At 44.7% G+C, this 144179-nt stretch overlaps 3 protein-coding genes across 10 annotated transcripts; all 3 read right to left on the bottom strand.

Annotated features, from left to right (window-relative positions):
* Window positions 1–11832: 11832 nt before the first annotated feature.
* Window positions 11833–18221, bottom strand: PDZK1IP1 (PDZK1 interacting protein 1). Its single transcript, XM_039219774.1, has 4 exons — window positions 18022–18221; window positions 14931–15039; window positions 12868–12960; window positions 11833–12281 (listed from the first exon to the last, which is right to left on the bottom strand). Exons 1-4 carry the CDS (start codon window positions 18086–18088, stop codon window positions 12209–12211), a joined length of 342 nt encoding a protein of 113 aa, XP_039075705.1. The 5' UTR covers window positions 18089–18221; the 3' UTR covers window positions 11833–12208.
* A 19793-nt stretch (window positions 18222–38014) lies between these two features.
* Window positions 38015–50705, bottom strand: TAL1 (TAL bHLH transcription factor 1, erythroid differentiation factor). Of its 5 annotated transcripts, none has more exons than XM_039219776.1 (5): window positions 50641–50705; window positions 47746–47900; window positions 43942–44376; window positions 42557–42651; window positions 38015–38787 (listed from the first exon to the last, which is right to left on the bottom strand). In XM_039219776.1, exons 3-5 carry the CDS (start codon window positions 44373–44375, stop codon window positions 38333–38335), a joined length of 984 nt encoding a protein of 327 aa, XP_039075707.1. In that variant the 5' UTR covers window position 44376; window positions 47746–47900; window positions 50641–50705; the 3' UTR covers window positions 38015–38332. The 5 variants fall into 5 exon arrangements, 4 of the variants coding, with proteins under 4 accessions (XP_039075707.1, XP_039075706.1, XP_039075709.1 ...); XM_039219775.1 differs by lacking the exon at window positions 50641–50705 and adding an exon at window positions 49566–49873; XM_039219778.1 differs by lacking the exons at window positions 47746–47900; window positions 50641–50705 and adding an exon at window positions 44485–44616.
* A 14656-nt stretch (window positions 50706–65361) lies between these two features.
* STIL (STIL centriolar assembly protein) lies at window positions 65362–132855 on the bottom strand. Of its 4 annotated transcripts, none has more exons than XM_039219781.1 (18): window positions 132584–132855; window positions 131242–131460; window positions 130311–130397; window positions 125868–125975; window positions 122915–123027; window positions 122424–122611; window positions 120869–121116; window positions 117789–117872; window positions 116426–116512; window positions 112639–112789; window positions 109481–109590; window positions 104512–104626; window positions 101539–102468; window positions 95486–95651; window positions 91666–91897; window positions 77383–77596; window positions 75698–75948; window positions 65362–66837 (listed from the first exon to the last, which is right to left on the bottom strand). In XM_039219781.1, the coding sequence occupies exons 3-18, from the start codon at window positions 130352–130354 to the stop codon at window positions 66057–66059; spliced, it is 3822 nt and encodes a 1273-aa protein (XP_039075712.1). In that variant the 5' UTR covers window positions 130355–130397; window positions 131242–131460; window positions 132584–132855; the 3' UTR covers window positions 65362–66056. The 4 variants fall into 4 exon arrangements, with proteins under 4 accessions (XP_039075712.1, XP_039075713.1, XP_039075714.1 ...); XM_039219782.1 differs by having other exon boundaries at window positions 77383–77593; XM_039219783.1 differs by having other exon boundaries at window positions 104524–104626.
* Window positions 132856–144179: the final 11324 nt, after the last annotated feature.

The raw sequence follows: 144179 nt of genomic DNA, 5'->3' as shown, positions 1-144179 counted from the left end.
ATCAGGTACCAAAACAAGCACTGATAAACATTGTCCATTGATCTGATTGGTTTTGGCCAGGTGCCTTTGGGAATACATAGCACAACTCTGCCTACATCTTCTGTTAATGTTGGCTCATACCTAATTTGATCTATTTCTAGATCTATAATCTGATTCCACTATTGGCCACTAGGGCTTTATTCTAGAGTGCAGCTCAGTTGCTCAGAGACAGTTTGATCTTTTTAAGTCTTGCTTTCACGCTTGGCCAGCCCAAAGCAGCATTAAGGCTAGGTCTCATTTTGCCCCACTGCTGTGACAAAATCCCTTCATTACCTGATGGCTTATGAATTCTGAGGTTTTTCATTCTTGCTAGTGGAAACACAAAATATCCCCAGACTATGAGCCTTCAGTTTTGTTCCCTCTAAGATTTTCCGGTGGGCTTTCCCAACCTTGAGTAATTTCCTCACATGTGTGTGCTGAGTAAGCTTCCTTTATAATGGATGATGAGCATGGAGGAGGGCACTTTTTGGGATGAGCACTGGGAGTTATATGGAAACCAACTTGACAATAAACTATTTGTTTATTTGTTTGTTTGTTTGTTTGTTTGTTTATTTATTTATTTATTTCTAGGAGAGAGAGAGAGACAGCGTGAGCAGGGGAGGGTCAGAGAGGGAGCCACAGACTGAAACAGGCTCCAGGCTCTGAGCTGGCAGTCAGCACAGAGCCCGACGCGGGGCTCGAACCCATGAACCGCGAGATCATGAGATCATGACCTAAGCGAAAGTCAGACGCTCAACCGACTAAGCCACCCAGGCACCCCGACAATAAACTATTTGTAAAAAAAAAATAATAATAAGTAAAGTCTATGAAATTCCCACAGCCAAAGGAGCCAAAGGAGATATGACAACTAAATTCAACATGGTATCCTAAATGGGATCTTGGAACAAAAAAGGGACATTAAGCAAAAACTAAGAAAATCTGAATAAATTATTGACATTAGTTAATAATAATGTATCAATATTGGTCCATTAATTGTAACAAATGTACCATAATTATGTAAGATGTGAATAATAAGACAAACTGGGTGCAGGGTAGTATATGGGAATCCTGTATTCTCTTGTCAATTTCTCTGTAAATAAAGAGAAAAATACAGTCAATTAAAAATCTTAGGGTATCTATAAAAAAAAAGCTACCAAAACTAATAACTAAGTTGAGAAGTTTGCAATAAACAAACAAACAAGCAAACAAACAAAAAAGATAGAAGTTTGCACGCTAAAGAATTAACTCATCAGGCTTGAGATGTTCAAAGGTCATACATGTCAGAAAACAGACTGGCTTTTGATGGACTCTGGGGCGATACATTCTAAGTTCTTAGAATATCTTGCCTGATGAGCGTCCTTGTTGCAGACTCTCTTGTCCAGCAAGAAACCTGAAGCAGAATCGAATACGAGAGATGCTAATATCTGGGAGGAGATAAGAGCCCCGAACAATGGTTTCATCTCTGTATTTATTAAGCTCACAAGATATTTCCCACGTGGTGAACGTGAAGAAAACAAGATCTTACACACATGGTCGTGGAGAAACAAAGCAATCAGACAATAATCATTAATTTGTGTGTGTAAGAAGCAAATGGTCTGGGGGGCAAGTGGCGCCTGTGACCAAAGTACAATAGTATATTGGCATCAGATGGAAAGTAATTTCCTACAAGTGATAAAACAAGTTTCTCATGATCCCATTACATACCTTGCTAACTAACCTCGAGTGCGTTCCCCCCACGGTGGCGACTTTCCACCCTAAGCTTCTTTCTAAGTCATTTATGTTAGAACCTATATATCCACATGTCCTGGATATATATAACCTGGGGCCTTAGGCCACCCAGAGTTTCTGCTAATAATATGATTTATGGTAGAGATCTTGGCCACACTGCATCATTTCCATCTCTGGAGAAACTGGAGAGATTGAGTAACTATGGTCAGTCACATTTCCATTCTTCCATTACTGACTCCCCAAAAATAAATCCTGGACACCAAAGCTTATGTGAAGCTCCTCTGGTTGGCCATGTTTTGTACGTGTTGTCACATGTCATTGCTGGAAGAATCAAGTGATATTCATTGACTCCACTGGAAGAAGAGAGCATGAATCTCACTTCTGGTCTCTCTATGTTTTTTTCCTTTGCTGATTTTAATGTACGTCGTTTCACTGTAATAAACTGTAATGGTGAGTAGAATTGCTTTTCTGAGTTCTCTGGGTTCTTCTAGTGAATCATCAAACCTGATGATGGTCTTGGGAACCCCCAACACAAAGATCAATAGGTCAACATACAAAAATCAGTTATATTTGTATGGAGGAACAATGAACAGCTGTAAAGTGAAACTTCTAACACAACCCCATTTACAATAGCAGCCCCAAGCATAAAATATGTAGGAATAAATTTTACAAAAATATGTTCAGGCCCATAGACCCAGACTACAAAACTTTGCTAAATAATTCTATAATTTCCATTTCACTCTTTTTTTTTCATTTCACTCCTTTTTTAAAAATAAATTAAATGATTTGATTCCATTTTTTCCTCTATATTCTAAAACACATTAGTCATAGTTATTTCAGTCTCTCTCTCTGGCCACTCAATATATGGATCATTCTTGGGACTATTTCTATTGTCTGAGGTTTTTCTCTTTTGGTCTTTTGATCAATTGGACTGTTTCTTGGCATTTCTGCTGTGTTTTTATTAAATGAATATTATGTGCAATGAATTGTAGGGGCTCTGGCTGTTTTGCTGAAGAGCAAATTGTCTTTTGGAAGTCAAATAGTATATTGGCAGAGTTTATGATGCAGTTGGTGGGAAGTGGACAATTTGGACACAACATTTCCCTTCAGTGTTTGTGGGTTACTTTGCTTTATAGTATTTATAATTATAATACATTTATTTTGAACCATTTCTCTCTACTTCAGGGCCCAAAGAAGCTATAAAAGTCACCATAAAACTTGAGCATCAGGGACATATAGAAAAAGGAACCAATAGACACTGATAGGCATTTTGTATGATATGATCTTCATTTCTCTTTCCAGGACATATGAGAGGCTCATTACCCAGGGCCCATATCTGAACTTCTTTGAACGCATTTCCTAATGCCCCTGGACACCATGATGAAGCACACCTTCAGTCACTGGGTGATGCCCAAGTGAACAGGTCAGTGACTAAGAGACAGGGGATAAACTCGTTCATCATGAGCTATTTCATCCATTAGCATGCTGCCACACCCCATTGTTTCTCTTCTGATATCTCCAAATTCTGCCTGGATGCAGTGTTTAGCAAAAGCAAAATCATCCACCTTGGCCAACACACTTCCCTGCATCACCATGCCTGGTTTATAAACTCAGCTATCAGGGGTGCCTGGGTGGCTCAGTTGGTTAAGCATCTGACTTTGGCTCAGGTCATGATCTCATGGTCCATGAGTTGTAGCCCCACATCAGGCTCTGTGCTGACAGCTTGGAGCCTGTTTCTGATTCTGTGTCTCTGTCTCTCTCTGACCTCCCCTGCTCCTGCTCTCCTGCTCTGTCTCTCTCTCTTTCTCAAAAATAAATAAACATACAAATTCATCCACCAAAACCTCCATTTTAGGGATGCCTGGATAATTCAGTCAGTTAAGCATCTGACTCTTGATTTCGGCATAGGTGACAATCTCACAGTTCCTGAGATCAAGCTCCAACTGGGGCACTGTGCTGACAGCATGGAGCCTCTCTCTCCCTCTCTCTCTCCCTCTCTCTTTCTCTCTCTCTTTTTCTCTGTTTCTCCCCTGCTTGCTCTTTCTCTCTCAAAATAAATAAACATTTTTTAAAACCTCCATTTTAATAAATATTGTCTAGTGGCCAATGAGCACACAGGTTTGTCTTGGGTTTTACATTGCCTGAGACTTGCATAAAACAGCCAGTTGCCATAATGATGAGACATTAATGCGAATGATGAATGCTTCTTCAGTGATGGTTGGACAAAATGTAGCATACAAGTAGTTCTCAAGAAATAAATGGTAGCTGGAGCACCTAGGTGGCTCAGCTGGTTAAGTGTCTGACTTCAGCTGAAGTCATGATCTCACCATTCATGAGTTTGAGCCCTGCATCGGGCTCCGGCAGAGCTGGCTTCCTATCCTCTGTCTCCCTCTCTCTCTGCCCCTTCCCCTCACACACTCTCTTTTCCAAAAATAAAATAAAACATTTTAGAGTTAGAGAGAGAGAGAGAGAGAGAGAGAGAGAGAGAGTCACCTGGGTGGCTCAGCCAGTTAAGTTGACTTTGGCTGAGGTCATGATCTCATGGCTCATGGGTTACAGCCCTGCATGGGGCCCTGTGCTGACTTCTCAGAGCCTAGAGCCTACTTCGGATTCTGTATTCCTTTGTTTTTTCCCCTGCACCACTCATGCTCTGTCTCTGTCTCTCTCAAAAATAAATAAACATTAAAAAATTTTTTTTTAAAGAATGGTAGCTAAACTTGAAGCAGGGCAGGGCAAGTTGTAGACATCCAAATTCCTGAACTCCAGCAAGGGTTCTATCCATTAGGAACACCCCCATGTCTCCTCAGGAGTCTCCTGGATTCCCATCAATGGTCATTCTGCTCAGACCTCCAGCCTGGGCAGACTCCTCACTCTGTACAGGAAAATGGGAGTTGCTGGTCCAGCGTCCCATCTTCCCAGGCACTGTGTAAGCTCTGCCATCTGGTGGCTATTCAAGAGATTACAAGCAATAGGGAGACGATAACAGGAACAGACATTTGCAAAAAGAAAGCACTATATTTTATGAATGAGCTTCTGGAAAATGTTTAGGCTCAAAGCAAACTGGAATCTTCTCCCTCCTTTTACTGTTTACACTATGGTGGAACTGAGAGTAAATAGATTTGACCCTTAGGGAAACCAACAGAGGGCATGTGCCTTAGAAATTCTCATGTTCTGGACTGATGGGGGTGGGGGGGGAGAAAGGGGGGCTATGGGAATGGAGGAGGGCACTTGTGGGGATGAGCACTGGGTGTTATATGGAAACCAATTTGACGATAAACTATTAAAAGAAAAAAAAAAGCTCGAAACAAAAAAAAAAAAAAGCTCATGTTCTTTGATGGAGTCATTCCACTCCTGGGAGTTTATCCTAAGGAAGGGCTATTGCTTCAGGGCTTTGATGGAAAAAGCACAATGACTAGGGCCATCCAGATACAGATCTAGCATATCAGAGTGCAGAGATCCATGGGAGGGAGCTGGGAACAGAACCTTCGGCCCCACCCCAGACTGAGCTGGGACATCAGGAACGGGTGGATGGAGAAAAAGAGACTGGGAACGTAGTCATCTGGGATGCACAGTGGGGCTTCAGAAACTGGGAGACTAGGCTGTTCTTTCCAGACAAACGGGAGCCCACTGGACTCAGCTGATCTGTCAACCATGCCTAGATCTACCCAGTCCAGCAAGCGGGCATGCAGAGTAATTCCAGACCCTATTTGGCAAATAAAGCCTTTGGGAAGAGGTAAAACCATGTTTAATACCCTCAACTGGGCCAGGTGAAAACAGTGAGCATAAGGTGAGCAACAGCTGGTGGGCAGTGGGAATGGCTGGTGAGTGATTGGCACATGGCTGTGCATGGTGACTGTGGGTCTACAGCATGCCAGGCCCTATGCCAGGGCCTTACACTGGACTCTTACCACAAATATGAAGTAGTTCCTCTCTTTAATGTCCATTTAAGGAAAAGAAAAAGTCCTAGAGAGGTGAAGTAATTTGCTTAAGGTCATGCAACAGATTTAATTGAGCTGGAACTAGGTGACATATTAGTCATTGCACAAACACCAAGCACGTGCTCTGTGCAGGGATTATGCCAGATGTCCTTGGGATGCCCTGCCCTCCAGAAGCTCACAGACATAGAGTATGGGAAGGGGAAAGGGCGTCAGAGAGCAATCTTGGGGAACATGAGGCTGACAGAAGGAAAACTATGAGCCCTGCACTTGAACAACACAGGCAATAAGATGTGAAGCAGTGTGGCAGGGGAGGGAACAGGAGGCTGGAGAACTTCAAGCAGTGTGAAGTGTGTGGCAAGGCGCGGAGAAGGGAAGCGGGAGACGTAGAAGGAAGCAGAGTCACAGCGTAACCTCAGTGTGGCCATCTACTGGCTGCTCAAGATACTGCAGGCACAACGGAAAGGAAAACTACAATAGCTGAGGCTTTGAGTATTTACTGTATGGTTTCTGTACCTATATTAACATTATTTACTCTTCACCACAACCCTATATGATGGGCATTGTTTTACCCCTGATTTTCAGCTTCAGACACTGAGGCGCCTTGGTTACAAACTTGCCCAATATCACACTAATGTAAAGTAACCCTCAACTTCCAGGTAAAAACCAGCAGCACCACCACCACCATCACTGTGTTTGGGTTTGAGGGAAGGCCCTTCCCAGTCTCTTGCTCCAGCTTTTTAGCTCTTGGGGCCTGGAAGATGCTTCCATCAGCTTCTCCCCATCCTCCCCTCTCCTCCTCCCCCCTGACCCTTTCCCCACTTTGTGAGCACCTGCCCTCACCACTCCCAACCCACATGTCCAAGCTCATGGCCAGAGCCGGTCAAGAGCCTGGTTATTCATTTGCAAAGTCCACACGCAGAGCTGTACCGATCTCAGCGATGCAGAACAAAACCACGTAACCAGCTCCATTATGCTAGTGCCTCCAGACGTCCAGAAGGGCAGTTGGGTCCAGCACGTTCTGTACTCACTGGCCATGTATGTACTCACTAGCTGCCCCTCACTCCAACCCGGTACATGATCTCAGGCTTCAGATTCCACAGTACAATATTAGCCAAATGGGCTAAATGCTTCTAAATATTTTGCCGGCTCTGACACACTGTGGTCTTGCATATAATTCCTCATCCTGAAATAATAGTAGAAATAAAAACAAAAGCTAACATTTATTGCACACTAAATGTGGGCTAGGCGCTCTTCTATGTGTCTCGTGTGCATTGTTTCTTTTAATCTTTACAATCTCTTTTATTAGATAGATGCCATTTATTGCCCCCAATTTACAGATGAGTAAACTGGAGCTTGGTGAGTTGAGTTCACTCATCCAAGGTCCCTTGGTATTAAGTGTCTGAGCAGTGCTGTCTCTAGGGTGCCTGCTCCAGACCTGGGCTCTTACCCTCCCAGAGGGCATCCAACTCTCTGGCTCAACTACTGTCACCTGAGCTTCAGACCTGAACTGTGTACCCATGTTGCCCTCCAGTCCATCCCCAGATTCCACGTGCCCATAAATACATCCTTACTCCCCACACACTCCTGCCTATCCCCTGGCACCTGCCATTCTCAGTGCCATTCCCAACCCCGTATGGTGCCTTTGTGAGAATCAGAAAAAAAGCACCCCTCCCTGCAGGCAGACATGGGTCCAAACCAGCCTGCAGGGCTTGGTTGGTGGAAACACAGCCTGTATAACCCAGTGCAATGTCCCAGGCTCCACCATCCTCCACCTTTGTTCAGGGTACTAATGGAACTTGTCCTTGACTTCTGTCTCTTACTCTTTCTCCTCTCTCTCCTCACCCCCCCATCAAGCTCTCTCTTTTCTGCTTTTCCAGGAGGTCTCCAAGGAACATATCCCAGAAACTTTGTCATCCCTTATCCTCTGGAGTAGCACCCCAGGGAAGAAGCCACTGGGCTCCTAGACCATTTCTGAGAGAAAGGGATGTGTCTCATCAGAAGCAGGATGATGAAGCCCCCAAGAGCCTGGCCCCCCCAAGTAGTGCTTACATCCTAAGGGATTCACAGACTTGGACTTTGGGGCCACAAGGAGGGGACATTGGAGGCCAGTGCCCTAGAAGCCTACTGGAAGATGAGGAAGGTGCTGGCACAACCTGTGGGGGTGTGGGGTCCCTGGAGCCACGCCCTGGGAAAGCCTCCGGTACAGCAGTAAGGAGGAAGAGCCCTGCCTGACACTCAAGTTCAAAAGCTCTGCTGAATTGGCCCTTCCTGTTGAGTGTGCAGCCACCAGATGGCAGCCGAGGCTACAGGCAGACACACTTGGCTGGGTGGAGCTTGGATGCTCAGGGGAGCTCACCACTGACCCCACAACCTTCGATCAGAAAGTGTGACTGGGTGTTATGAGGAAACTAATTTGACAATAAAAAAAACTATTTGTAAAAATAAATAAATAAAAATAAATAAAAATGTATTTTAAAAAAAAAGCGTGAGTGCATGCGTGTGCGTGTGTCTGCACCTATAGAGGCTGAAGTATATGGACAGACATACACCCTGACGAACAACTGGGTTTAGCCCCTTCCTTTGGGTTTCCTCACCACACCCAAGGCTTCCCTTCCCCTAAGTCCAGCTCTGTCCTAGGTGCCGGTGATGCAGAAGTGACCCTGTTTCTGCACTCTAGGAGCAACCAGGCCTGGCAGTTAAACAGGTCACAGGGTGGTGTGTGCAGAGATGGCTGGAATAGCCCAGAGGAATGCCCAGCCCCAGGGTGGAAGGATTTTCCACTGCGCCTAGAGGGCTTTTTGGCGAGTGTCAGCTGCAATAATAGCATATATTATCTCTGTTGCCTCCCGGCAGCCCTGCAGGAAAAACACAGCAGAAGCAATCCTACTGACAAGCCAGTGGGGCAGCCAATAGGCTAGGTGGTCCGTGAGCCGTGAGGAACAGAGATGGAATTTGGACCAGAGTCTGCATGATTCTCATGCTCAAGCTCTTGGCCACTGTGTGTACTTCTGGGGACTGAAAATGGGAGATAGGAGCCAAGCTCGGGGGTCCAGACTCCAGGACAGCCCTGGAGGGGAGGCAGATGCCCTCCCACATTGGTCCCAGAGCAAGTTTTGACAGCTCCAACTATGTGACTCACCTATGAACTTGGTTCAAGGGGATAAGGCAGAATGTGTGTGTGTGTGTGTGTGTGTGACTAGGGTCACTCCTGGAGTGCCACTCTGCACCCCAAACCCACCTGTACCCTAGGCTGGGGGAGGAATCCCTGCTGAGCAGTAGTCTTGATCTTGATGGCTCCTGTATTTCTGCCCATGTTACACTGAGCATAAGGGAAGCAATCTTGACAATCATTCCAACTACCTGGCACTCCGCCCTTTAACAGGTGACACTCAAGATAGATTTCCATAGGCTTTTTTTTTTTTTTTAAACCAACTCCAGACTGGAAGTTCCTCTTCTAGTCTAACTGGAGTAAGCAGTGCTGCAATCTACCTTCAGCTCTGCACTTCCTGGGTGGAACCTTTAGTGCCTGAGTTTCATGGAACCTATAACGTAACCCTGTGGAATACCCACATTTTAGGTAGAGAAGGAAAAACAAAGGGGCAAGCCCTGTTCCAGAAACAAGAGGAGCAAGAAGGCCCTATAGGACCAGGAGACTCTCCTGGTCCTGGAGCCAGGGCCAGGGCAACCTGGGCATTCTGCCCAGAGCACAGCTGGACAGATCAGTGGTAGATGACACCGCACAAAGAAGCAAGACTCCAGTGAGGGAAGGCAAGGGACTTGCCCCAGCCAAGGGACAGGCACCAAGGCAGCCTGGCAGGTGGGGCCTGTGGGGGAAGGGGCAACACAGGGAACCTGCTGGAAACAGAGAAAGGATGCAAGGGGTGAGAGGAACCGGTGAGCACTAGCTCAGGTGGAGGGAGGAGATGGAAGAGACAGGAAGATGCAGATAAAAGCAGAGGACAAGAGGTCCACTCATAAAGAGCAACAGAGATGGATAAAGACGGGAGAGCAAAAAAAAAAAAAAAAGGAGACCAGGACTGGGTGGGAGAAAGGTGGGAGGGAGCAGGAAATCGTGAAGACACAGGGGCCTCCGGGGGTTCCTGCCAGGCCAGCCCACCGCTCCAGTCCCTCCCCTTATCTGTCACTCAAGGCGTTCAGAATCCCCTCCCCCCAGGGCTGGCCGGGGGAGCTCGCCTCCCACCCTTCCCCAACCCAGAGGCTCCCTTCCCCAGGCCCCCTGATCGCCGCCCCCTGGGACTGGCTGTGCAGCCCCGATAGATGGTGGGGGGCCCAGCTGGTGTGTTATCAGCCTCCTCCAGGAGCGAGCCTGAGCCACTCAGCGGCTGCCAGCTTGAGATTAGGCCCCGGAGGGTCATTAAGCACCGCCCTGGCCCGGACCCAGCCTCCTTTCCCTCCCTCATCTGGCCAGGCTGGCAGGTGGGAACGGGCGATAAGGACTGGGGGCTCTGGGGCCAGCAGCCCCATGCCCCCTACCCCCTGCCAGGGCAGGAACATGGGGTGGGGGGAAGGTCAGTGCCAGCGCGGCACCTGCAGGGACCCCAGGGTCCCCAGCATCCTGGGCCTTTCAGCATGAAGAGGGGGCTGTGGAGGCTCCCAGAGAGGCCAAGGCAGGGAAAGGGTGGCCGGCCCCAGGAGCCAGACAGGAGGCCCCTGCTGGGAAGCCTCACAGGTGGGAGGGGCGGGGCTTCCTTTCCTGAGCGTTGGCAGGGTGCTCCCGGGGCCAGACCTGAACCCACCTCCACCCCTCAGAGACAACGGTTTGGAGGGGGGGCAGCAGTGGGAGGGAATGGAATGGAGCTTCCTGCAAGGAGAATCAGATCCAGGCAGCCAAAATCAGATCAGGAGGTAAGGGAAGAAGGGGGTGTTTGTGCCTTAGCAGAGGCCCTCTAGTAACCTCCATCTCTCCTTCAGTAACTAAGAGGCTGGTCCGGCTGCCACCCTGGTTCTGCCCTCTGATCTAGTCAAGGAGGGCTTCCGAGAGAAAGAAGAACCTTGGCAGGGCCAAGAAGAAGGAATATACAGAGTTTAAACTGATGAGGTGGGTAGGAAGTCATCGGTCCACAGGGGCACAGCCACAATTCACAGACCTGAAGCTCAGAGAAGGAAGGCAACGTGTCCTGAGTCACACAGCAGGCAAGGGTAGGCCTGGGTGGGGCACAGACCCTGCCGTCCCCCTGTTCAGGGCTCTTCCCACTGCTGCAGGCTGCAAACTAGACCTCCGTGCGGTGAGAAAGGATACTTGGGCTTTCAGATGGGTCTCCCCCCCGAGATTCTGGCTGAAGCCTTTGATCAGCAAGGCAATGGCTGTAATGGTGAAGTGAGGGGGCTGGGACAGGTTGGGGCAGCTGGCAGAGGGAGATCATCGGGACAAGGTGGACTGCCGCCTACCCTCTAGCCCCACTCCTCTGGATCTGGGGTGCTCCTGGGTGGGTCTGTCTCAGGTTGCCACCCCAGATTCTGCCTCTTCCCATAAGAATGACCGTCAGGGGGATGAGGGGTCTCCAGGGTCAGACGGCCCCTGGTTGAGTATGTCTCCTCCCCCCTCCCTCCTGCTTCACTCTCCAGGGAATCCAGGTCCCTGACTCCACCCCCACCGAGGACTGGAAATCAGTGACACTGGTGAGGATGATTCTACTCCAGCTTTGAGACGAGGCTGGCCAAACCATCCCCAGGGGGGAACCTGAGCTCAGAGAGGACTATGGCTCTACCAAAGTCACATAATAAGTCGGCAGGGACATAATAAGGGGACAGGGACTCAAAGCCGGGCTTCCTGAGTCTGAGCCCAAGACTCTTGGAGCTTGCTAGAGCTGGCTGGAGGAGGGATGAGTGAACCATGGGCAATGCCAGGCCACGTGGGGGTAGGGAAGGACTCCTGCTGCTGCACCGAGAAGGGCCCAGAATCCCAGCGTTAAGGGCAGGCCAGGGGAGGGGTGTGGGCAGGAGGGTCTCCACCAGGTGTAGAGTGGCTGAGCTTCCTGGCCGCAGGGGCCTCTCAGAGAGGGCTTCCTGGGTAATCCTCCAAAGCCACTGTGACAGTGGTCCTGGAAGGTAATTGTCAGGATTCGGAAAGGAAGACTGTGCCTGGCTGTAAGCCTGAGGGGCTATTTCTGAACCTGGGAGCATCAGGCCTGGAAGTACGAAACATCTTTATTTCACAGAAATAAGAGCCATTTGCACGGTGAGAGGGAGACAATATGAGGCAGGGAAGGTGATGAGCTGACTGTCCTCTTCAGAAGGGTCTTCTGAATTGAAATGGGTGGGAGACCTCCCAGGAAGTCATAGCTTCCCCATAGGGTCATAGCTGAGCTCCAACACTGGGCACAGCCTGAGCTCCGACTTTGGCTGGTGACCATTCCAGCGAAGGTGCGCAGTGGCAGTGTGGGGTTGGAAGAGTCGGCCCCTTACTGCAGATTCCCACACAGAGAAGGAGCAGCTTGGGTGGTGAGTTGAACATCCATCGCAGACACCTGGGCTCAGGGCTGGGGCCCACAGGCAAGCGCGGGTCACATGGGGGTGCTCCGGACCCTGCCCTCCTCTTCGGGGACATTCTCATAGGCATTCTCGTGCTCGTTGGACCTGAAAGAGGATGACAGGGGTCATCACCCCTTCCACCCCACCCCCTTCTCTCTGTACTGGTGAGGGCAGTATCTTGCAGGATAAATAATACTTGAGTGCCCACATCTGGTCCCGGGCGCACCTGAGACTGGGGGCCTCTCAACACCCTTCCCTGAGCCCCATCTCTCTCCTCCACTGAGCTCCTCCCCCACTGGGCCCCATTGAGCAACCTCCTCATGGAGCCCACCTTCCCACTGAGCTGCCTCCCTTACTCACCCCTCTCTCCACACTGAGTCCCAACTCACCCCTTCAGAGGCCCCTTCCCCCACTGCACTCCTCCCTGTGAATCCCAGTCCTCTGGTGAGCCCCTCCCCCCCCCACATCCCTACCCCCTTACTGGGCCCTCTCCCCAGCTGAGCCTCAGGTCCCCAGGGAGCCCTGCACCCTCACAAAGCCCCACTGCCACCACCGTGAGCTCTTCTCTTCACTGAGCCCTTCCCCACATGAGTCCTTCTCCTTCTCTGCCCTCCCACCTTCTATCTCCCACCCTTCAGAAGCACCTGGTCCTTCTGGAGTGTAGGGTGGTTACCCTGTGCCAGCACCTCACCTGAAGCTGGCTGCCATCGAGGAGTACCTTCCGTCTGTTCCTACCAGGATTCCATCTGCCTTGTTTCCAACGGTCACCATGTTCATGGGCTCCCTGTGGACGATGCTCGTCAGTAGGGCTCCCTAGGCCCCTACCTTCTTTGTTCTCCCTCCTCCCCCTTGTCCAGTCAGGCCCTGTTCTAGGCTCTGGTTCTCACAAGTCCAAGGGCAGAGGCTGGCCCTGGGCAGAAGCCCTTCTCTCCAGCAGGGCCCGTGTCAGTATCCTGATTCTGGCCCCACTCCATGGGCCTCCACACCCTTCTTCCTGCCCCAAGGAAGGGGCCTCAGGTCCCAGCCTGAGATTCGCAAAAGATTTATCCGAGGCCTCCCACTTTCTGCAATTTGCCTTCTGGCCTCAGCTTAAGACCCAACAGGATTTAGTGTCTGCCCAGATTGCCACAGGCCTTTCCCCAGGGAACTAGGTACAGACACGGTCAATGTCCACTGAAGGCAGAGCTTGGATCAGTTGAAAAAAGAAGCATTTCTGACAAAAAGCTCTTGGCCTCGTACTCAAGTTTAAATAAACCCAGTGACTGTGGCCTCTGCCCCCACCTACCTGGAAACTACTCTTCCAAGGGTCACGGGACTCTTACTGCTGCATGTCCTTTGGACACCCCACAGGCACCTCAGACTTAGTATGTCTCAAGTTAAACTCAGCAGTTGCCCCCAGATCTGCCTCCTGTGCTCTGTGCCCGTGACTGGTACTATCAGAAGCCTGGACTCACCTTTGTCTTCCTTTCTCCTGCCCCCTGCCGTCCCCATCCACCAACTTCTGGGGACCAGCCCCCCAAACAGCCCTCACGCATGGTGCCCCTCCATCCCCTCTGCTCCCTCCAGAGTCCAGACTCTCTCCTGACCTCATGCTCAGCGCCCCCGCACTGCCCTTCTCACCTGCAGGCTGGTCCCTACCCCACACATGTGCCGCGGGGCAGCCAGAGTGGCTGTGCTCAGGTCAGCTCTCATCCCAAGACCAGCGTCCGAGCTCTCACCGGATTCCCAGTGCACGAAGGATGAAGCCCAAAGTTCGGGATATAGGTGTACAGGCTCTGCCGGGCCTGGGCCCTGCCTACCTCGCCAGTCTATCCCACGCCTCCTATCGCTCTCTCCACTCATGACTGCTGTGTTCCTGCAGAGGCTGCGCAGGGCCTTGGCTAGCACCCCGGCACCAGGCCCCTCCATGGGAGCTAGGAGCAGGTGCAGCCTTACCCCAGGATTGGCCAGCACAGAGTGGACTGGATTTCAGCCTGCCCCCCTCAGCCTCAGTGCCCTACACTGTGGACCCCAGTGGCCTCGATGCCCTCCTCTGCCAGCTGCAGGGCTCTTTCCGTGCTCCCGCCCTATCCCGAGGAGTGCTCCTCTGCGTCCTTCCGTGCTCCCACTCCACCCTGAGGAGTGCTCCTCTGAGCCCTTCTGTGTTCCCACTCCACCCTGAGGAGTGCTCCTCTGCGTCCTTCAGCCTCAGAACACACGTGCAATTGGAAGCCTTCTTGGACTGCCATCCCCGGCCCCCCAGGCCAGGGCAGGCCCGGCACTGCAGTCCAATTACCCTTTTACCATTGGTGCTTGCACTGGGATCCCTCCTTGTCTTCTGGTCTGGAAGCCGGAGGGCTCGGGGGTTGTGTCTGTCGGTCCCACTGACCCTCAGTAACCCTGCATGTGGCACAGCACCTGACCCTGAAGAAAGATGGAGCCTTTCTTCCCAGAGGTTTCCACAGCCCCCATCAGGCTGGGCCAGCGTCCTGACTCTACAGACAGAAACACTGAGACCTTGAGAAGAGAAGACATGGTCCCCAAAGCTCGCAGGGAGTGAGCACCAGCTCTGGAGGCCAGCAGAGCCCGGTCTGAGGGCCAGCGAGCCCGACCTCCAGTCCCGGAGAACTTGGGCCTCAGTGTCACTTCCGCACAGTGGCAGGACCGGACTCAGGGTCTCCGAGGCCCTCCTCGCGTTACTGGAGCAGTAGTGGTCCTGGGGCACTCCCTGCCTGCCCCGGCCCAGACCCTGGCCCCCCCACCAGCAGCACTCACGGCTCTTCCTGGCACCAGAAGCGGTTGACAGCAAAGGCGATTGCCACCAGGACCAGGAACACGGCCACAGCGATTAGGCCCTGCATCCAGGGCTGCAGGCTTCCCAGGCCTGGAAAGAGGGGCGCAGGGATGCTGCAGCAGGCTCGGCAGCAGTGGGGGCTTCGAGTGCAGAACGGGGTGCGGGGAGGGGCCCCAAGGCTGTCAGCCTGCTGCCAGGACCAGAGGAGACATTCTGGGGCAGCAGGGCAGCAAGGAGGACCCACCTGATTCCACTGAGCTTAAGAAGGGATGGTGGGGTGGGGGAGGGGTGCCTGGGGGGCTCAGCCAGTTAAGCTTCTTACTTCAGCTCAGGTCATGATCTCACAGTTCGAGCCCTGCAGCAGGCTCTGCGCTGACAGTGCGAAGCCTGCTTGGGATTCTCTCTCTCTGCCCCTCCCCAACTTGTGCTCTCTCTCCCTCTCTCTCTCCCTCTCCCTCTCTCTCTCTCTCTCTCACACAATAAATAAACTTTAAAACAAAAAAAGAGAGGGACGATAGTTGGAAAACAGGAATTCAAAGAAGGAATGAAGAGCCAAGGGAGGGACAGCCCAGAGGCCCCCACCTATCCGTCCGTGTGAGTCACATTCAGGACCCCCTACAAGTGCCTGGGCCCCAAGGACCAAAGAGCAGCCCCCTGGACAGCCGGCCTGGGCCCTGCCAGCCAAGGGTGGCTCCTCAGCTGCTAGAAGCCTGGAGCAGTGAGAGCGGAGAGGACCGGGCTGACATCTGGAAGATCCTGTTCGGTACTGACGTTGCTCTGGTCCTGGGTAGGGCGTGGGAGTGTGGGACAGGCAGGGCTGCTCAGCCGGGGGAGGGGGGCAGGAAGGTGGGGGGACAGAACATCTTTGGAAAGGCAAGGCAGAAGGGCCAGCTCTCCTCCAGACTGTGGGGCCCAGGAAGAGAGCTTCAAAATCTGGGCTCCTCTTGTCTCCTGCAGCTGCATGCCTACGGACTAGGCCAGAGGCCAGGTTGAGCCCCCATCCGTCACCTTCTCTACCTTTTGACCTTTGACCTTCGACACCACCTTTAACCCTCATGGTTTCCCAGAATCTCTGCCCTGAGCCACAGGCAGCCCCAAAGCTCTCCCCTCCCCCAGGCATCATGGTGTTCCAGGAGCCTGAGGGAGTGTGACCCTGCAGAGGACAGACAGGCAGTAACAGGCAGGTCTCAGGAGGGGACAGAGGTCAACAGGAGGCTCCTGAGGGTCGTGCCTCCAGGCTAAACCACACGAGTCCCTAGTGCCATCCTGTACTTTGAGGGGTCCAGGCCGGGCATCAAAACCTCACTCTGCCTCACTCTCATTCAGAAGTCCTTCCTTGAGTCTCCCCTCAAGGTCTCCTGGTGCAGTGAAGGCCCTGCCTCCTCCCTGAGCTCTCGGGGCCTGGCAGGTATTGGGAAGACGGGAGGGATCTGGGAACTCTCTGGCCTGTGGCCAGCTCAGCGTGGATGTCTCGACTTCCATACTCGCCAAAAGCCACGCTGTGCCCTCTCGTTCGCCCAAGAAACAATGGTTCAGACCCATTATTTCCTCAGGTCAGTGACTGGGCCTCGAGCCCTGGGAGCTCCCCACCTCCTGCCTCCCCAAGACCCCACAGCCATTCCCTCCAGACACACAGGGAACCCCAGTCCCTGCTTCTCCTTCCCCACGGCTCTGAAGTGAGCCTATGAAGGGACAGAACCTGGGGAAAGAGGTGATCTGAGCTCCGTCCCTGAAGGAAGACTCCCCTATCCTCCTTTTTGACCTCAAACTTTCACTTTAAGTTCTTTCCAGCTTATCTCTTAAATCAGGCAAATGAGGATAAAGCATCTCCCGAAGGGAAACCAAAACCACCCTCAAGCAATCAGGACTGCCCTGAGCTAGCAAGACCTCTGCCCACCTGTGATTGACCCCAAGACAAAGAGCTGACCTCACTGCCCACCTGCAGGTACCCACCTACCTTTTCCCACATTTTCCTTACAGTAAACCTGGAAGTAGTTTCTCCACTTTAGGGATAGTCTTTGAGATGCTGCTCCACTGTCTTCCCGGTGTCGGCCTCACTGAAAGAAATTTCTTTCCTGTTTGTTTCCCCACCACTTGTCTCACTGCCTTTGAATTTTGTCAGCGGTGAGTGGCCAAACCTGGTCTGTTAGGGCCCCGGAGCCAGGAGCTCCTACACCCCAGCTACATCCCTTCTTGCTCTGCTGTGTGATCCATACAAGTTATTCAACCTCTCTGATTTTCTGTTTCCAAGAGGGCTGCAAGGCAGAGGTGAAGTAGACATAGATGTGAGCTCAGGGCCCCTGCAAAGGAGGGGTACTCTGGAAACATCTTTGCCAGTGCCCTCTGGACCCAAATCCCACCTGCTGAGTCCCCAGACTTTGGCTGCAGATAGGCCTCATGGCTTCCGGCAGACACTGGCTCCCAGGGTGTGGTGCTTTACTGGTGTGAAGCTTTCCCACACCCAGCCCTGGCCACAGCCCTGGGAAGTAGGCAGGACCAGTTTACTGTCCTCATTTTATGGATGAGAAAACTGAGTCTCAAAGAGGAGCAGGCTGCAAGACACAGGCAGAGCTGGCCAAAGCTCAGCTACGTGGTGGGGCCCCACTGGGGCGCCGTCCTCTCCCCAAGCCCAGGAAGCAGGCCAAAGACACAGGCAGACTCCGGATGATGCCGCCTCTCCCCTGGGACAAGCCTGCCGTTTGGGGGCGTTGCTTGGGCCCACTCCTTCCTTGTAGCTCCTGACCCCCTGTCCTTAGGACCCCACCATCTCTAGGGCAATTTCTGCTCCTAGATCTTGGGTTCAACTCCTCTAGGTCTCCAGTCCTAGACCCAACATTTCCCCTGCTCCCTGCATTCCTGTCATGGAAAACAATTCCCTGACAGAAGCCTTGCTCAGCGATCTCTGCCTTTGGAGGGTCCTCCACTGAGCCCAATCCCTGCTCCTCCTTCCCAACTATCTTAGTCCAGGGTGGTGAGGGAGGTCAGAGGGCCACCCTGTCCACCCCCGGGTTACCAGCACCCAGCCCAGCTCTCCTCGCCACAGCCACCAGGGCAGGCCCAGTCCTGTGCTACCTTGTTGACAGCTGGCGGGTGGCACTGCCGTGAACAGGCCCAGAATGAGCAGAATGAGGGCCGACATGGCTGCAGGAAGCTTCTGGCACTTCTCTCTGGCTGCTGGTAGCTGGGCTCCTGGAGCTGCTGTGGAGTCCGTCCGTGTCTGCCTGAGATCAGCCCCGGCTCAATCTGGCCCCGGAGGAGAGGAGCTAGTAAGGAAGAAGGCGAGGGAGGAAGGAGGGGAGGTTGAGAGAAACTGCCCTCCCTCCCATGGTAATGAGCTTCCAGGCCTGGCCTCCCCTGGCTGGTGCCCTGCCCACTCAAGCTGGCATTTGAGGTCATCTCTCAGAGGCTGGGGAAGAAAGCAGGTCTGAGGACCAGGGAGACTGGAGGAGAGTTGGTGCCTCACCTCCAATCCCCCAGGTTTTGTGTCCGCTCCCCGTTCCTGGCAGCAGGGCGGGGTTCTGGGGAAAGGAATGACACATTATTGCTCCTGCGGGCGGGGCAGGCAGGGTGTCTTGGAAAGGTGACAGTGGGATTAAGAAATCTGTTGTCAGGCTGCATAGCAGGAGCTCGGGGAAAACCCCAGAGGCCAGGGAAAGGTCAAAGCTGGCCCTCCCCAGTGGCCTGGCCTATTTCCTGTTCTCCCCCTCACCTGTCCCTACTCAACCAAGCCAGACCAAGGGGCTCCAGTCCTGGGACTCAGCCCCGGCTTCTGTCCCTCCATCCCTGACCTAGCTCAGTAGCTCTGTAATCTTCCCTCCCCCATGGGGACAATGACAGTGGGCCTGAGGGTCCCAGTCCCCAGACTGCCCTATCCAACCCAGCTGCCCTGGCCTAGGTCAGATTTCCTCGTGGCCCCAGATGTGGTTCCCACCAGCTGGGTGGGACCTCCCTGTGACAAGGTCGAGGCTCAGTCAGAGGCCTCTATACACACCTTCTGATCCACCTCCACCCGTCGCAGGGAGACAAGCGGGTGAACACAGCCCTGCTGTGGAGGCAAAAGAAGAACATCCCCAAGTGGAAAGATCCAATGGCGGGAGAGGTGGGCCCTGAAGCTCTGGGCCCTCAAACTGCAGGATCACATGGAGTCCGTCTGGCCCTCCACCTAAGGAACTAAGAATGACCCAAGTACCTGTCCAGGTCTGGGACCAAAGGTCATGCCGGGCCTTCTTGCCTCACACCTCCCCAGGAGTACAGGAAGCCAGAGATGCTGAGAGTCTGACTCCACAGACAACAAGAGCAAAGGACGCAGCGTCTGGGGCAATGCCTCAGAGGGAGGGTCCCCAGAAGCCCCTCCACAGTCTCCCTGCTGCTCACAGGACCTTGTAGGCACCCCTTTCTATTGCTAGACGGTTCTGTCAGGGGCAGCAGTCACATGCCCCACCTCATCCCTGCTCCCTGTGTGTACACATTCAAGTGCAGTGGGCCCCACCATCATCCAAAGATGGGGTGGCCCAGGTGATCTGAGGGAATTTGGCTTGGACGTGAGTGATATATCCATGTATGTCCTGTTCTCCCTCCGTAACTCCCACTTGGCCTCCTCAGAATCTTCTGGCAAAGTTTGGCTAGAGTAGTCACCATTCGTGTTAATGAACAGCCAGGGAATCACTGATTGGTATGCCAGGAATGGGGTTGAATTTAATAAACATCAGGATATCTTCTTGGAGAGTTTTAAGCAGGGGAGTCATGTGGTCAGATCTGCACTTGAGAAAACTTCTGTGGCCCCAGAGTAGAGAGTGAAAGGGCGTGCAAGGGCTGGAGAGAGGAGACCCGGCTGCACAGTGGCCACGCCCCCAGGGCCTGGGCTGCCCCACGGCAGTGGCAGTGCATCTGAGCCCTCTCTAGGGATGGAGTGGATAGGCCGGGGCTCCTGAACCCAGTGACTAGGCTGGGTGGCCGGTGAGGTCCGAGAAGTTGCTGAGGGTGATGCCCGGCGCCTCGGAAGGACCAGAGCACATTTCAGAAGAGGTGGGGGGTTTGATGGGCTGCAGGCTCAGATGTGTTGTGCTTGTGGTGCCTGTGGGTCCTCCAGAAGGAAACGTCCAGAAGGCAGCAGGACACTGGGTCTGGTGTAGAGAGCTAGATCTGGGAGCCACTTGTGGCACAGGAACTGAGCCACTTGTGGCACAGGAACTGAGCCACTGAGGCACAGGAACAGACGGTGACCCCAGGGTGTGTGTGTGTGTGTGTGTGTGTGTGTGTGGTGTATATGTGTATGCGTGTGTATGGGTATGTGTGTGTGGTGTTTGTGGTGTGTGGTGTGTATGTGTTTGTGTGGTATGTGTGTCTGTGTGCAGGGTGTGGCAAATATATGTTACGTGTATGTGGTGTATGATGTGTGTGTGGTGTGTAGGTGTGCATGTGTAGTATGTGTATATGTGCATGGTACGTGGAATATGTGTAGGTGTGTGTGTGGTGTGTGTGTGCAGTGTTTGTATGGTGTGTGAGGTGTATGTATGTGTCTGGTGTATACGTGTGTGTGCATGTGTGTGGTGTGTGGGTGTGTGTGTGGTGTTTGTGGTGTGTGGTGTGCATGTGTTTGTGTGGTGTGTGTGTCTGTGTGCGGCAAATATATGTTATGTGTATATGTGTATGTGGTGTGTGTTGTGTGTGTGGTGTGTGCCTGTGAGTGTGTGTGACAAAGGAGAGCAGGGGAAAGGAGAGAAGCCAGGGACCGGCACACAGCCCCAGGGATAAGGGTCTGTAAAAAGGGAGAGCAGGTTAGAACAGGAGTAAGAAACTTCAGAAGGGTGAGGCGTCCCAGAAATCCAGGAAGGAAAGAGCCAGTAAGAGCAGGACAGGGAAGTCTCTGTTGTGATCCCCCCTCGACGAGTGTCCCCCAAAAGTAGCCCAGCCTCTCCCATCGGTCCCCAGGTCTCAGGTCCTGCTTCCCTCACCCAAGCATCCCCCCTTCCCAAAGAATCCGGGGAAGGACAAGGACTCCAGGGGCCTTGCTTGGGAGGGTGGGGGAGGGGGATGAGCAGGAAGGACATCAGGTGACCAGCAGGAGGAAAACACACCTCTGAGGTCAAAGTCCCAAGCTTTAGAGCAAAACAAGTTGTTCCGGAAAAGGGGGGTGTGGGTGGACACTTGGCTTTGAGGCTGGTCTCTGCTTTCTGGGCGTCCTCATCCAGCTGGGGGGGGGGGTCATATCCCCAGCAGCACGGACACGGCCCTGGGTCCCCATGGTAGCAAATTGGGCCCCCTGCTGGTCTGATGTGGGCCCAAGATCTAGACTCAGGCTCAGCAACTCCGCAGGGCTGGACCCTGTGTCCATCTCTGAGCTGCTGCTCCATCAACACTCAGTTCCTCCCTCTGGGTCCCAGCCCACCTCTGCCACCGTGAATCATCAGGCCCCTTGGACCAGTCCTCCATCTAGCATCCAGCTACACCTTGTGTGATTACCCTTCAGAAACATCACAGTGGGCCTAGACGGTCCAGCCATCCAGCTGTCATTGCAGTTATGGCCAGCAGGTGGCAGAGTCCAGCTCCGATCCCTGCCAGGTTGGGAAGGACAGGGAGGGGGCCAGTTTGCTGCTAAAGATTCTGCAATTTCCCCTCTCTTCAGCCCCCCACTTCCGCCCCCTTTCGGGGGTGGTTTGGAGGAAGGGAGGGTGGACACTGACATGTAAACAGTCAGCCATGCTGGAACAGTGCCCATGACATGCACAGGGCTGTGTTGTAGAGAAGCATAGATCACTAAATTGTTAAGGAAGGCATCCTGGAGGAGGTGATGCTAGGAAGGAAAAAGCTGAATCATTGGACCAAGAAGAAAGACAGCTCCAGAGACAGCTGAGAGCAGAGAGAGGACAAGCAAGGAGACACATTGGAGAAGGGTGTTTAGAGCACCAAAACAAAGCTTTTTTCACTCATTCTTATAGTATTTCATCTCGTTAATATCTTTGCTCCAAGTCTGAAAGCTCCAGGATATCTTATTTTATTCATTCAAGTAGATCTTGCTTAAACTCATTAAGGGCTCCCAACTGCTCTTAAGATAATATGCAAACTTCTGGGGTGCCTGGGTGGCTCAGTTGGCACAGTCTGTGAGTTCGAGCCCCACATCGGGCTCTGTGCTGTCATCATGGAGTCTGCTTCAGACCCTCTGTCACCCTCTCTCTCTGCACCTCTCCCACTCTCTCTTTCAAAAATAAATAAACATAGGGGCGCCTGGTTGGCTTAGTCGGTTAGGCGTCCGACTTTCGCTTAGGTCATGATCTCGCAGTTCATGGGTTCGAGCCCCGCGTCGGGCTCTGTGCTGACTGCCAGCTCAGAGCCTGGAGCCTGTTTCGGAGTCTGTGACTCCCTCTCTCTCTGACCCTCCCCTGCTCATGCTGTCTCTCTCTCTCTCTCTCTCTCTCTCCTAGAAATAAATAAAACATTAAAAAAATTAAAAAAAATAAACATAAAGAAGGAGGAGGAGGAGGAGAAGAAGAAGAAAAAGAAGAAGACGACGACAACGATGACGAAGGAGGAGGAGGAGGAGGAGGAGGAGGAGGAGGAGGAGGAGGAGTAGAATGAATGAATGCAGGCAACAGGGGTTCCTGGCCGGTTTAGTCAGTAGAGCGTGCAACTCTTAATCTCAGGATTGTGAGTGTGAGCCTCATATTGGGTTGACAAGATTCCCTAAAAGTAAAAAATTCTTTTAAAAAAATGAAAGCAACAAAGCACAGTCCCTCTGTGATATTTCCATGTCACCATACACCATTGTTGTAGATATCTGGACATATCCCTGATGCTCATCACTACTAGAAGTATATCAGTCCCTGGACTGCACTTCCAGCAGCCCTTACTTTCTAAAACATTATAAAAATATACATAAGTTACTCTTTTGCAAACTTATATTTTTAATATTTTAACAACTACATTTCAATATAATTGGTTTACTTTTATTTTGCACATTTAAAACATTCCTCCAAGAAGGGTCCACGGGCCGTACCAGACCACTCAGGGTCCCATGGCACAAAACAGGTTAAGGAGTCCTGACTCACAGGAACCGCGGGCAGGTCTCTTCAGAGCAGTGCCAGGCGATTTCAAGTCAGACCCGGAGAAAGATTGGCACTTCCTGGACAGGGGTTTTCTGGGGCTCAGAGCTGGAGGCCATGGCCAGATTGAATGGGTGCTTTCCCCCATATAACACCCCACGTCTGGGTGCTGGAAGGGGCAGAAAGCAGTGTGGAGGCAGCCAAGCCAAGGAATGTGCTGGCTGTGACTCTTGGGTCCTAGGCGACCCTACTGGGCCGGTGAGATTTATGACCAGGACCTCCCAGTTGGGGAAGATCAATCACCCCCTCCTGCTGCCTATTCACTCTGCCAAGAAACGAAAAGGCTGGCTGGCCACGTGCCAAGAGCCCTGCTTGCCAGCGGAGGTCCCAAGGCCAAATCCTTTGCCAGAGGTTCCAGCATAGCCCTGCTCCCCTGCCCAGGGCTGCAGGCCAGCAGTGGTACCACACTGGGGGTGCTAGTGTCTAGAATCACATCTCCCCTGGCCTACACGCTCATCCTGAATGGTGTGACCTTGTCCCTCATATTTCAGCTGGGGAAGCTGTGCCTCAGAAAGGGAAAGTCACTAACTGAAGGTCACACAGTAAGTTAGTAGGACAGATAGGGCTACACCTTAGGCATCCCTATGTGTAGCCCAGAGCTCAGTGCCTCTGTCTAGCACCTATGTATTGGTCCGTTTCCCAAATAGCATTCCCAAATGGCTTGCTTTCATTCATTCGCTCAACATATTTAGTGTCTACCATGGTGCTGCAAATACAGTAGTGAGAAGATAGGGCTTACATTATATAATTATCTAATTAACTTTCTGATTACAGTGGACCCTTGAACAACGTGGGTTTGAACTGCTTGGGTCCAGTTATATGTGGATTTTTTTCAGTAAATGCTGTACAGCACTGTAAATGCATTTTTTTAATGATTTTCTTAATAACCTTTTCTCTTCTCTAGCTTATTTTATTGTAAGAATATAGGATACAATACATATACAAAATATATACATATACAAAATATGTGTATCAACTGTTCATATTATCAGTAAGGCTACTAGTCAACAGTAAGCTATTAGTAGTTAAGTTTGGTGGGGAGTCAAAAGTTGTATGTGGATTTTTGACCTTTGAGGGGGTCAGGGTACCTAACCCCCATTTGCTCAAGAGTCAACTGTAACTTAATTGCACCAAATATTTTAAAGGAGACAGAAGAGTGCCAGGCTTATATAAATGGGGATGCCCTCTACTGTAGGAAATCAAGAAAGGATAACTTAAGTCTAAAATTCATTCATTCATTTATTCATTCATTCAACAAATATTTTTGAATGCCTCCTGTGAATCAGGCACTCTTTGAGATGCCAGGGATATAGCAATTATCAAAAAAAATTCCCTCTTCTGAGAGAGCTTACATTCTAGAGGGGTTATCCAAGAAACAAATAAATAGATAAAATAGGTCAGATGGCAATATGGGAAAGACAAAACAGGCTCAGGAGAATGGGGTGCTGGCAGAGAGGGGTGTGCTATTTTACATAGACTCATCAGGGAAGACTCCTCTAAGAGGTAACATCTGAGCAGAGTTGAGTTGAGGAAGCAGAAAGTTCAGCTGTCAGAAGGGAGAGGGTTGCAGGCAAGGAGAATAAACAGCAAGTGCAAAGGTCCTGAGGAAGGGCATGAGGAAAGCATCAGTGTGGCTAATAAAGAAGTGAATGCAGGAGAGGAGGTTTGAAAGACTGCTGGAGATCCACTCATCTGGAGCCTTGTGAGTGACTGCAAAGACTTCAGCATTGAATCAGAGAGAAGAGGCTATTGTTGGGCTCTGAGCACGGGAGACATGATGTGGCTGTTATGTTGAGAAAAGACCCCAGGAGACAAGAAGAGCAGAAGTGAAGCAGTGAGACTAGTTAGGAGGCCACGACAATACCCCAGGCAAGGGATAACAGGCTTGGGTCAAGGCAGCAGCCATGGAAGTAGGGATACATGATTTGAATCTAGATACACTTTGAGGGTAAAGCCAGCATGACGCAGAATGTGATGGGAAAAGAAAACCCAAGGATGATTTCAAGGTTCTGAGGCTGCTCAGTTACCACAGACTGAGATGGGGAAGGTTCAGCCGGGGCAGGAATCACGGTTTTTGTCTGGAGATGGGTATGTGTGTCTGGAGTTAGGAGGCATGGGCCAGGCTGGAGATGTGTATTTGGGAGCTGTGGGGCAGTGATGGAGGACTCCCCAGGACACAGGGAGAGACGATCTGAAGCACCGGGCTTGGGAGGTCATAGGGAAGAGCTACTTCCAGGCTGGGGAAGAGCAGATGGAAAAGCTTGCAGGCAGGAGGGGCCACAGGGGATCAGCCTGTTCAGAGAGCAGAAAGTGGTCCGGAAAGGGATCTTGAAGGCCTTGCCAGACCTGTTAAGAGATTTGGTCTTTCCCTTAAAGGTAAAGCCACACCATTATAGTATTTTAGGCAAGGACGTGGCATGGGCAGTCTTGCATTTCAGCGAGATGTCTCCAATCACAGCCTGAAGAATGGGTTAGATAGACAAAGCAGTGATCAGTGGGTGGGCTGGGGTTGGGGGGGGGGACCCAGGAGACAAGAGGCACATCTGGAGTTAGGACAGCACATGCAGAGAAGGGGGAGGGTGGAAGAGCAATTTAAGGGGTACATCCGGCAGGCTAGGGTGACTCGATGTGAGGAGTGAGGGACTCAGAAGAGTAGAGAAAGTTGCACCTAGTCCCCCATGTTGGACAACACCTGCATGCGGGTGCTAAGAATACAAGAAGAGCAGCAGGTTGGGGGTGAGGAGAGAGTGTGTATTCATTCAACAAAACTCTCCAGACTCTGTTCTATGCCGAGCACAGCCCTGCTGGAGGGGAACTCAAGGGCTGGTAGATGAGACAAGCAAAAAGCAATGAGCCAAATCCTGGGTTCCAGAGCAGGCGGACTGAGTTCACGACACCCGGGGCACATCTCAGGATGCAGCTTGGTGCATGGGAGAGATCTGAGCCAGAAGTAGTAGCTTAGAATTCAGCAGTTTACGGATGGTAACAGGCCTTGGCGGGGCTGATGTGGCTGGGATAGGGGGCCATGAGAAGTAGGGCTAGGACCCAGCCCCAGGAAGTGCTTGTGTGGATGGATGGGGAGTGGCTCTCCGTCTGAATCAAAAGGAAAATGAAGGAGGAACACATATAGCGTTTCCACCACTTAGGATCAAATTACAGGCATCAGGTACGCTCCACATTTCAGGACCTTTGGAGTCATGTAACTGATTTTATTTCACCGTAACTAAAACTGTTTTCTTCCCTGGTTACCAATGTTGCCATTAGTCTATGAAATATTTGGAGAAGCTGAGATTTTCAGCCTGAAAAGGAGCGTTCTCAAAAGTCTCTGTCTCCAATTATCTGCAGGGCTGTCCTAGATCAGAGAAAAATCATCCTCTGTGCCCTCTGAGCGTGGAGCTAGGGATGCAAAGAGTCACAGAGAGACTGCTTTTGGTTCACGGAGAGAAAGCCTGTCTTGAAGATTATCTAGTGATAGATAGCAAAGAAGCCCCTGAAAGGTGGTGAGCTCCCCTTCACTCCAGGTGTGCGAGTTGGAGCTGTGAGCTTGCGGAGAGAGGTAGAACCCAGGAAGGGGCAGGGACAGGTGAATGGCCTCAATGCTGGAGTCTCTGGGGCCCAGACCCTCACCCACCACTAGTCATGTGACCTGAGCAAGACTCTCCACTTCTCTGAGCCTCTGTTTCTCAGCAATGCTGCACTGGATTGGCCAGAGAGAGGGCAATGCATCTGAACACCTGGTAACAGCAGTTACTTGGTAAATGTTAGGAGCACTCAGATCTAAACACGGCAGCCAGTGCTTGAGCTATACTGCCCTGTCCCAAACCAGTCCTTTTTCGGAACAGAAACCCCAGCAGGGCAGTGAGAGGCATTATGGGCACTTTCTGTTGGCCACACGTTCACCACCTCTAAGTCGGTGTAGAAGAAGCCAAACTCAAACCGTCTGCACACTTCACACCTGGAGCTTTGGTCTGGAAGTCGACTCTGGTCTTCAAAATGAAAATGACTTTAAAAGCCTGCAGCTGCACATGGAAGTTAAACATAATGCAATCACAATTTCATGGTTGGAGGAAAAACCCAGAATTTTTTTTTTAAGATTTTATTTTTAAGTCATCTCTACAACCAATGTGGGGCTCAAACTCACAACCCCAAGATCAAGAGTCTCATGCTCCTCTGACTGAGCCAGGCAGGCACCCCCAAATACAGACTCTTTTTTTTTTTTAAAGGGAGGAAACACAATAAACCATTCAATGATGAACTGGGCCAAGTTGGTGATTTTATTTTGTTTTGTTTGCCTCTCTGATCTTTCCAGAGAAATGTTTGTTGGGAGAGGGGGGAAGAAACCAAAAACCAAAGCCCCAACAAAAAAACGTGTGGCTTAAAAATAAACAAAATATCTCTGCATTAAAAGGCAAAATCAAGTCACTCTTCCGAATTTTTCGCTAGTGCCCTTACAGAGCCCAGTGTTAACCCGGAGCCTCTCTTTGACAAACTATGTGTCTCTGGACAGGCAAGGGCACTAGGACATTATGGCAGAGCCCAGACTCTCTATATTCTGGCTGATGAGAGCCTGCCCCCATCATGCTCTTCTAGAGAGGCCCTCCAGGTGCCAGGACACACCTAGGAAGCACCTGGCGCCTGCCCGCAGCTCAGTCCGGAAAGACATGTGACGTCAGCAATGCTAGCACTGTTTGAAGGCATGCTTCCTATGTGCCAGGCACTGTGCTAGGTGTTACGGACTCAAGCCTATTTAATCCCCACAATATGACGTGAGTGCTGTTTCCCCATTTTACCATAGACAATGCTGAGGTCCGGAGAAATTAAACTCAGAAAGCCAGTGGATCCAGAATTTGAATCCACATGTATTTGATTCTAAAGCTCTCAAGTATTACACTATACTTCCACCTCAGGTTAAAAACAAATCAATTACTAAAAAGCCACCGGTGCTGTGAAGGAAGTCTACAATTGGAACCTCAGAGAAGGAGCCATTGAACTCCCCAAGGAGGAAGGAGAGATCAGGGAAGACTTCTAGGAAGAGGTGTCATTTCAGTTGAGCTTTGAAGGATGAGTAGGAATTTCCCAGAGCACAGCACACAAACAGTCAGAGTGGGTGTTCAGTGGATATTTTTAATTGTAAGATTAAAGATTTTAACTGAATTTACAGATGAAATAACATGATGTTTGGGATTTGCTTCATGATAATCTATTGTGAGACAGGGAGTATGGGGAGGGATGGAGGTATAGATGAAACAAAGATTACCCATGTGGCTGATTGTTGAGGCTGGTGATGGATTCATGCCATTTATTATATTATCCTCTCTATTTTCACATAGATTTGGAAATGCTCTTAACAAAATGAAGGTAATGACCCATTCGTGCCCACTCACCATGAGGATCCGATGAAATAATTCAGTAAATATTTACCGAGCACCTATGCGCACCCACACACTCTGGGCATGACGGAGCCACCAGTGACCAGTGACATACTGTCCCAGCCTGACCAACTCCCAGATAAGGAGATGAGGCCAGGACGCAAATAGGGGCAGGTGGTAAGCGGCACTCGGGTATAGTTCAAAGGGCTCTGAGTTCAGAAGCAAGGGAGGCCCCAGTCCCCGGCGAGGGCGGGTGCAGTGGGGTGGGGGTCAGGAATCCAGCAGATGCAGCCTCTGAGCATCTGAGGCTATGGAACACACAGGAGCGAACCTGTCGTGGGGTAATCAGGGCAGGCGCCTGGGCCGCGGAAAAGGCTCAGAGGTGGGGACTGAGAGACAGTGCACATGGAACACGAGAACTCCCTTAAGGGAGGATGGAGGGCAGGGGAGGGCACAGCATTTTCCACTCCGGCCTTGAACTGGCTTGATGTTTTAGGACACTCTCCGGACCATGCTTGTTCCCCCCTTCCCTCCCTGAAACTGTCCACACCCCCAGAGCACTTGGAGCCATCAGGGTGAGTGGCGGCAGGCTAATCACAGCCACTTGGGTGTGAGGAGGCCCCTTGTCTCTCTCTGAGGACCCCCTCCAGTAAGGACTAGTGCGGGACAAAAGCATCGCCTCCCCCTCCTCGCCCGCCACTGCCCTCATTAGCATCATACAGAAAGCCTGCCAGCCTGGCAACTGGCAGGCCGGCCCCCGCTTTGGCTGGGCCCCAACCAAGCAGATGTGGACCCTGAAGGGGCCTGTGGGCACCCCTGCCCCCCTCCTCAAAAACTAACCGCGCCAGGCACCCACCGCCCCGTCCTGCCAGCCCCATCAGCCGTTCCTTGCATCGCCCCACAGAATCTGCTGATACCGCCACCAAATGGAGGCGGAGAAGCAGACAAGCCCTGAATGATGACCCCTGGGGTCTTGGAGACCTGTCGTTAAGCTCAGGGTCAAATCGTAGCATCCCGGACCAGGGCAGCCGCTTTAGAGAGCTACTTTAGAAGGTGCATCGCCAGACAGAAGCGCGGCTTTCCAGGACGTTAGGTCTCTAGCCTGGTCAGGCAGGTAGGCGGCAGCAGAGATCTGAGGTCCCAGGTGGGCCCGGACAAGATTGCCTGGGGGCTTGGGGCTGGGAGTGCCTGTGTCTGTCTGGATCCCACCTATTCAGGGGTAATGGAGAGGGGCGTGAGAGTGATGGGGAAGCCGATAGCCCATTGAAAGCACGGTGCCCTGGGGACCGCTGGGGAGAGGGGCGGAGCAGAGGGAAGGAACCAAGGCCAGCCTGTGTGGGAACGGCCAGAGGGCAGAAGGCCCAGCCTCCCGAGATCCTGCAGGGCCTGGGACCCAGGAGCACCACAGGTCCCAGGCTGCAGAGGGTAAGCTGGGAAGGGCGAAGGATCCTGGGCTCCCGGGTCGCAGCTGGCTGAGCTGTCATCAGGCATGGGGTGGGAAAGAGTTTTTCACCCTGGTCCCGTAGGTCCACTGGGTCTCAGAAAGGCAGGGGTCTTTCGAGGGGCCTAGTTATGGGATGGCGAGGGGGATGGGGTTGCCTAGAGAGAGGAGAATTTATCTTCAAACCACCGTCTGCATCAATGAGACTGAGTCAGGAGAGATCGGTCTCTCCATATCAGGGAGCTCACAGAATAACATAACCAAACCTCTCTTCTCACAATGTAGCGGGGAGTCCTCTGATTTCCGCTCCAGGTAGTCCCATCCTGATGGCCCGGGACGGGGCAGTGACTCTCTGCAGTGATCTTAGCTGTATTCAGGGGTTCACCTGCAGTGGGGTGAGTGAACTGGCTCCCCAAACAGCCAGGATCAGAATTCCAGCTGGGTTTCTCTTTTAGCCACTTGACCTTGGGCAAATCATTTAACCTCTCTGACCTCTGTGTTTCCTCATCTGTAAAATGGGAGTGACTGTCCCCCTGCATTGGGTTGTTGGGAGGAGTCCGAGTGAGACAGCAGAGTGAAACACCTAGCCCTTTGCTATTAACTGTAGACACTGGGCACAGCCGGGTGAGGCTCACCTTCAGTGACCCACTTCTTCTTCCTGAGCTTCCCAGGTCTGGGGCTGGCGTCCCTCGGCCTCTCTCTATGAAAATCTGCTCTTTCCTGGGGGGTTGGCATTTCAACAGGTCTAGATTTATGTTAATTCAGAGTAAACAAACTTAAAAATTCAGTTACTCAGTCACACTAGCCACGTGTTGAGTGTTCAACAGCTGCATGTGCTGAGTGGCCATCATACTGGGCCGGGCAGACACAGAACATGTGCATCATCACACAAAGCTGTATGGGACAGCGCCCGCCGAAAGGCAAGAGACGGCTCCAGGCGGGTGTTGAGAGGTCTGGGTTCTAGTTCCAACTTACCTCCTAGCTCATGCTGTTTAAACAAGTCCCTTTGCCTCTCAGAGCCTCGGTTTCCCCATCTGTGCCACCTATCCCACCTTGTGCCCGGCAGGGCACAGTCAGTCCTTGATGAGGACCTTTCGGTTGATTCTGTCACCCCACTGCCTTGGATCAGGCGCACAAGGAAACAGTAGGCTGGGTGGAGCCCTGCTGATGTGGAAGCGGAGGGACTCACCTGCCCACTCCCAGGCTCCAGCTGCTCCAGAAAATACCCTGGAGTCCAAGCTTGTCAGACAAGCCTCCCTGAGTCTCAGTGTCTCAGACAATTGTCTACAGGTCAGCAAAGCCGGAGCCTGAAGAGCAGGCCTTGCAGAGGGCCAGCGTGCACCTTTCCACAGGCCTACATAGGCCTGAGAAGCACAAGACCCCAAACTCATCCCTCTGGAAGCAGGCAGGGCCTTGGGGAGGAGGCAGCCTCCTGGAAGGCAGCCCGAGGGGAGGGGAGGCGGGGAGGGAGGCGAGGTGTGGAGTGGAGAGTCAGAAATGCGCTATCAGCACTGGCCGTCCTCCCCACTTCCTCTCTTGAACGGATCACATCCTGTTATTGTGTGGACAGAGAAGGCCAGGAGCTGGGGAGGGAGGCAGGGCTCAGACCAAGTGAGTGGCAGAGAAAGGAAGAGCCCGAGGGAATGTCACAGTGGGCCTCCGGTAGCTCAGCAGCCCAGCGCCGCCTGACCCCAGGTGGCCTGGGCAGGGAGAAGGGCACCCAGGAGGGAGGACTGGCATCCTGGGAGCAACTTGCATCTGCCGTTAAGAGAAGATGTTGGAGCTCAGGACAGGCTGTGCCTCCCTGCTAAGGCACCTGGAAGGCAGGAAATGGCACCTTCTTCAGGAAGCCTTCTCCAGCCTCCTCTCCAGGCACTTTTCTTTTCTTTCTTTTTCTTTCCTTCTTTTTTTTTTTTTTTAATGTTTTATATTTCTGAGAGAGAGAGACAGCATGAGCAGGGGAGGGTCAGAGCAAGAGGGAGACACAGAATCTGAAACAGGCTCCAGACTCTGAGCTGGCTGTCAGCACAGAGCCCAATGCGGGGCTCGAACCCACGAACGGAAGATCATGACCTGAGCCGAAGTTGGACGCTTAATTGACTGAGCCACCCAGGCGCCCCTCTCCAGGCTCTTTTCAATTCAGCAGACTTTTACCCTGGGCCTCCAGGGCCAAAGCCAGACCTCCCACAGCCTCGGGGCCTCTCTCGCACATAGCACTTTCCTCTGAGGTTGTAATGCCCTGGATCTGGTCCCTTTCACCTCGCTTCCAGCCAGCCTTCAGCCTTTGAGCCCTTCAGACAAGGGAAGAAGAAAGTCCCTTGCTGGTCCCCCAGCATCACCCAGCATGCAGTGGGTCCAGAGGAATTCCTACTGCTGTGAATGATTAATCTTCCCACTTCCCTCTCTGCCCTCTTTCTCTCTTCTGCCATTCCCAGGTATACCCCTGTTCCAAACCCATTTCTAGCAGTAAGAATGGCTTTCTATAAAATACAAACACTTTATATAGATTATTTTGAAGTCCCATGACAACACTGGAAGATGGGAGTTAATATCTTCACTTAACAGATGAGGAAACTGAAGCTCAGAAAGGGTAAGTGACTTACCCAAAGTCACACAGCAGTACAATCAGTGGCAGTCTTGAAACTTAAACCCAGATAAGTCTGACCCCAAGCCGAGGCTCTTTCTGTGGCCCACAAAGGGCCTCTCTTTTTGCCTTTCTTGCTCAATCCCACCTATGTCCTGGCCTCTCCCTTCCTGAATTGACACCACATCCACTGTCCTTACTGCCTGTCCTCAAGCTGAACCTGTCGCTATAGGCGAGCTCTCCAGCGCCCCCACCGATTGATTGCTCATGTCCTGGGCAGACTGCTGGCCAAGCCGAGCCACTACCTCCTCCAGCACAGCACAGGCCTGTCTTGTCTAAGAACACCAACTACTTAGGGACTATTTCTTCTTCCTCTCTTGAAGGGCAGTGAACACTGGCTCTGGACTCAGGCCTGAATTCAAATCCTGAGTAACTTTGGTAAAACCCCATCCCCTCTCTAGGCCTCATTTCCTTCTCTGGACAACAGAGAGGATGCCCTGGGCCTCCTGACTTATTCCTTTCCTTACTCTGACTCCTGATGGCTCAGCGCCTTGGCCAGATGTGCAGCCCTGGCTCACATGGGCTGTAGGGACAGAGAGAGCATCGTTAGTTGTTTTGCAAGTAGAGAAAGGGGCGTGGGCAGCACAAGGGGGCAGGGCTGCTGTGAGCACGGGGATAACGGCCTCCTGATCTTCATCAGCCACACCTCGCCCCACCCAGGTCCAGTGCAATAACCAGGCCGATAACCAGGCTGCTGGGGGCCCCCCACAAGAAAGCTCACACCCCGCCTCCCTGCCAACAGAAGCAGCCCCAGGGACAGAGCTATCCATCTGCCCCAGCCCTGAACAGTGGTTTGGGGGGAGGGGGCAGGGAGAAGTTGCCGGAAGCCTCTTTGTAGGGATGACCCATCTACCCCACCCACCCTCTCATTCCATGGTGGCCTCAACACTGAGTTAGGAGTTTCCATACCTGCGAATCTCTTCATTCAGTCAATATTGAAAGGATCCCATGCCAGCTCTGCCATGGGGCACCAGAGGCCAAGAGACGAATCAGGGATGGTCTCGCCCTTGGGGAGCTCATGTTTGTGGAAGCAGACAGGTGAGCACAGAGGGAAGGAAGGCCCCATAGAGTCAGGACAGACTTCTGGGTGCTGGGGTCAAGTTAGCCAGACAAAAGGAAGGTGGGAGCAGATGATAGGTAGAAACAAAAGGTGTAAAACCGAACGGTTAAAAACAAAATGGCAGCCAGGACAGAAAGGAGAGTACAACAGGAGCAGAGAAAGCAAACGGTGGAATGGTGAGAACACAGTCTCTTCCCTGAGGTGGAAGTAGCCTTGCCCTGCCTGCTACTATTGTCACTGTCCATGAGATGTGTGGCCCTGGGAAGACTCCTTTCCTCTTTGGGCCTCCGTCTTCCTATCTGAAGATGGGGACAGTAGTCAAACGACCCCCCAAGGCCTGGCCCAGCTGGGCAGTCAATAGCCCCACAGCCTCTGCCTGCTGGCCGCAGAGTCAGGTCCTCCTCACCCCTCTGGAAGTGGAGTCCCTGCCCTCTCCTGGGACAGGTCCTCCTGGGAATGGGTGTTCCTCCCTTCACATTCTGCTCCCCTCCAGATGCCATTCTCACCAGAGCCTCAGCTTTCGTTGTGTTGGCCTCGGCTACCACTTTCTCCTCGACCCCAAATCCCCCTCTTACCTTAGCTTCTGAAATGTCACTCTACTGCTTGCATACACATGCGTCTCTCTCTCTCCCCCACCCCCTCTCCCACCCAACCCCCACTTCTCCTGTCCCAGGACTAAGTCTCATCATCCTATCTGCCCAAGGGCCTCCTTGTCCTGGGCCAGGGAGATGTATACTTGGGAGTCTTCTAGAAGCTCAGGAGCTTCGCTACAGGCTCTGCCCGGCCCTAGCCCTGCTAGCTCCCTGGGACAGAGGCAGCCAAGATCAAAGCCTGGCGGAATGAGCTAGGCTGACCCCAAATGGGCCAGAGCTATCCAGGGGCCCCCTGAGTTCCCTTCTGGGCACATCTTCTCTCCCTACTATTAATCACCTTCTACTGTGCTGTATCTTCACTATATCTACACTGTACTCAACATATTTAACGTGCTGTATGTGTCTGTGTGCCTACTGCCTCCCTGCTAGGATTCAAGCAACTCGAGAACAGGGATCCTGGCTGTCTTCACTGCTGGATCTCCAGTACCTAGAATAACACCTGGTCCGTTGTATGGGCTCAAAAAATGCGGTTAAATGAATGAAGAAAGGACTGGTACTCCCTTGGAAATGCTAACCCACTGAGGTCTCTGAAGTCCCAACAGTGTATAGGCGGAGCCCTCTCTGCCCACCGAGCCCAGAGTTCTGTCTGTTACCGCATTCCCGTTCCCAAGCCTCCCCTCACCGATCACTTCTCCCAAAGCCTCAGGCTGTCCCTGAGCCCCACGTGAGACCCGTACCCCCCAGTCCTCCAGAGTCAGGTACTCGAGCTACAGCCTCCCTGGAGTCATCAGAGCACCTGGGACCATCCTCTGGTGAGACCTTAATCTGTCCTGAACTTCTGAGGAAAGCCACCACCCCAGCCATGGAAGCTGAGCCCAGCACACAGAGGGAACTGCCTGCAGGGTGGCCCTGCGCCACAAGTGTGGGTGCACAGTGCTCAGAAGGGACCCTCTGTGAGGCCTGGGAAAGGGAAAAGAATGGAACCCCTAAGGCGGGGAGCCTCAGGGTAGGGGGCAGCTGAGTCCTGGAGGCCCCTCCATTCCCAGGGACACAGCCTCTTGTCAGGCTCTTCCTTTTAATGTCCCAACTCTCAGGCCTGGGACACAAGATCCAAGTACAGAGTCCAGGTCCCTTTGCAAAACTTTTATTTAGAAATCTTCCCAATATATCCTTATGTATATACACACATCATCACCACAAGGGTTTTGTCGCTAAAGAGTCACGCCCACAGTGTTGGCCTCCGGGCTGTACAAAGGTCAAGGTACCTGGAGCAGTTACTCCCCTTCTGCAGAAAAATGCAGAGACCAACGCAACTCATCATGTACAGTACAACATTGACGGAAAGTGCTGGGCCTGCCCACAGGGACAATGCGCTATGTACATGGGCAGGGGCAAGCCTTCGGTGGGGGCCGCGTACCATCGAAATCACAAGTACGAGACCAGACCACCCCCAAAGGCCGAGATAGGTGTCGGCTGACCACAGATGCTGTGCCCTTTGTTCTGTTTTCGGAATAGGATAAAGGTTGTACCATCTTGTCATTGGCCACCACCGACAAAAGCATGTGAATTCTCCTGAAAAGCTGGGAAACCCTCCATTACAACCATCTCTGCTCTCCAGTTTCTTTTCCCCTTTACATTTCTTCCCTTTGCAGAGATAGGATTCTTGGAATGTTGCCATTTCTTCACAGGCGAGGAGGCAGAGGAAGAAGAAGGGTATGCTGGGCGGGGGAGGGGGTGGTTGGACATGAAAATAAAAATGTTTTATCTTCTGTAGGTCCTGCAAAGGCATGAAGCTTTGCCATTCCCTACCCAGGTCCGTTTGGGGAAGCTGTATTGCACTTTACATATTCTGCCCAGTTCTTTTTCCATTCTTACTCCTGTGCCTTCCCTTGGAAGGAGACACAAATGAGGCCAATCTGGAGAAATGAGGACAATCAGGATAACTCAGGCAAAAGTGGTTTGGAACCTAGACTACTCAAATGCTATGCAATCGGGCAGGCTGGCCCTCTGCCCAGGGGCCCTGGGCTCAGGGGGAGAAACCCCACTGCAGGGGTGATATTGAGGGCCAAAGAGTTCTTTCTGGTCTCAAAATGCTTCTACTTTCATGATTCCACTTGGTCTACACTACAGCCCTAGGAGACAGGCCAAGCCAGGGTATTTATGAGATACTGACATTGGGAGAGGTAACTTAATCCATGCCTGTCTGAGAGAAGAGGAAGCCAGAAGCTTGAGTTCCTGATAGAATGTGTGATCATCTCCTAAATCCTCTCCATTCATCCATACTGTGGCCACTTTTCACTCCAAGTCAAACTGATCCACCAGGAAGCCAACACAGCCTTAGGGCCTCGGTGAGGTGCTTGATTTTTACACAGATGGGGCTTCCAGTATTGGAAAGAAACCAATCCTGATGTTCATCAAAATAGGATGCTGGAGGTGTGAAATGGATGGAGAGTCTGGGTGCTATAAGAGTTACCATGTTGCTCCCCTACTCACAAACTGGACCCCACAACTTAAGAAGGAGGGGAGGGAGCAGGGATCATGCTGTCTACATTCAGCTGTGCTCAAGGTCCTTCACAAGGAGGGACTGTTTTCCCTCTAACCCCAAAGGCAGGGGTGACTTGTGGGTACAATGACAGGTATATAGGACTTGTATGGAGTTTGTTCCCTGGGCTTGGAATGCATGTCACAGGCAGGCCTGGCCTTAAGAAAACCATGTCACACAATGTGGATTGACATGAGAGGTCAACAAGGGGCAGTGGTCCACTCTACAAAAAAATTCTTCACTTTACAAAAGGACTGCGGTAGTAATTCTTTAAAAGATGAAGGATAAGGGTTCGATTTACAAAACTTCCACGTACAACTTTTGGAGGGGGGCATTCTTATTGCAGTAAGCCAGCCTCCCATACACAACCTAGATGACCGAAAGCTGCATGAACGAGGGGTGTAGAAGATTCTGCTATGATTGTGCATATGTCTGGGTCTCAGCCAGGGCCTGGTCTCTGGATTTCTCATGCCCCAGAAGGGGGTTGGAGCCTGGGTCCTATCAAGACCTAAAGATCCCACCCATAACTGAAGTCAAGCAAAAATCCCAAATGCCAGAAATTCACAGGACAGGCTTTGTGTCCAATTGAGTTCAGAACACAGACCAGACCATCAGCAAGCAGACCTCCCAGGGCAAGAAGGTCCCCCTGAGCATCTGCGAGGACACACAGATGGGGCTGTGTGTCCACTCTCAGCACAAGCACATGCCCATCGGCACACTGGCACTCGCTCACCGTATGAAAGGTGAGCTGAGACTACCGGCGGGAAGCTCTGAGACGCCATTGGGATTTGAACCCACAGCCCCACACAGCTCTTGCTCAGCTTCACTCTAATCACTTCCCCTCTCTCTGCCTTCACATGAGGCCCAACCGGGTGCAGTCCCAGCTACAGACGCGGTCCCCACAGCCATAAAGATTGGGAAGGCAAGTCTCCGTGGGGAGAAAGCAGAGCTCTGATTCCCTGGGGCAAGAGTAAGGGCTACCGGGTTTTCTGATCTTCTGGCCCAGCTAGTTGGGAGCAGGCTGTCCACTGGCCATCTTCTTCAACCAGGCCCTGAAGAAGGCATCTCGAGGCTTGTGACTCTCTGCAGCTGCTGGCAAGATGGGTGGACCAACCTGGGCCTGGGTGAAGATGGGGCTCACCCGGAAATGGGCAGCTACCGGGTACCTATGTATTCGGACTGAGAGGCCACACAAGCCACTCCAGCCAGCTTGGGAGGGGCTGAAGGCAAGGCAGAGGCTTCCGGGCGCCCCAGGTGAGAGCCGACAACCCCAAGTCTCAGCAAAGACGGGGGCTGTAAGCTCCAGGCCGAAAGCAGTGCCAGTTGAGCTCTTTACTTGAGAAGTCTTAGGTATCTGGGGGAGGGGAAGACCGTGCCGTCTTCATAAAAAGTACCTACCACTTTGCTCCATTTTTCTGTTCTACCACTGAGTCAGGAAACAGGAAAGCCAGACCTGGGGCGGGAGGGGGTGTGTGTGGGGGGGGCAGTGAGGACTTCCCAAAGTTCAGACGTCAAGGAAAGCTCGTCAAGTCCACTGCCCTGCTTCAGAGAGGCCCAATCCTCACCCCACCCGCGCTGAAGCCCCCGGTCCCAGCGGCCTGAGGCCTGAGGCTGCCCTGAGTGGCCCCATCCCCATCATCGAGGACCTGTTGCATCGGCAGCCGGCAGCATGGCAGGGTGGAGGCTGCGGGCCGTGTGCTTGGGTGCCGGCTCTTCCGTGTAGCTGTCCGGGCTGGCGGCTCCATCCAGGGAGCTGCCGCAGCTGGAGTTGGGGGAGAGCACGTCCTGCAGGAGGTCATCTGGAGGCGCACCGCCCCCTCCCCCACCGCCTCCGCCACCAGCCCCTACCACGGGGTCCTTGCCAGGCTTGGCCCGTTGGGTACCCTCCTCCTCCTGGTCATTGAGCAGCTTGGCCAGGAAGTTGATGTACTTCATGGCCAAGCGGAGTATCTCATTCTTGCTGAGCTTCTTGTCTGGGGGATGAGTGGGGATCAGCTTGCGGAGCTCAGCAAAGGCCCCGTTCACATTCTGCTGCCGCCACCGTTCTCGGCTGTTGGTGAAGATGCGTCGCACGACTTTGGTGTGAGGACCTGGAGGTAGGGGGACAGGAGTGAAAACAGTGAGATGGAGGTGCCCCAAGGCACCTTCTCCTGCGGGGAAGAAGAGAAGCCAGCCATTGGAAAACTGGGGAAACCCAGAACGCCTTCTTACCTTTTACTTAGAAAACTCCTACTCTGCTTTCGAAACCCAATTCATCTGTTTCCTCTTTTCTGAAGATTTCCCTCAACCCCTTCGGACAGACCTCACCAACCATCTCGGCCCTCTAACCCCCTGATCTCCATCACTTTTGACCATTAGTGTACATGTCTATGCTTGTCGCCCTGTCTGGGCTGTGAGACATTTGAGGACAGGGACCATTTGTCATTCATTCATTCATTCATTCATTCATTCATTCATTCATTGTGCCAAGAGGACATACCACACTAGTCAGAAAGACAAACTCTGGAGCCAGACTTTCTGGGTTGAATTCCTGACTATTACTCACTAGAGAGTGACTCTGGGCAAGTTACTTAAACTCCCCGTGCTTTAGTTTCATCATCTTTAAAGTGGAGCTAACACTAGTAACATGTATAAAATGGAGTAATACTAGATTGTAACATGGATCTAAAAACTAACTCAGGAAAAGTCCTTAAGACAATACCTGCCTCAGATTAAACATTCAATAAATGTCAGCTATTATCATCCATCCATCAGTTATTTGCTAATAACCAGGCACTAAGGAATATGATGAACAAAACAGACAGGGTCCCTGCTCTAACGGAACTTCCATTTTAATGGTGATGACAGATGAGAACAAGGAGCAAACAAATAACAAATGAAGAGGAGGTTGAATGCAATAAAATATGGAAAGGAGCCACTACATTTAGCTGAGGTGGTTGAGGATGGCACACTGGTGAAGGTGACATCTAGAAGGTAAGAACTTCAGGCTGAAGAAGAGCCAGCCAGCCACAGGAAGGGAAGAGGGAACTGTATGTACAAAGGCCCCAAGCTGGAAAATGGCTGAAGCCAGCCAGGCTAATCAGTGTGGGTGTGATCAGAGTAGGCTGGGTGCAGACCCCATAAAGTCTCTGCAGCAAGGGTGGGGGCTTTATACTAAGGGTGATGGAAAACCCAGAGCAGGGGTTTGGTAAGTGTTTGCTAACTGATCATGCTGGCAGGAGGGGGAATGGAGTAGAGCGTATAGCCAAGGGGAAAAAGGACCCACCCTGTGGGCTCTCTCCCCTACAAGAGGTGCGCGCGGAGAGACGGCCCACGCACAGGCATGGCCTGAGGCTCTGAGCAGGTGTCTGCGGGCTGCCTCGGTCTCTCCAGGTCTACAATGCACTGATTACAGACTAGACCAATTTCAGACTATATTCGTGTACTAAGACTTGTGGAGCAGTGGCAGACACCAGCATGCATGTACCGAGCACCTACGGTGTTCAAGGCACTGCACAAAATGTCCAAGCCTGGCCTGGGATGCCCAAAGCCAGAGAAAACAGGAGAGGGCCCTGCAAGTGCTCCTGAGCTCCCGGCTGAGGTGGTCACTTCCCTCCCCAATACTGAGGCACACAGCAAGGCTCCCAGCAGTCATCAGGAAGCTCTGCACACTGAAGGAACTTCCAGGCCTGGGAGAGTTGTCTGCCCTCTTCGATGACCCCTAGAACCAGAGTTCAGAATGGGGAAACTTGGGTAGGGGGGAGATGAGGAGAGGAAGGGTCAAGGCGTCATCTAAGACCCACTGCTAATTTCACTGAGGCTGAGGCTGGGACAGCTCCTCCATGCCAGCACTTCTCTCCATCATCTTTCTCTCTCTTACATGCACATGCACACACACCTACACACATGTACACACATGCACACATACACAAACACACACACACATCGTATTCTCTCAGGGAGGCTCACTCACCCCCTGCCCACTGTGCCTCGAAAACTGTCTTTCTAAACCCCAAAAGGCCCCAGCCCAGCTGATTCTGCCAAAGGCCAGACCCAAGCTGGGAAAAACAAGCACGCATGCTGGCAGTCCTACTCTGGGCTGCTGCAAAGGAAATAACTCCATGTTCTTTGGCCCCCAGGCCAGACAGAGGGGTGTCCCTCAGCTGTGACATAGGGAGGACCATCCCTGCTCCATGGCTAATGCTGGCTGATCTTTAGGGAGCCCCTAGATGGGGAGGGGGCATTATAAGTGCTGTCACAGCTACAGCTAGACAGAACTCCACAAGGAGCACCTACTCCGAGCCAGGCCCTAAAAACACTTTACCCCACTGTATGCTTTCAGCGATCTGTGTGTGAGGAAGCGATGACTCTCCCCACTTTATAAATGAGGAAACTGAGGGCAAGGAAAATACAACAGTAGGAATCCACACCAAGTTCTGACTTTACACCTTGCATTAGTTCCAGTCTGTGGACTCCTTCTGGTTAAATCTTTGACTTCAAAGTCTCATGGACAGATTCTGCAACCCCCACACCTCCATTTCTGTCTGTTCCTCTCTGGCAAGGTGCCAAGGTGCCTCCCACCTCTCACACCTTCCTCTTGCCCGAATCTGTCCATCCATCTGCGTCCTCTGCCTCTCCGTGGCCAGGCACTGAGTAGGTGCTCAGTAAATATTAGTGACATTTATGAGTAATGGTTTCCTTATACTTCTGCACTGCTCCCAAATCCCCACCTCCTTGCCCCTCTCCTCCTTTCTCTCTTCTATGCCTGATTCTTGTTGCTTCTGCTCTGCAGAAAATGCCTCTTCCCTGGGGAACTTCGAGACTGGCCCTGCCTACTTCCTGTTTGGTATACCCCCCCCCCCCCCCCCCGCCCTCTAACCTAACAGCACTGACATCCCATCACCCTTCCCTCTTGGACCTACACCCCCATCCCAGGCTGGCCAGGTCTTATGAGGTCTGTTCCTTGTCTAGACTCTAGGCTTCCTCCCCTCCAGAACACCAAAGAGGACTCCTCTCCAGAAGCTCCAGCTCAATACATATCCCTCCTAGTGGCTCCTTGAATAAACCCAGTGTGGCTTCAAGGCCTCAGCTGCCCCTCCCACCGGAGCCCCAGGCCCCATCCAGGCTGAAGCACTGGCGGCCCCAGGGATTTGCTCCAAGTCCTAGGCTCTGAAGAGCCTGCTCTCCTGCCCCCTGGTGTTGGGTCCCATCTACTACATCAGACCAACCCTGGGAAGAGGGAGGGGATACTCCAAATTTCCCACTCATCCAACCCCTTCCCCCAAGTTCAGCGCCAAAGACTACTCAGGTAGTTCACTATAGTAGTGCCAAGGGCCTCTTCAGGGAATCTATGATTCAGGATGGGAACTCCACTTCTCGCCTCTGGGTGTGGAACGGGGGACGAGATGGCCCCACAATATAGAGACCTGGGACAAGGCCCTTAAATGTGCAATTTCAGGCAGGGAGCAGATTCCAGACTCCAAAAAGGACTTGGGAGGGGCACGAAATCCCTGAGGGGCAGTGCCTGGTTGGGGGGGGGGGCACATGTTCTGCCCTCCCCTGTGATTCTGGCCAGGTGCAGGAACCGAGCTACAGTGGGGACTACAACTGACTCCAGAGGTCTGGGCTAACTGCCACAGTGTGTCCTCGCCGCCATTTCCCTCTTCCCAGGACCATGCGGGTGGCCCCCCAGCCCTACCCACGACTTCCCCTAGTCCCAGGTCAGTTGCAGGGCGGGGACTCTGGTGGACTCGGGTCCCCCAAGGCAGCTGGCCCAGCTGTGTGAGACACCTACGGGGCAGTCCCTGACGACCCCACCTGGGGGGGGGGGGCTCTAATCAGCGTGAGGGGGAGTACAAAGGTGGGGGCAGGGACACTCACCATCAGTAATCTCCATCTCATAAGGGGAGGGCCTCCTCTTCACTCGGTTGTTGGTGGCGAACATAGGGAAGGCATCTGGCTCCCCAAAGAAGCCACTGTGGGAGCGAGCAGGAGATCACAGATCACACGTACGTGGAAGGGAGATCCTCCCCACGTGTTCTTGACCCCCTCCCTTGGGAAAACAAGGGCGACTCTGCTCCTTTCACACCTTAGTTTGGAACAGGGGCATCACACACACCCCCAAACACACTCACAGAACGATCCCACCCTCTCTCCTTGGTGAGACAAGCAGGGGAGGAGGGGCTGCACTCCCACCCCCCCACCCCCACAATCGAGTGAACACATGGAACAAGTGCAATAATGAACACACACGCAACCCACAGCAGGCATACTTCCCGTCCCTGATGCAAGCATACCATCCCCGGACACCTCCCCTCCCAGACAGGTGTGGCCTTCATACCTTGTGCTGTGCCACTCTAGCCCCTCACGGGGCACACACCTTTTCCCCCAAATCACCCCACCTTCACCGGGAGCCCCGTGGGGCCTGCCGACATTCAACAGAAAGGAAACCTTGACTCACCACTGTTTACGTCCCCTCCTCCCCCAAATCACCCACTCTCTGCTCTCCATAGCTTCCCTCTCAGGGTTTCCCATAGACTCAGTAACTGTCCCACCTTATCGACCCCTGCCTCATCTTCCTGTCTGCGTGCCAACTCTACCTCTACCTCCCCACCGTCTCATGGGCCCCAGCAGGAAAACGGACACCCTCACACAGACAGGGCAGTACAGGGCCCCCAGCCCGCCAAGGGGCCGAGGGGCTCAGGAGGGGAGGAAGGGATCCACTCCCCAGACCGGCCCTGGAGCAGTTTCCGAGGAGGGAGCCCTCTTGCAATCACGAATCTCTTACCTGTCCACTGAGGGCAGCGGCTTCCAGAAGAATTTCACTGCGGGGCGCACTCAGACACATTCTTGCCCGGTACTCACACTCAAGCGACTCCCTTCGGGCCACTTGCCACCACGCACGCACACATCACCCGCATCCAGCACGGCCAGCGCGCTTCTGCTCACTGCCCGCCACATGCCTGCACTCCCAGGGGCTTGGATCCCTCGTGGGCTCACGCACACCCACGCACGCCGCACACGCGCGGAGCACCCAACCCCCGGGCCCTCGCACACGCACACGCACACTCCCGCAGAGGACTCCCGTCTCGCTCGCGCACGGGCCCCAGCAAGCAGGCTTTTCCGCCCACGGGTCTACGACTCCCCCTCTCTTCCTGCGCTCCCGCCGCTCAGCGCGGTCGCTCCGAGGGGCATCGGGGGCGCCCGGGCAGGGTGCTTCCCGGGGGCCGCCCGCCCACCCCGTCCCCTCCCGCCGCAGCCCTGACCTTCCGAGCGAGGCCAGCGGCTGGCTGAGGCTGTAGAGCAGCGCGCGGCCGGGGGCGGCGGGGGCCGCCAGCGCGGGCGGGCTCAGCTGCACCATGCGGCCGTCGCCGGGCAGCTCCGCGGGGGCCGAGGCGGGCGCGGGCCCCGGAGGTCTGCACAGCTCGGTGGTGGGCACCCGATGGCGCGCTTCGGCCGCCGCCGCGTCGCGGCCCTTTAAGTCCCGCGCGGCGCCGCCCCCACCGGCGGGGCCGCCCCCCGGGCCGCCGCGCGCGCCCAGCTCGATGACCGGGGGCTCCGCGGGGGCCGCGCGGCTCGTCTCCTTGGTGACGCCGTTCAGCAGGACCAGGTGCGGGGGGGCCATGCGGGCCTCGGCCGCGTCCCGTCCCTCTAGCGGGGGGTCACTGCGGGCCGCCTCGCTCGGCGGCCGCTCCGTCATCCTGCGGGCAGACAGACAGACAAGCGGACGCCCGCTCTCACAACCGCCCCCAGGTCACCGGGGGGGGGGGGCGATGAAGGGGGTGCAAGGCACAGAGAATTTCACGCACTGAGACGTGGGAAGAGGCGGACCAGCTTAGCGCCACGTGGACACACGCCCTCCCCCACGGCCTGAAGGCCCAGCGGCGGGGCTGGGGCCGGGCGGGAGGGAGAGAGGGCGAGCCTCTGGTGCGGGAGGAGGGAGAGGGGTCTGGGAGGCACAGCGACTGAGGAGGTGGGAAAACACGACAGACATCGGAGGAAAAGGAATACTGCCAGCGAAAGAAAACAGAAGGGGGGAAAGGAAGGAAATGTAGAAAGAAGCGAGAAAGAAATGTCATCTTGTCCCCCCGCTCAGGCCGCAAGGGAAGAGGAGGGAACAAATCCCCTGACCATGTTCTACCCGCCCCCCTTTTGGTTTTGGCGGGGAAACTGTGGCGCGGAGGTGGGGTGCTTTTCGAACCTCCCAAAGCAATACCCGCGCCCAGCCTGCCGCCTGCACCCGAGCACCCAGAAACCTGGGAGGAGTGCAGGTAGGGAATTCAGGGGATGGGGGCCTTAGGGCCCGGGGTCCGCCGCTCTGCCACAGCCGGCAGCGACGCCTGCTCTTTGCTGACACGTATTAACGGCCCTGCAGTTGTCTGTCTGGAGTAAGCAAATACAGCGCGTATTCTGTGCGGCTGCTGGAAACCCCAGTGGCCTTTTACTCCCGCTGAGACCAGAGAGGAGACACTGGGAAGGGAAGAAAATGATCCTAGCTCTATGCCCCGCACACTCCGTCTGCCTCCTTCTGCCCCGCTGGACTCACACGTGAGGTGGGATCTGGAACGAAGGGCTACGGAGCAGAGACACTCAGAGTGCCCCTGACGCTACTGGGGTCTAGGCTCCCATCCCTGAGCAGGAAGAGGTATCACGGAGGCCCTTGAACTCTTCTGTCCCCCTCTCCTGCCTTGGTGGTGTCCTCTGGGAAATGGGAGCAATGCCTCATTTACGCATTTAAAAGCACGATGCAAATGCTCAAGTAAACGTTATTACGGGCAAGAAGGTGGGACCATCCAGGGGAAAGCCTTGCCCAAGGTCACACGAACCTATTTGCCACGGAGCCACAGAGCAGGACCAGAACGCTGATCTTACACTGCCTGAGCCCTGCTCTGGTATATACCCTCTCATGTATATCCCTGGGGCTGAGGACACTCCTCCACACCATACACAGGGTGACCACAGAGGCCCCACTCCCCACTAACACTGGCTGGGGGCCTTCCATCACCCTGCTTCGATGCCAATGGAGCCAGGTCCCCGCAAGAATGAAAACCAAAAAACCACGAGACTCTGGGTCTGGAGTTTCGGGATGTTTGTGAGTTGTTTTAATAAAATACATATTTAATCAACCTGACAGTCTTCAAAAGGTGTCCGAAAGATTTTTTGCTGTCAGAATTAGACGACTGGGATATTTTATAGTAGAAAATACACAAAAGTCAAATTCAGCCCCAAGCAGATGGCATTTAATCACTCGCGGCAGCCATTCTGCCACTGCACCGCTCCGGACCGGACCGGAGTTGGCCTGGGAAATATCCTCCCGATCCAGTAGAGAGACCCGACCTTCTGAAACCTCCTTGGGGCTCAGCAAAATTGCCACAGACACACAAGCTGACGGAGAATCATCATTCAGATTGTACTTCTGCCCTGGGTCTGCCAGCTCCAGGGGCTCCCCCGGAAACAAGAGAATTCCCCAAGACCTGGTGTACGTGAGCTGCAAAGGCAGTGGGTCCGCAAAGGCTTCACTGGAAACCAGTTTACGATTATGGCGGAAACAATAGATCTGTATCCACAGAATGGGACTGCCAAGACACTGCGGCCACTAGAAATGCACCAGAGGTATGCCAGTCTGGTGTTCCTGGCTCCCCTGCAGCAATGAAATGCACCAGTAACAGACCATCCTGTGGCAAAATATACAAACCTCAAGGTGCTGGCTCCCTACCTTACTGTCCCCACACACCGTTGTGTGCCCAGTGACACGTGCTTCCAGCCCCAGCTTCTAACCAGAGTGACAAACAAATGGTGCACACTGCAATCACCAGACTGAGTTCAAGCTCTCCTTTTGACACAGTTATACCCTCTGATTAATTCTGAGGCTTCATGTAGGCGCTGATCCCCGAGGGGCAAGAGAAGCACATATTCCGGATGAGTTGACTCTGGCCCCAAATGCCCTCCCCAGACGCCTATAAATATCTGTATCTCCGAGGCTCCCTGTGAGAAACCTATGATTGGTCCCCAGGGTCTGTGGCCGACCTCTCCCCGCCCATCCCCGGACCTTAGGAAAACCCGGCAGGCTGCTGATCTACACCCAGGATCACCCAGGCCAGGGGTCCATGCTCCAAAGGAAGCCAACAGCAGACTCGTAAGCACCTTTGGTTGTAGGAGACTAACCCCAATCACTTGGCTTTGGTTAAGATTACTGAAAGGAAAGCCTGCGTGATTTTACTTTGTTCATTTGTTTTTATTTGGGGAAGACGAAGAAATGGGGAGAAGCTTTTGAACAGAATCGCACTAGACTATTTTGACCATGACAACTCCTCTGTCTTTGTGCGGCCCAAAACCAGCTCACAGCCCCCAACACCGGATTCTCATCTCCTGTTGCCAGATGGCCGCAACGTTTCCGTTCGAGTCTGAACAAGACAGGGATCCCAGGAGCTCCTAGCGGGCAGGAACAGGGTCCCGGCAGCTCCCAGTTCCGGGCAGGGAAAATTTCTCATATGAAAACAGCCTCCGCTGGTACCTGGGGTAAGAGCTAGCTTCCTGTCCTTCATATTGCACCCACACCCCAACTGCCCCCCTCCCCACCCCGGGAGCCCCAAGCCTTCGTGAGAACAGAATCACCTTCCCAGCTACTAGGAGAGTGGAGGGGTGTTCCTGCGCTGCCCCGCCCTAGGCCTTAGGCCCCGGTCAAGGCCCACCCGAGAAGGGACTGCACTAGCCAGGATGGCTGGGCCTTCTTCCTGCCAGCGGCCCAGGCACACACAGCCTGCACCACCCGGATATAGCCGCCCCAGAGTTAGGAGCCTTGTGAAACAAGCACAGGACCAGGACTGATGGGAGCGGCCTGGGGGGCTAAGTCCAGCTAGGTGTTTTTGCCCAGAATTGAAAAAAGAAAAGGCCCTGCTAGAAACCACAGAGGCACCGATCCTGATCCCAGATTCCCAGCTCTGGGCTCGTCCTCCCCTTACCCAATCGGAGACCGGACTGGCCTCTGTCCTGAGCCTCCCCCACCCCAGGCCAGAACCCAAGGTCTTCCTGGACACTGTTGCCACCGATACTGTTCCCCCAAAACTCACCTGGGGCATATTTAGAGAGACAGGCCCCTCTGAATAGGATCTCCACTCCGCCGGAGAGGGGCGGGAGCCAAGGTCCAAGTTGTGGACTGGGGTCTTTGCTTTCCCCCGTCTCACTGAGAGACCAGCAGTTAGGCCACGGTGTGGTCCGGGGCAGTCTGCCGCGCCCAAAGCGAGTTTCCAGGAAAGATGGGGGTGGAGAGAAAGAGGGAGGGTGAGAGGGAGGGAGAGAGAGAAATGGGGGTCAATGGCTGGGAATTACCTCATGTCCTCGCCGACCAGCCCAGGGAATTGCAAACAGCTTTCTGCCCCCAACCTGCAGGTGCTTGAAGCCTCCCCCCAATCCCCCTCTAAAAAGAACCCTACACCTGACCAATCAGCAATAACTATTTACTCCAACAACAACAACGAGCTCTCCACGGACTGCCAGAACATTTTCGGGCCTTCCAACCGGGATGTCTGGTTCAGCGCCACCGGCCGAGTTTGTTCTCTAAGCCCTGAAGTCTTTGAGGCTGGCTGGCTTGGGAACCCGGCTCAGGCGGGAGCAGCAGCCACAATGCCTAGCCTACGGTGGGGGTGGGTGGGTCAATGTGTGTTGGAAAAGGGGATTCCGGTCTTCAGACCCTGATCTGTGGGGCAGAACCTCCGAGGCTCCCATTCTTTCCATGCCCACCTCTAGCCCAAAGTGAAACCAGAACCCAATTCCAAAGGCTACTTTCCGACAGGAATGGAGTCAGAACAGCACGGATCCAAGAGAATGCAGGGCAGGGAGGGATATCTTGATCTACCTTGATCCCCTCTTTTCTTCCTACTGAGAAAGAAAGAAAGAGAAAGAAAGAAAGAAAGAAAGAAAGAAAGAAAGAAAGAAAGAAAGAAAGACAGCCCCTGCCTTCCTTTCAACCATCCACAAACAATGATTTTCAATGTTCAGACTAGCAGAGTAAAGGAGAATTCTAATAAATTCCTTGCAGTAATAAACAAGGCAAAGGGAGGCAGGATAAACACAAATCCAGTACTGCTTCCCAGGGTGTAGTCTAGTGAGATTTAGGCTGCCCCCTCCCTTTTTTTTTCCTCCGAAGGGTTTTGTTTAATTTGTTTTGCCTAAATTGTCCAATTTATGATTACACATCGAAGCCTTGGATTAATTCCAAAGGACTCCTTTTTGCCCCAGTTTTGGTGGAAATAGAGGAATAATTCTTCCCTGCGGTTTCAGTCCAATGCGGGAGATTTTCTTTCTCTTTTTCTAATCCAGATTGGGGGTGGGGGGAAGAAGGGAGAATCCACTCATTCCCGTGTCTTAGGTCCAGTTTAATTTTTGCTTTATGACAGAGTCTCTGTGTCCGTCCCTCTTTCCATTTTCTCTCCCAACCACAAGCCCAGCAACTTAAAAAATAGAGCTGGGGGACGGGGGGTGGGGGCGGGGGGGGTGTCGGGAAACCGCGTTGCTTTGTTATCGCTCCAAAGAAGCTAAAAGGGACGAGCCGCTTCGCTCCTGAACGATTACTTTAATTAAAAAGGATGATGATGAGGGTGATGAGGCTGATGGCGACGACATCAGTAACCACAATAACTGGCAAAGCAGAATCCATTTTTTCGAAGCGAGGGCAGCACTAACCCCATCCCTCCACAAAGCCTGGCCCGGGTCACCGATGCGACGGGTACCTGACCCACGCGGCAATGTCCCTCCAGGGAGAGGATGGGGAAATGTTCTTTGGAGGTTATCCCCGAGGGTCCCCACCCAAGGCGCGAAACCTGGAGAATGCGCCCATTGTCTTTTCCAGGCCTCTCCCGCACACCCCGGCGGAGGTACCCACGAAACTGACCAGAAATGGACGCGGCCTGGGTGCGGCGGAAACCGAGGCGGGCGGCTACCGGCTTGAAGGCGCGGGCCCTGGCGAGCGCGGCTCGGCTCCCAGCCTGAAGACCTCCTACTCTCACGACCGCCTCGACCACCGGGGCACAGGCTGGCCTCCGGACAGAGCAGCCTCCGCCGGCTCCGTCGGCCCATCCAAGCCCACACTGGCTTCCGAATACATCATAATTTGGAATAAAATGTGAAATCCCTCTCCCCGCCCCCTTGCCGCCTCCTCAACTTGCGGCTCCGTCTCCTGCTCGCCCTCCCCTCCACCCCCCAGCGATTTGCAAATGCACTTCTAAAGGACGCGAGCACACAACCCGGTGTGGACAGGACCACACACGGTCCAGCCCCACAGAAGGGAAGCAGAGTGAAACACAACCCAACACTGCCCCACAAGCCGACATGGTCAGGCCCGCGCATTGTCCAAAGCGCCACAACGAAATCGGTCCAACGCAACCGCTCACGGACGTACATCTCAGGCAGTCAGGATCACACACGCCCGACACAACGAAGAAACCACCAAACACAATCGCAGAGGCCGCACAACCCGACGCCCAGAGGCGGACCCGGGTCGAGAAAGCAAACGAGCATAATTGTATACGAAGAGGAGAACGGCAGAAGGGGCTAGAAGAATCCAAATCAACAACCCGAAGAGCGCGGACACCGCCACACTCGAATACACAACCCCTCGCCTGGGAAGCCTACACTCGGAAGAAGTCAGCATTGCCGACGGCTCACACACGCACTCCCAATCCCACCGCATGCACACAACCACCAAGAAGAAATGAAAACCAACCACCGCCTCGCGCATTTCTGTATATTGCGTAAGGAAAAAGGGGAAGGAAGGAAGAGAGTCTCCGTGGCGGGAGGGGCGGCGGCGGCGAGCGGAGAGCGTCGGTGGAAAATGCCCCCCATCCAAAGAAACCCGGGGACGAGGCGCGAAGACCTCTTCTGCGAGCGGGGGAAAAGGAGAGGGGCTGACGGGGGTTCCGCGGGAGGCCGCAGGTTGCCTCCCCCTAGAAGAAGGCCGGAATGCTCACGTTTTGCCGCTACGGGGGGACGCGTGTGGCCATTTTGAGGCCTGGTCCTCAGCGCGGAGGCCCGCCCCCACCCCCCGTCCCCGTCCGCGTCCCCCGCCCGCGCGCCCAGGCTCCTCCAGCGACGCGCGCTAATCCCGCTCACGTTCAGGGCCTCGTTAGCATGGGCCGAGGCGCGCCGGGGCCGTGTGCGCCGCCGAGATAAGGCGCTGCCGCGGGTCCGCTCGCCCCCGATAAGCGCTTCGGCCATTATGGGCCAAATGATTCATTTTAATTTGGCAATTTCACCGGAGGGAGCGGGGACTGGCTGCGCGGCGCTGGGACCGGCTCCGGAATGCGCCACGGAGAGAGTTGGGCGCGCAGTCTAGGGCTCGGCGAGTCCAGCCCCCTTTCTGATCCCGAAGCCCCTGGGAACCCGGGCACCCCGCAACCTCGGTCCCACGGCCTTCGAGACACCTTTCTTCAGCGACTCTCATCCCAGCACTCACTCGGTCCCCGCCTCCGACACCAAAACCATCACTCCCAACCCTTCCCCGGCGCTCATTCTTTCTCCAGTGTCCTAGACACCCGGATTTCAATGGGCAGCTCCTCATCGCGGAGAGCTCCCCAGCTCCCTCCGCCGGCCCCCCACCCCCTTCAGCCCTGGCTCCTTTCGGCTTTCTAAAATACAGCTTGCTTGCCTCCCTTGTCACAGACTGAGCTCACATCCAGAGGCTATGTGGAGGCAGAATTGCTGTCAACGGAGCGATTTAAATGTCCATTCTGCTTGAGTTCCAGGCTCAGCTCAGAGCCTGGGAACATCCCTCCCCTCATAATATTTTAAACAGTTTAATCTTGCTACTGAAGCACCGTTCTAAGCACTCTACAAATTCCTTTCGTTCTCATAAATGATCCTCAGAGGCTGGTGGTGCTATTACCATCCTCCATTTAGGGATGAAGAAGCTGTGGCACAGAGAGTAAAAGAAACTTTACTAACGTTACAGATCTAGTGATGGTGGAGCCTGGGTTTGAAGCTCACTTGGCACCTGCGTCCGCCTGGAGACCAGAAGATGAAGAAGAGCAGCTAGAGCCTAGGCTGGGAGTACAGATCCCCGCTCAACTCATTGCAGGGGCCAAGACTTAGTGTGGGGTAGAAATCTGGGTTCATTGAGGCGTGGCTGACTGGGGCCCAGCTCATGCAGGGGATCTGGTTTCATTCTTTTATAGCAGAGGGGAAACAGCCCAGGCTCAAATCTCGCAAGTCACTTGGCTCCGAACCTGTGTTTCCTCATCTGTAAAATGGGAAGATAATACCTACCTCACAGATTTGTGGTGAGGATTAAATGACCTTTAAAAGGTAGTGGTGGGAACAGTAATCTATGGACCCTCACACAGCCCAGAGCCCAGGATGACATCATATGCCCTTGCATGGGAGCTCTGGTTATTATTACAGAGAAGGAAATTAAGGCACGGAGAGATGTGACTTGGCTAAAGCTCACAGTGACCCCAGGAAAAGCTGAGACCCAAACTCAGTTCCCAGTCCACAGGTTTACCCACCATGCCAGGATGCCTGGTCCTTCCAGCAGCTCTTGGTGTGGAGCTTCTTTTAGCCTGAAAACTGGGGGGAAACTCCTCATCTGGTCCTCGGCTGAGCCCCAGTCAAGGACTGAACCCAGAGTGTGGTCACAGTCTGAGTACTGGCCTGTCCTTGCCATCAAGCTGACTCTGCGAAGATACGGTTAATTCAGTGCAGGCTGTCCCCTCTCTCCCTCCTGTGCACTCTGGTGGAAGTCAGGGTGCCCTGTGCATACAGGCAACTTTTACAGAATCATCTGGGAGAAGGACCATCCAAGTTCTGCGAAACATAATTTAATTCCTGGACTTGTCACAAGGCATCCCCTGGCCCAGCCATTCCAGCCTTCTACAGGGACCCTGAGGAGAGGCTACTGGGGTCTCTTAGGCCCCATCTCTTGCTCTCTCCCCATGGCTCCAGCCCTGCCTCACCCACTATTATCAAACCGCATCCCCCCTTGTGCCTTAGCCACTGCTGCTCCTTCTGCCTTAGTGGCCTTCTCTTCTCACATCTGTTTCTCAAGATTCAACCTTTCAGCCACTTCCATCCTGCAACAGGGTTGGCTTTCATCTCTCCTCCGCTGGTCCCCAGTGCCTTTGCTTGACTGCACCTCTTAAATGAAAACATGGGACTCCTGTAATTCTGAGTTCCAAGCCCAGCAAGTCAGTTCACCTCTCTGAGCCCCTGCAAATAGGTGCTGGCCATTCCCATGTCAGAAAGCCCCGCCAGGGAATGCTTCCCTGAGAAAATGATGCCTGGATGGAACTAAGAGTGAGATCTGAGGATGGGTAGAAGAATGAACATCGAGAGCCTTCTGCGTCGGCCAAGGGCTGAAGCGGAAGAAGGGCTTTAGTTTCATGCAAGGAACAGAAAAGAGTCTGGTGTGGCTGGAGCAAGCCTATGGCCAATTTAAAAGATTTAGGGGGGAAACCATTTTGTTTATTTGGTTGGGTGTGTGTGTGTGTGTGTAGTGTTCTAAAAAGGATCAGGTTTGCATTTCTAGAAAGCTCTTTGGCTGCAAGGTGAAGAGGTGGGAGGTGGGAAATCCAGTTCCTACAACCATACAGTGGTCCAACTGGGAGTGGACTAGGGTACGAAATGGCAAGAGGCAGATGAAGACGGCATGTATTTAGGACACAAAACTGTAGCATAGGGTTTGAGGAAGGAGAAGGAAGGAGAAATGCAAGACCTCTGTGGGTTTGCTGGCTCTCTTTGCCTTAGTGGGTGGTGTTATTCCTGGAGATGGGGGCCTTGGAGGCCAAGGGGCATGGGGAAGGATTCTACATTTGGTTTCGAATTTCTTGAGTTTAGGTGCGGGTTGCCTATAAGCTGTCGGGTTCTCCCACGGGGCATTCAACGACCCTGCTAGGCTGTAGGGAAGGAACACAGGCGGCAAGGCTTTTGTCAGCCCTACAGCAGAGGAGTGTGCCCAGGTCACCTGGCAGGGCGCGGAGGTGACGCTCACCACTCCCTCTGTTCGCAAAGCTCGAGATTCTGACAGTCTGGCAGCCATCACGGACCTGCCCCCAACCCTCCCCCGTCAGCCCCTCTCCCCTCCCCCCCCTCCTGGAGCGGGGTGAGGGTGGGGGCTCGTGACGTCTACACCCTCCTCCCTTGCCCTGTTTCGGTGGAAAAACGGAAACTGCGCACTAAGCAGGGCGCCGCCTGAAATAGCATCTGGTGCCTGTCGGTCAGCGCGCTGTCCGAGCGACAGCGCGTCCAGGAGCTAGTGACGTGGCCCACGGCCGGCGGCCGCGCCAGGAAATGCCACCCCTCCTCCGCCCGCCCGCCCCAAGCAGGGGCCCGGGCAGGAAACCCAGAGTGCCTGGGCTGGGTGGGGGCGGGGTAGGGTGGAAGGGAGGTTGGGACCCATACTGGTCAGTCTGGGGTCTGGTCCTGGTAGGGAGCATCTGGAAAGAACAGCCTGGCAAGGTTTGGGGCCTGAGGCCGTGATGGCCACTCTCGGACCTGCCCCCTACCTCCAACCCTACCCCTACCAAAGGCCGGGTTTTTCCTAAACCCCAAATTTGAGGCTTTAATTTTTTCAAGTGTTTTGGTCCACCCCGTGTCTGGGTACTAGCCCATCTCTGAGCTTTCTCCCCTGAGCCTGTCTTCTGGAGGGATGCAGGGTGTGTGTGCCATGCTGGGGGGCAGCCAGGTTCCCTTTCAAGGCATTTATGTGGAGGCACAATGTGCCAGGTACTGTCCTAACACTTCATAAGCATTAATTAAGATAATCCTTCCAACAACCCAATGAAGTAGGGGCTACCATCACCTGCATTTTATTAGGTAGGCAACTGGGGCACAGAAAGGTTGACCAACTTTGCGGAGAACACCCAGCTGGTACGTGGTGGAGCCTGAGTCCTGGGCAGTCAGGCTCCAGACTATGCTGCTTCAAGGGCAAGTCCTGAGTTCCCATCCTTGCTCTCTCACTTGCCAGTCATACATTGTAGGAAAGTGTCTCAATGTCTGTGCCCCACTTTCCTCATATGTAGAAGAGGGGGTGATTGTGCATACACCATAGTGTTCTCACCACAGGGTTCTTTGTAATGGTAAAAATTATAGGGGTGCCTGGGTGGCTCAGTTGGTTAAGCGTCTGACTTCAGCTCAGGTCATGATCTCACGGTTCGTGGGTTCTAGCCCCACGTTGGGCTCTGTGCTGATAGCGTGGAGCCTGCTTTGGATTCTGTGTCTCCCTCTGTCCCTCCCCCACTCACTCTCTCTCTTTCTCTCTCTCTCTCGAAAAGTAAGTAAATAAATAAATGAACATTAATTAAAAAAAAAACCCCAACAACTCCAACTTGGGGAGGTGGCATTGTGTCCCCCCTCCACTTTCATGGGACCACTGTCTCCATGTTGGCCTCCATTCCATGCCCTGAAAGAACGCTCACCGTGCCCATAAGCAGGCCTGAGACAGAATTCCAAGCTGAACCATGCGGAGAGCTGTCTGTATGCTGCCCAAGCCCAGCTCGGACACCGCAGCTCCCAGGGACTGAAAGGGCTTCACTCCAGAATTCCACGCTTCTCAAAGTGGGCCGTCAGCATCACCTGGGAACTCGTTAGACACGCACCTTCCCAGGCCTTGGGCCTGATGCATCAGAAACTCTGCGAGCAAGGCCCAGAAGTCTGCATGTCCACAGGACGTCCAGGGGATTCTGATGTTCACCAAACCCTGAGAAACTGCTCAAGTTTGCAGCTGTCGTCTGCAGCAAAGGCCACCGTAAAGTAGTTGAATCTATTAAGAAAGCACCGTGCTTCCTTATGCTTTGAAGCCATGTCCCTGTCCCTGCCCCATGCTTCTTACAGGAGCATGCAGAAGACCAAGGCTGCTCCCCAGACATGGAATGGTTAGTGCCTAAACTCGTCTGTCCTCAAAAGTGAGACCCCCAGCCAGCTCTGCCATCAATGGCCATGGTCCAAGAGCTGTCAGAAAAGGACAGGCACGGGTGCTGCCTCGAGCCCTCTGGCCAGCGAACAGTTGCTGGTGGCCACTCAGACCCTGGCCCTTGGGTACACATACTTGTGGGCAGGACTCCCGGACCGCTGAAGGGGGCCCTGTGTCCTGAGCACCTGCCCGGCTCCCTGTGTCTGCCTCTTCTCTGCCACGATGTCCTCTATAATAGCACTGCCAGGCTACTAGTGTGACCCCAGACTTAGAGATGAGGAAACAGGCTCAGCTCGCCCAAGGTCACTCAGAGGTCACGTCACCTCAGACCCAGTGTCCTCTTCATTCCTGCTGGCTGTAACGATGCATTTGCCACATTGAGAGAACTATTTCAAAATCGTGAACACTTTGGATGGCCCCGTAATATGCCTTGACTTAAATCCCTTATGACCCTAGAAAATAAAAACAAAGAACCCAAAAATCTCATGGAAAGATGCTCAAATTTACACTAGGGAAATGTGAATCCAAACTCCAGTGAGATGCCCATGGCACACCAACTAAAATGGCTAAAATGGAAAAGACTGACACTAGCAAGTGACAGCGAGGATGTGGAGAAACTGGGATTCTCATGGCTGAAGGGACATGCAGAAATGCCCCCAGCACTTTGAAGAACTCTTGGACAGTTCCTTAGAAGTATACAGTTCATAGGGATGCCCGGGTGACTCAGTCAGTTAAGTGTCAGACTCTTGATTTTGGCTCATGTCATGATCTCCCAGTTTGTGAGATCAAGCCCCGGGTCTCAGCTCTGTGCTGAGTGTGGATCCTGCTTAAGATTCTCTCTCTCTCCTTCTCCCTCTGCCTCTACCCTGCTTGGGCTCGCTCTCACTCTCTCTTTCTCTCTCTCTCAAAAAAAACAAAAAAACCAAAAAAAAAAAAACAGTTTATAGACATATACTTACTTGGGAGAATTGAAAAATATATATCCCCCAAAACCCTGGGACACAATGTTCATACAGCTGCTTTATTCATAACAGCTAAAACCCAGAAACAATCCAAATGCCAATCAACAGGTGAATGGATAAACAAATTGTGGTACATTCAGGCAATAGAATACTACTCAACAATAAAAAGAATCAAACTACTGATGCATGGAAGAATATGACATCATCTCAAAAACATTATGCTCAGTGAAAGAGGACAGGCACAAAAGCGTGTACTTGTGTATGATTCCATCTATAGAAAACTCAAGAAAAGGCAAAGCTGATCTATAATGACAGAACTCCGATCAGGGGTGGGTGGTGGAGGAGAGATGACGGCAAAAAGGCACAAGGGAAGTCTCTGGGGAGAAAATACTCTCTGTCTCGCTTCATGGTGCTGCTTATACGAGTGTATGTGTGTCGAAAGTCCATAACCTGTAGCCTTCAAATGGGTGCATTTAATTGCGTATAAATCATGCCTCAGTAAAGGTGATTGCAAACATTTTTTGTGGCCTGGCTTCGGCCTTAGCCTGTCCAGGACGCCGTCCCTGAGCAATCCTGTACTGATACCCCTCGCTTTCGCTGTCCTGGTGAGCAAGCCCCGGAGCCCCCAGCAGCGGTCTGACGCACGCTGCTTAGGGCCAGGCACACGAACAGCACTAGCTATCTGGGGACACGAGAGGAAGTGAATTGATGGTGTTTGCAAAAGTGACAGACACATCTGCCAGGAAGTAGGGTCACTTCCTCTGACCCTCAGTTTCCCCATCTCTAATAGGGATGGGGCGAGGGGACCACAGGGTCTCTCTCCCTTTTATCTCTTATCATCTCTTTCACTGTGCCGTCTCTATCTCCAGCTCTCACTCTCTGGGTCTGCTCTGTTCTCTGTCTTTAATCTGGCTCTCATCTTTGCCTCCTTCCTCTTTCTGGGTCTCCGCTCAGGTTCTTAATGAGAGCCCCAGTGCCCACAGGTTCCCGTAAAAACAAGGAGCCCGTTTCCCTGTCACATCGTAACAAGTCAGGCCCGACAAAGTCATAGCCGGTCTGCCAGCTGGGATAGGGTGATGGTGAGGGGCAGTGAAAAGGAGGGTGGTGGGGTGCCCGCGTGGCTCAGTTCGTTGGGTGACCTACTTCAGCTCAGGTCATGATCTCATGGTCTGTGGGTTCGAGCCTTGCCTCAGGCTCTGTTCTGACAGCTCAGAGCCTGGAGTCTGCTTAGGATTCTGTGTCTCCCTCTTTCTCTTCTCCTTCCCTTTTTGTGTTCTATCAAAAATAAATAAATATTGAAAGAAAGAAAGAAGAAAGAAAGAAAGAAAGAAAGAAAGAAAGAAAGAAAGAAAGAAAGAAAGGAAGGAAGGAAGGAAGGAAGAAAGAAAGAAAGAAAAGGAAGGTGGGAAGGGAAGGGGAGAGTTTTTTAAAGGCACCATTAAGAAGACCCACGGGCCCACCAGGCTCTGACACATGACCGTGAGTGACCAGGAAAACCTCTCGTCTGCATGGCTCTGTGTGGCCTGGGTTCTGGGTGTCCAGCCCGGAACCCATTCCACAGGACAAGGCCTCATGGCATGGAGGAGAATACGCCATTAACTGTCTGCCACACTGGGCTCAAGTTCCTCCTCAATTACTTCGTTGCTGGTGGCCCTAGGCAGGTTACTGCTAAAATGAGGGTAAAAAGAACACATGATTCACAGGCTTGTTGGGAATACTATGAGACCTATATAAAGAGCTTAGCACTGAGGCAATCACGTCTCCTAAATAGAAACGGTAATTTTTATTATGAGCTTCTACTCCACCCTGTATTCAGGCCTACAGATACTAAGATGGGAGAGATACAGAAGCAAGGATTACATTCTCTGCCAGAGAGGGGTATGCAAAATGCTTTGGAAACCCAGAAGAGATTCTGTGTGTGTGTGTGTGTGTGTGTGTGTGTGTGTGTGTGTGTGTGTGGTGGGTATTTTTGCTGGGAAGGATCAGACTAGACTTTACAAAATGGGTGTCATCTGTCTTGGACTGTGAGTAGTAGGGGCAGATGATGGAGAAGTGCAATAGCAGGTGCAAAGGCCCAGTGGTGGGAAGGGAAGGGTACCTGTGGGGACAGTGAGAAGTTCAGTATGACTGTCACTCAGGTTACACAAAGGGGGCTATACAAAGTAGTAGATGAGGCAAGAATGGTGGGCCAGGGCTGTCCAAAATGCATGCCCACCCGCTCCATTCATTCCTTTATTCCACATTTGCTATGTGTCTAGTTTGTGCCAGATAGCGTCCTGGGTGCTGGGGTGACATGTTCCCCTTGTTGGACAGCATGCTCTGCACGAGGTTAAGAAACCTGGCTTCCTTCTCATTCTCTTACTGCAAGCTGTGGTGGGAGAGCAGTCATCCACCCTCCCTGGAACTCAGTCTCCTCATCTGTACAGTGGGGACGGCTTCTGCTTGTTCACTCATCTTTTTTTTATTTTTTATTTTTTTAAAATTTATTTCTCAGAGAGAGAGAGAGACAGCGTGATCAGGGGAGGGTAAGAGAGAGAGGGAGACACAGAACGTGAAGCAGGCTCCAGGCTCTGAGCTGGCTGTCAGCACAGAGCCCGACGTAGGGCTTGAATCCACGAACCGTGAGATCACGACCTGAGCCGAAGTCTGACGCTTAACCGACTGAGCCATCCAGGCGCCCTTGTTTGCTCATTTTAAACAAACACCTTTGAACAGTACTTCTGGGCCCCATGCTGGCTGCTGGGGATGTGACAGGACCAGGAGCCCATCTGGGCTGCCTGCCAAGGGCTGAGGCTTGTGCCTGCGCGGCTTGGGAGAGTGCAAAGGAGCCCAGTGGAATAACATATACATGGCTGGGTACTGTGCACTTCCCAGGTTAGTCCCCCCCCCTGCCCCCCCCCCCCCGTCCCGGTCTTGTTTCCCCAGGACCATACACTGGGGCCCTGCTGCACTGGGTGGCAGGGGGAGGAGGGGACGGGGTGAACACCGAGTAAATCTCCTCTGGGCAGACAGAGGGAGCCAAGGGCTTTGGCTGCCCTGGGACTTCCAGGAAAGCAGAAGTTTCTGCCTCTAGCTTTCTCTACTGTGTCTCTTAAACTTGGTGCCAACCACTATATCAGGGGGCTTGTGTACCCCAAAGAGCCCCTGGGAGACAGGGACCCACCTGGTTTATCTATGCCCCAGCACATCACAGAGACAGAGTAGCAGCACTGCAAGGGTATGTTGAAGGAATAAGAATGGTAGAACTGGAGAAAGAAATCGAGGGAGAAGGACACCACCCAGCAGGAACCTGGGCTGTCAACTTCGAGGAAACCCAACAAGCTGGCCCTCCTGATCCCAGAAACCAGCCACCAAGAAGGTGCAAGGGCATCCTGTGTGGCCCTCACCAGGAGAGAGAACCAGTTCGGAAGTACCCAAGTTGTGAGCCGCAGCCCCTTGCTGGGCAGCCCCGGGGAAATGCAGGCTCTCATGGAGGTGAGGCTGCCTGACACCTGGTCTCCGTGTGGGGTGGAGAGGAGAGCGCAGGGAGGGGCTTCGAGAGTCCCAGTGCAGGCCCCTCTGGGGTGATTCCAGGGATCACTCATCAGGAGTGACTCCGCTCTGGTGCATGTTCCTGCCCCCCTTCCAACCAGCATCTTATCCAGCATCTTATCGAGGTAGGAACATCGACTTTATGAAACTGACGCACATGCTTATTTCAAGCCTCTGCAGCCATCGAGGGAAAAGGAGGAGAACAAGAAGGAAAGGCTAACATGGGCTCTGAAGCCAGACAGGCCTGAGTTCAAATCCTGACTTCACCTGTGTGACCCTGGGCACTTTACCATGGAGTGTCCATTTCCTCTCAGGGGGAATCCTGATATAATGCTCAGGTTAAGAGCAATGGCTCTGGAGCCAGACTGCCCAGATTTGAATCCCTGTTCTTCTTAGTGGCTGTGTGACCTCAGGGAAAGCTACTTAACCTCTCTGTTCCTACTTTCTACATAATAAAATATCTACCTCTTAATGTTTGTTGTGAGGAATAAGTTAACAAATGTAAAAGGCTTATAACAGAGCAGGTGGGTTCACTAAACTTTTGTTGTTACTTCACTGAGAACTTGTATGAGTGTTTGCAGGTGAACCCACGTTCTCTTCTGTCACTTCACAGGGTTATCGTGAAGTCTGAATGAGGTCCTGAGGAGGTCTTGGATAAATTCGGATGAATACGATTTTGCACACGTGTGTCTGTGCGTGCATAAGTACGTTTCTACAACAGCAGGGTCTAACAGTGCCTTTTCTTCCTCTGTTATGGTCCCCAGGGTCTAGCACAAGACATAGCAGGGACGTTCGGTAAACCTTGTCCTGTGACTCATCATTGGACAAGGGGATCATATTTGGTCCCTGACTTCAAGGAGCTCCCAGCCAAGGGTACACATAACCAACATACAAGTTGGTTGTAATAAATCTGTAAGAGGACAAAGAGAGAACCAGAGGGAGGATTATGTAAAGTCGAAGGAGAAAATGTCACTTCCACAGCAGGATTCTGGGAAGGTTTTCTGCAGGGGGGGGAGGCGATATGGGGGCAAAGTAGACTTTGAGCTGTGTTTTGAAGGATACACATAGGGCTTTGAAACCCATGGCAGGTTTGGAGGCAACGGAGCTGGGTGTGTGTGTGTGTGTGTGTGTGTGTGTGTGTACATGCACAGACACTGCCATTTTTCTTCCCTTTATAGTATAAGGAGAATAGGAAGGGCCTAGGTTATTCCTTGATACCTAATGTACCACGGACTATGATAGTATGGTCTAGAGTCCTGAATTCCAGACCCCGCTCTGTGCTTACTAAGCTGTGTGGACTTGAACAAGTCTCTTTTCTTCTTGGGGTCCCAATATCCTCATTTGTACAATGAGGACCCAATGATTTCTGAGGACACTGCAGTCTGACACCCTTGAACACCTGATGTCATCTTTTCCATTGTGTTTTTAATTAGTCCCTCTCATGCTCCTGGTCCCAGACCACCCACGGAAAGGCAGGACACAGGGCTCTCCTTAAATCCATCCTTTTCCTGGAGTTAAGCCTCTGGAAGTGGAAAACAGGATTTCCTTTGAGGATGTTCTCTGTGACCGACGGTTCCGCTTTGGGGAATGGAGAGGGGATAGGGAACATCACCTCTGCTTCCAAACCCTAAAAACCCTTTTTTCGTGGATTTGAGGTTTCCTTCCACAGTGGACTTTGAGCTCCTTCAAACAGGGAATGTATAATGCAGAGCTGGAGAGACATGTTGCTATGGGTTTGGACAGATATTACTCAGCATTTTGGTGGGGAAAACTGAATTCTTTTTAAATTGTGAAGTACATTAAGCACTATAAAAAGGGGATCTTTTTCTCCCATGACTGTGGACATCCTTCAAAAATCTCTCAAAGCCCAACTCCAGTGCTCTCTCTTGCAGCCTCTCCCTCCTCTGGACTCGCAAACCACTCCTCACACCCTGTATTTCTGCATCACTGCTTCATAATCACGGAATGCCAGAGGTCAACAGGCTAACCCTTCACCTCAAAAAGTGGGAAACTAAAGCCTAGTGACAAGAGGTGACTTGCCCAAAGGGACAGAATTTGGGGTAGAGCAACAAGAGGAACCCAGTTGTTGCTCATTTGGTGTCCTTTCTAGCAGATTCTCTCCCAATCTTTGGTTCTTTGGTTTCCTGTCTCCAACTCCATCCTCCAGTGCTGTGCCTCTTCATTTCTCCTTGTTTCCAACAAGCCATTCCCGCTGCCGGAAACGGCACTTCTTCCCCTCCCCTTCCCTATTCTATATAGTTTCACTATGACGGCTGGCCTCACGGTACTGCTAATGTTTGCATGTCTCTCCCCCATTAGATTGAGATCCTATAGGGCAAGTTTGCCCCGTGAATCACCTTATGCTCCGCATCTATTGAGGGCCCAGCAGAATTAACACGGGATGCCTGTTGGAATCAGGAGGAATCAGGAGAAAAACAGGTGCTGGCAAGGAGAGGAAGAACAGGGGAGAGGCTGATGCTGGGCCAGACGCTATGGAAGAACACAAGGCTGATGTCCTGGTTGTTAACTATAAATGGATGGCCTTGGCCCAGCTGCACCTTGTGTGTGTCTTTCTCACTGCGTGTAAAAGGGGGTTAATGATGCCTGCCACACACACTGCAGTCCGGTTTGGGATGTGAGCATTGTATGAGGAACGGTGCTGCAAGTGTGAAGCAGTCTGCTAACCTCAGACACTGCCATTACGCTTATTCTGCAAGCATAAAGCCCTCCCAGTTAATCTAGGAGGCTAGGAAAGGGTCTGCCCCTCCCCCTCTTAGTAACCTCTAGAAAACAAAAGCACAGAAACTTCTTTTGTTCCCCTAATTTCCTGGAGCCCTTTACAGTAGACTCAGATTACCATGATGTAAAATCATTGAAGTGAGCTCTTTAACATTAACGGAGCTGGGGCTGCCTGCTTCAGGACTAAGAATAGTAACTTCTGGTGTTGGCTAAAGGGTGAGCGGACTCCTTGGGGGCAAGGAAGGCATGGCCCCTTGGCTTGGAGGACAGCACATACTCGAAACCGCATGGACTGCAGTATTCAGAATCACCCATTCAGTTCAAGATGTCTGTTGTAGGAAGCTCTTCCGGAACTTCTCAGTGGCTTAGGAAGAGCTTGGGCTCTGGAATTCTACTTGAGCTTGCACCTCTGCTAGCAATTTGCTTGGGTACATTATTCCCCTCAGGCTGTCTCCTCATCTAAGAGAATGGCAGTCACCAGTTTGGGTCAGCAGTGAGGCTTCAACGAACCGCTGCATGGGAAGGGCCTGCCTCGCACCCTCCGAGCACATGGGAAATCCTAAAATGATGGAAGCGGTCAGGGTTATGCTTCTGCAGCCCCTTACAGTCTGGATCACTCCTTTTTGACTTTTCATCTGTCTCATACTGTGGCCTGTTTCCAGGGTCCATCTGTTTTCCTTAGTCTCTGTAGCTGGCTGTGGCAAGGTTTAGGTCTAACGTGTCTGGATCCACTTTGTCCAGCTTAGCACGGTAAGGTAAGGCAAAGGACAAGTGAGCATAGACTAACTAGTCAGCAAGAGGCTGAGAGAGGGACATTTGGTGGAGGTGGGGGTGCCAACTGGCCAGGACCTCGATGAGTAGATGTGTTTCCTGGAAGCTGTGTAATGGAAGCTCCTATTCCATTTGAAGAAGCGCCCATGTGCCTATAAATGGTATGCGGTGGGACTGGATGAAAGGGAGAACTTCAGGCAAATGTCACTTGAGAGGCAATCGTATTCAGTCTTTTAACCCAATTTTCCCAGTGCTCATGCTGTCCCCAAAGCTGCCTGAAAGCTACCGTAGCAACTAACTTATCAAATAACTGCCCACAGTAAAATGTTCTGAGTCAACTTTCAGAGGCGGCTTCGGTGATGGTCCCTCTTCTCCAGACAGGCGTTCCACAGAGACGTTTGGTTGAATTAATCTGCAGTCTAAATTCAGTCTCCAAAACTGCTTAAGTGTCTTATCAGAGGCCTTAAATTAGATGTGGTAACAGAGGGGATGGAATTAGATTTTGCCTAAAAAGCCTCAGGTTCAGTTTTTATTGTTCAGACAGAGAGCTTCTTGTTTGGTGTGAAAATTACAGGCTTCCCAGTGATAATGGCATAGTTAATGAGGCTGTCAGTTAATTCACTAGCATTCTCTCAGTTTTTTTCAATAATGTGCAATATAAATTATACCCACTCACTCCTTGGGTGAGACACTGTGGACTAACGTTAAACAGAGCACACTCGAAGCAGCATGGACAATTCCGTTTCTTAAAAGTTCACTCCAGTGAAGCCTTTAAGTGGGTTTTTATGCTGTTTATTAAAATAACTAAAGTCCCAAATGTAGCCTATAGAAACAAAGGGAAATGCAGAACCGTTATTGCCATTTCTACATCTTAATTTTAACCCAAAAGAGCAGCACTGCTGGGAAACAGGCACTGACTGGCCCTGGTTCTGGGGGGGGTGGAGGGGATGGCAGAGCGCCACCAGGCTGTCTGCTCAGGCTTGCTAACTAACTAAACTGCTTTTATCAGACTGTTACCTCAGAAGCCCCCCAATGAGCTGGAAAGTATTTAGAGATGCAAAGCCCCCTCTTTCCAGCTTCTGTATCCAACTTTGATAGAAGGCAATGACATCTAAGTTAACTTCAACCTAAGAGCTTGATCTCTCAAGTGAATGAGGACTTTTTCCTTTTAGATTTAGAAATAAAAAATTTAAGCTTAATTTTTAAGAAGGTGGGAGAAAAAAGGAAGGGACCCAAACAACTTGGATGGATCTCAAGGACAGTAAGCTATGTGAAAACTAATTTCATAAAGTTACACACCGTGATGCCATTTATGTTAACATCCTCAAAATGACAACATTGTGGTGACGGAAAGCAGAGAGCTGGCTGTCATGGATTTGGGCTGGGGGCGGGTATGTTTTAAAAGCATAGCGCTATGCAGGTTCTCTGCTGTGCTGAATCAGCTCTGCCTGCTGATTGTGGTGGTGCTTAATCAAATCTGTAACAAGTGACATTTCATAGTTATACACCAAAAAGTAAATAAATGAGAGCATGTAGAAACCTGTGCAACCTGAAAGGTCTGTGGTTTACTTACAAATATTGTACCCAATGTCAATTTCTTGGTTTTGATCATTTGCTATGGTTATGTTAAGATATTATCATTGAGGGTCACTGGGTAAAGGGTACACCAGAACTCTGTTATTATTTTTATAATTTTTGGGGAGTCTAAGAAGTTTTTTTTTTAAATAAGTGGAGAAGGAAGGATATGCTATAGCAGAGTACAAAGGAAAACAGTAAATCTGGACATTTTTATTAAGTTCTAATTAAAAAATATTAAAACACTTGAAATACTCAAAGTTTGTAAAACACACTCATACTCAGTAATTTTCTTGTTTTGTGATAGCTAGTGCTATAATGCTGAAAATGTTACATTAACATCAACCCACCAGACTGCAAAAGTTTTACTTCCAAAATTCAACAAATATGCATCTTAATTAAGAAAACATATATACTCACTGTATAAAAGATCTTCAAGTTATTTTTAAAAATAAACTTTTCCCCTTAAATTTAGTAAGGGCTGATTTAGCTCATTGAGTCAGGGTCATGATAAGTTTATCTTATATTCTTTTAGGTGATACTGGGTAGACGCAGAGCCGCAACACGCTAGGAAAGTGGACTTAGTTTTCACAAAAAGCAGTTCAGATTTAGAGCTGGACAGTACCTGTGCGCGTAAATTTGTTTAAATGACTGGTCTCAGGATTTTTTTTTACAAGTCACAGCAATGCTGAATGGTCACAGAACAGAGAACTTCACCTTCCACTAGCGGCCACCTCACGGACCATCAGGTCACCTGTTCAGCTCTTTGCAATCAGCTGCTACCAAGAAACAGACCAGCCCCCGGGGTGCTTAGGAATCCCCGAGCCACCCAACGGCTCTGGCTTCCCTAAGTCTCTTCGGGAGACACCCCATCCTTACATCAGGAGGGTGGTGAGTTTAAGGTTCAAAATAATTTTGGTAACTGTCTGAGCCGCTTTACATCTAAGAAGGTGCCTACTGAGTTCATACTGCTCATCTGCTTTAAAGTTTCAGGGTTCAAACTTTCGGGAAGAATTGGAGAGTTCCTTTCATTTTCTTTCTCAGGATGTTGGGTAAACTCTGCCTTTCCAGTTCGAAGGTTCACTGCAGGTTTAAGGTTTTTTAAGAAGAAAGCTGGGTTTTCATTCAATTGCTGCACTGCTTTTGGCGGAACCACTTCATTTGTAATATTTCTCAGTACTGGCATACCTGTGTGGGTGCTCACGGATTCACAGTCATAACAATTAATTGTTTCACAAGCACTCCTAGAAGGCCCCTTCTGACAGTCGGGTCGCTCAGGTATGGCTGTAAGGTTCTGACCCAGCACATGCTCACTCTTGCTGCCTGAATCGTCTGGAGGCTCCTCTTCATCTTCACTGTTGTCACTGCTTTGTATGAGACCGTACCTCTTCATATATTTTTTGGTTGCAAATGACATGTTGTTTGGTGAAATTAAACTAAGCCCCACTGTGCTTCTGTCTGTATTAATATGTAGAAGACTAAAAGACGAGTCACCGTTATTTTGGTTTGATCGACTGAGGGATAGCTGTGACAGCTGATTTTCACTTAAATATTTCAGAGCGATAGCATTTGCCTCCATGCTCAAATCCACACCATTGGGGCTTAAGCCACTCATGCCAGCGTTAGCAAATGACATGTAGTTTAATCCAGAAATCACTGCTTCGGGGCTGATGCATGCCAACACACTGAAAGACACAACGGAGTGGGCCATCATCGATCTTATACTGAGTACTAAATGCTGTTATTCTAAATGTGTTCCATTCTAAGAAACACAAAACACAAAAGGTCTCCAGCTTTAAGCTTCATGGTGCTTTTTTATCTGAGTGTGCAAACATCTAAGTCCTAATGATCCAGATACATTCAAGGGATAAATATGGTAAACTAGAAGGTGATTCAAAGACTAAAAGTGGAACACAAACTAGTTCTCCTAAGTTTATACATTAGTCATGGTTTTAAGAACAAATACAATGCTCTCAAATGTAAAAGCCATTCAATTTTGGTAAAATAAAACAAAAATAAAATCAAACAGAGAAAACATCTGATAATGTAACATTTACAAGCTTTGGCAAGTAGCTCGGAATATGAAATTGTCCATAGCTGAAGAGACTCTATTTGTAACGAGTAAAAACCATCTACCAGCCTCTGGATATGGACTACTGTATGGGTCTCTGTCGACACTGATTTTCTTTCATCAGACAGAATCCTCTAGTTACTTGTGGTTGGTATTATCTCATTAATATTAACCAACTGACTTGCCCTTTTCATTTATATCATAAATACAATAATAATAGCTGCTAATTTTTACTGATGCCTGATTATGTGCCAGACACACTTGGTACCTCATTTAATCCTCACGAAAGACTTTCTCAGAGATTCTTGCCTTTTAAATATTCCAACCTCATTCTCCACTCTACAACACTTCACATTTATATCATTTATTGGCAGTCCATATATTTAACTCACATTCCTTTTTCTTTTTAAAATTTTTCAATGTTTATTTATCTGAGAGAGAGTATACATGCGTCAATGAGTGAGGGGCAGACAAAGCCAGAGAATCCAAAGCAGTCTCTGTGCTACCAGTACAAAGCCCAACATGGGGCTTGAACTCATGAACCAAGATCATGACCTGAGCTGACATTGGTCACTCAACCAACTGAGCCACCGCCTTTTTTTATGTTTATTTTTGAGAGAGAGAACGCAAGTGGGAAAGATGCAGAGAGAGAGGAGAACAGAGGTACTATTAATTAAAGAGGTACTATTATCTTTATCTTATAGCTGAAAACACCAAGGAATAGAGATCTTTTACTAATCTGCCTAAGCTGAAGAGCTAGGAATTGAAAAGCTGAACCCAGGTCTGCCTTACTCTCTAGGGCTCTACAACCACTATGTTTCACTATTATTTAACTATCAGTTTTTCTGTTCCCTAAAAATTAGAGTCTTTTGTATACTATTTGTTGTTGTAAACATTATATTCTAATCAAATACACTATGATTTTGTGTATCATCCAAGGAAGAAATACAGTTGTTTAATATGTGCCAGCCACTGTCTGCATCCCTACCCCCATAGAGCCCAAAGGACCAGGTATTTTCATTCTGAGAAGTATCTGAAATTTTGAAGAAGCTATTTTCAACCATTAATATTCTTAAACCAATGATATCATCATCAAACTATGGAACAGTGTGCTCAATAATGCTAGTCTTTAAAGCCACCTTGTAATTGTCCCTTAACCTTCTTGGTACTGAGGTACTTAATACGAGAAGAGACACCAATATATCTATACATTATTCTTTTATGAAAAAGTTCATAGTGATAACATCTTTTGCATATAAAATCTTTTCTACTTTCTTTGCCTATTTCTTCGAAATTATAACCAATTTGCATATTAAATCAGAAGACCTGTACATGTTAAAATATAAGTATAATATCTCTAAATATTAATTAAAACTTCTAATTTAAAATGTTAAAAATTTAGAAAAAGTAGATCAAATTTGAATTACATCTTCTTTTATTATAGAATGGCTAAAGAATCTATATAAAGAATCTATATAAATCCATAAACCAGTCAATATCAGTTTAGAAGGTTTTTCAAGTTTCATTGTGTAGCACAGCTAGCTAATTTCAATTAGGGGTTAGGGGAAACAACACCACTTTGAAAACAAATCAATAATACTCGGAACCAATGCATATAAACACTAGGGTAATTAAAGATGAGAAGTAAAAGGAGGCCATTCCACTAATCAAATCCTAACAGCCTTGAGCACAAATATACTCTGTTAGCATTTCATTAGATGGACAGTCACAAAAGGATGGTGAGAGTTCGTTTACGTTTCTGTAGGAGAGTCACAGGCCAACAATTATTCCAAAATTTATCCCCAAATTCCAAAAATTATTCCAACTTACTTAAAGATGAAAACTAAGCTTGACTTTATTGTTCTGTTTGAATCCCAGCTAGTAAATTCCTACTTATCCTATACTAGGTTTTCAACTAAGAAGTAGGAAGGAAGCAACTAAAGAGACTGCTTATGATCTGTTTTGAGTTTGAAAGGAATTGGAAATATGCCTGTAGAGGCTGTTGCCAGACCTCAAACCATAATCTCCATCTTCCCTACAATTTCTAGGGGTTGTTTAGCACTTTCTTTCATTGCTTTGCTTTCCTGCCTTTGGACTCTCTTAATCTCTGCAGTTCTGAAACTGGAAGCAGAAAGGAAATCTTCCTTCCCTTGTCTCAGTTACTCATCTAGTGGGAGATCTGCTTCTGAAGTCCATAACTAGAACATGAAGTGAGTTTTCACATAGGCACGATGACAAAGAACAGGTGGTTTATAAACTAGGGGAACAGTGTAGATTGTAAGAATTATAAAGAGTACTCTCCTGCATTACCAAACTACAATTTTTAACACTATTTCTAGAGGAAAATGTATCTTAAATTCTAAACATCTACCTTATGAAATTTTAAGCATACCAGTTATATTACTCATAGGTGTTAAAAGGTAACAAGGCCAAAAATACTGACAATAAGTACCACAGAGGTGTTAAGAACAAAGCATTCACTGTATGCTTCAACAATGACCCAAACAGATGGGATTTCACTAATTTAGCAAATGACTCATGGAAGGCCCACCAAGTGTGGTAGAAGTAATGAAGATTCAGAGATATATACAACTCATGATCTTGCTGGCAAAGCTATCACAAGAATAGGCTATATAATCTATTAGTAACAAGGTAGTCTGAGTAAAAACATCAATATTCCGGTGAAGGGTCCAGGAAAGCTTGATAAAGGAGGTGCCATCTGAGTTCAGCTTTGAAGGATAAGAGGATTCTGGCAGGCAGAAAGGTAAAAAAGAGTACCCCAGGTAAAAGTAACAGCAAGTTACTGGGTAAGCTGGAAGGTGGTAGAGAGTAGTAGGAGATTATACTAAAAAAATAAGTTTGGGGCACCTGGGTGGCTCAGTTGGTTAAGGGTCCGACTTTGGCTTAGGTCATGATCTCATAGTTTGTGACTTCAGCCCCAAGTCAGGCTCTGTGCTGACAGCTCAGAGCCTGAAGCCTGCTTCAGATTCTGTGTCTCCCTCTCTCTCTGCCCCTCCCCTGCTTGTGCTCTGTCTCTCTCCCAAAAATAAAAACATTAAACAACAACAACAACAAAAGTTTAAGACAAAAAACAATATGAATTAATTAACTAGGCTTTAGAAGGTCTTATGTTTGGAGTATTCTTTCAGCCTAAGATTAACAACAAACAAAATCTGATTTCTATGTGTTGGAGAAACAGTTTCAGTGTGGTTTCCTTTTTAATCATAATAATATGCAGAACCCATTAATAATCAATAAAATATAAATTAAGAATAATTTAATATATTTTTGGTCTCAATTAGCACACATGTTTTAAAGGGCAATTTTAATACAGAGTCATTATAACATAGTATGAAAATACTGCTAATGTTAGGTACGTTTCTTATCTGTTTCCTTCCTATTCATAGGCGGTAACAGAACATGTCATGGGTGACTATCTGTGTGTCTTCTCCACTGTACTATGGGCTTGGTAAGGGCAGAGATGTCTTTACCAGGTTATCTTGTATACCAGGATGTCTCTCAGAGCTGGCTCAAAATAAAAGCTCAATACGTATTTATTGAAGTAAAATGAATTAAAGAAAGCATTGGTGAAATATAATACATATAGCTGGTAAGACTATTAAACCTCACTCTTCCAGAAAGCAATGTCACAACAGCTTTAAAATTTTCCTGCCCTTTTGACTTAGTCTTTCCATTTCTGAGACTCCAAGGAAATAATCCTAAAACTAAAAAAAATCCAAAAACATCTTTGCAAAAAGATGTTCATCATAGCGAAATTTCAAAAGGAGTGTCTGAGTGGCTCAGTCAGTTAAGCGCCTGACTTTGACTCAGGTCATGGTCTCACTGTTCATGAGTTCGAGACCTGTATTGGGCTCTCAGGCTCTCTTCTGTCAGTGTGGAGCTTGCTTAGGATCCTCTGTCTCCGTCTGCCCCTACCTGTGATCTCTCTCTCTCAAAATTAAATAAACATTAAAAAAATAAATAAAATGGTAAGAAATTGGGGTGCTTGACTGGCTAGTCAGAAGAGCATGTCAATTTTTGTAAGTTCAAGCCCCACATCAGGTGTCAAGGTTACTTAAAAATCTTTTTTTTTTCATTAAATGTTTATTTTTGAGAGAGAGAGCACAAGCAGGGGAGAGGTAGAGAGAGGGGAGAATAGAGGATCTTAAGTGGGCTCTGTGCTGACAGCAGAGAGCCTGACATGGGGCTCAAACCTGCGAAGTGCAAGATCATAACCTGAGCCAAAGTTGGACACTCAACCAACTGAGCCATCCAGGCACCCCCCAAATAAAAATCTTTCAAAAAACAATTAAACAGGGGCATCTGGGTGGCTCAGTCAGTTAAGTGTCCGACTTCGGATCAGGTCATGATCTCACGGTTCATGGGTTCGAGCCCCACTTTGGGCTCTGTGCTGACAGCTAGCTCAGAGCCTGGAGCCTGCTTCAGATTCTGTGTCTCCCTCTCTCTCTGACCCTCCCCTGCTCACACTGTTTCTCTCTCAGAAATAAATAAAAAAATTTAAAAATTTATTTTTAAAAATAAAAAGAAACAAAATTTAAAAAATAAAATAGAAATTGAAGACAACTTGATAAGTTCTTTTCCATTCTGACAAGGGTTAGGTAAACAAATGCTATATCCCACTTACTGGATTATGATACCCCCATTTAAAATGATGCTTAGTAAGGGTTACAACAATTTGGAAAACATGCTTATTTCCCAGTGTAAAGCCAAAAAATGTTTGTCGTTTTTTGTTTTTTGTTTTTGGGTAGACACAACACTCCAATCAAAAAACAAAGTAGCAAACTGTACACCACCATCAGACCCCACCAAAAAATTAGATAAGCAACAGAGCAAAACAGTAACAAAACTAAATAAAAAACAAACTATGGACTTTGGAATTAGAGAGAGTACGTTTAAAACCAAAGGTATGGGGGCCTTGATCAAATTGGTACTTAATTTCCTTATCTATAAAACAGGAATAATAATAGTGTCTACCATACAGATTACTAAGGATTAAGTGAAAAATATTGCATAAAAATTCAGCACAGTTCCTCAAACACTATAAATGCTCAATAAATGGTTGCTGTTAAAAATTATTTTAGAGGGGAAAAATTAGTTTAGAGGGTACCTCGGTTGGTTGAGCATCCGACTTTGGCTTAGGTCATGATCTCATAGTTCATGGGTTCAGGCCCTGTATCAGGCTCTGTGCTGACAGCGTGGAGCCCAGTTTGGATTCTCTATCTCCCCCCCTCTCTTTCCCTCTACAGTTTACACTTTCTGTCTCAAAACTAAATAACATTTAAAAAATTTTTTTAAAAATTATCCAAAATTTAAAAAAATTATTTTAGAAAAAGAAAAGGAAATAAAAAAGCAAAGTTTTAATAATAAATGAGTTTGATTGGTAGGAATATAGTTTTTCTACATTTTACAAAATAAATTTATATTACTTTGGCAATGAAAACAAAACAAATATCAAGTTCTATTTCCAAAGCTCTACAATATTTTATATAACTTATACCACATACTAAAACCTAAAAATTTTTTTTTTTTTTAAATATTTTATTTATTTCTAGGAGAGAGAGAGACAGCATGAGCAGGGGAGGGTCAGAGAGAGAGAGGGAGTGACAGACTCTGAAACAGGCTCCAGGCTCTGAGCTGGCAGTCAGCACAGAGCCCGACGTGGGGCTCGAACCCACGAACCGCGAGATCATGACCTGAGCGAAAGTCGGACGCTTAACCGACTAAGCCACCCAGGCGCCCCTAAAAATTTTTTTTTCATATAAAGATATAGCTATGTTGGGGCACCTGGTCAGTCAGTTAAGTGTCCGACTTCGGCTCAGGTTATGATCTCACGGTTCATGAGTTCGAGCCCCTCATTGGGCTCTGTGCTGACAGCTCAAAGCCTGGAGCCTGCTTCAGATTCTGTGTCTCCCTCTCTCTGTCCTTTCCCTGTTCATGCTCTCTCTCTCTCAAAAATAAATAAACATTAAAAAAGTTAAAATACTTGGGGCGCCTGGGTGGCTTAGTCGGTTAAGCGTCCGACTTTCGCTTAGGTCATGATCTCGCGGTTCGTGGGTTCGTGCCCCGCGTCGGGCTCTGTGCTGACTGCCGGCTCAGAGCCTGGAGCCTGTTTCAATCTGTGACTCCCTCTCTCTCTGACCCTCCCCTGCTCGCGCTGTCTCTCTCTCTCTCCTAGAAATAAATAAAACATTAAAAAAAAATTTTTTTAAATAAAAAAAAAAAGTTAAAATACTTAATTTAACATATTGCTTTGAATTGAAAAGCAATTTTTTTTCAGGGGCGCCTGGGTGGCTCAGTCAGTTAAGCGTCCGACTTCGGCTCAGGTCATGAGATCACAGTTCATGGGTTCGAGCCCTGCATCGGGCTCTGTGCTGACAGCTAGCTCAGAGCCTAGAGCCTGTTTCAGATTCTGTATCTCCCTCTCTCTCTGACCCTCCCCTGTTCATGCTGTCTCTCTCTCTCTCAGAAATAAGTAAAAAAACATTAAAAAAATTTTTTTTTCATTTTGGCTTTCACTTCCTTGAGAAAATGATCTTATGTGAAATTAAAATCCTATCTATGAATGTGTATCTATGAGTTTTTCAACTCATGTAATCAAATTTTAAAAATGGGTATAGCTCATAATATTAAAATGCATAAAGAAAAATGTTAAAATTGTATATAGAGTAAAACTGCAACTGTTTCTTTTTTTAATTTAATTTTTATTTTTTGAGAAAGAGACTGAATGAGCGCAAGCAGGGGAGGGACAGAAAGTCAGGGAGAGAATCTAAAGCAGTCTCCATGCTCAGTGTGGAGCCTGACACAAAACCCTGGGATCATGACCTGAGCTGAAATCAAGAGTCAGATGCTCAACCGGCTGAGCCACACAGGTACCCCTGCAACTGTTTCTTAAAAAGCTAATTTTCCTTGGATGTTTTTAGTTCAAATGACATTCTCTTTATTTTCTAAATGTGAACCCTGAGTTTATATAATTTTCATAGTAGAGACTTATAATGTAAATTGTTATTTAAATAAAGAACAGAACAATCTTGATAAAAACAATGACTACTCCATAATGATAAATCAAAAAGGCTCTACTTTCTATTTCATTCTAAGCATCTAAAAAAACAAATCAAGTTCAATATATACTGCAAATTTACTAATCCCATTGTTTTCCTGGAAAGGCATTAAAATTAGGTAACTACTATGAAGAAATAATTACCTAAAAACTACCCCCTAAAGGCACCATACCAAAACACATAGTGTTCCACACAGATAATTTGTATATTCCAATAGACATTATACAGCCTGCCTTACAGTACTGAGATAAAACCTTCAAAAATGCTAGCTTTACTCTCTTATACTATTGGTAGGAATATAAACTGGCACAACCAATTTGGTGGGCAAGTGTAATGACTACCACAACTTTAAATGCACATACCCTTTCATCCTGACTACCTCTAAGAGTTGATCCTACAAAGACAGATCAACAAGCTTCTATAGAAAGATGTTTACTTAACATTGTTTGAGATAAGAAATAAGAGATTTAGCTTAAAGGTCCATTAACAGAGGACAGGTTCACTATATTAGATGTGTATAACAGAATATTATGCAGCTGTTTAAATGCATGAGAAAGAACTATACATACCTATAAAGAAAAGTATCTAAGACATAATGTTGAGCAAACAAAACAAAAATAGATTGCAACACTCTTGACACACAAATACACTTGAACAGGCACATTTCTACAGAACACAAAAGAAACAGTTAAGAGAAGAAAACTTGGAGGAGACAAACTAAGGAATTTGGGGAGTGGGAGCTTTTGCATTTTATCTAATATTCTTGTGTGTTATTTAATATTATCTTAATATTTTCTTAAAACACGAGACCATACAACTTTTGCAACTAGAAAACAAAAATAATTAACAGAAAACATGCTAACCTTAATAATATAATTTTCAGGTTTTATCCTTTTAAAAAAAACTATGTGATTAAAGGTCATCTTTGATGGAGAGGAATCTGAACAGAAGAACATGGTCAATTGTAATTAGTAAGCAGTAAGTTAGGTTTGTATGACTAGACTGTTGAAAACCCATTTCTAGGGAGAGAAATGTTTTTGCCTTTTAGCTGGCACAACTGCATAACCGAAGGTCCAATAGCTGTTGCAGACCCTATCACCTCCAGGAAGACTTTCTAGACATCAGCAATGAGTAGAGCCTATTTCTTTCTCGGAGATTTCGAGAGCATGTTGTTGGCACCTTGCCCCGGGAGGGATTTATGTCTATAAAACCTACTCTCCCACTGAAATGAAGAATCTAAAGGGTAGAGATGATCTCTTAGTCATCACACACATAGTAGGCCCTGAATCCATTATGAATCAATTGAATGGAGTGGCGAGCTTATACCTTTTCTCATGAGATTGCTGCAATACATCTACAGTTTTTTTGATCTTTTAAAACAAATTTTAAATTTACCTGGCATGATCCACTTTATGTGCATTTTTATTCACTTTAGTGGGAGAATCGATTTTTACTCCAAGGTTTCTTAGTTGTTTAAGGGTTGCATTAAGAACACAATCTTTGTCTGCTGGCCCTGAATCACGTTTTTTTTTCTTTGTATGGTAAACATTTTGTGTTCTGGTGCATTCATGGCTGATAATTACTGCTTTTGTAGATGGCTGCTCAGTTTCTTTGGAGGACTTATTCAGTAGGTGGTTCACTTGACTCTGATGAAAAAAAAGTATTTGAAAAATCACTATTAACAATCTTAGGAAACAAAAATGTAAATAGCAGCATTAAGCAAGGCCAGGGAAAAGTGAAATAATATCTTGCCAAATTCTATAAAGAATCAAGTATATTTGGACATTTTTTATACTATGGGGTTTTTATAAAGGAAACCCATCTTAACAAATGATTTCATCAGACCCTAGAGGAAATTTAGAACATCTGTTCAGAACTTGTTCATTTTATAACCAAATTTAAAATCATTTCAGTAATATTTCAAGTATTTTCAAGGGTTTATAGTAGCTATAAACAAAAACGTTAAATCATGCTTTCATTTGAAAAATGGTAATGTTTTGGGCGTCTGGGTAGTTCAGTTGGTTAAGCATCCGACTTTGGCTCAGGTCATGATCTCACAGTTGGTGAGTTCAAGTCTTGCATCAGGTGAGCTCAAGCCCTGCTTCTCACTCTCTCCTCCTCTCTATGCCCCTTGCTCACTTGCGCCCTCTCTCTCAAGAAAGGAAAATGGTAATGTTTCAGAGTTATAAATTAGATCTTTATGTTCAGAATCTGACTTCTCTCCTTTCTCCCTCTGAATGAGAATGACCTGTGATACCATCTCTGCCTTCCTGACATTAGAGCACATTTTATTCCCTGAGCGCACAGCTGCTAGCACCAGTATAGGACCCAGCAGGCAAATAAAAATTACGTGTTCATTGATGAGTACTTAGGGCCCTATGAAGTATGGAGAAATCAAGTGTTCCAAAGTCTACAGTTTGGATGGAAGTGAGAGCCAGGGTCATTCAATCTTCAAGTCTCAGTTTATATTCTAACTTTTCCAAGGTGACTAGATGACTATTTCCTCCAACCAGAATGATCCCTTTTTAGTCCATGCTGCCTTTGCTATAGCACTTCTCAGCCTGTCCTATAATTGTTTGCTGCTAGTATCCATGTGCTATTTTCCCTAGATTCTGAAGAGCAGAGACTATCATATTCATCTTTATATTCTTGCCTTTACTTAGTTCACTTTCTCAGACTAAGCTAAGTATTCTATAAAAATCTGCATTCCTGAACTCAGTATATTTTATCATAAATATTCTCCTACTTTTCAACTTTCAAACTTCCTTCAAACTGTTGCTTGTTTTTTCTGGTATTCAGTTTGAATCTGGCATAATATCAACACTTCTGTTTTAAAATCAGGGCTTCCCCCCCTTCCTCCGGTTGTCTAAGTATCTGATGACTGGCATGCTTGTAGTAAATTACTGAATTTAGGTTATCATAATCATGAAAAGCTAAAAGAAAGAAATTATTTATCATTAATTTGGGGAAAATCTTTTTATATCAAAGTCGCAATCAGTTTAAAGATAGGGGAGGCTTAACTAGTCTACTCTAAACTAAATAATCATCTTAGAAAAAATGAAATGCATTACATTTCTTACCAATAAATCCTGGTATATTTTCTGCTTATCAGATGGTTGAGGAGGCAAGGGTTGCATCGCTTGCTCAATTTTTGGTTCCCCTGATGTTACAGAGTTGTTACTAGCACCCTCTGTTGGTCCACTCTGTAAGCACATGCTGATACTCTCTGCTGGCATGGAATTCCGAAAGAATACAGGCGAGTCGGGTTCTTTTCTCACAATTGGAGAAGAACTGCTTGAAAGGATGTATAAGTAATGTGTCAGTTATCAAGACACCTTTAACATATATTTGAAGTGCAGTAATTTTGAAAGAAAGGGATAAGACTCAAGCAGCATTCTGGTTTGTATTTTCAGATCTCATCTTGATAAGGCTGTAAACCAGATTTTTAAGTCATGTTATTTATATGTAGGCAATTTTTTTTAAAAAGGTAAACAACATGCTGATTCCTCTTGAACTTGATACAAAGGAAATATTCAGAATATCTAAAAATTTGAAACATATCATTTGTTCACTTCAAGTTTTAAAATATAGTTGGGGGGGGCGCCTGGGTGGGTTAGTCGGTTAAGCGTCCGACTTTCGCTTAGGTCATGATCTCGCGGTTCATGGGTTCGGGCCCCGCGTTGGGCTCTGTGCTGACTGCCAGCTCAGAGCCTGGTGCCTGTTTCAGTCTGTGACTCCCTCTCTCTCTGACCCTCCCCTGCTCATGCTGTCTCTCTCTCTCCTAGAAATAAATAAAAATTAAAAATAAATAAATAAATAAAATATAGTTAAGGGGTACCCGGGTGACTCAGTAGGTTTAGAGTCTGACTTTAGCTCAGGTTATGATCTCATGGTTTATGAGTTCGAGCCCTGTATCAGCCTCTGTGCTGACTGCTTGGAGCCTGGAGCCTACTTTGAATTCTGTGTCTCCCTCTCTCTCTGCCCCTCCCCTGCTCATGCTGTCTCTCTCTCTAAAAAATAAAATAAATGTTAAAAAGAGAATTAAAATATAGCCATGATCCCGGGCAAATGAAGAGTTCATAAGCTGCCATTTACAATCACATTATATATTTGGTAGTCCTTCTTTTCTTTATGCTATTATATATTTTTAAAATTTTCTACAATGAGCATTTATTACTTTCAAACATCGCATATAAACACATGTCCTTTACATTTATTATGGAAAGCAATATTAAAAAACACTTCTTGTAAGAACAATAACCTGTGGCTAAAGCAGAGGAAAGTAATAATAAATATTAGCTAGGAGAAAGCTTATTATAGGCCAGGCATTGTTTCAAGTGCATTACCTTATAAAATCCTTACCATACCAAAAACACATAGAAGATAGAGATTACATATTATGCCCATATGAAAGATGAGGAAATTGAGGCACAGAGAGGTTAGTTAACTGCTCAAAGTTATGCCAAATATGAAGAAAATAAAACTCATACATAATTTAATACCTAGAGATAACCAGATTTTACAGTATTTCCATTTACACTTTTTCTCTGAAAAATTGCACCATACCAAAGGTAGTTTGGAGGCGGCTTTTTAAAATCTAACTGTAGGGGCACCTGGGTGGCTCAGTCAGCTAAGTGTCTGACTGTGGCTTAGGTCATGATCTTGCAGTCTATGAGTTTGGGCCCCGCATCGAGCTCTGTGCTGACAACTCAGAGCCTGGAGCCTGCTTTGGATTCTGTGTCTCCCTCTCTCTGCACCTCCCCTGCTCAGGCTCGTGCCCTTCTCTCTCTCTCTTACAAAAATAAACACACATTAAAATAAAAATTAAAACTTAACATTATATCATGAGTATTTTTCTTTTTTTCCCTATAGATACATTGTATCTTTTTTTAAATTTATTTTTTAATGTGTTATTTATTTCTCACGAACCGTGAGATCATGACCTGAGCCGAAGTCGGATGCTTAACCGACTGAGCCACAGAGGCGCCCCATCATGAGTATTTTTCCATTTCACTACATATTCTTAAAAACAAGTTTTAATTGTTACATAGCATTTTATTTTAAATGTACAGTATAATTTTTCCAACCATATAGTTCTTCTTTAAAACTTGGCTTATTTGCAATTTTCCCCATATTACTTAATTTTAACTTGATATGAAGTGCCAAGTACTTGTTTGGTACTTGATAAGCTTAGTAAATATTACTTGAATGATATTTGTAAAATGCCAGTTAAAACGTAATTCTAAGGAAAAAAATCCATAAATTTGACTACATAAAATAAAAAATTTTTGAATAGCAAAAAATATCAAACAAAGTCAAAAGACAACTGACCAGCTGGAAGAAAATACGTACAACATATACTACAAAGAGCTAACTTCACTAATGTAGAAGAACACTTAAAAGTGAAAGGCAAAGGACCTGAGACTCTAGCAGAAAAATGTGAGATGTAAACTTACAATTCACAAAGATATCAAAATAAATCTCAACATGAAGAAGTGATCCAACTCATTCATTATTTTTTAAATGAAAATTAAAATACCACCAATATACCATTTATCTCCTATCAGACTGGTAAAAAAATTATTTTTAAATATGCCAGCATATTTTGTTGGCACAGCTATGGGAAAACAGGTAATGTAATACACTGCTGTTGAAACCACAAGTAGTAAAGTTTTCTGCAGGGAAGCTTGGTGATACTTAACAAAATTACATATGCACTTAACTGTGGATGCAGAAATCCCACTTCTAAAATAATTAAAAAATACACATGCCACTAGGTAATCACTATACCAATACTTATAACTAAAAATTACTGGAAACAGTCAAAATGCTCTTAAGTAGGTGAGTGTTTATTAAACTATGGTACATCCACATAGTAGAGTACTATATAGTTATATAAAAAAAGAAGATCACTAGGACTGATTTGTATTAATTTCCAGTATATACTGTTAAGAGAAAAAGTGGCTCAAAAAATACCTATGGTATGCCCTATGGTATGCTACCTTTCTATACTTCACATAAGAAAGAAGTATCATAAGAAAATAAAGACACAGGGGAGCCTGGGTGGCTTAGTTGGTTAAGCATCCGACTCTTGGTTTCAGCTCAGGTCATGATCTCAGGGTCATGAGATCAAGTCCCATGTTGGGTTCTGCACTGAGCACAGACCCTGCATAAGAGTCTCACTCTCCCTCTCCCTGTCTGTCCCCTGCTCACATACATGAGCTCTCTCTTTGAAAACAATAAAAAGAGAAAAGAAAATATAGACATACATGGTCATTTGTACTAAAGAAATAAGGAAAGTAAGCTAGTAACTAAAGAGATTTGTTATCTAAAGTAGATAGACGGGTGGGAAGAGGGGTAGGAAAAAGGGGGATTTCGGAACAGGGTGGCAGGACTGAGAAGGGAGCAACACTCCTTTGAGTAAACGCCTTTTTATGTAGTTTGGGCTGTTAGAACTACAATAGGTTTCAGGGATGCCTGGGTGGCTCAGTCAGTTAAGCTTCCGACTTCAGCTCAGGTCATGATCTCACGGTTCATGGGATCAAGCCCCGCGTCGGGCTCTGTGCTGACAGCCAGCTCAGAGCCTGGAGCCTGTTTCAGGTTCTGTGTCTCCCTCTCTCTCTGACCCTCCCCTGCTCACACTGTCTCTCAGAAATAAATAAAACATTAAAAAAAAATGAAAAAAAAAAACAAAACTATAGTAAGTTTCAGATACCAAAAACATAAAATCAGCCAGAATATGGAGGGACCCCCAAGTGGAATACAAACAGTAATGAATCAATCTAATGATATTACAAACAAATAACACAACCACATAAGAAAATGTGGAAGAAAATAACCCACCTAAATAACTCTAGAAAAAGGTATTTTCATTGGACACTGCAGGGTTAAAGGTAAAAAGAATATAAAGAAACATACTCTAGTAAATCCACTTCAGAATTCTTAGCAATTCCTAAACTACTTTATGTGTACACTAGAACTGAACAAATAAATAAGTATAGTGTACACGAAAGCCAGGTTTCTCAGTGTTGGGGAAAGATGGTATAAATAAGAAAACAAGAAAAAGATGTGCTGGATTGGAATCAGAGAATTGGTAATGAAGTCAAGGATTTTCAAACATAGATACATATAGAAATAAATAGAAGTGTGTGTGTGTGTGTGTGTGTGTGTGTCCTAGCTAAGAGGGTCTAGAAGCACAGATAAAAAGTAGCAATGAGTACACCTAGTGCCCAGATCTTGGCTTCTAAATATGTTCTCTGATATCACTCCTCCTGGTTTCTTCAGGTTGAATCCAGGGTTGGGGTCGGGAAAATACAAGGTGAGCCTGGAACATCTTGCAGTGCCAAAAAGTATGAACATACTTGAAAAAGGATCGGGGCTTTCCCAGAGGTAACAGAAACCAATCTAAAAGAATCTCCGAAGATCGGGGCACCTGGGTGGCTCAGTCGGTCAAGCATCTGACTCTTGATTTCAGCTCAAGTCATGGTTTTGGCGGTTCATGACATCAAGCCCTATGTCAGGCTTGTGTAGATTCCCTCTCCCTCTCTCTCTGTCCCTACCCTGCTTGTGCCATGCATGCTTGCTCTCCCTCTAAAAATTAATAAAATAAACATTAAAAAAAATCATCTAGGTGCCCCTGGGTGGCTCAGTCGGTTAAATGTCTGAGTTTAGCTCAGATCATGATCCCATGGTTGGTGAGTTTGAGCCCTGCGTCGGGCTCTGTGATGATAGCTCGGAGCCTGGAGTCTCCTTCGGATTCTGTGTCTCCCTCTTTCTCTCTGCCTCTTTCCCATTTGTGCTCTATCTCTATCTCTCAAAAATAAGTAAATGTTAAAAAAAATTTTATTTAAAAAAACTAAAATATTAAAAAATAAAAATATCATCTAAAAGAGTTCCCAAAAACCTAAACTGGAACAATTTTAGCAAACAAATAAATAATATTAGTTTGGATTATAACTCATAGAATAAAAGACACATCCAGGAGTCCACATGGACATAAATAACCCACTGATGTGATGTACCAAGAGGGCCAGATCACCTCTTCTGTGGTAATCTTGCCAAAAACCAAAACTTTATTTTAATCATGAGAAAGTATCAGACAAACCCAAACTAAGAGACACTCTACAAAATAACTGACCAGTACTCATCAAAAGTGTCCAAGTCTTAAAACACAAGGTAAGACTCAGGATCTGTCAGACTGGACTAACAAGACATAACTAATAAACCGATGTGAAATCCTGTACTGGTTCCTGGAAAAGGACATTATTGGAAAAACTGGTATAATTCAAATTTGCAATTTATTATAGTATTGTACCAATGTTAATTTCTTGGCTTTGATCATTTTACTATGGTTATATGAGGTATTAACATTATGGAACCCTGGGTAAACTCTACAATTTTTCCAACTTTTCTATAAAGCTAAAATTTTAAAATCCAAATGTTTAAAGCAAGACACAATTCTACATTTGGTTTTGTTTATCTCAAATAAAATTTGATTAAGAAGTCTGAGATCCTTTCCATGTTTTAGCTATTGTGGAGAGTGCTGCTATGAACATTGGGGTACATGTGCTCCTATGCCTCAGCATTTCTGTATCCCTTGGGTAAATTCCTAGCAGTGCTATTGCTGGGTCATAGGGGAGTTCTATTGTTAGTTTCCTGAGGAACCTCCACACTGTTTTCCAGAGGGGCTGTACCAGTTTACATTCCCACCAACAGTGTAGGAGGGTGCCCGTTTCTCCACATCCTCGCCATCATCTTGTGTTCTCTGATTTGCTCATTTTAGCCACTCTGACTGGTGTGAGGTGGTATCTCAGTGTGGTTTTGATTTGTATTTCCCTGATGAGGAGGGATGCTGAGCATCGTTTCATGTGTCTGTTGGCCATCTGGATGTCCTCTTTGGAGAAGTGTCTGTTCATGTCTTCTGCCCATTTCTTCACTGGGTTGTTTGTTTTTCGGGTGTGGAGTTTGGTGAGTTCCTTATAGATTCTGGATATTAACCCTTTATCTGATATGTCATTTGTAACTATCTTTTCCCATTCCGTTGGTTGCCTATTAATTTTCTGGGTTGTTTCCTTGGCTGTGCAGAAGCTTTTAATCTTGATGAGATCCCAACAGTTTATTTTTGCTCTTGATTCCCTTGCTTTTGGGAATGTGTCAAGTAAGAAGTTGCTGCGGTGGAGGTCAAGGAGGTTGTTTCCTGCTTTCTCCTCTAGGGACAAATGGATCAAGAAGATGTGGTTTATCTATACCATGGAATACTACATGGCAATGAGAAACAATGAAATCTGGCCATGTGTAGCAACATGGATGGACCTTGAGGGTGTTATGCTGAGCGAAATAAGTCAGGCAGAGAAGGACAAATATCATACGTTTGCACGTATAGGAGGATTAGGAGGAACTTGACGGAGGAAAAAGGGGGAGAAGAAGGGCGGAAATGGTGGGGGAAAGGGAGAGAGGCAAACCATGAGAGACTCTTGAATGCTGACAAAAACTGAGGACTGATGGATGTGGGGGGGAGGGGGGATGGGCATGGAGGAGGGCACTTTGGGGATGAGCACTGAGTGTTATGTGGAAACTAATTTGACAATAAACTATTTGTAAAAAAAAAAAAAAAAAAAAAGAAGTCTGAGATCCTGAAGAAGGAACAATACAATAAAAATACAATGCACAAATATTTTAACAAATAACAAAATTTACAAATAGAGATTATGAAAATCATTTGGTATCTCAGACACAAAGACAAACTGTTCTTAAAACCAGGAAGGACTCTCCAAGTCGGCCACTCCATCCCTTCCTTAAGATGAAACTGCATTTAGGGGCACCTGGGTGGCTCAGTCGGACTTTGGCTCAGGTCATGATCTATCGGTTCGTGGGTTCGAGCCCTGCATCAGGTTCTGTGCTGGCAGCTCAGAGCCTGGAGCCTGTTTCAGATTCTGTGTCTCCCTCTCTCTCTGACCCTCCCCCACTCATGCTCTGTCTCTGTCTCAAAAATAAACTATAAAAAAAAAAAAAAGGAACTGCATTTAAACCAGTAAAGACACCAGTGTATTTATCCTAAACTCAAAAGAACTTCAGTGTAATTATGTTGTATAATTTCCTTTAGTATCCAAATTTGGTATACCTAACTAAATACTGAGAATTAAGTTTCAAAAAAAATTTTTTTTAGTATAGTTGACATACAATGTTATATTAGTTTCAGGTATAACCAATAATTAAATCTTATACACAGAATAAAAGCACCTGTTTAAAAACCTTAAGTGGGAGAAATATTTGCAAATTATGCATCTGATGAAGGGTTCATATCTAAAATACATAAAGAACTCTACCTCAACAACAAAAAAATCAAATAACTAAATTAAAATGGGGAAAGGACATTTCTTCTCAAAGATGATATAAAATGGCCAACAGGTATATGAAGAGATGCTCAGCCTCAGTAATCATGAGAGAAAAGTGCAAATCAAAAACAGTAAGATATTACCTCACACCCATTAAGACTGCTACTATAAAAAACCCCAGAAAATAACAAGTGCAAGTGTTGGCTAACAAAACCCTTTGCACTGTTGGTAGGACTGTAAAATAGGTGCATCCATAATGAAAAACAGTATGGAGGTTCCTCAAAAAATTGAAAGTACAACTACCTTGTGATCCAGCAATCTCACTTTTGGGTATATATCCAAATGGATCGAAAACAGGGTCTCAAAGAGATATTTGTATACTTATGTTCACAACAATCAAGAGGTAGAAGTAACCCAAATGTTCATTGACGGGTGAATGGATAAACACGATGTGGTATATACGTACAATGGGGTAGGAAATCCTGTCACATGCTACAACATAAGTGAAACCTGAGGACATTATGCTAAGTCAAATTAGGCACTCATAAAAAGCCAGATGCTGTATGATTCCACTTAACACAAGGAATCTAAAGTAGTCAAGTGCAGAGAAATAGAAAGTAGAATGATGACTACTGAGGGGGAGGAGAAAGGGGAGTTGTTCTTTAACAGATAAAGAGTTTCAGATTTACAAGATGAAAAAGGTCTGGAGAACTGTCTTACAGCAATGTAAACATATGTAACACTACCAAAGTGTGCATTTAAACATCATTAAGATGACAAATTTTATGTTAAGTATTTTTTACCAAAACAATAAGCAAAAACCTTAAATGATTTATTAAAACAAATACAATTTCTTATTCTGTCAATCAAAACTCTCCAAAATTTGGTAGCCAGATTGGCTTTTCAGCCAATTTCTTATAGTGTCCCCTGTAAAAATGGATTACTAATACTACTCTGAATTCAGTCCACATATTTTAAGTCCAAAGCACAGTAGTTCTCAATCTTGGCAATACAGCTAAATTACATGTATTAAGTAATAAAGTAACAAGTTTTTAAAAAACACAACTGTTTCGACCTCACCCTTCAGAGATACTGAACTGGTGAAGGGCCCAGATAACTATCTGTACTTTCAAATGCCATGGACTCAAGAATTAGTGCTCAAATGTGTCTAAATTGGCACATTCTTGTCAAACTCTTATCCACCCTTGAAGGGTCATTTTAAAAGTCTGCTTCCTCTAAAACCCTAACTGGATATGTTCTCTTGCTTCTTTTAACCCTCATAAGCACTTCTTTTTTTATGTCACATATATCCTCATTTATGATACAGTCATCTGTGTGTTCATCATGTTTTGGGCAAATTTCCTAGTCCCCCTGGGCCTCAGTTTCCTCATCCATGAAAAGGGAAAAATGATATCCACTTCCTTGGGTTGAAAAAATGAGACAGAATATAAGGAGACACAAAGTACCAGACGATCATAGTGGGTGAATCGTAACTGTTAGTTCTCTTCATGTCTTGCTGCTTTCCCCTTGCTCCCCAAACATCAGATTGAACCTTTTGCGACCACGTTATCGAATTTCACTTTAATGAAAACACCAAAACTCTTAAATGTAGAAATCTTTATAGAGATGTTATGGCTTTTTGGGAAATTACTATTTCTGCGCAGGATTTTTATCATCCAAATAGCTGTCAAGCACTTTATTTCTATGGAGAGTCCATGTCATTTACTGAGTCGGCCTTACTCCATCTTTAGCTAAATGATAACAGTAATTAGGTACTAAGGCCCTATTCTAAGTGCTTTACATATATTAACTTATTTAATCCTTACAACAATCCTATAAGATAGGTGCTTTTATTATCTCCATTTACAGATGAGAAAACTGAGTCATCCATAAATTAGGAAACCTGCCTATGGTCACACTCCTGTGATTCAAATCCAGGCAGTCTGGCATTAGAGCCCATGATCTTAATCATAATCACTCTTCTATACTGCATTTTCAAGAATCTTAAAATATCTGTCTAGTGGCACCTGGATGGCTCAGTTTGTTGAATATTGGATTCTTGATTTCAGCTCAGGTCATGGTCCCAGGGTCAAGCCCTGCGTAGGGTTCCACACTAAGCCTGCTTGAGATATTCTCTCTCTCTCTCTCTCTCCCCCTCCCTCTCTCGCTTCCTCCCTCTCCCTCTGCCGTTCTCCTTCACTCATGCTCTCCCTAAAATTAAAAAAAACAAAACAAAACCCCAAAATATACATAGGTCTATCTGTCTTAGTGTTTAACATAGCAGGCAAAAACAAAAGAAAAAAAAACCAAAACATTAAAGATTTTAACCTCAAAAGACTTAAGATCAAAACAAAATTCATCTTTTTTTTAGATTTTGTTTTTGGGGCACGTGGGTGGCTCAGTCGGGTAAGTGGTCAACTCTTGATTTCAGCTCAGGTCATGATCTCATGGTTCATGAGTTTAAGCTCCACCCTGGGTTCTGTGCTGACAGTGTGGAGCCTGCTTGGGGTTCACTCTCTCTCCCCCCATCTCTCTCTGTTTTTCCCCCACTTGTGCTCTCTTTCTCAAAAATAAAGAAATTTAAAAAATTAAATAAAAGATTAAAAAAATTTTTTAAGAAGACAGAGAGAGCACTCATGCACAAGTTGGGGAGAGAGGCAAAAGGAGAGAGAGAGAATCTTAGGCTCCATGCTCAGTATGATGCCCAACTCGGGGCTCAATCCCACGACACTGGGATCATGACCTGAGCAGAAAACAAGAGTTGGAGGCTCAACCGACTGGGCCTTCCCGGCACCCCTAAAGGATTTTATTTTTAAGTAATCTCTACACCCAGAGTGGGGCTTGAATTTACAATCCCGAGATCAAGAGTCACATGCTTTAGACTGAGCCAGAGAGGCACCCCAAAACAAAATTTTAAAAGATGATTCTAGGGCACCTGGGGCATTAAGCAATATCTGACTTCAGCTCAGGTCACAATCTTACAGTTCGTGAGTTAAAGTCCCACATCAGATTAGCTCAAGCCCTGCTTCAGGTGAGCACAAGCCCGACTTCAGGTAAAAATACAAGCCTCAGGTTTGAGGAAAAAAAAAAAAGAAAAGTGCCTGGGTGGCTCAGTTGGTTAAGCATCTGACTTCAGTTTAGGTCACGATATCACAGTTTATGAGTTCAAACCCGGCATCAGGCTCTGTGCTGACAGCTAGGAGCCTGGGACCTGCTTTGATTCTGTGTCTCCCTCTCTGCCTGTAGCCCCTGCTTGCCCTCTGTCTCTCTCTCTCTCTCAAAAATGAATAAACATTAAAAAAATAAATAAAAAACAAACAAACAAAAGCCCCAGGTGAGGTCTGTTTCTCTCCCCTCCCCCGCCCTCGCTCACTTGTGTCCTCTCAAAAAATAAAAATTAAAAATAAAAGATGACTCTAATAATATGGCAAGTGGTATGTATGCCCGAAGTATTTTAAAAAATGTTTTATTTATTTTTGAGAGAATACAAGTTGGGGAGGAGAAGAGAGGGACAGATCCAAAACGGGCTCTGCACTGAGCCTGATGTGGGGCTCAAACTCACGAACTGCAAGATCATGACCTGAGCTGAAGTTGGATGTTCAACCGACTGAGTCACCCAGGTGCCCCCCCCAAGGTATAACTTCTAAAAGAAAAAGAAGTATTGTTTCACATGAAAGTCTTAAATACCATATACGACTACTCTTCAATGGAAAATAGCTTTTAATTACCAATTATACCTCAAGGCAAATAAATGTATCCCTCATAGACTGCTTTAACATCAGAAAGAGAGATCCAGGAAGACATCCAAGGCCAACAGGGAACCCAGGTGGCTAGGAGCCATGTATGAACACTTAGCAGTGGGAAGCACATCATGAATCAGACCACAAGTTTGGAAAGAATCCTACAGAACCACCAAAGCGACAATGGACAATAATGGAAGACAGTATTTCATCCAAAGCAATACATTATGCTGAATAAAGATCAGATTTACATCTAGCTATGTGTTGGAATTAACAGAGCTGATTAACTGCCCTGAAAAAGCAATTAACTATATTCTACCAATTAACTGAGACATGTTTTCAAAGTTAAAAACCAAAATGGACTGGAGATGTTTAAAGTTCTGACTTAGAAACTATTTCATGGGGAAAACACTCATAATTCTAGAAAGAAGTCTACAGTTTATAGAAGTCAAGGAGAAATAAGGAGAACCATAGTTCATTCCTTTGTTCTGTTTCTATAATTAGTCCAAATAAATGTGGATTTATCTCGGGGCTCACCTTAAATTGGTCTTCCTATCACAGAACTCATATGAAGTAGGTAACATGGGGAACTATACACTAGGTCAAGTTCTAAAGACACAGAAATGAATATGATCCTTGTCCTGTTGGATTAATGGGAGAGACATATTTACGTACCTTTCACTCCACTGTGGTACATACTATGAGAACTTAATTGAATTGTATGATTAAAACATATACTATACTGAGCAAAGGAGATAAATGTTTCTAGTTTTCTGGAGCAGCATGTTTACTGTTTTACTCATTATGGTAATCAGAATAATTTAAAATGTCAAATATTATCACTAGGCTTATAATTAAAAAAAAATAATCGGCTGTCTGGCCCATGCCATCCCACCACCAAATACACTGTCACATGTGGTGTGTTAAACCTACATCATTCCTCTACCTTCAAGATGCACTCTATGTATTCCACACCTGATCCCTTCTGGAGCTTCCACAAGTCCAAGTGACTTCACCTCCTTTGGCCTTGACTATACTAACCAGTTTCCCTACTTCCATTCTAAACCCCTTCAGTTCATTTGTCACAAAACAGCTATTTGAAAAATGAAAAGTCAGATCATACCACTCTGTTGTCTAAAATAAACTCAGGCTTTAATGAGAACAGAGTAAATTGTGCTCCTTTTTACATAAAGTAAAGCCCCCACACAATTTGGTTCCTGCCTGTATCTCTGACCATAGTTCCTAAGCTCTCTCTTCCTCGGTCATCATGTCTGCTGATGAAGGAAACAAAGGCAAAAGAAATGTAACATAAGTTAAATCTCCTTACAGCCTGCAGCCCCATGATAGACACCTGAAACATGCAGAGCATGACCTTCCTCAAGCAACTCATGGTTGCCTTGCTTACTTAATGTTTCTGTGTTATTAAAGACTAAAAGTAATCTGGTCTTAACAGTAGGTAGCCCCTCAAGGTCCTGAAAGTCTTGCTTTCAAATTCCTTAGAGACAACACTATCTCTAACCCCACTAAGTTAAAAGTATATAACCAGTCACTCCTCATAACCCCAGTGCCACTCTTTCTGCCCACAGATTGTCCCACTGCTTTAATAAAATCACCCTTTTGCACCAAAGATGTCTCAAGAATTTTTTCTTAGCCGTTTGCTCAAGAACCCCATCATAGATAGCCACAACGGCTTTCCTAATTGTTTCTTGAAGTGTCAAGCTCATGCATACCTCAAGGTCTACAATTGCTATTTCTTCCACCCGGAACACTCTTCAGATGTTCTCATGGCTGGCTCCTTCTCATCATGCTAGTCACTGTTCATATGTTACCCCTCAGCAAAGGCTTCCTTCACCACGCTCTACTTAATACATCCCACACTCCCATGCCACCATCCCAGTCACATTCCACTTGATAACCCTGGTTTCGTTTCTTTTCTCTTTTCTTTCTTTCTTTCTTTCTTTCTTTCTTTCTTTCTTTCTTTCTTTCTTCTTTCCTTTTTTATTTATTTATTTTGAGAGAGAGAGAGAGAGAGAGAGAGGGAGAGAGAGAGAGACAGACGGAGGGAGGGAGAGCATGTGCAGGAATGGGGAAGGGGCAAAGAGAGTGGGGAGAGAGAATCCTAATCAGGCTCCACTCTGTCAACACAAAGGTCGAAGCAGGGCATGATCTCACAAACCATGAGATCATGACTTGAGCAGAAAATAGTAGTTGGACGCTCAACCAACTGAGCCACCCAGGTGCCTCCCTGGTTTATTTTCTTCAGAGCAGTTATCATTATATGAAATTAAATTATTTGTTGCTTATATGGTTATTGCTTGTCTCTTTAAGTCATGAAAATTCCATTAAGTCAGCAGCTTTTCCTAACCTACTGCCCATCTCTAGGGCCTAGTTTTACGGCAGCACGTATCAGAAGCTCAAAGATATTTGAACTTGTTTCCTAATTTCCTGAGGACCTTAAGTTACTTTGAAATCCTTGTTTAATAAAAAAATTCGTAATGAAAAATTTCAAACACAAGAGAGAACAGTGTAACAAGCCATTTTACACAATCAGTTTTAAAAATTACTTACTTGCAATCAATCTTATTCCAATTATACCCCTAGCTATTTCATCTACCACCAGGTTATTTTGAAGTAAATCTTAGGTAACATTTCATATATAAATACTTAATCTATATCTTAAAAAGACAAATTCATACATATATAAATTTTTGCAATATGCAGAATTTTTAAGAATTTACAAAACTCAGGGGCGCCTGGGTGGCTTAGTCGGTTAAGCGTCCGACTTTCGCTTGGGTCATGATCTCGCGGTTCGTGGGTTCGGGCCCCGTGTCGGGCTCTGTGCTGACTGCCAGCTCAGAGCCTGGAGCCTGTTTCAGTCTGTGACTCCCTCCCTCTCTGACCCTCCCCTGCTCACGCTGTCTCTCTCTCTCTCTCTCCTAGAAATAAATAAAAAACATTAAAAAAAAAAAAAAAAAGAATTTACAAAACTCAGGGCCCATCTCTTTCTGGGATCTAGTTATCAGAATCTAGAGTGAGGCCTAAGCATATGTATTCCTGAAATTTTCTTCAGATGTTCTGATTCGGCTTGACTATAACACAACCAAAGACTGACATCTGGGAATGGTTCTAGAAGGGTCAGAATTGTTGATTACATAAGAACCATATAAGGAAAGACACTATAGCTGAAAATACCATTTACAAAACAAAGTTTCCAAGTTAGAACACCAAAAAAATATTAGAATTTAAAAAGAAAAACAGGAGGATGAATACTGAATCAAAGACACCTTACTTGGATACAGAAAGTGGCTGATTAAATTCTTCTTCCACAGCAATGTTGCTCTCTTCAAAGCTGGGAATATCAACTGCTTTTAACGAAGATGCACTACCCGGGGGACTTGTGACGTCATTATTAATATCAACAGAAAAATTCATGTCCTCACTGGAAATCTTTGTATCATCTTGCTTCAGCTGAGATTCAGGCTCTTGATCATCGCCTGCTGCATTCCAAAACAAGCTGGCACCTGGAGGTTAAATGATGAACTGGATACTGAACAAATATTCTACTATAAAATTAAACCTCTGACAAACCTCTAAATAAGACTAAGTCTATTATTTTAACACAATTACCTAGAAATGTCTTCAGATTATATCTTCTCAGAAATGCCATAAAGAGATTAAGGTGAAAAGACAGAAAACTGGTGTTCAAAGGGAAAGGGGACATTCTGGGCCCTGTCTCTTCAAGAGGTGTGGCTCTCAAATGATGTGTTTTACATATTAAGGTTCTGAATATGACTTGCGAAGTATGTATATGTATTGAAAACTGCTATTATGAAAAATAAGAGAAAATCTATAAATACAAATTCCTAGGTTCTCTGATTTTTATCCTTAAACATGATATTTATGAGACTACTCAGGGGCATATCAGGCAAGCATTAAGAATCAAATGTTTCCCAAACTCCATGGAACATTTGCACAATTATTTGCAGAACTATTTACATTTACTATTATTTGCTGTTTTTCTTTAAATCAACTCACTTTATTTTTACCTAGCTTCACCATTTCTGTGAAACCACAGATTTGATGTGCTATATTTTTCCAATACTCATAAGAATAAATGTACCCACAAAATATAAACATTCATCTTTATACCACCCCAAATTATCTTTTGAATCTGAGTGGTATGCATTCCACAACTTGGGAAAGACTGCCATGCATAATGACTTAAAGAAATAGTTAAAATCAAAAAGTACATCCAAGTCAAAATGGTTTCTACCTTGAGGGTCAACCTGAGTGATTAAAAAAAAATTAATAAATAATTTAATTTTGCATTCATGAAACATTAAAAACTGAAATGACAATTATGAAAAAGTTACATAAGTGCTGCTACTCTTCTGGAATATTTATCAATATATGCCTTCAGGAAATTAAGTATCATTGTAGAATCATTTTAGAAGCATAAACATACTTCTAAAATCCATTTAGTTCTAATGATTATTAATAATGCATTTTTCTGCAGATAAGTAATAACCATCCTAGATCATCCATGCTGAGTTACTGAATATGAATCTATGCAGTTTCAAAATAATTTCAGAATATCAGTTTAAGCATGTAAATAACTTCATTCAATGATCTTTTATTCAGCACACATGATTCACGTATCATGTTAACTAATGTGATACAATAGAGAATAAGGCAGTGTTTGAGATCCCAAAAGCTTATAGATGAGAGGCAACTGTAATACAGTAAGTAGAGAGTTTTATAGGAGCAAACATAGATGTCTGCTATCTATGTACGTTTGGTTAGCTCACAATACCCATAGCTCCTTGTCCACCACCCCCTTTACATTACACACACACACTTTCTCTGGGAAGTACCACCCCTGCAATTAAAAAAGGTAGGACTCCAGAAGATATGTTCCTATTATATGCTTCTCAACCCCCTTACCAAAGAACCAGGGATTAAACCCTAATCCAAACTAGGCCATTCAGGTTCTCTGCAATTTGAAACAAGACTAAAGATAGTAACCTGGTTTGTGTACATGGTTAAAATTGTGTAACACATACCCTTTGGAGCTTTGGGTGAGCTATATTTTAAGATGTAAAGCAGTGAAGAAAAACTGAGTACAATAGCCATGCACAATAGTTGAAAGTCCTGATGGTATTCCAGTTTACAGTTCTAGTTTTTTTCCTGAAGTCCAGCCCCATTCTTGGCCTTGGTTTTCATGAAAACATCCTCATATCCTTCCATTAAATTTCCCTTCCTTGCTTAAATTATTTCAAAGTGGTTTACATTATTTGCAGCCAAAGAATCTTGACTAATATTCAGTAATAACTGACTTACTGTACATGAGGTTCTTGCTTCCCTCCTTCCTTGTTCCCCTCAACATGGATAGTTAACAAATGGGTTCAGAAACAGAATATAGAAATCTGCCTTCCAATACAGACGTGCTGACGGATAGGAGCACACGTACCCCAATGTTTATAGCAGCACTCTCAACAATAGCCAAATCGTGGAAAGAGCATAAATGTCCATCAACTGATGAATGGATCAAGAAGATGTGGTTTATCTATACAATGGAATACTACATGGCAATGAGAAACAATGAAATCTGGCCATTTGTAGCAACGTGGATAGAATTCGAGGGTGTTATGCTAAGTGAAATAAGTCAAGCAGAGAAGGACGGATACCAAATGTTTTCTCTCATATGTGAAACGAGAGAAGCTTAACAGAGGACCATGGGGAAGGGGAAAAAATAGTCAAGGAGAGAGAGGGAGGCAAACCATAATAGACTCTTAAATACTGAGAACAAACTGAGGGTTGATGGGGATGAGGGAGAGGGGAAAATGGGTGATTGGCATGGAGGAGGGCACTTGTTGGGATGAGAACTGGGTGTTATATGGAACCAACTTGACAATATACAAAATAAACAAACAAATAAATAAATAAATAGAAATCTGCCTTCCTTCTTTCTTCTCCCTCTTCATTTCCAAAAGCAGCTCAAATGGAACAGATATTTACACTGAACTCATCTTCTCTCCCCTGCTTCTCTAATTTGTCTTCCCTAGGTCACCTAAGCTGAAAATCCTGGAGTAACTTTTATTTACATTTTTAATAAACTTTCAACACTTGAATAAGTCTAGATTTATAGAGACAATAATAGAGAGTTCCTGTATACTCTCCTCACCCAGTTTCCCCTGATGGTAACATCTTACGGCACATTTTTCAAAATCAAGAAACCAATGTTGGTGCATGACAATAACTATATATCTGGACTTTACTTGAATTTCACCGATTTTTCCACTAATGTCCTTTTTCTGCTCCAGGATCCAAACCAGGGTATCACACTGCAGTTAGCAGTACTTTTTAATCCTCCTTCTTCCAGCTGCCACATACAATTAGTTACCAAATCTTAACAACACCCTGCACAACTCTTTCTCTTTACTTTTATCACCATCACTCTATGTACTGAGCATCTTGCTAGATCTTGGGGACATTCTTGAAGGCATTCTTAAAGATTTCAAAGTGTCTGGTGGTGAGCAAACATGGAAACAAATATATATCATTTACATTATTAACTGACTTTTTAAAAAGACTTTCAATGATGCATACCAAATAAAGGAGACATTCTTTTTTAAGAGATGTAATAAAGGCTCTGCATAAATTACAGTACTACACAATTCAGAACTCTGTGTTTTCTCACTGTGTCCATACTATTTTCTCTACCTACCCTATTCTGCCATCTCTCAATTCCATCTACTAAAATCCTACATACCCTTCAAAGCCCAGAGTCAGTAACACTATAAAGATGGCTAACTAACCTTCTCTGATCCCTCAAACCACAGATGATTTTTCTTACAAGAATTGGGTTCAGCCTCGGAAGGTACCAAATACAGTGTATGATGTCTTGTGGTGTCACATTTGTTTTCAGATATAGTTCTCTTTCATGAAGAGTAAAATTACACAAAGACTTAAATAAGGGATACTCTCATCACCTTGGTTTTGGTTCTATTTGTACCATGCACCTGATACATTGAAATTATGCCAAAATTTTAAAAGTAGATATGAAAAGCATTTTAAAAAATTCCTTCCAAATAAAAAAAAACAATTACCTGTGCTCACAGCAATGCTGACACTTTTTCTCATGTGCAATCCAGGAGAAGACTGTGCTTCCATGGAAACCAGCTCCGTCTGTCTTGCAGCTTGTGCCGTGTCTTCAGCAGAGGCTGTCTTAGGGGAGCGGGGCTGCAGGGACTGTGCCTCCAATAAACGCTGAATCTGTATTAATTAACAACATATTTTAAACTGGCCATGGAAGTAATCACCAAATTGCAGTGGAGTTTAAAAATGAATTACAAAGTGCCCCAGTTATAAATAACTGGCTTTTAACTAGACTTTTTCACATTTCATTTATATCATACCATAAAACTTATTCAATGCAGAAATCACTATCCTTCATTATCAAGAAATATTTAAGTGGGCTAAATGTAAATTTTATTTTACTTTACTATTTATTTATTTAATTTAGTTTTTGAGAGTGTGCACGAGTAGGGGAGGGGCAGGAGGGACAGGAGAGAATTTTAAGCAGGCTCCATGCCTAGCAAGGAGCCCAATGGGGGGCTCGATCTCACGACCGTGAGATCATGCCTTGAGCCAAAATCAAGGGTGGGATGCTCAACCGAGATTTTGAGAGAGATAGATACAGTACAAGCAGGGGAGAGGCAGAGAGAGACACACACACAGAGAGACAGAGAATCCCAAGCAGGTTCTACACCATCAGCATGGAGCCTGACCTGGGGCTCGTACCCACAAAACTGTGAGATCACAACCTGAGTTGAAACCAAGAGTCTGATGCTTAACCGACTAAACTACCCAGGTGCCCCAAGAATGTGCTACTATTAAACACACTTAACAGATCAGAAAACTTGAGAAATTAAAAATGAAGTTACTTGCCCAGATCATGTAACTAACAAGTAGCAAAGCTAAGGTTCAAACACCAAGTTTTCTCTACTCCTTTTAAAACTGAAATACAATTCACACACTATTTACAACTCATCCCTTTAAAGAATACAATTCAGTGTTTTTTAGTAAAGCCACCACAAGTTTGCAACCATCACTACCATCTCATTCCAGAACATTTTCATCAATCCCCTGAAAAAGCTCTGTAACCATTAGCAGTCACTCTCCATTGCCCATCCCTAGCCTCTGGCTCATCTACTTTCTGTCTCTACATACTTGCCTATTCTAGATATTTGATATAAAGGAAACCACATAATATGTGATCTTGTATTTTGCTTCTTTTATTTAGCATAACAGTTTCAAAGTTTACCCATGTTGTTGTATCTATCATACTTTGTGGCTGAATAATATCCCGTGTGTGAATATGTCATAGTGTGTTTATCTATTCATCAGTTGATGGACATTGAACTGTTTTCACTTTTAGCTATTATAAATAATGTTACTATGAATATTTGTGTATAAGGCTTTATGTGCACATATTTTTTTCATTTTCATTTTCCTGGGTACACACTCCTAAAGTGGAAGAGCCACACTTTCAAACACTGTGATTTTCTATTTCCCTTTAAATTATATTAATTGTTTGTCTCATATCTTTCAGCAAATTAACTATTAATATAGGAAAATATAAGTTATCCATAAATTATTAAGATAGGTAGAAATACAACCTGCATTAAGACTACAAAATAGCATATGTACTTATAGTGGCTTGTAGCATGGACTCTGATGTCATGACGTAAGTTTAAATCCTATTCTGCTACCTTTTGGATAAGCTATTTAACCACTATGAGCTTCAATATCACCTAAAGCTAAAGTAGTTTAAGGATTAAGAGATAAATAAAATAGTTGTAACTTTTTGACTGTTGACTCTAGTCTGGTTCTATACTAACCACTTTATACACACACACACACAGACACATGTTTACACATATATATAAATACACGCACACATACACATCAACTCATTTAACCATCAAATCTACATATGACAGCAATCACTGCTTCCAATTCACAGATGAGAAGAGTGAAGTTGGAGAAATCATACAGGAAACACTCGATAATAAAGCTACAGTGATTAACTGAATAGTAACAGTGCTGGAATAGACAGGCAAATCAGTGGAGAATACAGTACAGAAATAGATACAAATACTGGTACTTCTATTATAAAAAATACATTTCCAATCATTAACAAAAAGATTATTCAATAAATATATGAGGCCAGTTATCTGATGATTACAAAGGAAAAAATCTCTTATCTCATACATCAAAATAAAGCAACAAATATAATTCTGAAGGGGGAGGGAAGATGAAATATAAGTTTTTTATAATCTTGAAGACAAAGAGGTTTTTCTAAACATAACACCCAGAAAATGATAAATCTAATTATATCTAAACTGGAATATTCTATACAAACCAATTACTAAAACACAAAACATTTAACACAAACTGTAAGAAATGCTTACCACATATATATGATAAAAAACCAATTTCCTTAATACATAATGAGCTCTTACAAATTAGAAAAAGACCTAAAGTGGGTAAATGACAGGCTTTATACAAAGAAAACACAAATAGCCAATAAATAATAAAATGATCAATCTTGATTATAATAATACAGTATAAATTAAAACAATTTCTACTTGTGACTGATACTAATTTTTTATTTAAGAGAGAGCACATGAGCAGGGGCGAGGGGTGAGGGGAAGAGAGAGAGAGAGAAAGAGAAAGGGAGAATATCAAGCAGGCTCCACACTCAGTACGGAGCCCAAACCAGAGCTTGATCCCATGACCCCGGGATCATGACCAGAGCAGAAGTCAAGAGTCAGATGCCCAGGTGGCCCGATACTCATTTTAACAGTTTGATATGCCCAATATTGGAGATGTGGAAAAACAGCTTTGGAGTACTAAATTGGTACAACTTTTCTGGGGGCTTTTCTCACTCATTCAAGTTATAAAATATGTATTAAGCAATTATTGTAAGTGTGGTACTATTCAAGGTGCTAAAAAATACAGTGATGAATCTTTTAAGCTCCTTCCTTAGAGCTTCTTAGAGACAAAACCCAAAAACACAAAATTCAGCCTGAGTGTTGAGGAGTGAGTCATCAGAAGGTTTGGGCGAAGGGGCAAGCTCAAGAACCTAAAGTGGAAACAAGTTCATGTTTTTGAAGAACAAAAAGCACACCCTGCAACTGAAGCGTAGTGAACGTGGAAGACAGTGGCAAGAGATGAGCTAGGAGGGAACATAGAGCCAAATGAAAAGGTTTTGAGGGCTAAGGTAAGGAACCTGGATTTTAATCTAATTGCAAAGGAAAACCACTGAGAGTGTTCAGCAGAAGTCCTCTGATCTGACATGAGCTTAAAGAAGATGGCTGTGGTGTTTCCAACTCCAGGGTACATGGGGGACAGTACTGGAAGTAGAATGACTGGATGAGAGAAGATGATTTGAATTAGGGTGACAGCAAGAAAGATGGTAAAGAACAGTTAAGTTCAAGACACACTTAGAAAGTAAAACCTGGGTTTCTGACCCTAGGATTTTCACCTGAGCAAGAGGATGAGAAGTGATGTCATTAACTGAAATAATAATGATAATGAAAATCATAGTACGACTTAACATTTACTGAGCACTAACTACATGCCAGGCATTATGCTAAGCTGCCCTTCCCTAGTAACTCATTCAATCCTTAGAACTCTGTACACTTATGTACATTCTTATTTTGTGAATGAGAAAACTGAAGAATGAGAGGTGAAGTAATCTGCCTAATATTGCATTCATTTAGGTTACACTGAAACTGGGCTAGAGCCAGATACCCAAGGAGGCTGGTGCCAGAACCCAATCACTTACCCACTATACCAAAATGAGACTTGGGATATTAGGAGAGGAACAAGTTTGGGCATCTTTGAACATTTAAAAAGTGTGCTCTCTTGACATCACAGTTTTACTTCTCGGGATCCATATACTACAGAGATCTATGCACACGTGCAGAGGACCACAAGCATGAGGATGCTCACCGTGGCACTATTTGCAATAGCAGAAACTTCAAACTGTGGAATAAGAGACCAACCAGAAAATTTGTTGTAGGGGCACCTGGTGGCTCAGTCAGTTACGTGTCCCACTCTTGGTTTTGGCTCAGGTCATGATCTCACGGTTCGTGTGTTCCAGCCCCACATCGGGCTCCAGGATGACATGACAGCACAGAGCCTGCTTGGGATTCTCTCTCCTTCACTCTCTTACCCTCCCTCGCTCCTGCTTGTGCTCTCTCTCTCAAAATAAAGTTAAAAGAATATAGTAAAAAAATTTATTGACCATCATTACAAAACCTTATGCAAAATAAAATAGTTCTATATATACTCATATAGAAAATGGGTTAAGAAACTTTTAAAAAAAATTTAAACAGTGGTACCTAAAATAAAGTTTTAAAATTCAGATAAATAATATACTATGTGTATTTATCATAAAAGCACCTTCTACAGCATTTTTTGTATTCTCCAAGCATAATGATTCAGATACTCTAAAATACAGCCAGTGGTCTATAATTTACATTTTAATCCCAAGTAACTAAGATTTCTAACTAGCTTAGAAGATCCTATTAGCTTCTGTTAAGTCTTTTTTTTTTTTGGTCTTGTTTAAAAAAGATAGGAAATATATGAGAAAGATTTTTTTTCAATGTGAAATATTTAGCTACACTAAAATTTCTGCCAAATATTTGTAAGGATTTATAAAAATCAAAGTTATATTTTACAATTTTAGATAATTTACCTAGGTTTAAAACACAACAAAACTACCTTTTTCTCAGGTGTCCTATCTACAGCATTTTTAAGCAGAATTTTTATTTATTTATTTTAAAAAGTTTATTTATTTTGAGAGAGAGAGAGAGAGTGCATACACACGAGCATGCAAAGGGGGGAGGGGCAGAGAGAGAAAGGGAGATAAAAAACCCCAAATAGGCTCTGCACTGTCAGAATGGAGCCTAACATAGGGTTTGGCCTCAGAAATGTAAGATCATGACCTGAGCCAAAATCAAGAGTCTGAAATCAAGAGTCTGACTCTTAACCAACTGAGCCACCCAGACACCCTTATTTATTTATTTTTAAGTTTACTTATTTATTTAAGTAATCTCTACACCCAATGTGGGGTCTGAACTCATGACCCTGAAATCAAGGTAACCCTAAGCAGAATTTTTAAAATGTCATGTTTCTGTTTTTGCTAAATGCAAAACAGTTTTATAAAACAAAGATTAAAAAAAATCATACACGCATATAATGCCAATTATACATATTATTTTCATAGTTGTAGGATGATGAAAGAAATACAGAAGAATATATTTCAGTCTGTTTTCATTCATACTGGTGGGAGAGGAAGGAAGAAGGTAGGGGATTTAGGGCATATATGTGGGAGAAGGGTACCAGTAAGGAAAGAAAAAAAAGGCACAAGACTGAATGGTGTAGAATATAATTAAAAGACTAAAAACTGCCATAAACGCCTGAAGAAAGGAAGCATTTCCTAATAAAGTGAATGAAATACGTTTAGTATGGATACACAGAAGACATTCCAGAACTACTCTCTAAAGGTACACTGGCTAAAAGCGATTGAACATACTACAAGGTTGAAAAATTAGGGAGGCATCAGAATCCATTGTGCAGGCTTTATATCTAGTTGTATACCAAGGTCTAGTAAATTACAAAGACTTTCTGTTAGAGCCAACAAATAGAAAGAAATATGCAGTTATGTTGTAGGTTAGGATACACACAAGGCAGGACGAAAAGGCTTGCTTTCTACTCTTGGTTCTACTCCTAACTAGCACTGTGTCATTGGGTAAAGTATACTCTCTCTGATCCTCTTTGTATTTATCTGTAAAACAACAGAAACTAAAATCCACTTTCCAAAGTTCCTTCTAGTGCTGATATTCTACAAGTTTTTGAAAATGTTTATTTAATCAGCACAGAGCCCAATGCAGGGCTCTAACTCACAAATCAGGGGACTGTGACCTGAGCCAAAATCAAGAGTCAGACACTCAACCAACGGAGCCACCCGGGCACCCCTGATATTCTAGTTTTACTGCATATAATGTAATTACTGAAGAACTGCCAGTTATTTTTAAGTAGCCATATTAATACCACGAATTTAGAAGAACTAAGAAAGCTTGCAAACCTGTGCCTGAAGCAGTCTCAGCTGTCTGTCCTGTTCTGTGAGGAACCTATATGCATCCGGAGACAGTCCCATCATTCCATTATCTGGCCCAGTGTTGGGTGTGTGTGTGCACGCCACACAGGGCCGTGGGCTGCAGGAGTCTACGTGTGAAGGAAATCTTGCCACAGGCGATGGTTCCACAATGCTGTGGGGAGGGCAGCCACCCGTGCTTCCCCGTGGTCTCAACGCTATAGGACTACTTGAAGAACAGAACGCATTAGAGTGCAGAGCTGGACATCCACCTGGGTGAAATAATGAAGGTTTGTGAAGGGCTTCCGTCTGGAGGTCTTGAATGGACCCTACTGTATTCATTCCTTGACAAGGATTTACTGGACTATACTGAATATGGCCATGATGCTGACAACAACTGCAGACATTCATAGAATAGTAAGACGGTGGTGGTGGAGTAGGTGCCTGAAGTTCCATTGGTCTTCCTGAATTACAGGCTGAAAGAACAAAATTGTGTGGGTGGGACTGTGAGGCAAGAGAAGACTGCTTGGAATTAAATGTGGAGGATCTTACAAGATATTCTTCATGGACATGTGTATCAGGAGATGGCCTATTAAGAGAAGATGGTTTACCACTGTCTCTGATATGGGGGTTCCCTTTTTTACAGGCAGATGACTGTCTTACTTTGCCATGTCTTAAAGGAACAGTGCTCTGGGTAAACTGATTTGGGAACCCTCTCAAGGAAGGCTCTCCAGCTTCAGCTTCTAGGCTGTGTTTGTCGTCGTAAAGCTGGGGTTGCAATGCCTCTGAGCGTTCAGACTGGTTAATCAAAGGATTTTCATTATTCACCATTTCCAATGGTTTGGGCAGAGGATTTGATTCTATGAAATTACCATCCAACACAAGCGAAAGTTCAGGAACTGATGGTTGGATTTTCGAAACCTATAAATGGGAAAGAAATAAAAGAGGGAAAGTATTTTTTAGGATGCTTCACTTTTGTCACACTAATATTTTCCAAATTATATCCAGTTACTTATTAAAAATAAGTGTTTGTTCTTTATTTAGGCAGTTGACACATATTCTCTGGGCATCTTCTATGTGCCAGCACTAGGAATACAACTGTAAAATAAGCAAGATTCCTGCCCTCACAAACTTACTTAACAATGGAATTCCTTTTATTGGAACACTGATTAATGTTGCTTAAATCACATAACACAATATGGGAAACTGTTTTATGATAGTTTATAATAGACTTCTTTACCCTCTCCCTGAAAAAAAAAATCACTGGCAGAATGCTTTAATAGATCTAGTAGCAAATAATGTTTCTCTATCTTAATAAAAGATCTTCCAATAAATGTTTTGAAATATTTTTCTAGTAAGTGAAATTTAGTTCTTTTTATCAATATCAACAAGTAATTGGAAGAGAGAAGAAAAAGGGAAACTAAATACTTCCTGTGGTAAATTTGGTTATAATTTGATATTAATTTTTAAAAATCTTTCCCATTCCTGGGGCACCTGGATGGCTGTTGGTTAAGTGTCTGACTCCTTCTTTTAAATGTTTCAATGTTTATTTATGTACTTATTTATTATTTTTAATAATTTTTTTTATGTGTTCTTGAGAAAGAGAGAGTGACACAAGCTGGGAAGGGGCAGAGAGAGGGAGACACAGAATCTGAAGCAGGCTCCAGGCTCTGAGCTGTCAGCACAGAGCCTGACGCGGGGCTTGAATCCACAAACCATGAGATCATGACCCAGGCCGAAGTCAGATGTTTAACTAATTAAGCCACCCAGGCGCCCCTAATGTTTATTTATTTTTGACAGAGAGAGAGAGAGAGAGAGAGAGAGAGAGAGAGCATGAGCGTGCACACGAGCAGGGAGGGCAGGGGAAGAGGGAGACACAGACTCTGAAGGAGGCTCCAGGCTCTGAGCTGTTAGCACAGAGCCCCACAAGGGGCTTGAACTCACAAACCATGAGATCATAACCTGAGCCAAAGTCAGATGCTTAACCGACAGAGCTACCCAAGCACCCCCGACTCTTTTTTCCACCCCAGGTCAAGATCACAATGTTCATGGGATCAAGCCCTGTGTTGGGCTCTGCACTAGTAGTGCAGGGCTACTTGGGATTCTCTCTCTCCCTTTCTTTCTGCCCCATCACCTACTTACGCGCATATAAGCTCTCTCTCTCTCAAAAATAAATAAACTTAAAACAAATCTTTCCCATTCCTTTTTCTTCTAATAATTAGTCCAATTAAGGCACAATAATTCTACAATCAAAAAATTATGACAGATTAGCAATCTCCAAAAGCAAGTATCATGTTTTCTCAGATTTGGTTAATAAGAATCAATGTCAAGTTCTGGTAATAGTACAGAATGTTAAGTCTATATGGGTTTAAAAGCACCAGGTTCTGGGGCGCCTGGGTGGCTCAGTTGATTCAGTGTCTAACTTCAGCTCAGATCACCATGTCATGGTTCGTGGGTTCGAGCCTCGCCTCGGGCTCTGTGCTGACAGGTTGGAGCCTGGAACCTGCTTCGGATTCTGTGTCTCCCTCTCTCTCTGCCCCTCCCCTGTTCACACTCTGTCTCTGTCTCTCTCTCTCAAAAATAAAGATTAAGAAAAAAAGCACCAGGTTCTGAAACTAAACCTCCTGAATTACTAGCTTTACCGAATTCCAATTTTTCTACTTACTAGTTGTATAATACTGGGCAGGTAACTTAACCAATTTGTGCCTCAGTAGTCTCTGGAAGTAGTAATAATATGTACTTATTACAATATGTACATACATATGCATATGTCACATACAATAATTACATACACCTGAAAGAAATATCTGTATCTATATATACAGATATAGCCACATTGATTATAACTAGATATATCTTAGAATAAAAATTAAATAAATTTCAGGTAATATTATTGAATGCTTTAACATGAAGATTTTAGGTTTCTAAACACAATAGGTAGGTTCTTTATAATATCAGTGATACCTTCTGACTCACAGGATGAGGGCTAGGAATTGGTCTTGGAGAAAAATCTTCATCTTCAACACCAGAGTCATGATCATTTATTGGCATTTTCCCTGGAGATAACTTTTGGGAAGATCTAAAAAATAGAAGGAAATAAAGGAAAGTCTTCAGTAATCTATGTGTTCATTTGTTCTTTCTTTTTGAAAGTGAATAAAGTCCTTTAATAAATCATAGTAGTATCTGGATCATTTAATTTAGTATCTGGCAACCACAAATTATTTTGTTTTTCAGGCCAGTGTTAGCTGCCTAGGAAAGCTGATCCAGTCAGATTCATGCTTAAAAACTACTCTTTTTTGCCTGATCATGGGAAGTTTAACCCAGTTATTCTTTAAAAAAGCCTTTTTTTTAAATGTTTTATTTATTTCTGAAGGAGAGAGAGAGGTAGAGAGAGAGAGGAAGCATGAGTAAGGGAGGGTCAGAGAGAGAGGGAGACACAGAATTTGAAACAGACTCCAGACTCTGAGCTGGCTGTCAGCACAGAGCCCGGAGTGGGGCTCGAACCCACAAACTGCGAGATCATGACCTGAGCCAAAGTTGGACGCTTAACCGACTAAGCCACCCAGGCGCCCCTAACCCAGTTATTCTTAAAGTCTACAAAATAACAGGGGCACCTGGGTGGCTCATTCAGTTAAGTGTCTGACTTTGGCTCAGGTCACGATCTCATGGTTTGTGGGTTTGAGCCCCGTGTCGGACTCTGCTGACAGCTCAGAACCTGGAGCCTGCTTTGGATTCTGTATCTCCCTCCCTCTCTGACCCTCTCCTGCTGGTGCTCGCTCTCTCTCTCTCAAAAATGAATAAACATTAAAAAAATATATCAACAGTTACTAAGCATCTTCTGATTAACACTTTGAGGAATGTAGTTTTAAACAAGGCATAGTGCTTGCCATAGAAAAAATTTAGGGACACCTGGGTGGCTCATCTGGTTGAGCATCTGACCCTTGGTTTTGGGTCAGGTCATGATCTCAGGGTCGTGGGATTGAGCTCCTTGTCATGCTCCGTGCTGAGTGTGGCACCTGCTTGAGATTCTGTCTCCCCTGAGTGCGTGTGTGCAGTCTAATTAAAAAAAAATTTACAATCTGGTGACAGAGCTGTACCCTCACTGCATTAAATACTGTGTTAAGGAAACTTAAGAAAGAACCACTACATTTTCCTGTGCACTGATGGCTGTGATGGGAGAGCTTGGAGACATTAACTGAGGTGCTCCTCCTACTGAGTCAGTTGTAGTCATTGGTCACAGCCACCTGCCCCAATGAAACACACACACACACACACACACACACACACACACACACACACATTTTGAGTCCTGAGTTTCAAAAGCCGAAATTAGAGTTTACTACTAAAATTTGGAAGACTCTATGTATCAGGTGTTTTTGCATCCTAGATAAAATCTCAATAGGATGTGTTCAGGGAAGAGAAAAGAGAAGCCAGAAAGAGGCTAAAAGAGCACAGATGTTGGTAGAATCCCTAGGAAAGGGTCCTACATCCTGTGTCGCTAGCCATGGGGCACAAAGAAACCCTAGGTAGGGGTTTGACAGCAGAAGAGACCTTTGCCTAAACCCTGGTGGTCTGGAGGAGCAAACAGAGTTCTTTTTGCGCCAACGTGCCGCAATGAAACAATCCGAACATCTGCATGGGGTGTTAAAGCGGCAGGGTCTGCACTCAGTCCCATAAATTTCTCCCCCTACACTCAAGAATGACACAGAGAATATTACTGTATCTCCTGTGCCTCAGTGGAGCACAGGACAGAGAACCAGTGACCTGATTGGAGTAAGGAGGTCACACCAGAGGGCTGCACAAACCCATTGCTGAAGACCAGATGCAAATGAAAACACCTCAGCAGATGGCAGCTTGGATGGATGATAATCATGTCCCCCAACATCACTACTACTGGCACGGCATTAATTCCTCCAAACTGCATAATCCTCGGAGGACAGAAGATAGAGAGACCTTGAATTGACTGAAATCTGGTTTCTATAACCAATTGGGTGGTCAAATTAGAAATTAAGTTCAATTACTTTTAAAAAGAAAAAAGTTACATTTGTTGAACACCCGAGTTTATGGCAAGGAATTAATATTTGCTACATATTTACTTATGGTAACACAAACATGTAAACACACACATAAAATTTCTGACATTGAACAATAAAATCCACTTCTGAGCTTTTGTAGCACTCAAAGCAAAAAGAAAAAACTTTATGCTGTATAACTAGAACATCAGTTCTTTAGGTGAGATGAACATTTTACTAAAATCTAAAAATGATCGTTCCTAAAGCTTTGATTAGAGTTGAAAATTGGCAAAGTTTTCAAAAACAATGTTAAAGAAATTGGGGCACCTGGGTGGCTTGGTCGGTTAAGTATCTGACTTTAGCTCTGGTCATGATCTCACAGTTTGTAAGTTTGAGTCCCTCAAGGGGGTCTGCTCTGACAGCTCAGAGCCTAAAGCCATTTCAGATTCTATGACTCCCCCTCTCTGTGTGTCCCTCTGCAACTTGTGCGCGCTCTCTCTCTCTTTCAAAAGTAAGTAGGTAACCTTAAGGAAAAAAAATTATAAGTGTTTTCTAAACTTGGCTTTTTCTTCCATAAATAATCAATAAAATCTTGAACAAATAATTAAAAAGACAGTGACAGTGTTCCTGAATGCCTGTAGGAATACAGGTTTCCGGTGATCTAATATATTTCCAGGATAACTTAAAATGCCCAAAGATGGAGAGAGCACACTTCAGATATCTTTCTAGTCTTCAGAACCTGTAATTATGTTTACTGCACTTGGGAAGAGGAAGTTTGCAGATGTGATCAGGGTAAGGATCTTGAGATGTGGCGATTATCCTAGATTATCCAGGTAGGCTCAGTGTAATCACAAGGGCCCTTATAAAATGGAGGCAAAAGGGTCAGAATCAGAGGAGATGTGAGGACAGAAGTCAGAGAGAGACTTAAAGATGCTATACTGGGGGCACCTGGGTGGCTCAGTCGGTTAAGCATCCAACCTTGGCTCAGGTTATGATCTCACAGTTGGTGGGTTCGAGCCCCGCATCGGCCTCTGTGCTGACAGCTCAGAGCTTGGATCCTGTTTCAGATTCTGTGTCTGCCTCTCCCCTGTTCACACTCAATCTCTCTCTGTCTCACTCTCAAAAATAAATAATGATTAAAAAAATTTTTTTTAAATAAATAATAAAGATGCTATACTGCTAGCTTTGAAGACAGTAAGGGGCCCCCAGATGAGTAATGCACATGGCCTCTAGAGGCTGGAAAAGGGAATAAAATGGATTCTCTATTAAAGCTTCCAGAAGGAATGCAGCCCTATCACCACTGTGACTTTAGCATCTAGGACCATTTCAGACTTCTGATCTTCAAAACTAGAAAATAAAAAAATTGTATTCTTTTTAAGTTGACAAGTTTGTGGTAATTTGTTAGAGCAGTAACCATAAACCAATACAGATTCGGTCATAATTCCCATTTTACAGATGGAATAATGATGTGCAGAACCAGGACTTGAATGCAGGTGTCTTATACCATAAATGGAACTCACAACTATTACTCTATAAATAATGGGTATAGTTGGCATTTATTTTAACATTGTATCATAGTTAATTTCCACCTAAAGAATCAAATGATTAATGAGTGCTATAAAAAAGTCAAGCCATTTTCTCAATCACTACAGTAATATATAATGAATCTTACACCTCCTGTTTCGTATGCAAGATACCAAACAGTATTAAAAAGGAGCCCAAAGACAGGTTAAGGTTATTTTTAAAAAGTTGAGAAAAGGACAAATTAACCACGAGGGCAAGTTAAAATAACAACAGTTTTAGGGGTATCTGGCTGGCTCAGTAGAACATGTGACTCTTGATCTCAAGGGCATGGGTTCAAGCCCCACATTAGGTGCAGAGTTTACTGTAAAAACAATAGTTTCGGACCCACAGTATCAAAGAATAAACCAGCATCCCAAAGTAACTTTTAAATAAGGTTACATATTTGGCAAATAGTAACTTTAATTAATAGACCACTCCAGTAGTATGGACAATATTCAACACTTCATCATTGGACTATAAATTTCATGAGGAAAGAAATCATGACTGTAGCTGTTTTTAATACCCCCATTTCCCCAGCCTTTAGCACGTTACCTGGCATACAGAAGAATAAATGAGAAAGCTGGGATAGGGATATGAAGGGTTAATTTTATATGTCAACTTGGCTAGCCCATGATAACCAGATATTTGGTCAATCATTCTAGCTGTTTCTGTAAAGGTATTTTTAGATGAGATTAACATAAAATCAGTAGACTCCAAGTAAAGCAAATCATCCTCCAAAATGTAGTCAGCTGATGGCTCTAACTGAAAAAAGAACGACCCCTTGCAAGAAAAGGGAATTCTGCTAGCAGACTGTCTTTGGACTCTAAATGTAACTCTTCTCAGTCTCCACAACTGCATGAACCAATTACACAAAACAAAGCTTGCTCGCTCTCTCTCTCTCCATCCTGTTGTTTGTTTCCCTGGAGAACCCTAATACAAAGGAGTACTTTTTTTTACCAGGAAAAGTATATACTGACCCAAAAAGTCACAGCCATTATGTAATTAATATTCCCCAAGACAATTTTCCTTTTTAGGTAGAGAAGTTATATTTCACCAGTGTCTGGATAGGACCAGGTTTAAAACTATAAGAGAAGAACAAACAAAAGGCAAACCAAACAAAATCAGGATGCTTCTTCCTAAGCAAAATAATTTGATACTTCCTACCCCTATGTAATAAAGCAACTCAAATGACAACTACATTAAAGTTGTCACTTCATCTGAGTATGAAGTAATACATTTAAAGCAAGGAAATCTTATAAGATATACAATCAGTTTCATCAGATTAGGGAGTTACTTTCATTACTCATCAAAGCTAATGAATATAATAAAAAATTAGACATGAAAATAATATCTTTTACCTTTTAATCAAAAGATTCTTGGAAACTTTGTTGAAAAGCTCTGTTTCTGCATTTTGGCTTTCGGCAGTCAGTTCAAAATGGATTGAATTTTTATCAGAAGGTTCAACACTCTGAAATAAAGTAGGGCATACTTTGAGAGCTGACTTAAATAGAAACAATAGAGAATTCTATTTAGGTGAAAAGTAGCTCTGAGAGGCACCTGGGTGGCTCAGTTGGCTAAGCTTCTGACTTGATTTCAGCTCAGGTCATGGCTCGAGGTTTCAAGTCCTACATCATGCTCTGTGCTGACAGTGCAGAGCCTGCCAGGAATTCTCTCTCTCTCTCTCTCTCTCCCCCCCCTCCACTCGTACTCTCATGTTCACTTGCTCTCTCAAAATGAATGATAATGAATGAATGAATGAATGAATGAATGAAAAGTAGCTCTGAAACACTGCGAGGTGGGAGACTTATTTTTATTACTGTAACCATTTTTAGAAAATTATTTTTAAAATTGAGATATAATGGGCATGTCACATTACATAGTTTCAGGTGTACAACATAATTCAATATTTGTATGTATTGCAAAATGCTCACAATAAGTCTAGTTAACATCCATTATCATACAGAGTTATAATTATTTTTCCTGGTGCTGAGAACTTTCTTTTTTTTAAGTGTTTATTTTTGAGAGAGAGAGAGAGAGAGAGAGAGAGAGAGAGAGAGAGAAAGAGACAGTATGTGAAAGGGGCAGAGAGAGAGGGATCTGAAGCAGGCTCTCTGCTCAGTACACAGAGCCCAGTGCAGGGTTCGAACTCACAAACCATGAGATCATGACCTGAGCCAAAGTCCAACGCTTAACCAACTGAGCCACTCAGGCGCCCCACCTTTTGCTGAGAACTTTTAAGATCTACTGTCTTAGCAACTCTCAAATATATATTATTAAATATAGTCAGCATGCTATATGTTATATCCTCATGTCTTATTTATTTTAGAACTTAAAGTTTGTACCTTTTGAATCCCTTTACCCATTCTGCCCACCCTGAAACTCCCACTTCTTGCAACAACTAATATGTTTTTTATGAGTATAGTTTGATCATCTTTTTTAAGACTTCATCCCTAAGTGAGATCATATGGTATTTGTCCTTCTCTTTTTTCACTCAGCATAATGCCATGTTGTGACAAATGACAGTATTTCTTTTTTTATGGCTGAATAACATTCCACTGTGTGTGTGTATGTGTGTATATATGTATATACACTATATTTTCTTTATCCATTCATCCATCAGTGGATCCTTAGGTTGCTTCCATGTCTTGGCTATTGTAAATAGTATTGCAGTGAATATGGGGGTGCAAATACCTTTTCATGTTTGTGGTTTCATTTCCTTTGGATAAATATCCAGAAGTGGAATTCCTTAAACATGTTAGTTCTATTTTTATGTAACCTTTTTAAACTGTCCATTTCCTTGCTACATAACTGAAAGTGAAAACTTAATTACCTATATTGTGTAACTTACTCAATAATCAGGGATTCAGTGAATACAATAACTGTGAACTGAAGCTATAACAAAGAATAAAATGAGTGATATATATCTCAAAAATGGAAGTAAATTATTAGACCTCACTTAAAATAATTATAATTAAAATACAAAAACTTGGTTCATGAACTGATATAGCCTATAAGTGAAATTTAGCCTATAAATGAAATGAAAGGAGGCACAAAGGGCATGTGGGTGACTCAGTCAGTTAAGCATCTGACTCTTGATTTCGGCTCAGGTCATGATGTCACAGTTCGTGGGTTCGAGCCGCTGTTTGTGCCGACAGCACAGAGCCTGCTTGGATTCAGTCTCCTTCTCTCTGCCCCTCCCTCCCTCAAAAATAAATAAACATTTAAAAAATAAACACATAAGGCACAAAATAAGATCTGAGTGAAAACACATGATTATTTAGATGTATTCAATATTTTTGTAATAAAATACAGAACTTTAAAAAAAGCTTTATTTAAGTAATCTTTACACCCAACATGGGGCTTGAGCTCACGACCTCCAGATGAAGAGTCTCATGCTCTTCTGACTGAACCAGATAGGCACTCTCAGAATTTTTTTTATTATTGGTCTGAGACAGGACAATTAAAAATCATTTTACTGAAAAGTGGTCTTTGAATATTTTTACGTAATGACACATAATGACATGTTTTCAAAGACCTACTTTTTCTGTGACTATCACCTAGATGCATTTTTATGTGTTTTATGAGATATAGCAACAATATATTCTGATTCTAGGATTATATGTAAACCCTGACTTTAACTTTAGAGACAGAGAGAGGAAGAGAGAAAGTGAGAGCACACAAGTGGGGCAGAGGGACAGAGGGGCAGAGAGAGAGGAAGAGAGAATCTTAAGCAGGCTCTGTGCTCCATGCAGAGCCCAATGTAGGGGTCAGTCCCACGACCCTGGCATCATGACCCAAGTTGAAATCAAGAGTTGCACAATCAACTGACTGAGCCAACCAGGTGCCCCTAAACACTGACTTTCAAATGTGAGAAACCATTTGTTATATCTATACATTTAAAGAAAAACAGGGCACACAAAACACTAAGATCACAAATTAACTCTCAATATCATAAAATGATTTAACATATAAATTTCTTGATACTCTTCAAAGGTTTCAGAAAAACACGAGTAAGTTATTCTGCAGAAAAGCTCTGATCCTGTATTATAATTTGGTTCCGGAAACATGATCTAGAATTTATAAAATTGTATTAACCAAAAATGAATAAAGTCAATATTCAATGAGAATAATTATAAACAAGGCCTAATAGTCTTGAGTCACTATTTATTTTAAAGGGTAAAGATCACTGGGTTTAAACCGCCAACATGCAACCCTAAATAGTAATTAATGTGCTAGGAATCAGGGGCACCAGGTGGCTCAGATGGTTTAGTGTCTAACTCTTGGTTTCAATTCAGGCCATGATCTCATGGTCTGTGCAACTGAGCCCCACGTCAGGTTCTGTGCTTACAGCACAGAGCCTGCTTGGGATTCTCTCTCTCTCTCTCTCTCTCTCTCTCTCTCTCTCTCTCTCTCCCTCTCTCTCTCTGCCCTTCTCTCGCTTGCTCTTTCTCACTCTCTCTCTCAAAAGAAATTAAATAAACTTAAAATAAATGTGCCAGGTAATGAAATCACTTACTTTGAAAAGATGTAATGTTCCCTTGCTGGTTAGCAGCCGGAATTGAAGGTCAGGTGACCTGCCATCACAGGGGAGGCATTCATAAAACTCAGGGTCCTTGTGCGTCACAGAATAGAGAACTATAATGAAATTTCCAGATTCTGAAAAAACCCTGGACAAAAAAAATAACATTAAATTAAAATTTACTGAGGATAATGAAAGTACACTTTTAAGAACTCTACATGAGTCTCTCAACCTAATTAATAAACTGCTTAAACAGTTCAATTTTGGGAAAAAAACTAGGGAGCAAATTTATGCTTTTTTAGTGTTACTGATATTTAATTTTTTAAATATATTTTATTATGAAGTACATATTCCTTGTAAAAATTTCAAGCAAAATAGGGATATATAAAATAGAAAATGAAAGCCGCCTCACCTTCTAGTTTAACATATATAATTTTCTCCCAGGCATACAACATTTTATACAATCTAACAAAAATAGGCCACACCATACATACTTCAGTTGACCCTTGAACAACATAAGTTTGAACTGTACGGACCCACTTAAACATGAATTTTTGCCAGCCTAGCACAGTATTATAAATGTATTTACTCTTCCTTACGATTTTCTTAAGAACTTTCCTCCAGATTGCTTTATTAAAGAATACTTGTATGTGAGAACATGTAAAGTATATAATACATAGAACAAATAAAATATGTGTTAACTAACTAGGTTATCTATAAGGCTTCTGGTCAACAGTAAGCTAGCTATTAGTATAAGTTTATGGGGAATCAAATCTTATGCAGTTTTGTTTTATTTTTTAAGTAGGCTTCATGCCCAGTGCAGAGCCCAATGCAGGGACTGAACTCACAACCCTGAGATCAAGACCTGAGCTGAGATCAATAAGAGGCTTAACCGACTGAGTCACCTAGGTGGCCCAGTTTTTTCGTTTTGTTTTGTTTTGTTTTAAGTAAACTCTATACCCAATGTGGGGCTTAAACTTATGACCCAGAAATCAAGAGTCACATGCTCTACTGACTGAGCCAGCCAGGCAGCCCTATATGCAGATCTTTGACTGAGCACCTGACCACCTGCATTTTTCAAAGGTCAACTGTATTTGCAATTGCTATTTTTAAAACTTATTTCATTAAAAAAATTTTTTTAATGTTTACTTATTTTTGAGAGACAGAGACAGAGCATGAGATGGGGAGGAGCTGAGAGAGGGAGACACAGAACCTGAAACAGGCTCCAGGCTCTGAGCTGTCAGCACAGAGCCCAACACAGGGCTCAAACTTGTGAACCACGAGATCATGACCTGAGCTGAAGTGCGTCACTTAACTAACTGAGCCACCCAGGCACCCCTGCAATTGCTATATTTTATATTTTATTTGACTGTCTTGGGTTTCTTTCCATGTCACTATTCTACACCATACCTCAGACCTCTTTATTCCTTTTTAGTTACTACCCAGTATTATAATTTAGATGTGTTATTAATTTCTAAAAGTGGGTATTTAATTATTTAAACATTTATTGTAAACAGTTGATAAAAACATTCATTTTATTATTCACTGCATGACTCAACAAATATTTATGAAGTCATCAAGAATCCTTAAAACTTAAATAAAAAATAAATCAATAACAAAAAAAAAAGAATCCTTAAAACCAACAGATATCCACTCTTTTCAAAAGTTCGCTTTATAAGCCACTTCCTTTTACATTAGAACCTGTTTTCACTAACCAAAAGAAATCTGAAGATTTTTGCTTTTACAATACAAAGGCAAAACTGAAAATAACATGCAGCATTTCTTTTGCAAGAGCCATTACAGAGGCAGCACGCACTGCAATGAGAGGGGCCCCACCAGGTTCCTTCCTCAGGAACAACACTCAGCAGCTCAGTACCAAGCAGCCATAGCTTTGAATTCTATCTGTGAGTACTGTGTTTTATCTCAGTTCATTTTGTGCATCCATTAGTAAGACATGACCTAAGGTGTCAGAAGAGCCAAAGAGAGGATATTCTCTTGGTCTGGGAATGCTCAAAAATTTTCCCACGTGTATTAATGATAATCTTTGCTTTACACCATTTCAACTTAAGCAAGATTTCATAGGAACACTCTGCTCTTTCAAATGGTGGGGGGTGGAGGGACAGGGATGGGCTGACAGTCTGTATTTATTTTTTTATTTTTTATTTTTATTTTTAATGTTTTTTATTTATTTCTAGGAGAGAGAGAGAGAGAGAGACAGCGTGAGCAGGGGAGGGTCAGAGAGAGAGGGAGTCACAGACTGAAACAGGCTCCAGGCTCTGAGCTGGCAGTCAGCACAGAGCCCGACGCGGGGCTCAAACCCACGAACCGCGAGATCATGACCTAAGCGAAAGTTGGACGCTTAACTGACTAAGCCATCCAGGCGCCCCAGACAGCCTGTATTTAAAAATACTTTTAGAAAATAAGTAAACAAACGAATAAAAATACTTTTAAGTAGGCGTCTCTTCTTGGTAAAACAAACATTGAATGAAAAATAATTTGCAGATACATTACACCTTTAATTAAAAAAACAGCTGTGATGCTGCAGAGGCAGAACATGTATTCTGCTCAATTCCTCTCTCTTGGGTCAGACAAGACCACTGTTCAGAATGTTGTAAAGTACCAACCTAAGCTATGCTAAGCAGCACTAACTCTTCTCTGATACAAAGGGCTGGCAGAAATTAAAGAGTTCAGGTATCAAAGAAATTGCCTGGGGCACCTGCGTGGCTCAGTTGGTTAAGCATCTGACTCTTGGACTCTTGATTTCAGCTCAGGTCATGATCTCATGATTTGTGAGTTCAAGACCCATGCTGGGCTTTGTGCTGTGTCAGCGTGGAACCTGCTTGGAATTCTCTCACCCTCTCTCTCTGCCCCTACCCAACTCATGCTCTCTCTCTCTCTTTCTCTAAAAATAAATAAATAAAATTTTTTAAAAAGTATATTATAGCTACACAAGACAGACACAAACAGACCTGGAGATTTTAATAGATGAAAAAGCTAAGAGGCAAATGTGGTATCACATACAAAATAAAAAATTAAATGAGGAGTTGAGGAGTGCTTGGGTGGCTTAGTTGGTTAAGTCTGACTTCAGCTCAGGTCATAATCTCATGGTTTGTGAGTTCGAGCCCTGCATTAGGCTTGGTGCTCTCAGCAAGAAGCCTGCTTTGGATCCTCTGTCTCCCTCTCTCTTTCTGCCCTTTCCCAACTTACACTCTCTCAAAAATTTAAATAAAAAAGCATTAAAAAATTAAATGAAGAGTTGAGGTTAGAAAGTTTCCTTGTTAGTTCCAATGCTTGTGCTTCAGCTCCAGAAGAAAACTAAACATTTCATCTCAAATATTTCTTAGAGTACTAGTAGTAGCACTGTGTAATTTAATAAAACATGCATAAAGCAACAAACTCAAACTCATTTTCAATCACTTCACAGAAATCTGATCTCTTTACTTTTAAAATAAGATGCTAGGGGAGATGATTTCTAGGATTTTTTCCCTCACACCTAAAAAATGTATCTGCTATGTTATAGTACTGTGGTTAGACAAGTGAATTCCTTCACATTTCCAAGCATTCTGCAACTTCACGTTTTTGGCTGGTTTTATTCCCATTTCAGGTTAAGATTTGTTTTTAGTGTGCTTCCTGAGTCTTACAGTTTTTAAGTATTATAAAAGTCTTCTGGTTTGTAAATATTATAAAAGTATTAAGGCACTGCATGAATTTTAAATGAGACTAGTAAAATATGAACAAGGGAGAAGATCAAAATAAATTAACTACAAAATAAAATATCACTTGCCTTTCTTGAATAGAAGAACTGAACATGTATCGTAAGCAGCAAGCCCATACTTGAGGACTATAGATATGTATAATTCCAGAGAGCCAACTAAAAGAAAAAATAGAAATTAAAAGCTACAATCACTTCCAAATTAATACTTAATGTGTTTTGATTACCTTCTTCTCAAAGTAGTTATATGGCAGAGTTTCTTGGTACTCAGCAGCAATACATTTAATGCTCATAAATAAGAAATCTATAAACACTAGATCATGCTAATAATTAAAAGGAACATATAGATAAAGATACAGATAACAGATATAGACATAGGCGTAGACACAGAGAGAGCTTTCTCTCTGCCTTCTTCTCCCTGAGAGGACAACAGTGGGAGACAAAATGGTTAACAACAGATATGAAAGTAGCAATCAATTAGAATTAATTAGCCTGGACTAGAATGAATTAGAGGAGAATGAAGTTAGCAGCCCCAAACTATAGGTATTGAGAGGCTTAATTGCTGTAACATATACAGGTAGCCCAATACACCCATGGCTCTTCCTAGGCATTCACTTGGTATTAACCCATAGCCAAGACCAGGACCACAGCAAAGAAATGGTTGGATTTCATGGTCTACAGAACATTTGTGCCTTCTCATTTTTTAACTCTGCACATACCACCAGTCCTGCCTTCTATTATCCAAACTCTTCAAGGTCCAGTTCAAGTTTGTCTTTTTTAAGAAAATGTCCCTGTCATCTCTCTAATAAATACTAATTACACTCATTTTCTGGATTGCTCATTTCTATTAATCATATACTTCCTTAGTTTTCTATTTGTATTTGTATATTTTATTGCCTTATCTTTATTATAAATTCCTTAGAGAATTTTAAATCTCAAAATAGTACCAATAGTACTATACATCAAGTAAGCACTCAATACTCAAAGAACATAAATTTCTTACTGAATAATCTGTCTAAATGTTATTAACCACAAACTCTAAACAAAACACCATTAACACTAATGGGAATTTCTGCAAAAACTGCTGGGCAGTAAACTTTAAAGTGTTATTCTGAGTCCCAGGTTCTTCCAGGTGCCCTGAAGGAAAGGGAATAGTAACGAAGGTAAAACAAACAGGGCTCTAAGGCTTCAACTTCAACCAAAAGAATTTGACTTTTTTTTTTAATTTATTGGAGCTCTTCCTAAGATTGGGCAAAATATGGTTTTAACTGATTCTGCTGTGAAAATAGAAAAATAAGAATCATTGGCATCTGTGGCTTTATAAAGTGATTTAAGTATTAAGTTTATATTCATAGTACAACTGATTAACATGCTTATCATATACATTTTAATACATATGTGGCTAAAAAGGTTTTCATAATAATGCAACACTTACATTCCCACTAATGGTAGAGAACAAACCTTGGGATCAGATTCCAGCAAAAGTAACAATTTGCGTGTTTCATCCATGGTAAGATATCTAAATAGAAAACATTCATATAAAAACAAGAGTATGCATTTTCTACCTAAAAGAGAAATTCTAAGTACTTGAAGCAACATATTTTAGGCAGAGAAATGATTCAAATGAATGTTTTCTCTGTTTCTCTGTCTCTCTCTCTCTCTCTCTCACAGACACACACACACTCACACAGAAAATAGTTCAAAATGTAGGAAAAAGAATCCAGTAAGAGATTAAAGAGATTTAATATCTTAAATTTCTATTAAAATGGTCATTGAAGATCACACACCTTTTTAAAAAATTGTGCTCTAAAAGTGTCCACTTATTTTAATTAGGAGTAGTAAAATCAAGGCTGAAGATTTCAGATTCAAAGAGGTTTCCCAAGGAGAAATGAATTTTCTATTACTAGAAGTGAACAAGCATCCAGCTAACTTGACAAGAATGCAGTAGATTTCTCACTGAAGGTAGCTGAATTAGGTGAGTTATATTCAGCCTCCCATATGCTACATTCCTCCATTATCAGAGAACATTAGAACTATCATGATAGAACCCCAAAATCCACTTTTCCCTAAAAGGACATTATACCACATTTATACTCTGTTATTGTTTTACTATTTACAGTAAGGTTTTTTTTTTTTTTTACAGTAATCTTTACATCCAATGTGGGGCTTGAACTCAAGACCCTGAGATCTAGAGTCACATGCTCCAACATTGAGCCAGCCAGATACCCCTATTATTGACAGTAAGTTTTAACGGTATGAATAACTTAGAATTGTCAAGAGTTAGTTTTATCATTATGGCTTTTTTTTTTTTAATTTGCGAGAGACAGAGAGCGAGCATGCTCAAGCCGGGGAGAGGGGCACAGGGAGAGAGAAAAGAATCTTAAGCAGACTCCAATGCAGGGCTCAATCCCAGGACCCTGGGATCATGACCTGAGCCAAAATCACAAATTGGATGCTCAACCGAGCCATCCAGGCGCCCCATCATCGTGGCTTTAAAACACAAAAATAAAAACACCTTTAGTGATATAAAGTCTTGGTAGTACCACTGAGGATACATTTTATTGCTACAATGACCTTAAAACACAAAGATAATGAATTTATCAGGCCATGTGACAAGACAATTAAGCCTGAGTTGGCAGGGAGATTTATGGATCAATAATGACACTAAGGGGTGCCTGGCTGGCAGTTAGTGGAGCACGTGACTCTCGATCTTGGGGTTGTAGGTTCAAGCCCCATGGTGGGCTAAGAGATTACTTTAAAATATTAAATGAAAAAAATGACACTTAAACCTGCTTTGAGGGGCACCTGAGTGGCTCAGTCAGCTAGGTGTCCGACTTTGGTTCAGGTCATGATCTCATGGTTTGTGGGTTCAAGCCCCATGTCAGGCTCTGTGCTGACAGCTAGCTCAGAGCCTAGAGCCTGTTTCAGATTCTGTGTCTCCCTCTCTTTCTGACCCTTCCCTGCTCATGCTAGCGCTCTCTCTCTCTCTCAGAAATAAACATTAAAAAAAAAAATTTTAAAAAAACCTGCTTTGAAAGCTCTTCTGCCTTGACCATCTGATAAATTCCTCTTCTTTAGTTTGGACACACATTCCTGCTTTCCCTGCACTACACAGAAGCCTTTATTATGTTTATCTGTATCATGTTTATGCATGAACACACTTAATGGACAATAAATATGGTTTTTATCTATTTAATTCTAGTGTTTAACACAATACCTCTTCCATAATAGATCGTAATAAATATCAGGGAAAATAAGTGAATGTGGTCACGGAAAAGGACACATGTCACAAATTAAATAATCCTAAGTAGGAAGGAGCTAAGGGAACTAAGCAATTAGATAGAATAGTGAATATCCTGGGTTACTACTAGCATGCCAACGGGTCACAAAAAGAAAATTCAAAGAAGGAGAAATTCATGCTTTACTAGTAGATGGGCATGGGTACTATGAAAAACAAATTAATTTTTTGGTTAATTTTAACACAAATTCCTATATCCCAACTGAGAAGCACTTTATTATCCCAAGAGAATCAAACGTTTCACTAGATTCAAACTCCTTTTATCACTCTCACCTCTGACCATCCCATGACTTTGGAACACAAACCTTTTCCTTTGTACCACTCCAACCAGAAAGGTACTCTGGTCAGCATGTGGGACTCAAAAATAGGCCTTTCCTGCTATTCCAGGGACCCTCTGAAAAAAAAACCCTCTCTTTTTCTTTTTCTCTTTTGAAGAGGCATTTTTAGATTGGATTCAGAGTGGAGTGTATCTTGGCAAACATTTTTGGCTCTAGAGACCTAACAGGAATTAGGGCGGGGTCACTGGTAAGGAAGCCAGAAGCGAACTGCTTAGACTTTAAAGCAGAGGGTGCGTACACTGTCTAACCTAACTCAGCAGACAATGGATAAAGAAAGTGGATGAGGAGCTAGGGAAGTAGCCCTGCTGAGGGGCAGAGAGCATGCAATTTGGCTTTCATTTCCTAAGAAACTAAGCGTCGTGACAGGCAGCTGGAGACGACGCTGCTCCAGCCATGTGGGGAAGCCTCACCCTCCAGTGGCTGACGGCCTGGTACACAAGAGTACTACCAAGTTTTATTTAGCTCTCTCTCTGCAATGCTCACTATTCACAATTAAAACTGCAAGTTATAAAAAAAAATTTCAGCCTCGGTTAGGCTCATAGTCAGATTATAGTTAAAAAAAAAAAAAAAAAGACAAAGACAAAAGATGATGACCCAAACCTAGGCAAAATACAAGGGTAAAATGACATGGAAGATAATTTCTCCTTCTAATTTCAAATCACGAAATACAACCAATTTTTAATATAAATTTTATCAGTAATTTTTCTTGGGGTGATAGACACAACTGTGAACTACAATCAGCAAAATTTAACATTATTTTAACTTTCTTTGGTTATTTATCTAGCCACCACAGATCTCTGACATGTAAACTGAATGCACAAATATTTCATATAATAATATACTAATGTGACCAATATTTAAAATTTCTCTCTTACTTACCCATATTTATAGGTACCTTGAACTTGAGAAATACTCAGATTACTGCTCAAGTTTCTTGCCAGAGCTGTTGGAATAATGGGGATGGGCTTCACAGGTGTGCATTTAAGAGTAAGTGCTAGAGTTACTGCTGCCCAATGCAAGTCCAAATCCACATTGTCCAAACTTTCCCTGGAAGTGATATGAGCTCTTAGGGAAAGCAGTTTACCACAATCCAAGGAATCTCTGCTACATACATGGTGCTCCAGAGCCTGAGGAATCAATATACAATTATTTTACAACCTTGAGGGAGGGAAATAAAAAATTAAAAAAAAATTTTAAGTAGGCTCCATACCCAGTATGGAGCCGAACACAGGGCTTGAACCTGAGATCAAGAGTGAGTTGAGATGAAGAGTTGGACACTTAACCAACTAAGCCACCCGGGTGCTCCATTAAAAAATTAAACTCTGAGGGGCGTCTGGGTGGCTCAGTCAGCTGAGCACCTGACTTCAGCTCAAGTCATGATCTCACAGTTCATGAGTTTGAGCCCCATGTCTGGCTCGCCAAGGACAGCACAGAACCCACTTCAGAGCCTGTATTTCTCTCTCTGCCCCTCCCCCACTCACACTCTCTCAAAAATAAACATTAAAATTTTTTTTTAATTAAAATAAATAAAACTGAAATTTGTCCCTATCTCTAAAGGTTTTGTTTCACCTTGCATATATACCTTGAACTAACAAAATTAAACAATTTCTGATTTGTGACATTTCAATTCTCTCATTTCTTCCATGGGACCAAAAAGTTACAAAGCAAGTAAGATTTACTGTACCAAGCTCCATCATATATTGCCAGATGTCCCAGCAGCATTTCAAATTCTTATTAGAGAATGTCACTTCCAATAAATTCACCACATGAAAAAATGGCTGTTAAACTTCCTCTGACTCAACTCAGAAAATCTAAAGTCCATTCTTTAATTATTTTCTTATTGCTCCAAAGAGTCAGGTCAGTTCTTCCTGCATAGTTGCTCATGCCCACTGTGTCCTTCCTAAAGTCGGCCACCACTCTACAAGCTAATTACACCCTCTCTAATCCACATCTAACTACTGCAATGTCCTACCTACTCTCTCTGACTTCAGTCAGGTTGCCATATCAAATTAAGTACCCTTGATTTCATATAATTTCCTCTTTTCAGAAACTTTCAATGACTCTACATGGCCAATATAACAAAGGTCAAATTCCTCAGCCTGCCAGATAAAGCTCTCTACAATCTGGCCAAACTCATAGTCCAATCTGATTATCCACAAATACAGTGAAAATCTACATCCTTAATATCACCCTGAGCACATCTTGCACTTTGTTATCTTGGCCATATTGCTTCCCCTTCTGGAATGCTACCCACATTACTTCCCTAGAATTACTACCCTCAGAAACCACATTTAACTGTATTTTAACAACAATCATTCAATCAGAAAATTATTATGAATACATGTTAAATATGGATTTATTGAAATACAACACACGACACATAATTGGATACTTGTGTTGAACTAAGAATAATCAAGTTATCAACAAATCCCACCTTAAAAGCTGAACTGAAGTCGTCTGCGTCATGAACTATTGTTTCTTTTGAACAAAGTCCATGAGTATAAATTTTGCATGGAATCACGAAGTCCCCCGGAAGAGCAGCAGTAGGGGTTCTTTCTAAGCATTCAGGTACTTCTCGACCAGGATCAAAACGATCTACCGTCAATGTCACACTTTCTTCATCTGAAGAACAAAAATAGCAGTTATTATTAGAACATGACAATAAAAATTTGAAATCAACCAAGCAAGCCTACAACTATAGCAAAACATTTTGTTCATACGAATAGTACACTGAACTTATTTTAAAAAATGACCTGCATCTATATTCTTCCACCTGACCAGACTATGAGGTATATGATGGGTAGGGTCAAGTTTTACTTACCTCTGTAACCTTGATATACAGCAAAGAACATTACAGTAATTGGCTGAATTTGAAAGACAAACTCTATCATAGTTACAAAAATATATATTTTTTAAGTATATTACCTTCATCTACTATGAGAGAACCAAGTAAAAAGCATGGCAGATTTTTTTTATTCTGTTTAGCATGGCGATAAGCAAGTCGGATGGTCTTTTCAGTTACCACAAGCTTTGGATTTCTGAAAAATAACGGAAGTCTTTTATGAATGTGATAAATCTGATATCCTAGAAAACCCTCCTGCCCAAATAATACCCAAAATATAACACACATCTTTTAACATATACAGAAAAATCATTGTTGGGGTGCCTGAGCAGATCAGTCAATTAAGCATCCGACTCTTGATTTCTGCTCAGGTCATGATCTCATTGTGAAATTGGACCCTACATGGGGTTCCACACTTCACCACAGAGCCTGCTTGGCATTCTCTCCCTAAATACATAAACTTAAAAAAGAAAAGAAAAATCATTGTTGAGAAATCCTAGGGTCAAATATGGGCAAGAGGTAGGGAGTAGGTAGAGAGGGCTGCCTGGAAACCAGGATTGTAATAAACAGACACTGAAGATATCACTGTTTTCTGATTAAGCCCTTGCTTAATTTTATGAACCAGAGCAGGGATCAAGAAACTATGAGGCCAGCCTCCTGTTTTTTTTTTTTTTTATAAATAAGGTTTGATAAAAATATCACATTCTTTTGTTTATATATTGTCTATGGACTCCAGATACTAGCATTATTGAATGCAGAACAAATAAAAATACAATTCAAATGTGTAAAAGCATATAAAAGGGACTCTATGATCAAGGAAGAAGATACTATCCAAAAAAACTAGGCAGGGGTGCCTGGATGGCTCAATTAGTTAAGCTTCCAAATCTTAGCTCAGGTCTGGATCTCAGGGTCTTGAGTTTAAGCCCCACACTGGGATCCATGCTGGTCACGAAGCCAACTTAAAAAAAAAAAAAAAAAGACTAGGCTAATTTATAAAAAGAACCACAAAGGACCTGCAGAAATAAAAATATCATCAATTAGACTCAATATAATGAACTGGGTATAGGTCCATGAATTTTTATTATTATTCTGTCTGCATATGTATTATAAACCACCACATATATGGTCTACTTCCACATTTAAAAAAACCTAAATAAGGGGCATCTGGGTGGCTTAGTTGGTTAAGCGTCCGACTTTCGCTTAGGTCATGATCTCGCGGTTCATGGGTTCGAGCCCCCATCGGGCTCTGTGCTGACAGCTAACTCAGAGCCTGGAGGCTGTTTTGGATTCTGTGTCTCCCTCTCTCTCTCTGACCCTCCCCTGTTCACACTGTCTCTCTCTCTCTCTCTCTCTCAAAAATAAATAAAACATTAAAAAATTTAAAAAAACAACCACCAAACCTAAATAAACAGATTAGATGGTAATGAAATACACTTAAAGAGAAAATTAGCAGTTGAAGAAAAAAATTGCATTGTAGCAAAGAAAGAGAATAGAAAATATAAAAGATAAAGAGACACTGAGAAAACAATGAACAAGTCTAAGAAATATTTAATTGAACTTCCACAAGACTTTTTTATCAATGATACTAACCTTCTCTGCCAGCTGGTTTAGAACTTAAATACTTTGTGACCTGTATGTTTCTTACTTGACTCAATCCATCAACAAATGCTATAAGCTGTTTCATTCTTTCAAAATACCTTGTTTCTTTCTTTCCTTTTGATCTCAGTACTGCTACACTGCTCTAAAACCTCATAATAGCTACCATTTATTGAATACTTCCTATGTTCCAGGCACCATGCCAACTGCTGCTTTACAGAGTCTGTCTCATTTAATCCTTATAAGAGTGCTATGAAACAGGTATCATCATTCCCATTTTATAAATAAGGAAACTGATCCTTGCCTACTGTACTAAGGTTGCATAAATAAAAAGTGGTAGAATCAGGATTTGACCCTCTAGGCAGTGTGACTCCAGTTACAGCATCTTAAAACAAATCACTATGGCATAAATCTATGTTGCCTAGATTACAAAAAACCATCTCACAGCTAGGCTAACTCTAGGCTCTCCTCACCATGACCCATCTTTCTTAGAATTCTGCTTTCAAACAAATAACTCCCTTACATACAAAATTGCAGTGAATCTCTATCTTTTATTAATTTAAGCCCAAGCTGTTAGGTCTTTCTTTCAAGATCCTCACCATAACTGTTTTATAGTCTTTCTAACATGATCTACCCACTCAAAATCAGTTCAATCTTCTCAATGCTCTACAAAGACAGCATGCTAAAGCATGATGAAAAACCCATTTGGTTTGTATTATATTTTGTCTTTTGTTTTTTTTTTTTAAATTTTTTTTAATGTTTTATTTATTTCTAGGAGAGAGAGAGACAGCGTGAGCAGGGGAGGGTCAGAGAGAGAGGGAGTGACAGACTCTGAAACAGGCTCCAGGCTCTGAGCTGGCAGTCAGCACAGAGCCTGACGCGGGGCTCGAACCCACGAACCGCGAGATCATGACCTAAGCGAAAGTCGCACGCTTAACCGACTAAGCCACCCAGGCGCCCCGATATTTTGTCTTTTGAATTCGTATAATACTTAGAACTTTAGATCTGCAGAATATTTTAACTGTGAAATTACGATTACTTCTCAAAAGCATAAAGAAATAGATTTATGGGCACCTGGGTGGCACAGCAGGTTAAGCGACGGATTTCAACTCTGGTCACAATTTTGTGATTCATGAGTTCGAGCCCCGCATCGGGTTCTGTGCTGACAGCTCAGAGCCTGGAGCCTGCTTTGGATTCTGTGTCTCCCTCTCCTTCTGTCCCTCCCCTGCTCACACTCTGTCTCTCTCTCAAAAAATAAACTAACATTAAGAAAACATTTTTTAAAAAAAGAAAAGAAATAGATTTAAGAAGGGATAATGTTTGAGGGGAGCTTCTAAAAAGTTAAAAAAAAATGAATTAGTCATAGTAATCAATTTTGCCTTACACATCCTTTTACTCCTGTTTATACCGGTTTGATCTGAAGAGAGATACATCTTATACCTGTAGTAATTGAGATGTAAGTAGACGAAATCTCCTATTGGCATTGGGTTCCAAAGTGCACATTTTGATGGAGGAAAGTAGAAAGGTACTGTTCTGCTTGAAGGAAACCTTTAAAAAGAAATTTAAATCAAAGTACAATGAAAAGCAAACTTAGCAGATATTTTATAAAAAACAGTTTAAAGTTAAATGATGGGGCGGGGGGCACTGGGTGGTTCAGTTGGTTAAATATCTAACTCTTCATTTTGGCTTAGGTCATGATCTTACAGTCGTGAGACCAAGCCCCATGTTGGGCTTTGTGCTGAGCATGGGGCCTGCTTGGGAGTCTCTCTCTATCTCTGCCTCTCCCCTGGTTGCGCAAGTGCACTCACGTGCACTCACTCTCTCAAAATAAATAAGTAAACATTTAAAAAAATAAGATTAAATGATGAAGCTTATCAGACTACTTTTGTAATTTTAAAAGGGGTTAAAATTATTTTTCTAAGTAAAAAAAAGGAAAAAATTAACTTTATTTCAAGAGAATAAGCACTCAAAACTTAGGTATAGCTTTTTCCTATCCTTTTTTTCCCTACGCATACATAAATTTATGTACGTTTTTATTTTTATTTATTTATTTACTTTTGTTTAATAATTTGGAATATTTCCTTTATATTTTTTTTAAACTTTTTTTTTTTTAAATGTCTTATTTATTTCTAGGAGAGAGAGAGAGAGACAGCGTGAGCAGGGGAGGGTCAGAGAGAGAGGGAGGTACAGCATCTGAAACAGGTTCCAGGCTCCGAGCTGGCAGTCAGCACAGAGCCCGATGCGGGGCTCGAACCCACGAACCGCGAGATCACCACCCGAGCAAAAGTCGGACGCCCAACCGACTAAGCCACCCAGGCGCCCCTATGTACATGTTTTTTTTAAAAAAAAAAAAAAACCAGAAGGGGCATCTGGCTGGCTGTCAGTAGAGCATGAGACTCCTGATCCCAGAGTCATGATTTCAAGCCCCACAATGGGCATGGAGCCTACTTAAAAACAAAACAACAACAACAACAACAAAGGAATTGGTAGCATCCAGTCTACCATATCCTTTTTAAGTAACAGAGAAATAAATATAAACCATAAATTTACATTTAAATTTAAAATTAGGGGCACCTGAGTGGCTCAGTCAGTTGGGCGTTGACTTTGGCTCAGGTCATGATCTCACAACTCGTGAGTTCGAGCCCTGCGAAAGGCTCTGTGCTGACAGCTTGGAGAATGGAGCCTGCTTCAGATTCTGTGTCTTCCTCTCTCTGTCCCTCCTGTGAGTCATGCTGTCTCTCTTTAAAAAATGTTTATTTTTTAAATAAACATTAAAAAAATTTAAATTTAAAATTAAAATGCTGTCCTTCTGAATTAATTTCTAGATAGTATCTAATAAAATTATGAAAGCACAAAAAGTTAATATAGTCTTTATTTTTCAGTGTTTCCAAACTTAGTATCTTGGATTGTATCACTTAACTTTAATTACTGAAGCATCAAAAGGACATCATTATAAATAATTCCTAAGCACAGACCCTAGAGGCAGTGTAAAGCAAGACTTCAATGTTAAATCATACAGAGTACCATCAAAGTTTATTTTATATAATTGAGTGACATGAGAATACCACATTAAGAAAAAACAATGCAAAGAAAGGACTGGGGAGAAAATCCAAAGTCACTTGTAATTAAAACAAGAAAGGGATGCTTGGCTGGCCCAGTCAGAAGAGCATGCGATTACTGATCTAGGGTCATGAGTTCAAGCCTTCACATAGGTGAAGAGATTACTTAAAAATAAAATCTTTAAAGGATGCCTGGGTGGCTCAGTCAGTTCAGGCCGTGATCTCAGTCATGAGACTGAGCCCCGTGTCAGGATCCATGCCCAGCACAGAGCCTGCTTCAGATTCTCTGTTTCTCCCTCTCTGTCTGACCCTTTCCCGCCCACGTGCACTTTCTCTCAAGAAAATTAATTAAAAAATTAATAAAATCTTTAAAAAGAAGTAAAAAACAATCAAGGTAGCTCCAAGAGTGAGTTACCTCTGATAGTGAGCTACCTGCTAACAGATAGCAGACTGTTAAATAGTTGAACTAAAAGAATATTTTATCATATCATCTATTAAGGATACCTTATTCTAGACTCTAGACCTTACTTTTACATATCAACTGATGAAGCTTCTCAACTAAAATATTAGCCCCACTTTACTGATGACCTACTACGTATCAGGCATCCTACTGGGCACTTTACATAAACAATATTTCTCACTAGAACTATTCTAGAAACATTTTATTATCCGTTTTATAGATGACAAACTGTAACTTTGCTAACTTCATACAACAATTAAGTAGCAAAGCTGGGATGTGAATCTAAGTGTGGCTGATTTTGAAGTTTATACTTCTAGAAGCTGAATGGTATAGTGCTTTAGAACCTGGGTCCAAATTCTGACTCTACCACATTGCTAGCTATATGTTTTCAAATCGATGTCTAATTTGGACTCATAATATCTACGAGAAGGATTTTTAATTTCCTTTTTTTGAAATGAGGTCATAGTCTGGGATTGAGAAATCTGTTCAAGGTACACAGTAAGTTACAAACTATCAGTTTATCTATGTTTCTATATCTAATATACTCATCACTTATCAATTGGGGGGCAGTATGATACGGTGGGTTAAAGAAAAATATCTGGAAGTCAGTTGTTTAAGTCTAAAAACTTGCTTCAAAATCTGCTAGCTGTGTGACCTTGATCACATTATTTAATGTCTCTGTGCCTCAGTTTCCTCATCTGCTAAACAAACAGAATAATACCTATGTGTTCTGATAGTTACACTGAGTATTAAACGAGTCAATATATGTAAAGGGTTTAGAGTAGGAGTCACATAAGGTTTACATCCTGGCTATACCACTTACCAACTGTATAAGTTTGGGATGGTTAATCACTCTACACCATACTTTCCTCATTAAAAAAAAAAGTGGGGGGAGGATAATAAGGATAATAATAGTACCTACACCTCATAGATTTTTTGTGAGGATTGAATAAGAATAGTGCAGGCATTGTGCTTAGCACAGTACCTGGCACATAGCAAGATTTCAAGAAATGCTTTTAGTCCTTTTCTTAATATAAACTATGCAGGTAGACTTTAAAGGCACAAACACCCTAAAATGTGGTACAAAATTTTACATGTATGCATATAAGAGTTTTTTCTTAGGGAAGGGGATTCATGCTATCAGATATTGAAACCCCAAAATAACTCAGAACTGCTGCTCTAAAGCCCAGAGATTATTGAAAATCAGAGGTCATTAAGTTAAAACAAAAAACAAAAAACTAGAGTTGAATATTTCAGGAATAATCAGTTTATTTAAAAAATTTTTTAAACTAATTTCTATATTCAGTGTGGGGCTCGAACTCATGACCCTGAAATCAAGAGTCACATGACCTACAGGTGCCCCAGGAAAAAAATGTTTAAGTTACACGAGTATATTAGCTTACCTAGAATGTAAGGAATAAATGACTCAATAATAAAATAAAAAAAGAGAATGTACTGACTTGTTGCAAGCACAACAAGTTCTTTCAAAGAACAGCAGTTGACAAATTTTCAAATAATAGGTGGCATTAGGACAAAACAGAAGGGCCAAAATAAGCAAAAGGAATATGATAGCCACTTTGGATTATGTTTCTCATGGTCTTCAAAAACACCTGGCACAAAAGAAAACCACAGAGAATGAAGATAACTCATGGATGTAGTTATAGTTTAGAAGAAAAAAAATTCACCTCTCAGCATTAATTGTTCCTCCCTCAGGGAAAAAAAGAATAATGAATGATCCAAACAGCCAAATAACACAAGCCAATTTCTTTGTCCCCACACCACTGACAGACTGAGAAAATTAGGAGACAGGTGGCAAGCTCCTCCTTCCTATTCCACATGAGTGGGGAATGGCTTAGGGACATTTAAAGAAACCTGGTACATACAATGTGCAATTTTTCCCATCAAGGATTAGAGTTCAAATAAGGGAAAGAACCTAATCACTTTCTCATTTGTCTAGGATATAAATAAGTATATATGTGATTTTTAGCCCTGAGAGCTCAGGTTCTGTTTCCCATCAGTAAAGATGCTCTGTGAAATCAAAAAACATAGGTGGAGGAATGAAATTGATATTTACTAAATGCCTACTATGAGCCAGACCCTTTACTTTAGTGTTCTCATTTAATCCTTCACAATAACCTTCTGTTACATAGAGATTACTATCCCCCATTTATAGATGAGAAAACTGAGGCTTGGAGAAGTTAATTAACTTGATCACGGTCACTCACCTATCAAGTGACAGAGCAGGGATATGGACCCAGATTTTCCCGACTGGAAAGGTTTTTTTTTTTTTTTTTTCTATTCCAACCTATTTTCCCAAGTTATGAGAAAGAGTTAAAAAACCATTTTGTGAAAACATTTCTATACCTGGTATTCATCTGGGGGCCTGTAAGAGGATATGTAGGCTCCATGATAGTTGGTGAACGATGTATTCGATATCAAATGTTCAGGATCCTAAAGAAGTAAAGAGAATGTTACTAATGAGTGATAAAAACAAAAATAAGAAACATGATTTAGCCACATATTAACAGAAGTACAGGCAAAGGTTACTTATATAAAGTAGCTTCATCTATAGAATAGTAAGACAAAATGCTGGTAGATTCTGAACATTTTCATACTTTATAGTCATTCTGCCTCTAAATTAATGTTAATATTTATTCTAGGCAGCAATACCTACCAATATATCTATTCATTAAGAAAAGCACAGATTCTGGATTGCGTGGGTGGCTCAGTCAGTTCAGTGCCCAGCTTTAGCTCAGGTCATGATCTCACAATTTGTGAGTTTGAGCCCTGCATTGGGCTCTCTACTGTCAGCACAGAGCCTGCTTCAGATCCTCTGTCCCCACCACCCTGCCCCTTCCCCACTTGCATTCTCTCTCTTTCGATAATAAACATTATAAAAAAATTAAATACAGAAAACCACAGATTCTAAAAAAAAAAAAAAAAAGAAGAAGAAGACGACGAAAGAGTGAAAGAAAAGCAAAGGTTCTGTCCCCAAGATCCTTATAACCATTTGGTAAGCTGGATATAGTAGGGTAGGTAATATTTAATATATGAAATTCTGACCAAAAGTGTCATAATATTCAGAAAACCATAAAACAGGACATAGGAACAACTTGAACTAGATATTTATTGGATCTGTAACGAGGTTAACAAATCTTAAATCCCATGGAGATGGAAGACAAATATTACATCCCCACAAACTGACTTGTTCGTGTGCAAAATCAGTGATCTTTGCCTGGCTGCACATGCCCTCTTGGGGTACTTCTTAATCCACTCCCATTGCTTCCTCACCCACCTGCAGATAGCAAACTGTCAGCTTCCATCTCTCTTCTAAGTTTCAAAACCATTATTTCTTATTGCCCACTGGGTATCTTCATTTAAATATTATCAAAGCAAAATACAGAGGTAGTCCTTTCTTCACAGTTCAGTATTTCCTATACCCTCTTATCAGGTCTTAAGAGTTCTTTAGGCTCTGTACATTTATTTCACTTCAATTTTAGCAAGAAGGAATTGCCTGAAGCAAGAGAAGAGAGGAGAGAGTTATGAACGCAGGTGCAGAAGAGATTTTTCAGATAAAGCCAGAGGCTGAATTTATTTATTAGAACAAAACTTATTGAACGTGCTCTTGTAAGGTTGACTAAAAAGTCCCTCTTGGAGACATCTGGACTTCATGCATCTTCTATTAGAATGAAGGCTCGAAACTTGAAAGCCCTTCTACGCCACTTGGTTGTCACGCATAACAGTGTTCAGATTGATAACTAACTCTAGGAAATATATAAAGTGCCGTCTTTCTTCAATAAACAAGAATCTTACATTTGTGTCTTATGTTTTAAGGTAGAACAATAATGTTGATCTATTTCTCATATTAAAACAATACAGGAGTTTATTTTTACAGCATCCCGCAAGCAGTGAAAGCTCCTCAAACTAACAGCACGCAACACCTACACCTAGCAAAATATATTCTCCTCGGATAATAGCATCACGGTTTGTCAAAATTGAAATCTCGAAATCATCCTTACTTCTCCTTTCTCCCTCTTTCCCATATAAATTCTCTTTCCATCTCTACTATAGTAGTTCCTGACTACATTCACTCTCACCAGATTTATTGACAAGTCCCCACAGTGCTCCTAGAAGGGTATTTATGCATATCTCACCAAATTATTCCCCCTGTTTAAAAAGCTGATGGCTCTTGTTTAAATACAGAACAAAACATCTCCACGATCTGGCCCCACTCTATTATTCCAACCTTACCCTTCATCCACTCATCCTACCTTCTAATCACATTGTACTACATACAATTCGCCGAGTCTGAGTGTCTTTGCACAGGCTGTCCCTTTAACTTGGAACGTCCTGGTAAATCCCCACCATCCTTCACAATCCAAATCGAATGTCACTTCCTCTGGAAAGCCATCTCCTAAATACTGCCTGTTTTCACCCACATAGCATTTTCACACTTTGTTTACACATTACTCCCAGGAGACCGCGAAATGCAAACGCTAACGGATCCCTTACTAGGAAGCCGGCTGAGTTAGACGTGAGGAATACAGGAACGAGCATGCAGGGCTACAGTCCACAGATTTTCATAGTGAAAACACCTTTAACTGGCACGTGATCGACTGCAAACCTCTTTCACATACCTAAGGAGAAACCATTCATAGGGAATTCGCGGTCCGCTTAATTTATTTCTCCCACTAGTTCCCCTTCACGTCATCAGGCCCAGGCTCCAGGAGGGCTGAAGCCACCGCAAGGCCCTGAATGTTGCCCACCGTCCTTCTCCGTGCTCCGCGGCCGCCCTTCGCGAGAGTCCGGGACACAAAGCCGCACTCACGGCAACCGCCGCCCAGCGGGGTCTGTTTGTTGGGTCGGAACTGAGGTCGGCTCCAAGGAGCGCCTCCGCCCCGCCTCTAGGACGTTGGGGTCGCGGGAACCGACGCGGCAAACACAAGCTGGTGAAACCGAAGTCCGCGCCGCGCCTACTGACTGGTCAGAAATCCTACCCGTCACGGCCAGGGGCGGTGCTAGAGGCAACACGCACGGCCGCCGGGACGTGCTAGTGCGTCAGCCAATCAGCTCTCTGCGCCGTTCCGGCTCTTGGCCAATCCCAAGCCTCACTGGAGAAATGAGGGCGCCATAGGCTCTCCACGCAGAATCCGGAGGATTTAAACGCTACATTTTGGTCAACGGTTAAGTTCCGGGGAGGGAAGGACAGTGCGCAGGCGCAATGAAAAACTTAATTCCGCTGTGGTGTGTGGCAGAGGAAGCCGGAAGTGCTTGCTGTTCTGATTATTTCTGGGAGTTTAGAAGTGAATCGAACCATTTACTTGAATGAGCAAAAGAGAGGAGTTAGATTTCTCTTACTTTCTTTCCTCTTCTTTTTTTTTTTTTTAATGTTTTATTTTATTTTGAGGGAGCGTGCTTGCGGGCTGGGGAGGGGGAGAGAGAGAGTGCCAAGCAGGCTCTGCACTGTCAGCAAGGAGCCCAGGCTCCATCTCCTGAATTATGAGCTCATGATCTGAGCCGAAATCCAGAGTCAGATGCTCAACCGACTGAGCCACCTAGGTGCCCCTCTAGTTTCTTTCCTAAGAAGAATCCTCTCAATAACAACAAAAAATTTTCTTTTAAATACCTTTCCGTTGAGGGGCTCCTGGATGGCTCAGTGGTTGAGCATCCAACTCTTGATTTCGGCTTAGGTCATGATCTCAAATATTGAACCCCATGTTAGGCTCTGACCTCAGTGTGGAGCCTGCTTAAGATTCTCTCCCTCCCTTGGGGCGCCTGGATGGCTCAGTCGGTTATGCATCCGACTTCGGCTCAGGTCATGATCTCACGGTTCGTGGGTTCGAGCCCCATGTCGGGCTCTGTGCTGACAGCCAGCTCAGAGCCTGGAGCCTGTTTCGGATTCTGTGTCTCCCTCTCTTATGACCCTCCCCTGCTCGCGCTGCCTCTCTCTCTCAGAAATAAATAAAACATTAAAAAAAAAAAAAAAGGTTCCCTCCCTCTCCCTCTCTGCTCCTCCCTCAAACATGTGCCTGTGCATGTGTGCATGCTCTCTCCCTCCCTAAATAAATAAATAAATTCCTTACCATTGAGGAAAAAAAGGACGTGACGTAAATTTATAAATTATTTTTACTTAGTGTCTACAACTAATGTTGGTAATTGGGCCTTCTCTGTTATTTTTTATGATTGTCCTGCAACAGCCAAAATAGGTATTAATATCCCTATTCAACAAAGGAAGAAATGTGAAAGGTGATACAATTAGTGCAGAGTCAGGATTCTAAATGCCACTTAACTTCCTTTCATATTCCACTTCTATTAGTTTCCTGAAAATGTGGGAGCTCAAAGTCGAGATGTGTTTGTAGGCTGTATTGTTCTGAAGAAGCATCCACCCTTTTGAGAGAGTGAAGACACTCTCCTGAAAAATGTATCAAACTAGCCAAGAAATATATGCTACATAGAATGTTATTCTCTGCTTTCCTGGAAAAATTCCTGGAATCTAAGGCACACATTTCAAGAGAAAAGATGGTGAGTTCCCCATTGTGAGAGTAGGAAGCGCCAGTGATGTATGTCTGACAAAGTATGGAGTTTGGCCAACTCCATAGGGTTGGAGCAAAGATTGCCCATTAGAGGAGCCCCACATTAGGCATAAATGGCTAGAATCCTTGCTGCATTCAGTAATTGCCTGGGGCTTCCCAGTAAAAGCAAGAACTAAGGAAGATCCTGAAGGGCACAGCAAGAGGCTGATAGCCAAGTGTATACTCTGCAGCTGATTGGCAAGCTCTTTCTGTAGAGATCCAAGTGACACGCCTGATGGCTGTCATGAATTACCTTAAGGGCAAAGTTCCTGGGGTGGGAGCTTCCTGGCATCTTCAAGGAAGACCACGTAGGCCAGTATGTCCTTAGCAAAATGTCTGAGAAGAATATTAAGGGTTGAAGGGGGAGATGGTGTTGGTAACCCACACAGGGCCTTAGAGGTCATGATAAGGATTTGGCTGTACTTTTGAGTTAGATAGGAATTCTCTGAAATATTTTATTTTTTAAGTTTATTTTGAGAAAGAAAGTGAGGAGGGGCAGAGAGAGGGAGAGAGAGAATCCCAAGCAGGCTCAGCAGTGTGAGCACAGAGCCTGACGCAGGGCTCAATCCCACGAACCATGAGATCATGACCTGATCCTAAATCAAGACTCAGACCTTAACTGACATAGCCATCCAGGTACCCCTACTGGAATATTTTTAAAAGGGGGCGGACATGATCTGATTTTAGGTTTTGGAAAGACTACTGTGATTGCTACTTTGAGAAAAAACCTGTAGGGAGCAAAGGGAAGCAAGGAGACCAGTTAGAAAGCTGTTAGAATAACCAAGGGGAGACACTGATGGTGGCTTGGACTAGAATGGTAGCATTGGGGGTGGTGAGAGGCTGTTGGATTCTAGATATGGTTTGAAGGTAAAATCAACAGGATTTGATTAGAGATTGAATTTAGGATGTAAAAGAAATAAACTTCGTGATCTATGAGGCCCTCATGATCTATGGTTTTCTTTAGAACTACTTTAAGATAGCTGAAAGAGAAATGTAAGATGAGCTGATATGAATTAGACAAAAAGGAAAGGATAAGCATAACACATAATTCCCCACTCCATAGGTGTGTGCCAGGCATAGTGAAATCCATTCAAAGTATACAGTATAGAAAGGATGGGAGGAAAGAGTAACTTTACAGTGGAGAAACTTAATGAAAGCTACTTCAGCCCAGTGATCAAGGTCAACATTAATGGTCATATGTCATGTTGATAGTATGTCCACTGGATACACTGTGTTGAAAATGGCATGTTACCTTTGCGGTCCTCCTTCCAGTAACTGATAGACCCAGTCGTATCCTGAGAAAAACATTGGACAAATTCTAATAGTGGGGAATCCTATAAAATACCTGACCTGTACTTTTCAAACCTGTCAAGGTTGTCAAAAACAAGGAAAGTCTGAGAAACCAGCCAAGAGGAGCCTAAAGAGCTATGACAACTAAATGTAATGTAGTATCATGGATGGAATCATGGATGGAAGGATATTAAGTTAAAAACTAAGAAAATCTGGATATAATATGGATTTTAATTAATAATAATGTACAAATATTGATTCATTAATTGTAACAAATGTACCATACTAAATATAAGATGTTAATAACAAGGGGAAACTGTGTGTGGCATATATGAGAACTCTGTAGTATATTCTTGATTTTTCTGTAAATCTAAAACTGTTCTAGAAAATAAAGTCTACTAAAAAGGAAAAAGGAAGGGACATGTGGGTGGCTCAGTTGGTTATATGTCCAATTCTTAATCTCAGCGCAGGTCATGATCTTGCAGTTTGTGTGACAGAGCCCCACATCAGGCTCTGTGCTGACAGTGCAGAGCCTGCTTAGGATTTTCTCTCCCTCTCTGTCTGTCCCTCCCCTGCTTTCTCTCTCAAAATAAAGAAATAAACTTTAAAAAAAATAAAAGAAAAAGATAAAAGGAAGGGGAAATAGGAGAGTTGAAGCATATGCTAATAAATAAAATGTCCCTTTTTTGCTTAATAACTCAAATACTAATAAAACTTCAATACTTCAATTAAACATTACCACTGGATTTTTAAGCAGGATATACATTTAATGATATGCGTGAAATAGATACTTTTCAAATTAAATGATGAGAAAAAGTAATTTTTATTTTAGGATTGGAATGATTCAGCCTTATATTTAGGACAGCATAGAGATGCTGCCTAAAGGACCTACTTCCCCAGATATTAAAAAAAATGTTTGAGTTATGTTATAATGTAACAAGCACTGGCTTTGGGGATCTGGCCTCAATTCTGCCATTTAATCTCTCTAAGATTGATTTTCCTCATTTGCGCATTGTACATTATCATAAAAAAGAGAAAATGAATGTGAATGCTAATTTAAGTTAATTAAGAGCACCCATATATTATTATTTATATATTTAGGAAAATAAAATCTACAAATGCCATACGAAGGATCTATTATCCAATGACATAGGGAATTGGAAGGATACGACAAACATAGAACAAGGAAGGCACAATTCTATTTTTGTTAATGTTTATTTTCTTTTGAGAGAGAATGAAAGAGGGAGAGCAAGCAGGGGATTGGCAGAGAGAGAGGAAGACAGAGGATGGAAAGCTGGCTATATCCTGACAATGGAGAGACTTATGGGGCTTGAACTCATGAACCATGAGATGATGGTCTGAGCCAAAGTCAGACACTTAACCAACTGAGCCACTCAGGCACCCCCAAGAAAGGCACAATTTTAAAGGTGGGGCAATAAGAAGTAATTATCCAAGGCAAATATGAATTATTATTAGATTGCAGGCCAGTGTGAATAGACTGAATATATACTATGCTATTCTTTGATCCCCATTTTTATGTATTTATGTCATTTCAAGACTGTATGGAATTGCTCTCGATAAGGGTCCTCACAGAGAAGAGCTATAGGCCATACTTTTGAAATTTGCAAGTGCTTTAATTTGCTTCACAGAGAATCATTTCTAGTATGTCATACTTTTAAAAAAATATATATGAATTTGTTGACAAGGAATGCTATAACAAGAAAAAAATTGTAAAGGGAAAAGTTCATCCAAAATTCTACATCCTAACACATCAGTTATTTTTGCCTTTCCTTATCCCCTTTCAGTCACTGTCCACATGACATACTCTTTATGATTACACTGGGTAAATGTTAAGTGTCATAAACCCTGGCGTGCCTGCTAGAAGGCTGTCTGAGAGAATTAAAGAGCTATTGTTATCACCCGGAAAGAGGAAGCTGGAATCAGTTATCAGTTGTGTTACTCAATTTCTCCAAACACCATTTTTTCTTTATTTACACTTCAGAGCTAAGCTAGACTACTGCTGTTTAACAAGAACTATAGCTTTACTTTTTTTTTTTTTTAACTAAGTTCCATGTGCAGTGTGGAGCCCAATGCCAGGCTTGTCTCATGATCATGAGATCAAGACACAAGCTGAGATCAAGAGTAGGGCGCTTAACCCACTGAGCCATTCAGGTGCCCCTACAGCTTTGCTTTTAAGGAATATTTAAGGAATTTTTAAAAGGGATATTCTTAGTCTGTCAATTTGTGTAATATTCCTCTGAGACTCTTAAACCTCTTGGGAGAGGTAAAGATAACAACTTATGTGTCAGGTCAACTTATTTTTCTTATTTTTTTAAAAATTGGGGCACCTGGGGGGCACCTGTGTGGCTTAGTTGGTTAAGCGTCCGACTTTCCCTTAGGTCATGATCTCACGGTTCGTGGGTTCGAGCCCCGCGTCAGGCTCTGTGCTGACTGCCAGCTCAGAGCCTGGAGCCTGTTTCAGTCTGTGACTCCCTCTCTCTCTGACCCTCCCCTGCTCACGCTGTCTCTCTCTCTGTCTCCTAGAAATAAATAAAACATTAAAAAAAAAATTGGGGCACCTGGGTGGCTCAGTCAGTTGAGTGTCCGGCTTGGGCTCAGGTCATGATCTTCCCATCAGTGAGTTCAAGCCCCATGTCAGGCTCTGTGCTGACAGCTCAGAGCCTGGAGCCTGCTTTGGAGTCTGTCTCCCACTCTCTCTGCCCCTCCCCCGCTCATGCTCTGTTCTGTCTCTCAAAAATGAATGAAAGTTTAAAAAAATGTTTAATAATAAATAAAAATAAAAAATAATCTCTACATGGGGCACCTGGGTGGCTCAGCTGGTTGAAAATTCAACTTTGGCTGAGGTCATGATCTCATGGCTCATGAGTTTGAGCCCTGCATTGGACTCTGTGCTGACAGCTGTGAGCCTGGAGCCTGCTTCGGATTCTGTGTCTCCCTCTTTCTCTGCCCATACACAGCTCATGCACTGTCTCTCTCAAATATAAATAAAACATTTAAAAATTTATAAAAAAAACTCTACAGTCAACTTGGGGCTTGAACTAATGACCCCGAGATCGACAGTCATATGTTCTGCTGACTGAGCCAGCCAGGCGCACCTTTTTTGTTTTTTGTTTTTTAACTTGGATTGTTTGGAATGAAGACATAAATGATCAAATAACACACATAGGTAACTTCTCTAAAATTATTTGCTTAACTGAGTTAATGTAAAATCATCCTGATTTTGCAGAGGAGGAAACTATAGGTGTAACCACCGTACCTATGCTTTCAGAGTTAATAAGCAAAAAGCCAGTAGAACCTGCCAAGACAATCACCCTTAACTTCTCAGCCTGCCATTCTACAGCATAGACCTGACTGAGCTCAGCTGACACACTCCTGAGAGGTTAGGCACATTGTCTGTTGTCAGATTTGACACGTCAGCTTTTTAAAAACCATATTTCCTTTAACTCATGTTCTCAGAATCTTCAATAAAAAGGTCCTTTGAGAAGGCATTACAGCAAAACCATATCTGCAAAAAATGCAAGTCTAAGTAACAGGAATCTTCATTTTAGAAATTCCATTAAGCATCAGGTTCTGTAACACACTAAGCATCCTGCCAGGAAAGAGATTACAATAGGTGGCAATGAAGGCCTGAATGCAAAGCATATGGCCAACCATTCCCCCTTCTCTGCCTCCACACACCATGTCTTTGTTTCATCACTCAGCCTGATCCTACAAACCCAGTTCCTCCGTATACTCAAGAAAGGTGTGTTTGAATTACAGGGAAGTAGTTGCCAAAACCATCACAGCTAGAACTTGAGTGGCAGCAACCAAATTAGTCGAAATCTTACAAGGACCTTGCAGGACCCTTAGCAGAGTGAATCCTATTGTAAAAATAACAGGTTGTCATGCTGTACAAAGAGTAATCAGACATGGTCTGTTCCTTCTAGGAGTTTTAAATCTAGCGTGGAGATACATCATACACTACAGATGAAGTAAAGGAGGGAAGTGTGTATGAGTGCTGCTGGTGGTGGTGTGTGTAGAATCACAAAAAAGGGGGCACCCAACCCAGTCCTGGAAATTTGGAGAGCTTCCTGGAGGAAATAAAATCTGAAAATGTTATTTTCTGAAAAATTTTATACCCTGAAAAATGAATGGTACATACCAGCAAAGAGGCATGGTCAAGAATGGGAAAATGAAAGTGTGGGAACAGATGATCTATCTCTAAAGGGCAATTATGATAAATAGGACAGATAAATGGTAACAAGTCTCTATTTCTTAAGATCCTATAGAATTCTCTAGAACATAGCCATACCCTGGAAATAGTATGCATGTACTGAATATATGCCCAAAAAACCAAACATACTTGATGATAAATAAACACATAAGAGTCGGAGTTCGTTGAGTCGGACACCTCTTGTTATACATTTTTCTGAGATCAGTCTTCTCATCTGTAATAAAAACTAACTCTGAAGCAATTTTATGAGCATGGGACTTTTCATCTTATGAAGGGGTTTCTACTGTATAGGAAAAAAATGCAGATTTAAAGCCATACACACAGAGTTTGAATTTAACTTGACTATCTACTGCCTATGTGGTCTAGAACAAAGTACTTCCACTTCCTGGCTGTTTCTCCAGCTGCAAAATGACAGTGCTAATGTCACAGCATTATGAGGATTCTACAAGGCAAGGCTAATGTGTAACCAACACACAATGGTAAGACCGTATTGATGGTTATAATAGTGAAATATTTTCATATGAGTTGGTATACAATTACCCCCCTCAGCACTTTGGGTGCCCTCCATCCCTCTCCTGGAACCAAAAACCTCCCCATGATCCAGCAATTAGAGGGCTGATGCCTAGCAGAGTAAATCTTGGCACAAAAATCCTTACATATATCCTGATTGTACTGATTATTTATAAGTTTGAATATCATCCAAAAAAATAGGCAATGTAAGTGAAATGCCTGGTATTTAGTCGATATTCGATACATATTCATCAAATTTATTTAATATATGAATTCAATTTATGGGTTTAGGCAGGAAATGGCCCTCTACTGGGTGACATCCATTTACTCAGTGTATATTTATTAAGATATATTTTTATTGAAGATCTGGTTGTTTGCATGTAGGTAGAACTCATTCTTTTCTCTGCCACCTCCAAGGAGTAGAAACACGGATCTAAGGCTAAAGGAAAAAAAAAAAAAGAATTCCTTGGGGACAAATTAGGGCCAAGGTGCTAAGAGTTAGACCTTTCATTGTGGACAAGTAGAAGGGTTAAATGTTAAAGCGTTAGAGTAGCATAGAGGTCTTTTATGAACCCTTGACTTGGTTCCATGGGACTGCCTAGTGTGGTGACATCCACTTTTGGAAAAACTCCTCCATGTTTGTCCCCTTTCTACTCACAGCACTACTCCCACTGAACACTCCAGGTCACCAATGTGGGGTACAGGGGGGAAGGGAGAAGAGAGGATGGGGTTCCCACACTAAGCATTTCACGTTGTAAGCCATTCAGTTTTGGGGTAGCTTTCTTATGTAGCAAAAGAGAACCAGAACTGGCCCAGTGCCAACATATAAGCAATTGTTCTTTGGCCTAGACTTATTCTTCCTGAAAAGAATTCCCTGAAAAACCTTGGCAGAGATGGGCATATGGGTTTCACTATTTTACTTGTTTCCACAGCAGTACTTTCTTTAGTTGCCTTGCATGGTTGGCATAAGGAACTGGGCAAGGTACAGACAATAAGTACTCAATCTACGGTGGTCATAGTTCTCCAGGGAGACTTAGAGAGAAACGACACTACATCTTGCTACATATAGGTATACAATGAAATTCTGGACCCAAACTCCTGTGTGGATTCCTTATTCTGGTGGACTCTCTCTTGGAATCAAGAAAGGCTACTATTTTGTCTATGGCCTAATGCCTTCACTAAAAGCTTGTGAATAGCTCCCTAATTCTCTTTCCCACAGACCCCATATTTTGAACATGTTTCAATGATAATTGCCAGAAGAGATACAGAAAAGACAGTTAAGAGACCATGCACCAAGGGGGCACCTGGGTGGCTCAGTCGGTTAAGTGTCCGACTTCGGCTCAGGTCATGATTTCGCGGTTCGTCGGTTCGAGCCCCGCGTCGGGTTGTGCTGGCAGCTCAGAACCTGGAGCCTGTTTCAGATTCTGTCTCCCTCTCTCTCTGCCCCCTCCCGAGCTCATGTTCTGTCTCTCTCTGTCTCAAAAATAAACTATAAAAAATTAAAAAAAAAAAAGAGACCATGCACCAAGGAAAAGAAGGCACATTTGCTTCTGTATGGCCCTTTTTGTACTCCTACTCTCAGTGTTATGACCAACTGTTCTTATTTTCAGCTGACTTATGTCCTAGCTTTAACTCCCCGGGGGGGGGCGGGAGGGGGCTCAATGAACAAGCAAAAAAAGGAACATTGTGAAGGAATATGAGTAAGTTAGTAATCATAAGATTTCTCTAGTTGTGATAATCTGAGATATTCCATTCCCTCTTTCATGGTGGTAAGGAAAAGGTAGAAATTCTGGAAAGGAAGGAAGTGGGAACTGAGAGAGAAGGAGTCAGAGAGGAAAAGAAAAATAACAGGGTGCGGAAGACAGAGAAACAGAACTAGATGGGGAGAATGGTAGGAAGTTAGAAATGGGAAAAGGAGAGAAGAGATGGGAATAAGTTAAACAAAAAAGTGAGAGAGGAGGGAGAGAAGGTAGAATGAGATGGGGAGAAGGCTGGAAATACTGGGTGAGGGAAGAGGAAAGGAGCAGTAGAGGGAAAGAGGCTGGGGGTATCCAGATAGAGGCTATCACCCTCTTTCCCTCCTGTTTGCTATCATTTAGTAACTCTCTGGTCACTCTGTCTTCAACAACTTAGTTCCTCTTTTGTAGTTTCTGTTTACTCTAATGCTAATTAGTAATGCTGAATTCTTCTTGGATGGCAAATCTAACACTTTGGCCGCTCAGTTCTAACCACAGGGCATGCCTTCTGCCTTAGCCTTCCATTCTCACGGTCTCACCCGGTTTGGGCTCATCCTGGATCTCAACATCATCAGAAACTTACAACTTGCATTCCAAGTATCAACTTGATCAATTCCAAATATCCCACTCAGACCACCAGCATCTGTATTGCCAGTTCACTTGCTCAGGTACCCCACTGCAGCCATTCTTCAACATCAGTGCTTCTAATGCCTTGGCGCCCTTCCTTGCTCCCCTCCACGTCCCCACTAGCAGCCCTAATATGCCGTAATTTGCTTTCTAAATGGTTTTGATTCCATATGCATCACCACATTCTTTTGCAAGTACCATCTTGGCTCTCTCTCCCTCTGTTGTAATTGCTTGGCAAAAATCCAACCCTGGATGACCTCAAGAATCTGTCTTCTCTCTGCTTGCATCTGAACAAACACCTTCAATAATTTAAAATCCATGATTTTGGGGCACCTAGGTGGCTGTCAGTTGAGTGCCTGACTCTTAGTTTCTGCTCAGGTCATGATCTCACAGTTTGGGGGTTTTGAGCCCCGTGTCAGGCTCTGCACTGTTAATGCACACTAACAGTGAGGAGCCTGCTTGGGATTCTCCCTCCCTTGTCTGTCTGTCTGTCTGTCTTTCTCTCTCTAAATAAATAAATAAACCCAGGTGGCTGGGTGGCTCAGTTGGTTAAGCATCTGACCAGCTCAGGTCATGATCTCACAGCTTGTGGGTTTGAGCCCCATACTGGGCTCTGTGCTGACAGCTCAGAGCCTGGAGCCTGGAGCTGTCCACACAGAGCCCTGAACTCATGAACCATGACCTGAGTTGAAGTCGGAAACTTAACCGACTGAACCACCCAGGTGTCCCTATTTGTTTACTTATTTATTTAAATGTTTTGGGGTGCCTGGGTGGCTTAGTTGGTTAAGCGTCCGACTTTCTCTTAGGTCATGATCTCACGGTTCATGGGTTCGAGCCCTGCGTCGGGCTCTGTGCTGACTGCCAGCTCAGAGCCTGGAGCTTGTTTCAGAGTCTGTCACTCCCTCTCTCTCTGACCCTTCTCTGCTCATGCTGTCTCTCTCTCTCTCTCTCTCCTAGAAACAAATAAAACATTAACAAAAACCGAAAATTAAAAAAAAATAAATGTTTTATTCGTTTTTTGAAAGGGGGGAGGGACAGAGAGAGAGGCGACAAAGGATCCAAAGCCAGCTTTGCATTGACAGGGTGACAGCAGTGAGTCTGGTGTGGGGCTTGAACTCACAAAATGCAAGAGTATGACCTGAGCTGAAGTTGGACACTCAACTGAAAGAGGCACCCACATGCCCCTTATATATTTACTTTTGAGAAAGAGAGAGCGAGAGAGCAAGCAAGCAAGCAAGCAAGCAGAGGAGGGGCAGAGACAGAG

Source organism: Hyaena hyaena, unplaced genomic scaffold (genome assembly GCF_003009895.1).
Source record: "Hyaena hyaena isolate Hyena2069 unplaced genomic scaffold, ASM300989v1 scaffold_831, whole genome shotgun sequence".
Classification (NCBI taxonomy): Eukaryota; Metazoa; Chordata; class Mammalia; order Carnivora; family Hyaenidae; genus Hyaena; species Hyaena hyaena.
Note: the sequence above shows the minus strand (reverse complement) of the source record. Positions and strands in the feature narration are given on the sequence as shown.

Coding starts and splice junctions, on each gene's coding strand:
- TAL1 (XM_039219776.1), bottom strand. CDS start 44,375: ATGACGGAGCGGCCGCCGAGCGAGGCGGCCCGCAGTGACCCCCCGCTA. Junction 42,652..43,941: donor CCGCTGGCCTCGCTCGGAAG/GTCAGGGCTGCG, acceptor TCGCTCCCACAG/TGGCTTCTTTGGGGAGCCAG. Junction 38,788..42,556: donor TGAGATGGAGATTACTGATG/GTGAGTGTCCCT, acceptor CCCTACCTCCAG/GTCCTCACACCAAAGTCGTG.
- STIL (XM_039219781.1), bottom strand. CDS start 130,354: ATGGAGCCTACATATCCTCTTACAGGCCCCCAGATGAATACCAG. Junction 116,513..117,788: donor TCTCTACCATTAGTGGGAAT/GTAAGTGTTGCA, acceptor TTTTTCTTTTAG/TTGGCTCTCTGGAATTATAC. Junction 95,652..101,538: donor TGAGACTGCTTCAGGCACAG/GTTTGCAAGCTT, acceptor TAATTAATACAG/ATTCAGCGTTTATTGGAGGC.
- PDZK1IP1 (XM_039219774.1), bottom strand. CDS start 18,088: ATGTCGGCCCTCATTCTGCTCATTCTGGGCCTGTTCACGGCAGTGCCA. Junction 15,040..18,021: donor ACCCGCCAGCTGTCAACAAG/GTAGCACAGGAC, acceptor CCCTCTTTCCAG/GCCTGGGAAGCCTGCAGCCC. Junction 12,282..12,867: donor TCGATGGCAGCCAGCTTCAG/GTGAGGTGCTGG, acceptor ATCCTCTTTCAG/GTCCAACGAGCACGAGAATG.